General features: G+C 34.0%; 13 protein-coding genes and 2 pseudogenes across 25 annotated transcripts in view; 5 read left to right on the top strand and 10 right to left on the bottom strand.

The window, feature by feature from the left end:
- Positions 1–4,064: 4,064 nt before the first annotated feature.
- LOC148785082 (uncharacterized) lies at positions 4,065–4,473 on the bottom strand. Its single transcript, XM_088875828.1, has one exon. It carries the CDS (start codon positions 4,356–4,358, stop codon positions 4,164–4,166), a length of 195 nt encoding a protein of 64 aa, XP_088731954.1. The 5' UTR covers positions 4,359–4,473; the 3' UTR covers positions 4,065–4,163.
- Positions 4,474–10,506: 6,033 nt separating this feature from the next.
- Positions 10,507–10,993, bottom strand: LOC148785081 (arabinogalactan protein 23-like). The gene has a single exon (XM_088875835.1). The coding sequence runs from the start codon at positions 10,878–10,880 to the stop codon at positions 10,680–10,682; it is 201 nt and encodes a 66-aa protein (XP_088731961.1). The 5' UTR covers positions 10,881–10,993; the 3' UTR covers positions 10,507–10,679.
- A 9,318-nt stretch (positions 10,994–20,311) lies between these two features.
- Positions 20,312–20,753, bottom strand: LOC148785080 (uncharacterized). Its single transcript, XM_088875818.1, has one exon. It carries the CDS (start codon positions 20,652–20,654, stop codon positions 20,460–20,462), a length of 195 nt encoding a protein of 64 aa, XP_088731944.1. The 5' UTR covers positions 20,655–20,753; the 3' UTR covers positions 20,312–20,459.
- A 19,468-nt stretch (positions 20,754–40,221) lies between these two features.
- On the bottom strand, positions 40,222–48,023 carry LOC105173469 (E3 ubiquitin-protein ligase makorin). 3 transcript variants are annotated; one of them, XR_002288072.2, is made up of 8 exons: positions 47,866–48,023; positions 45,582–45,669; positions 44,713–45,482; positions 44,560–44,629; positions 41,745–41,833; positions 41,584–41,652; positions 41,219–41,284; positions 40,222–40,561 (listed from the first exon to the last, which is right to left on the bottom strand). XR_002288072.2 is itself a non-coding variant. In XM_020697986.2 (7 exons), exons 1-6 carry the CDS (start codon positions 47,874–47,876, stop codon positions 41,616–41,618), a joined length of 1,065 nt encoding a protein of 354 aa, XP_020553645.1. In that variant the 5' UTR covers positions 47,877–48,023; the 3' UTR covers positions 40,222–40,561; positions 41,584–41,615. The 3 variants fall into 3 exon arrangements, 2 of the variants coding, with proteins under 2 accessions (XP_020553645.1, XP_088731782.1); XM_020697986.2 differs by lacking the exon at positions 41,219–41,284; XM_088875656.1 differs by lacking the exons at positions 40,222–40,561; positions 41,219–41,284; positions 41,584–41,652; positions 41,745–41,833 and adding an exon at positions 42,546–44,007.
- A 3,779-nt stretch (positions 48,024–51,802) lies between these two features.
- LOC105173467 (glucan endo-1,3-beta-glucosidase 4) lies at positions 51,803–56,770 on the top strand. 10 transcript variants are annotated; one of them, XM_020698083.2, is made up of 6 exons: positions 51,803–52,021; positions 53,280–53,339; positions 53,452–53,570; positions 54,000–55,247; positions 56,253–56,280; positions 56,408–56,770. In XM_020698083.2, exons 3-6 carry the CDS (start codon positions 53,507–53,509, stop codon positions 56,574–56,576), a joined length of 1,509 nt encoding a protein of 502 aa, XP_020553742.1. In that variant the 5' UTR covers positions 51,803–52,021; positions 53,280–53,339; positions 53,452–53,506; the 3' UTR covers positions 56,577–56,770. The 10 variants fall into 10 exon arrangements, with proteins under 10 accessions (XP_020553742.1, XP_011093511.1, XP_020553741.1 ...); XM_011095209.3 differs by having other exon boundaries at positions 53,416–53,570; XM_020698082.2 differs by having other exon boundaries at positions 51,803–52,047.
- Positions 56,771–61,554: 4,784 nt separating this feature from the next.
- On the bottom strand, positions 61,555–62,994 carry LOC105173806 (uncharacterized). Its single transcript, XM_020697705.2, has one exon. The coding sequence runs from the start codon at positions 62,992–62,994 to the stop codon at positions 61,882–61,884; it is 1,113 nt and encodes a 370-aa protein (XP_020553364.2). The 3' UTR covers positions 61,555–61,881.
- A 1,089-nt stretch (positions 62,995–64,083) lies between these two features.
- EMB3105 (Ribosomal L18p/L5e family protein) lies at positions 64,084–65,968 on the bottom strand. Its single transcript, XM_011095207.3, has 3 exons — positions 65,721–65,968; positions 64,666–64,827; positions 64,084–64,398 (listed from the first exon to the last, which is right to left on the bottom strand). The coding sequence occupies exons 1-3, from the start codon at positions 65,913–65,915 to the stop codon at positions 64,249–64,251; spliced, it is 507 nt and encodes a 168-aa protein (XP_011093509.1). The 5' UTR covers positions 65,916–65,968; the 3' UTR covers positions 64,084–64,248.
- A 5,766-nt stretch (positions 65,969–71,734) lies between these two features.
- LOC105173465 (interferon-activable protein) lies at positions 71,735–74,831 on the top strand. Of its 2 annotated transcripts, none has more exons than XM_011095206.3 (6): positions 71,735–72,071; positions 72,198–72,268; positions 72,856–72,911; positions 72,998–73,504; positions 73,649–73,826; positions 74,455–74,831. In XM_011095206.3, exons 1-6 carry the CDS (start codon positions 71,927–71,929, stop codon positions 74,614–74,616), a joined length of 1,119 nt encoding a protein of 372 aa, XP_011093508.1. In that variant the 5' UTR covers positions 71,735–71,926; the 3' UTR covers positions 74,617–74,831. The 2 variants fall into 2 exon arrangements, with proteins under 2 accessions (XP_011093508.1, XP_011093507.1); XM_011095205.3 differs by having other exon boundaries at positions 71,736–72,071; positions 74,449–74,831.
- A 716-nt stretch (positions 74,832–75,547) lies between these two features.
- On the bottom strand, positions 75,548–76,237 carry LOC148785079 (uncharacterized). Its single transcript, XM_088875148.1, has one exon. The coding sequence runs from the start codon at positions 75,987–75,989 to the stop codon at positions 75,789–75,791; it is 201 nt and encodes a 66-aa protein (XP_088731274.1). The 5' UTR covers positions 75,990–76,237; the 3' UTR covers positions 75,548–75,788.
- Positions 76,238–83,367: 7,130 nt separating this feature from the next.
- On the top strand, positions 83,368–84,669 carry LOC105173805 (uncharacterized). Its single transcript, XM_011095683.1, has one exon. It carries the CDS (start codon positions 83,368–83,370, stop codon positions 84,667–84,669), a length of 1,302 nt encoding a protein of 433 aa, XP_011093985.1.
- A 5,988-nt stretch (positions 84,670–90,657) lies between these two features.
- LOC105173803 (dirigent protein 21 pseudogene) lies at positions 90,658–91,579 on the top strand (annotated as a pseudogene).
- Positions 91,580–96,853: 5,274 nt separating this feature from the next.
- On the bottom strand, positions 96,854–103,604 carry LOC105173464 (ATP synthase subunit O, mitochondrial). Its single transcript, XM_011095204.3, has 6 exons — positions 103,355–103,604; positions 102,805–102,855; positions 101,606–101,849; positions 99,170–99,282; positions 97,314–97,400; positions 96,854–97,208 (listed from the first exon to the last, which is right to left on the bottom strand). The coding sequence occupies exons 1-6, from the start codon at positions 103,484–103,486 to the stop codon at positions 97,080–97,082; spliced, it is 756 nt and encodes a 251-aa protein (XP_011093506.1). The 5' UTR covers positions 103,487–103,604; the 3' UTR covers positions 96,854–97,079.
- A 3,880-nt stretch (positions 103,605–107,484) lies between these two features.
- LOC105173463 (putative polyamine oxidase 5 pseudogene) lies at positions 107,485–109,311 on the top strand (annotated as a pseudogene).
- Positions 109,312–117,514: 8,203 nt separating this feature from the next.
- Positions 117,515–119,076, bottom strand: LOC105173461 (prohibitin-3, mitochondrial). The gene is made up of 2 exons (XM_011095202.3): positions 118,810–119,076; positions 117,515–118,297 (listed from the first exon to the last, which is right to left on the bottom strand). Exons 1-2 carry the CDS (start codon positions 119,069–119,071, stop codon positions 117,711–117,713), a joined length of 849 nt encoding a protein of 282 aa, XP_011093504.2. The 5' UTR covers positions 119,072–119,076; the 3' UTR covers positions 117,515–117,710.
- A 4,738-nt stretch (positions 119,077–123,814) lies between these two features.
- KIS (tubulin folding cofactor A (KIESEL)) overlaps positions 123,815–126,398 on the bottom strand; it is a 2,591-nt gene continuing 7 nt past the window's right edge. Inside the window, exons 1-4 of the mRNA XM_011095201.3 lie at positions 126,247–126,398; positions 125,985–126,162; positions 125,029–125,115; positions 123,815–124,076 (exon numbers count right to left, since the gene is read on the bottom strand). The exon at positions 126,247–126,398 is cut by the window's right edge and continues 7 nt beyond it. Coding sequence (XP_011093503.1) covers positions 123,975–124,076; positions 125,029–125,115; positions 125,985–126,137 — 342 coding nt within the window. The 5' untranslated portion in view covers positions 126,138–126,162; positions 126,247–126,398 and the 3' untranslated portion in view covers positions 123,815–123,974. The remainder of the gene's footprint in view (positions 124,077–125,028; positions 125,116–125,984; positions 126,163–126,246) is intronic.

The raw sequence follows: 126,398 nt of genomic DNA, 5'->3' as shown, positions 1-126,398 counted from the left end.
AACACATTGTCACTCCATTTCGTTCCGATGAGGTTGCCTAGTAGATGTATTCCTTTGAGGTTAGAAACTCCCCCTGCATTGAAGAATGATGAAAATTCAACCATGGTGGAGCAAAACGTGGCTGGGATTGTGCAAAAGGAGATGGAGGCTGCAAGCAAGGAAATGGGATCTCCTATTAAGGAAGGGGATCTTTGTAATGGAAGGAAGAATCATCTTCCTAACTTGAATATGGGTGCTGCTAGGATTATGGAGGAGAAGGTGGTAGTTGATAGGGTGTGCAAATGGAAATGGCGACTCCCAATAAGGAAGTGAATCTTGGCAATGGAAGGAATGTTTTTGAGGATGCTAGGAAAATGGATTTTTGTCCATGGCAGCCTACACCATTGATGAATGAGGTAAAATCTACTCCTTCAATTGGTATTTTCATTGGGTCTATTACTTTACGATCTCAAACAATCTATGAGGATGTTTTTGCAAATGGATTTAATAATTCAACTTGTAAAACTCTATCTTTTGCTTTTATTCCACCTACTATGCAAATAGGGAAGTTATTGTTCGTCTGACTTTCGATATGGTGAATCGTGGTTCTAAAAGATGGGAGTCTACTATGGTGGGATATTACCCATATTTCATCAGTTAAATGCTTACGTCCAATCTATTTGGCCGCCAGGGATGGATGTCATGGCAACTAGTACCAGATTTTATTTGTTCTTGTTTAAAATCGTTGTTGCAATGGAAGAGGTTATCAAGAGAGGCCCGTGGTTACTTTAGGGACAACCTATTGTTTTGCAAAAGTGGGAGTATGGTATGGGATTATATAAGATTGTCATACACAAGTGCCTATATGGATTACGTCATCTTCCAGTAGAATACATGACCAAAGAGGGGCTTAGCACATTTGCTAGTGGAGTTAGTCGACCACTTTAATCTGACGCTATTACGAAGACATATACGAGATTAGATTTCATTCGTGTATGTTTGACGCGATTATCAGTCTATATTGCCTAAGCACATTATCGTCATACAACCTACAAAAGATGACAGTGAGACCCCTTATAAGGTCGATATTGAGTATAAGCAGATTCTTGCTTGTTGCACCATGTGCTGCTCACTTGGACATTTGGTTAAGATTTCCCAACTACCAAAGTACCGGTGAAATCCCCCAGTAGCGATATATGTCCCTAAACCGACAGCACATGCATCTGTTCGAAAGCTTGCTGCTGTCGCTAAACATGCAAATGCTCCTAGACCAACGACTCAACCAAGTGTGTGGTTTACTACAATTGATCATGAGGATAGTACTACAACGGACGTGCCTGATATGCCTTTAGATAAAGGAAAAGTAATCATTATTTATAACTTGTTCCAGGCGTTAGATGAGGTTATTCTTGATGATGTGGAGTTTGTTGATCGCTCTAGTTCCTCGGATCCTAATGCAAGTAGCCCCCAGATTGGTGTTCCATGACGAGTGGCTCTTGGACTTGGGGGAAGATGATAAAATTGAGGCACTTTCTCTTACATAGGGTGAAGTATGAGGTTGGAACAATTGAATCGTTCATGGTGTGGCATGATCCTTGGCACTCAAAGGGTGTTCTCATTCATAGATATGCAAGAGGTCCTTCCACTATGGTATTCCTCTTGACACATGTCTGGATACGGTTATGATTGAGGACTAGTACCATTGGCTGTCTATTTTACTTACTTGGAGATGACAGAAATTATTAAGGACTTGCCCTTGATTCATGATGGGCTGAGTAGGGTTCGCTTGAATAATTCCAGTGGCTTTTTGATTAACGTAGAGGCATTTTTACCTTTTTAGCGGAAAGGCCCCAAAATAGGTTGATTTTCACTATTTTTCGATCCCTTTCATATCCCACGGAGGCTGTTTATCCTATTGTTGGCTATCTTAGAATGGTTATCTACTTTGAATAACCATGGTGGATGATGTATAATCAAGAGGGTATGCTGTGTGACACTCATTTGACGGAGACTCATAATCACTTATTCTTTGTATGTTCTTATGCTTAATTATATTTTACTATTATTAAAAGACAAGTTCGACTCTAGTGGCCTTATGATGATTTGTAGATGGGGATTCAATGGGCTAGCAGGAGGTGGCATGGTTGGGATGTGGTGAATGCTGCATATCATACTATAATGACTTCTTTGGTATATCACTTATGGCGAAAACGTAATTTGAGAAGATTCCAAAACATCCGAGTGGAAGTGAAAATGGTTATTGCTCTTGTAGTAGATCAGACTAGGCACTGCATTCTTAGTGATGAGTTGGGATTTAATTTACAGACTTCAATTTTATATAGACTATGGTGTATTCTATCGGATCTGTAGTTGGATAAGTATTGTAATTAGTTAGTGGTTGTGCTGTTGTATTTAACTTAAGTCCATTGCCTAAGTTATTATTGTACCATTTCTTATTATTAATAAAATTTATCTTTACCCCAGAAAAAGAAAAAGGTGTTTGATTTGAACGGGAACCCCAATTACACTAATAAGCTGCACCGAATTACTAAGCTCCTTTTTTCCACTAAATTTTAGCCAACCTAGGATACTGGGAGCTTGCCAGCGCATACCATTCATACTCGTAAAACCCATTATTGTTAGTCGCCGTTGTAATATACAACAAAATTCGAGGTGGGCTTGTTCATCCACACAACAAATTCAATTAATATACAATGAAAAGACAAAAAATCAACTTATATCTTTTTTGAGGTGGCCGCGCGAAAGAGGCGGAAGCGATGATGGAAGGGTGACGGAAGCTGAGACGACGGGTTTGGAGAGGGACTGAGGTTGATGAGAGACTAACTAGTAGTAGTGTGAATGGCTCAATGAAGAAAACTTGGGTAAAATTTTTTTGGAAAAAATAACTTGATTACGATCATTTTTATCTTTGACTTTTGGGTTTTAACTGACACCCATGCATTTCACGTGCATTCTCCGGCAGGAAGAGGTGTTTTTACCTAGTCATATATCCAATTTTACTTTAATTGTATCTATTACATATATTACATAATATATATATTTTAATTGTATATATTACATATATAATTTAAACTTAAGTTCGTATATTTGTTTAAATTTTAACAGTAGATTGAAATCAAAGAAAATCTACACTATTGATCTATTAGTTAATTTGGACCTTAGGTTCAAATCAGATCCAACGGTTATTAAATAAGATTATAAATATAATTTCATAATTAAAAATTAAGAACAAGTGCGTGAATTACACAAAAAATCGCGTTGGAGGTGTAATTACTCTATTTTGAAAAATACAAGCAGATAATTTACTATTTTTTTCACAACAAGATAATTATTCATTTATAATATGGACAAATTATAATGGCATTCTCTTAGGTTTGACATCATTATAAATACCACCTTGTTCTATTAAAAATTACCAAAACCCCCTACTTTTAACGACCGTCTAATAATTAGTCTATTCCGTCAGTTTCCATTTTTTTTTAGGACGAACTGACCAAAATGCCCTTATGGAGTAAGAATTATAATTTTATTTTTTTAATATTTTTTATTTATTTTATTGACTAAGTGGATAATTTTTTTATAATTTTTCAAATTTTTCCATCCACCTCGTTTGATATTTTATAATTTTTTAATTTTTTTATATAAAAATATACAGTAAGGTCATAGTAGACAATTTCATACATCCATCCAAAACCTACATAATTTCATCAAACGTCAAGGGGGTATTTGTAATTTTTCGAACAATGAAAGGGTATTCGTAATTATGTCAAACCTCATTGGAGGATGTTGTAATTTGCCCTTTATAACATCATTGGGGATAAATTGCATTAAACCTTCTTAATATCATAGGCTAGCTCAATTAACTTATTTCGATTTGTTTCAATATTTTCATCATCTCTTCATTAACGGATAAGGGAATGCAACGTTACACGTTAAATCAATTAATGTTATGGGGGAAGAAACCCTAATTTATTTTCTTTGCAGCTCCAACAATCATTGGACGAATATCTTTCAGCTTTCTATGACAACATGATCTTATTTGAAATAAGTTTCCAAACACTTCATTGCATAAAACATTACAATTTTAATTTCAAATAGTACTAAACTTTTCGTCTTTTTTTATGAGCTGAAACCCACACCAACAAATCTTCGTCACACTCTTTCTAGTGCATGTAAAGGGCAAAGAAGGACAAGATGGTGGCCCCAACCAAGGACCCCACGGCCGGCAAGGAAACAACGGCATTGCTGATTGGGACAGGTGTTGGAGTGGGCGCCTCAGAGATGGTGGTGGCAACGGCAGCGCTCATAGAGGCAGCGGCCACAACAACGGCGGCGCAGGCAATTTTCTTCATTTCCATAGTTGGTGGAACTCGGTGGAAAACTTGCCTGAGGAGACTGATAGCGACAATCACCGGCCGAGTCCTGCTTGTTTGTCTTTGCTCGTGTGTGTTTGCTTTTATTGTGAATGAAAAGGGTGGTGCTTCAAGGCTTTATATAGGGGTATAAGACTATTTTTAGAAAATAATTTGAGTAAATATCTACCTGTAATTTTTTGATGTGCTATTTTTAGAATATTTTACAAAGTTAGACCTTCGGCGTAGGAACCACATTAAAAAATGCGAATAAAGAATAGGGATGATTACACTTTCCTCCCTTAGGATTTAGTATAATTACATATAAATTCTCTTTAGTTTGAAAAATTATATCTGTTGTTTCTGAAGTTTGCTTACATCTTACAAATAAGTTCCTCGAATAGCCAAAATTCACCAAATTTGTTGATATTAACAAAAGACTTGAATTAAAATTTATATTTATCATCGATTAACTTATTACTGACTTATGCAGGTCGAATAATTCTTTTTTTTGACTAAACTATCTTTATATCGGTGAAGATATACCTCCTCACATGAAATAACACGTAAAGACGTATGAGGATAATTTTGTTATAAAAATATTTATTTGATCTGCAATAAATCAACAATACTTAAGTCAATCAAAGGTAAATATAATTTTTTTTTTCATTTCTTCGTTAATATCAACAAATTTGGTGAATATTGACTAATTGAGGGATTTATTTGTTAGACACAAGCAAATCATAGGGGGTGCTAGATATAATTTTTCAAACCAGAGGAGGTCTATGTGTAGTTACGCCAAACTTTAGGGGATGAGAGTGTAATTATCCCTAAAAAATAATACTATAAAATTAATAAATATAGTCAATTAATACTTCAAAATACGAATGAAATATTGAGAAAATATTTTTATAACTTTTTAGGCTTCAAAAACTAGAATATGCATCCATAAATTTGTATAATTATAATGTTTTCCAAAATTATAATTATTCATATTTAGAATGTTTTGAGGATATATTTTTTCTAAACATTATATCTTAAATATACCATTATCCTAATTTTACGAGTACAAAGTCGATTTTGTGAATTTAATTGGCTCAGCCGACGGGGAGTCAATACTCCCCGTTGTAAATTTGCTCACCTTTTTTTTAATAAAGAAGGATCGACGACTTTGAAAAACTCCCCTGCCCCCAGGTGGTTTCAATTAAAAAAAAATAAAAAATTGGTTCAGCCGACGGAGTTCAAGTGGGATCTCATATTTTAAATTTGAATTTTACTCAATTACTAATTGAGGGCATAACTGTTTCCAATAATTTAGTAATTGAGCCATTTAAGAAAAATGACAGATTATAAGTTGATGTATCAAAATGTAATTATGGTATAGATGTGAGCCTGCAGTATTTGCAGGGAAGCCCCTCATGGAGCGTTGCAAAAAGTAAAGCTGAAAATTTGAAGTTGGGGATAAATGCAAAATTGGTACTGTATTATAAGCCACTTTGCTGTTCAGATGTCATACTTTTTAAAATATCCTAATATAGTACCATTGTTTGGAGGATTATGGCAAGACTGATACCGTAGTTTATGGAAGTTGCAATTATAGTATCTTAGTTTTTGAATTGATAATTTTAATACCATGCCCTATCTTTTGAAAATCACATTTTAGCCCCTTCAAGTTTGATTTGTTGTAGATTTAGTCCAATGGTTTGAAAAATGGTATCAGAACATATGTTTATTAAAAAAAAATATATTGATTTATATTACATTTAGATTTTCTAACACTAATGGAGGAGACTTTTCAAAAGTATGGAGTTGAATGAACGTTCAAGTTATGATGATAACAGGGAATATTTTCAGATTTTGGAAATATATAGAAGGAAATTCCTTATGGAAATCCTTGAACAAATTGACAGTCTGAAAAGGATTGACTCGAGTCTTCTCACGCTAGAAGAAAAAGATGAATGGTTGAGAATTTTTCAGGTTCACTAGATACTACCAGGAAATGCGGTGAGGTGTTTACAGTCCATCGAAGTCTATGGTAGGATACTAGTAAGGAGAAACAAAACGGGTAAATTTCTTGACCGATACAATTTTAAAAATTATGATTAAAGGAGCTGACTGGAAAGAACTCGAGCCGGATACCTTGAAAATCTCTCAAGATCTAAGAGAGATCCAAAAGACTGCTCAAGACTATAGACATAAATTAATTCATATATCTATGAAAATGGAACTTTTGAGCTAGAAGATGGATGAGATCTTTAAAATTCTCCCAAATCTATATATGGATCTTTTTTATCTGAAAAATGAAATCATAGATCTAAAGAGAAACTAGAAAAATACCCCTGAAACATCCAGATCTCAACAAGAACGAATCAGGGATGCTTTTGGACCAATATCTCTTCTACACCAGAAGGGGAAGGCTATGAAAAGTCCAAAGCCAAAGACAAGAAAAGATCTAATCCTTGAATCTATCAGATCCATAAAATAATGGAGGTAACAACGGCAGATCTATCAAATCTACAAAAATTGGTTGAATTCCTTTCCCAACTTTTGATTGTGGATTTAATCAACATTCAAACTAATAAAATTATTCTAGCACTACCATGCCGGAGGAAAGTACAGGTTTCAACGATTCTCTACAAGATCGTCCAATGAGGGAAAGTGCGGATTTCCAACCAATGTAACACCAACGTTAATGGGAACCAGATTTAGAGAGAATCTAGGATGAAACCCAAGAACAATGCCTGGAATACACCTTGGGCAGGGATAACGCTCCAACCCTTGCATCCATACGGCACTATACTCAATTTGGATGTTATCGACTTTCGGAATATTGAGAAACTAATAGATGAATGGGTTGGAATCATAAAAAATAGCAGCAACTACTTAAGAATTGACAAAGAAAACTTCGTAAGATTATTGGAGTTAAGCTTGGAGGTTTTTGTGCGGATGTGATAATACTCTAGAAAATACCAAAGCCAATATCCTTGCTGGAGTATGTAAAAGCACAGTGACAAAAAGGCTAGGAAAGCTTATGAAGTTAGACTTCATCAGAGATTGATATTTTCAAGGAAGTGGAAATGAAAAGGATGGAGAAAGCATACAAGTTCTCTTTGGCCTTGAATTAAGGAGTATTTGTGCAGTAGATGATTGTATTAATTGGTTTTGCAAATATTTCTTTCAGAGTGAAGTAAAAACGGAGGTAGCCGCTCCAATTTCCTTTGCAAAAATCTGCAATCCATAGAGGAAAATGTTAATCCAATCATACAAAGTATCAAAGGACAACTGGATTTAATAGCAAGAAGAATGTCTTTTCTCAAAGACAAACTGAAGGATTAGTGTTATCAAGCATCTATCCAAAAGAACATAAAGAGGCTAAGAGGTAAGATCAAAAGAACATAAGGATTTGTTTATGAATATTTTTTAGTATTATTTTATCTTAAAAATTACTAATTAACATGTTCTTTCAGGTCTGACCACCACTTTCACGAGCACATCAATGCAGTGGTGCGAGGGCACTTTCTCCCGGGGCCATGTCTGAGGCAAGTGCCGACAGAGCTCTAACATTTCTAGTTTCAGAGCATGAAGGTAATGTAATTAAAATTAATTTCGTATTATCTTATGATTTATATTATTTAATGAATTCTACTAATATTTTGTTTAATTTTCTTATTGTAGATGACCTATTGGTGGGATTATGCAATGAGTTATGTTCCGAATCTTCCACACGTGGGCCGGAGAGTACATCCAAAAGACATTCTCCGTGCTCGGTCGAGCCTGGTCAAGCCACTTTGGCTGGCCAACGACGTATTGCTCCAACTCTAATCATATTGTGGCAGCGCGGATTTCCAGCAGGAGTCCTTAAAGAATAAAGCAAATCGAGCGACGAATCCTACAACGTCTTTGACTGTGTATTGCGCGAATATTCCTCTATTGGGATCCACAAGGACTCTGATCCTCTCTTTCAAGAACTCTCTAACTTTGCCTCTCCAAAATCTTACGTTTCTCCACCTCTAAAAGATGTCTTCGACGTTCTTCTTTTTTTCTTTTATAGGTATATTTTAATTATGGTAAGCAAGAAAAAGAATCCTAATAGCTCTCAAACTCTCTATTTCCCTTCCAATCATTTCCTACCATTATTACAATTAGCTCCAGAGAAAGATTGTGGTTCGAGCAATTAAATTAAGAGTCTGCTAATTTTCATCCAAGCGCATGTGTCACACATGTATGATAATTCTCGAGCAGGGGTTGAGTGTTGGGAGAGTTGTTGTTTACGAAATTCTAATAATCCTTAGACACGGGTTATTTTGATTGCATTTTTGTGATTATTTTTTTGTTCTTCCACTTTATTTGCTTTCAAATATGAGTTCTTTCTTCTCAATTCATCATTTTCCATTAAAGTACCTAAAAATCAAGAAAGATCACCATGTACAAGCATTGTATCATCGAAAATTGGAAAATTCAATGTAGAATAGACCACATAAATTTTTAATGACGTGGTACAATTGACGATGTTGTATATCATACGAGCTGTGTGTTGTATGATATAATTGATAATGGCATATCACACGAAGTATGTGCTGTGCATTATCAGAAAAAAAGAAGGGGTGATATTTTGATTGAAATGATGATAGTCGGGAAACACTATTTAATGATGCACTCCAACCTTGGGTATTGTACTCTGGATTGAAATATGATTGTTGATATTACTCTCGCATTTATTGTGATTGTATGGTGAATCTCTATTGGTTGGTGTCATTGCATGAAATTTATCTTAATGTGTATTAGTATATACATATAAGTTGATTAGCTGTACTTGTTAAATAGGTAGCTCATTTCTTGATACATATTTTTTTTTCCAAGGTCTTTGTGTCTGGCCAAATTGTATCTTAAGTGATGCTGCCAATCTTATTAGGTGGACCAACCATGATATCTGAAGTTGTGAGGTCTAGCAATATGACCATTAGATATCTAGTCTTTCACTAAATTTGCATTTCAAATTTAGTAATTGTTAAAAACTTTGCTATTTTCCTTTTAGGGCATGTATATGAGTACATTATTGGAATAATAAATATAAACTTGTAACGACGTCTATCATTATTTTAAGGTAAATATATATTATATTGATGAATTAAAAGATCTTATTCATTTTAAATGAAAGTTTCATAAAATAGGTTAAGATTGAAGAGGGCGTATAGTATTAATTAGCGGGTATAAAGTATAGTATCATAGAATTAGGGGTGTCAATGGCTAGGGTTTTAGACCCATAGTTTAATTCTAAAATCAAGACCTATTGAATATTGTTAGACCCAGAATTTGGGTTGGGTCTCTACCCATCAATACCCATGGATCAATGTACCATATTTAGACCCAAAAACTAAATTTATTTTTCTTTGTTGTTCAATTGAATTATTATTTATCAATCAATCTATCTTCAAATGAACAAATCTAAAAATAATTACTCCCCTATCAACTTTCTTGCCATTTAATCATACCTTAATAAATTTGTGTTTATATATATATTTCTCGGAAAGGGCTTACATGTATTTTTAAAAGGGTTAATTATATTTTGTGATTTGAATTATGATTATTTTTATATTTTGACGTCTATATCTTTCTTATTTCAAAACTTACCATCTTAACTTTATGAGTTTTTGTACTTTGCCATTTATAATTATTTTTTAACTATTTTTTTTTTCAAAAAAACATCACATGCAGTGTATATGTGATACTTAAGGGTTATATGATGTGGTATTTTTCACACTGAATGTGATGTTTTTCCTATAGAAAAATAAACAAAAAATGAATCATATATAAAAGTGCAAATTTTACAAAATTAAAATGATAAATTGATACAAAAAAAAAAAAGTTTCGATGGCAATAAAATCAAATATAGTTTAAATGATAAATGTAATTTACCCTTTTAAATATTTAAGAAAACACACTTAAATGACCATTTAATGAAAGTGAGAGAGAAATTTCATAAAGCAAAAATAAACACTTCGCAAGAAAGATTATTGCTCGATCACATCCAACCAATTCAATTGTACGTGTTTGGTTATTCTCTTTAATATATATAAATTAAATAATAAATATAATATTCTAGTCATAAGATTAGTTTTAAATTAATCCAACCTTGTTTATAATGGAATTTCTATAAAAATAAACTTCTTTCACATCTAACTTTATTTGAAATAAGGTAATAAATACCACCTTACATAAAATACAATCTTATCTCAATAATATTGAATTTTTCATCTTTCGAGCAAAAAAGAAAAAAAGAAAATTATGAGTTAAGAACCACACTAGCAAACTTTTATTTCACTCTTTCTAGTGCATGTAAAGGGCAAAGAAGGACAGGATGGTGGCACCCATCAAGGACCCCACGGCCGGCAAGGAAACGACGGCATCACTAGCCAAGATTGGCGTCGGTGCTTGTGCTGGTGCCTCAGAGACTGTGGTGGCAACGGCGACGCTCATGGACGCGGCGGCCAAGACAACGGCGGTACAGGCAATTTTCTTCATCTCCATGTTGGTGAAATTAACTCGGTGAGAAACTGCCGAATGGGATTGAATGCAGCAATTGCCAACCGATCCTGCCTGCTTGTCTTTGCTGGTGTGTGTTGGTGTTTATTGTGAATGAAAAGTATGGGACTTGAAGGCCCTTTATATTAGTGTTATAAGTCTATTTTTAGAAATAATTTGAATAAATATGTGTGAATAATTCTTTTCCTTACTATTTTTAGAATGTTTTGTTGGCGTTGATCCTCAAGTATCGGGACAATTATAGTTAAGAATGTGTTTAGGAATATTATGTTGAAATATAAATCATAAACATAGTACTTTTTGAATCAAAACAATAATGTAAAATTAGCAAATGTTTTCTTAATATATTTATAGGAAAGAATGCAATTTACTTGCTTTGTGATATGAGAAATGATCAAAAAATCTGTTCCTCAGGGGACACTTCAATGGTTTGGGGCTCAATATTTCATTGTGGGAATATTGGGTTCAAAATTCACTGAAAAAAATATATAATAAATTACCCCTTATGTTTTGAAAAATAAAAATAGGGGGTAATTTGTTTCATTTTCCAAATCATTGGTGTGCTTCATTTTGCATACCAATTAGTTGATATCAAGTCAAAGGGATTGTACCTTTTTGAAAGAGTGGAGCTTCCTAATTTCAAGTGCTCATCTACAATAAAGTTTCTTACTTGTTTACACAAAAATAAAAGAATACTCTCTCTAGCAAGTTCACACAGAATATCGACTTGTGTCTCTTTTAATCTTGCTAAAAACTCAAAACTATAGCAACACTTCTATGGACTGAAATATATAATAGGGATTTTGAAAAAACTTTGAGGGTACATTTGGATTTAGAGGAATGATTTGAAAAAGAATTTCAAATCACTCCATTTTAAAAGAATTTGAAATCCGTCAATATTCAATATTCAATATTCAAAGTACTACGAAGAGGGAGAGAAATGAAACACATACCTACCAAGATCTTGCTAATGGCCAACCACTCATATTTATATGGATAAATTGCATAAAACCCCCCTTTGTATTTTTAAAATTTAGCTAAAAATTCTCTGTGTTGAAAAATATAGACAAAAAACTCCTTATATTTTTAAAATAGTGTATATTCTTCCCTTCCATTAGGTAAGCCCTAACGACGTTAATTTTTTTTTGCTAAACTGACCGTTATACACAATTATAACAATCATAGATATTCAATTGTAAAAAAATTTAACGATCCAGATTTTAAGTAATTTAAATATATTTTTATTTATAAATATTTATATATAAAATATAATAAACTATATATAATATATAATATAATAGATATATATATGTAAATAATATATATATATATGCATTTGTATTGGCGACAACCACCGCTTACGTGGGTGGCGAAGCCATCGCCCGGGCACAAAGGGGGGGACGCTACGCCGTGCGGGAGACATCACCCAGATAAAATTGTCTGAATATTTGCCAGAGGACTAAAAGTAAGCAATTTCGTAAGTTACTGGACCTAAATAAATATGGACATAGTTATCGGATTAAAATTAAAATTAGGCATATTTAACGGACTAAAATGATACTTTTCCTGCACCAATGATAAATACCAAGAGAGAGATACAAATTTTGGGACAATGAATGATAATATAAAGAGTATATGATTATGATCCTCTAAAATTTGAATTTGTCTAAGATAAATACAAACTGATTAAGTATCCTAATCTTGAGTCTTGTATAAGTAAAAGTTTGTAAAATTAAATATCCTGTAAATAATTTTGTAGATAAATACAAATCAAATTATTAATTTACAATAAATATGATTTTACAACCAATCGATTTAATAAAAAAATTTTTTGCTACATATACAAAAAAAAAACACATAAATTTTATAAGAACAAAAGTTCTGAATATGAAATAACATGAATTTAATTTGATTAATCTCAAGTAACATCTGTAAATATACGTACCAGCTACATTCTATTTGTTTTTGCCCACAGTTCATTTAATTTTGGCAAGACATTGACAAGAAATTCATGATTTGATGAATTAATGATTGTTAGAGGGACAGCCGGTGTTTTAGAATTCCCATAAAAGTGAGAGAAAGCAATTGCAATTGCTCAAATTATATAATCACATCCAACTAATTGAATAGTATGTGTTTGATTATTCTCTTTAAATAGTGTATTAATTACATGATAAATATAATACGCTCGTCGTATAATTAATTTTAAATTAATCGAACCTTGTTTCGAATGGAATTTCTATAAATATAAATTTCTTCCACATCTAGGTTTATTTGAAACAATGAAATAAACACCTTCTGACATAGAATACAAATTTATCTTAATAACATCGAATTTTTCATCTCATCGGACAAAAAAAATTATGAGCTGAGACCCACACTAGCAAACTTTTATTCCTCTCTTTCTAGTGCATATAGAGGGAAAAGAAGGACAAGATCGTAGCACCCAACAAGGACTCCACGATTGGTAAGGAAACGATGGCATCGCTGGTCGGCACTGGAGTTGGAGCGGAAGCCGGTGCCTCAGTGGCGGTGGCGGCCACCGCTATGCTCATGGAGGCGGCTGCCAGGACAACGATAGAGGCAATTTTCTTCATTTCCATGATGGTGAAACTCGATGAGAAACTACCGAGTGGAATTGAATGTTACAATCGCCAATCAATCTTGCCTTCTTGTCTTTGCTAGTGTGTGTTGGTGGTTTATTGTGCATGAAAAGTATGGCACTTGAAGGCCCTTTATACTAGTGGCATGTCTATTTTTAGAAACAATTCAAATAAATATCCACCAAGACTTCTTCACCTTACTATTTTTAGAATTTTTTTTTTTTTGGTTTTTGGCATTGTTCCTTTAGTAACGGGATAATAGTTAAGAATGTATTTAGAAAGGGAAAAATATTTTTTTAGTCCGTTAAGTATGCCCAATTTTAGTTTTAGTCCTATAAGTATGCCCAATTTTAGTTTTAGTCCTATAAGTATGCCCATTTTTTATTAACTCAAGTAACTTGCAAAATTGATTAGTTTAATCATCAGGTCGATTGGATTTATAATTTGCACCGGAAAAGTGACATGGCATGACACCTAGATGCGTTTTTGTTGATTTATAATCTTATATGACTAAAATTATGATGTGGAAGACAAGTTGACCATCTTTTGTGCAAGTTTGGAGAGAAGAAAAGTCACTTTTCTTCCCTCCAACAAACAGATACCAATTTGTCTTCCACATCATAATTTTAGCCACATAGAATTATAAATCAACAAAAATGCATTAAGGTGTCATGCCATGTCACTTTTCTGGCGCAAATTATAAATCTAATCGACCGAATGACTAAAACTAATCAATTTTGCAAGTTACTGGAGTTAATAAAAAATGGGCATACTTATAGGACTAAAACTAAAATTGGGCATATTTAACGGATTAAAAAAATATTTTTCTCAATTTAGAAATATCATACTTGAATATAAGTAATAAATATAATACTTTTTTTGAATTAAGACAATAAGATAAAATTAATATATATATAGTTAACTAGTACTTCAATCTATATGAAATTAGCAAATATTTTCATAATTATGTTTCATAAATTGAAATATGCACGTATAAATTTTGTAAATTATTGGATCATTAGGAGAGGTGATGCCTGTTGCAAATATTTCTTCAAGTCTAAAGTGATTTCAAGGGAAAACGCTTCGTAGAGTCCTCTCAAGGGACTTCAAAGTGTGTTGTGGGGGTTCTAGTCAGGTGTTAGCGTCGATCCCCATAGCCCTTTTGTTCCCCTGGTTTCCACTCTCCTCTGGCGAATTAAGGGGATCAGTCCTCCCAACGCCTTAGGTTCATCCCTAGTTGGGATGTTTGGACGTCCAACTCCACCTCCACTCTGATTTCCTCTGGGGCATTTTCCTCTCGATTGACGGTCGTGCTTGTTGTTCAGCCACCTCTCTTGGATAATGATGCTACTTTGGAGGTGCATGCCAGCCTACATTAAATAGATTTTCTTGGTGGCCTTATTGATGTCTTGTCTTTTAGATTGTTGGGGACTGATTGCCACTGTATTAGAGGAGATGCTGAACCAACCTCAGCACCTTCCCACTCCTCTTGAAGGCCTATTGAAGAAGTAATTCTCGATTTAAATTACGTATCTTGTTCGTTTTTCATCCATAGCCTTACACATGATTCTATTTTATATTGTCTCTGCATTTTTCTCTATACACCAAACTTTCAGGAATATCAAGGGAACACTTCATGACCTGAATCAATTGGTTTTAGTTTTTTCGTACTTTTTCTCGCTTTTATCACGTGCTCAAGCCGTACTGATCCTTTCATGGAGTCCGTTAATCTTTGGGGGAAGAATAAGGGAATTTGCTTGAATGAGGTTTCTAGATATCCGAAGGTGCTTAAGAGGATATTCTCCTCTTATTGAGTTTCTTGGACTAGAGGTTACCTACCTTAGGGATAAGGATGCACTCAGTCCTTCTTTTATGGCCTCCATGTATATCTGCTTGGATGGTTGGAACCTATCGATATGGTCTGAAAGGTCCTACGTGAATGCCACTAAAACCATCAGTAATGTTCCGTGGCATAAACTTGATTGTGATTGGGATTCTAGTTCGATTGGGGATCCCAAGCTCCACAAACTTGGAGAGGGAGGTGCCACCTGGTTACCAAAATTATGCGATCCTTGAAAGTAGATAAAGATACATTCTCTATATAAGGATGTCTACCACATATTGGGAATATCCCATAAGTTTCATGAGGATTTCTCCTAGATCTTTAGGGAATACCTTCTTCCCGCCAATAGATCAAGTTTTTAGGGCATGGAGGTCGCTTCTGACTAAGTGTGCCACGCATCCTCGCTTATGGGGTTGGTGTTGATTCACCCTGTGGGGCCTCTGACTAACATAGTCTTTGCGAATGCCCATTTCATGCCATTTAATCATACCTTGATTAAATAAATTGTTCGAGTTGTTTCATATGTATATATCCACTTTCATTGTATTTCTAATATTAATGAAACTATAGATAATTAAGATGAAAACATATTACATTTTATGAAAATTTTTAATTTTTAAATTCCAGATAACAATATTCCCATGGACGCTCAAAGTAGTGCTCATTTGTTTACAGAACGAATTTTTGTTTATATATTCCTCAAAAAGTGCTTATGTTTATTTTCACATATTTGTGAAAATGCACTGAAACGGCCATTTTATTAAGGAAAAAACGCAAATAATCTCTTTGTGGTATTACAACTGAACAAATTACCTTTTGTGGAAAAAAATAGTCATTTATCTCCCTATATTTTTAAAATGCAGCAATTTGTCCTCCTGTGATTTTCAGCATAAAGGAATTTACCTCCTTAGGCAAGAAAATAAATTGCTTTATTTTTTTTTAAAAAAATAAGGTAAATTGTTATTACTTTTTTATAGGGGATAATTACTGATTTACAAAATTTGAGAAAGGTAAATTGCATTATCCTATTTAATTAAAGTGAGAAATTTCACAAACATCGCGAGGAAGCTTTTTGCCCAAATTATATGATCATCTCCAACTAATTAATTGTACATGTTTGGTTATTCACTTTAAACAATATACTCAATTACATTATGAATTTAATACACGGTCATATGATTAATTTAAAATTAGTCGAACCTTGTTCGGAATGAAATTTCTATAAAAATAAACTTCAACATCTATGTTTATTTGAAATAAAATAATAAACACATTCTTAGATAAAATAAAATTTTATCTCAATCATATTGAAATTATTCATCTTCCCGAAAAAAAAAGAAAAATAATTATGAGCTAAGACCCACACTAGCAAACTTTTTTTCCATTCTTTCTAGTGCATGTAAAGGGCAAAGAAGGACAGGATGGTGGCACCCACCACGGACCCCACGGCCGGCAAGGAAACGACGGCATCACTAGCCAAGATTGGCGTTGGTGCTTGTGCTGGTGCCTCAGAGACTGTGGTGGCAACGGCGACGCTTATGGACGCGGCGGCCAAGACAACGGCGGTATAGGCAATTTTCTTCATCTCCATGTTGGTGAAATTAACTCGGTGAGAAACTGCCGAATGGGATTGAATGCAGCAATTGCCAACCGATCCTGCCTGCTTGTCTTTGCTGGTGTGTGTTGGTGTTTATTGTGAATGAAAAGTATGGGACTTGAAGGCCCTTTATATTAGTGTTATAAGTCTATTTTTAGAAATAATTTGAATAAATATGTGTGAATAATTCTTTTCCTTACTATTTTTAGAATGTTTTGTTGGCGTTGATCCTCAAATATCGGGATAAAAGTACTGAAATTATATTTTATTTAGATTACTATTTGATATCGTCATAAATAAAGTAATAAACGGTGTAAGGTATGATCAATTTGTTAGCTCAACAATAGGCCCATGGGACCCAATGGACCAAAGAGGCTCATGAAGGCCCCACATGGATCTTCCCCCAACTATGGCCCAAGAGAATGAAAGCTCAGGAGAAGACTCGGCTCTTGGAAGCTCAGACGGTCCAGTGCCATCCTGACAGCCAGCAAAACACTTGTCTAGATAGAAATATCATTCTAATAGAGTTTGATCAGCATAATTAAGAAAGAAGACCCCTGAAAAAGCAAGATCCATATTCTGCTAAGGACTTCGAACCTAATTGAACTCCCGTAGACTTCTCCAACCAACATCAAAGAGATTTATCCATTAACAATTACCTCCACTACTCCCTCGGAGGCTAGACTCCCTCACCACTGGTGGACTTCAATTATAAAACTAGGTTTGGTCTTATCAACTAATGTACATGAAATTTGCTTTTTTTTATGTTTCAAAAGTTAAAAATACGCATGTATGAATTTTGTAAACCATTAGTTTTTTTTAACAAAAGTATAATTATCTTATATAGAAAAAAGTTGGGATAATTATATTCTCCTTCCCTAAAATTTGTTGTAATTATCTCATATAAAAAAAAAGTTGTGAACGTATTATTTTTAAGAATTATATTTAGAAATATATCATCAATTTTTTTACTACAAAGTGGACTTGGTGATTTTAACCAGTCCAACTTATCAAGTCAAGTCAGATGGTCTCATATTTTGGTAAACAAGCCCAAAATTAGGCTGAGTTCATCATCTATAATATAAATATTTTATTTAGAATAGTATTATAGGATTTTCATAATTATAGGATGTGACACAAATTACTATTATGCATATAGGTAAAAATATATTTTTATTCTATAACTTACTTTATTTATACATTTAATTTTTATTTTTTTTTTGATGAATTTAATTTTGAGCATTTCACATTTGGTCCTTCTTTGACAAATATAGCCATGTATTGACAAATTTAATCTTTTTCATATAGTAATAGATCTCCTTTTTTACCTTATATCTATAGATCATTAGGTTCAAAATCGTCAACATAAGACTAAGTTTGTCAAAAAAGGACTAAACGGGAGATATTCAGGAGTAAATTTATATATAAAAAAAAGGATTAAATGTATAAATAGAATAAGTTATAGGATCAAAAATATTAATGATCTAAAATTATAGGACCAAAAATACAATTTTGCCATATATTTATATTAATATAAAAAAAAAAAGAGTCTCCATACTTACAAATGACAGTTAATAACGCCTTCGTACCAATTTTTTGGGAAGTCAAAAATGTCATTTAACTATTAAACTATCCTATTCAACCTTTTAAATTATACATTAACTGATAAATTAATATTTTCTTTTATATATATGTATATATATTTTAATGTATTGTATTGTTTTGTTTGTTTCACTCTAATTTATAAAGTTTAAAGTATGAAAAATTATTTATTACATGCACGTAGGAACGGTGTGCAGGAACTGCTATAATCTATACTATATATTAAGCGAGAACACCTCTTTGATTTCTCTTTTATTTTTTAGCTTTTTTTTTCTTTTTCTTATTCTTTTTTCCCACTAACTTGCACATTTTTCACACTATCTAGAAGTGGTAAAATCTATTTTCTAAAGTAATTATTTATTTTAAATTCATATATCTCTTTATTTTGTTCCAAATATACTCTCTCGATATTATTTATTTTTTATTATAATCATCTTCATATTATCATTTTTCGTACAGCAAAAAAATTTAGTAAATGAAATTTAATTATTTAAAATTTTAGAATTTTTCGTCCATATACAAATATATATTAAAGGAGAATACCTCTTTGTGTGTCGCTGTTTTCTATCTGTCTTTTCTGAAAATATTAAATTTAATTTATTTACTTATATACCTAACTTCCTACATACATACGTAGATCCATTATAAGCAAATTGTAAGAGTTAGAGTTCAATTTAATCCACAATTAATCATTGAGGGCAGAACAATATTTTAATATTGTAGTTGGTGAGGTCTGAGAAATAGTATATAAATAGTTATTTATATTTTTAATAATATGAGTGTGCATAATTAAATAAAAAATTTAAAAAAGTTATTTATATTTTTAATAATATATTTTAAATGAATAAAATAAAAAATATTCAAATTAAAAAAAGTTATAAATAGTTAGTGAAAATTGAAAAGAATGAACGATGTGGGGGGGGGGGGGTTAGAAGAGTAGTTTTGGGGTGTAGAATAATGGGAGGGCGGAAAGTTAATAAATTAATTAATTAATTAAATTAAATATTAAAAATTAAGAAAAAAATTCTAACTCCAACTACGCCGATGGTTTAAGTTTCATCACAAATATAAAATAGCAATAAATAACCATCATAACTGTCGTTGTAAAAAGTGTCGTTGGAAGGGCAATTTTTTATAGTGTAAGTCCTAAAAATTTGATCAAGAGAACCCTTTTGGGATTTCATAAACTACGTTGATGGATTTGGAGACACGAGTTGGGTAGGTTTCCACTTGCTTGGGGTTGAAATGATTTATGAGCGTTTAGCTTGCATTTGAAAATAGGTCAAGTGAGCTAAAATATCAAAATACGGTGTTTCGAGTCCAAATATTAATCTAGCTTATCGTGTGTTATTGGTTTCATGTGTGTATCATATTTGGAAGGAACGGAACTTGAGACATTTTGAGGAGTTTGAGTAAGAACCGACCGCACTTGCTGGACTCATTGTGGAAGAGGTTGGACAGAGGATTCTTAGTGCTTCTTTAGCTCGTTCTGTTAGTTCTTATGCGTTATATGAACTTTGTCGTATCCCTTGGCCTGTCGAGGGAGACGCCACTCGTTGAGCATTGTTGTACTGTATGCTTGTACTATTTATTTAATGAAAATTACATTTACCTAAAAAAGAGTCCAAATATTAACTATATGTTGAAGTTCATTTAGATAAAAATAAATATAGTGATGATTTCTCTGATTAATAGTGAAATTTCCCCTCTCTCATAAACATTATTAATTGGCTATGTCTGAATAAAATATTTTAAATAAAAGGAAATAATGGACCAATGGGATTAATAAATTAAATATATATTTCCATAAACATAATTTCTTCACTACAACATCAATTAATTAATATCTTAAGAAAAAAGCAAAGAAATTATGAGCCGAAACCTACACCAGCAAATCTTCTTCATCCAACGTATTCTTCCTACTGCATATAGAAGGCAAAGAAGGACATAATGGTAGCCCCCACCAAGGACCCCATGGCCGGCAAGGAAACGATTGCATCGCTGATCGGGACAGGGGTCGGAGCCGGTGCCTCGGAAATGGCGGTGGCAACGGCGGCGCTCATGGAGGCGGCAGCCACGACCACGGCGGCAACAGCAATTTTCTTCATTTCCATGGTTGTGGGAATTTCGTGAGAAAACTGCCGAAGGGGATTGATCGCAAGAATCGCCAACCGTGCCCTGCCTGCTTGTCTTTGCTTGTGTGCTTTTCGCTTTTATTTGATTTGAAGGGTAGCAATCTCAAGGCCTTTTATAGTAGAGATGAGTCTAATTTTAGAAGTAATCTGTGTGAATATCTACCATTGATTTTTCAACTTACTATTTTTAGAAATATTTAGAAATTTATTGTTTTGTTTGATAAATACAAGTGTATGGACTTCCTTTTATGCTTTGTAAGTGGTCAATTTTTGGTTTAACGCAATTTTACGATGTGATATTGTAAATGAGTAAATTATTTTTTTAAATAAAATAACAATTTATCTTTCCTGTGCTTTTTAAAATAAGGCGATTGAACTTTCTACCTAAGGAGGTAAATTGATTTATCTTAAAAAACACGAGAGGGTAAATTGATGTATGTTAAAAAAAACACAGAGAAGTAAATTGTCATATTTTCACAAGGAGTAATTTGCTCATTTGAAATATTACAGGGGAATTATTTGCATTTTACCTGATGAATTTCAGATCTGTATTTAGGGGGAGTTATTTTTTTTTAAAGTAAAAGTATTTGATCACGTCAAACTCATCATTTGTGGTTATTTAACTAAAGTTGCATTTGAATTGAATGATGTGAAATTATGAATTTTAAATCCTTAACAAAAAAAATCATTTGAAATTATTTAGAAAAATCAATGTATTATTCAATTTTTTTTAATATTTATTAAGTTTTAAAAATTTTATTTCGAGTTGATTTGAGGTGGAAAACTCTAGTAAGTTTATTTTTTGTATATATGGCAAATTGCAATTTACCTACCTGTGATGAAGAAAATAGACAGTTAACCCCCTTGTGTAAAAGATAACACCAATTTACACCCCCCGCCCAACTTTTAAGAAAATGTGCGAACACCCTTTCACGTAAGCAGTGTGTACATCACGCGCATGAGGTGTGATTTTGCTTCATTTTTTAGCTATAAAATGACTATTATACCCTTAATCATAAATCGTTAGATCTTGTTCTACATATATATCAACGTTCCACTTCTCATTAATAAATTGATTATCTATATCTTTTCTGATTTAAATGAACGGTGTATACTTGATATACAAATCAATGGCTTATGTCCATTTAAATTAGATCAATGGCTCAAATTTATTCAAGTAATAAATATAACTTTATAAAAATTATAAAAATAGATTTATACAATGAATAATACATAAAATATGCATACACATTTATAGATATACAATATCCAATATTTAGAAATAAAAAATATAAGAAAAAATAAGAGGATGGCAACAAAGGGGGAGGGAGAGGCGAGGGGAGATGCAGCCGCAAGCGAAAGTGGAAGCTAGGAAATGGAGGTGGATGCGGGGACGGAGGGAGAGGGAGAGGCGGGGGCGGAGGAGAGGAGGAGCGATGGAGGAGGTGGCAGAGGCTGGGAGGTGGAGGCGGTGGTAGAGGGTAGAGGCGGGGGTGGAGGGAGGGGGCTGCATGAGGAAGACGATGATTTTTTTTTTTCTTTTTTTTAATTATTTGTATTTTTAATTTTTTATATATAAATAACATATAATAAATTTCAACTGTTGATTTATATTATATAAAATCCAATCATTGTAAAAAAAGATGAAATAATAAAAAAAAGACAAAAAGAAAATTTGCACGTGCACGACACCACTCGCGTGAAGAGGGATATTCTGCACCTTTTTTAAACATTGAAGGGGGTAAATTGCTCTTTTATTTTTTATAAAGTGGCTAATTGTCTATTTTTCATATCATAGGTAGGTAAATTGCAATTTGCACTTTATATATAAAATTTGATTAATTTAATTAACTAATTGAATCAAATTCAATTAAATTAATTTAATTATGCTAAGATTAAATTTAATTAATTGGATCATCCATCAAATGGACTTTTCTATTAAATAATCTGATCATTTATATTCTCCGAAATTAATTTAAACTATTTAAAATTAATTCATTTATTCTAGGATTGATTTCAAATTAATTCTACTATTCTCGTAGTGATTTGCGTGTGACTCTTAGATTTATTCTCAACTAGACTTCGTTTTATATCCAACAAAATTAACTAATTAAATATAATTTAATTAATTACTTTTGATTAACAATTAATCCAGAAGCGTCCATCACCACGGACGGCCATCTATCAATGATTCATAGCACTAGAAACTAGGTGAGCATGAAAATTTGGACTCCTGATCGAGTACCATACACGTACTGTCCTTTCATTTTAACCGTCTTCCAAACCTAAATCTAGGGTATAAAATTACACCTAGACCCTCTCTGATTTAAAAAATTACATCTAGCACCCCTGTGGTTTGTTTCTGTCTAACAAGTAAGTCCCTTCATTAATCAAAATTAACTGAATTTGCTAATATTAACAAAAAAATATAGTGAAAATTGATATTTACCCTTGATTGACTTATTGCAAGTCGAACAATTTTCTTTTGTCTAAATTATCGTTATAACGGTGAAAATATACCTCTTCACATGTATTATACGTGAAGACGTATGAGGGCAATGTGGTCATAAAAAGGCTTATCTGACCTGCAGTATATCAGTAATAAGTCAATTGAGGGTAATTATAGTTTTTTTGTTTTTCAATTTTTTTTATTAATATCAGCAAATTTGATAAAATTTGACTAATAAAGTGACTTATTTGTTAAACTTAAGAAAATTTTAAAGTGATAAATATAATTTCTCAAATTGTAAAAAATTTAGAAACAATTACATTAAATTTTAGGAGAGAAAAATGTACTTAACCTGATTAATAATTAGCTAAGCCCCCAAGCCAGCCAGCTGTCCCATGTGTCCCAACGTGCCCACCAGACATCGCCGCCGCCCAAATCTGCTAAACAGCGGCTGATAGGCAGCTCATCTTGTGCGCCTACCCCCAGCCACCTCTCACCATTTCCATTCTCATTTAATTTGTACACAGGGTTAAATGATCATTTCCAACAATTTCTTTTACATCAGTTCTTTAATAGTTTATTTCCTTGGAGTGAAAAATCAATATTGAATGAAAAAGTGAAAGTTTAAGGTTAAAAAGATAAAAAAGTGCATTCAGTCATCACTTTTAATAGGGATAACTACACTCTCTTTCCTGACGTTTATATTACACATAAACTCCACATCTAGCAGTTCTGAAGTTTGCTTTCATTTGACAAATAAGCCCCTTCAATAGTCAAAATTCTTCAAATTTGTTCATATTAAAAAAAATCTAAATAAAAAATTAATATTTACCCTCGATTGACTTATTGCAGGTCAAATAAATTTTTTTATGACTGAATTACTCTCAAACGTCTCACGCATTAATACATGTGAGGAGGTATATTTTTATCGTTATAAGAGTAGTTTAGTTCGAATAAAATTGTTTGACCTACAATAAATTAGTAATAAGTCAATCGAGGTCAAATATTAAATTTTATTTTTTGTTTTTTATTAATATCATCAAATTCAGTGAATTTTAACTAACGGACGGACTTATTTGTTAGACGTAAGCAAACTTTATTTCCCAAACTATAGAAAATCCACGTATAATTACATCAAATTTTAAAAAAAAGAGAGTATAATTACCCCCTTTTAATATATAGCCTCCAAAATGTAGATGCATTCTTGAACCACATTTATAGTACTCAAAAAAAAAAAAATTTTATTAAACTTACTAATTTAAATATTAGATGACTATAGTTAGAATGAATCCAATATTTTTCTTACCTAACTTTTTGGCCATAGTTAGAAATTTATGTAATATTTTTATTAATGCAAGCTTTTTCTATTCATATTCTAATAAAAAAAGTTATAATTATGAAGGTGAATAGCAATTTACCTCTGTGATATTAAAAATGAGCATATTACTCCTATATAGAAAAGATATAGCAATTTATCCCTCTGTATTTTTTAAAATGAAGCAATTTATATACCTTATACACGGAGGTAAATTGCTTCATTTTAAAAATCATAAGGGGTAAATTGTTGTATTTTAAAAAATATAGGGAAGTAAATCGCCATTTATTTTTTCATATAAGGGTAATTTGCTCATTTAAAATATCACATGGGATTAGTTGTATATTTTCCTAATTATAAATGAAGAATTCAAAAAAATGTGCAAGAATTTCAAAAGTTTTTTAAGGAAAAATACGATAGAATTTAAAATAGAAATCCGTTGCTTAAAAATTAGACTAGGCTCCCACTTTGCTTAATGGACAAAATCGTGTTCAGCTCTGGCATGTCCCACCCCACCTGCTGTCCATCCACGCTTTTGCTGGCCCCTCACGCGTTTACATCTACATACAAACCTCTCCTGTCCTATAAATACCCCACCAGAATCACACCTCCCTTCATCACATTTATCACACATTTCTTCTCTGTCTACTTCGATCTGTTCTCAAAACTTTTGAGATACGAAAGTTTGCTCTCCATTAATATTCATACTGCAGTAGCTATGGCGACTTCGAAGGCTGTCGTTTTGATGCTTGTGGCCATCTTTGCAACTCTGTCTTGTGTGATCGCACAAGGAGCTCTCGCCATGGCTCCGGCGCCGTCCCCTGACACCGGCGCTGCCGGTCAAGGCTTCCCGGCCTCCGCCGCTGTGGTGGCTTCCTCATTGATTTTGTCTCTGTTGGCTCTCGTCAACTACTGAGTTTTGTTGCTATATATTGACGTTTTTTTTCTTTTTTCTTTTTTTTTGTGTGTCTATAATTCGTTCATATTGGGACTCTGTATGTAGGAGGGAAATCCTTATTTATTTATTTATTTTTGTTTAAATCTTTTCGTAATATTGGAATGGAATTATTATTTTTCTTCTCTCTTGCATTATTAGTTTTTTTTTTTTTTTTTCATAAATACGAATCATTCTCAAAGAAAACTTAAATAATTAAGTATGAAAAGTTTAAATCTGTTGTAATAATGTTTATGCATAATTAAGGGGTGAATAATAATTTACCCATGTGATATTGAAAATGAGCATATTACCCTCTATGAAAAAAATATAGCAATTTATCCCCTTTGTATTTTTTAAAATGAAGCAATTTACCTCTTTATATAGGGTAAATTACTTCATTTTAAAAAATATAGGGAGGTAAATTATTGTATTTTAAAAAGTACAGAGAGGTAAATCGCTATTTGTTTTTTCATAAGGGGATAATTTGCTCATTTGGAATATCACAAGGGGGTTGCTTGCATTTTTCTCCATAATTAAGGATTGATGTTAATAATTTTAGCATAAAGACAGAAACCTTTTTATTGGAAAAAAATGGAAGCAATTTTTGTTGATGTGTTCGAAAAATGCACAGGTCCAATAGATTTTGACGATCACTCACAGCTTGGGCCAAAGCAAATACAAATCCTGAAAGGGAACCTGCAAAAAAGGCGTTAGCACTCCGACGCCAAGTTAGTATTGAATTTGAAATTGACATGGTGAATAAAATCGTTGAAAAGTACAAAAATACGTGATAATTTACACATAAAGTAAATTGCTATTCCTTTATCATAAAGATAATTTACTAATTTATAATACTACGGTGCGATAAATTACATTGAATTAATTTTTTATTTGAGAGAAAACGCTAATTTTCTTTAGGAAAATGAGAAAAGAATTAAGGAGGATAGCAAAGGTGAAAAAAAGAATCGTTAAAAACTCATTAGCGTTTTAGATAAAGGTAATTTGATTAAATAAATAAATAAAAGAAGATGATACAACAAGATTTTGCAGGCTGTGGAAACCATGAAAGCCACCACCTAAACACTTGAATTGCAGCTCCCAGTTCAGCACATTAAGACACCCTCTGCGAAAACGACATAGCGTCTCATCACAAACAACACAATTGTTGTCCTTCTCTTGCAACCAAGTCTTGTCTAAAGTTGACAATCGCCCCAAATTTCCAACCAAAAACTAAACTGACTTTGAGCTCCCTTGGGATAAGTACATTTTTTTTGTACTTAAATGCGATTTTGGCTTTCAAATAATTTAAGATTGTAATTTTGGTTTTGCAAATTTTAATTTTTGGCACTTTTTGTCTTTTCATTAACTTTTTCGTTAAATTTAACAGAAATTTCATGTAAAGTGGAAGGAATTGCTATTTTCCTCCCGTATTATGGTGCTTTTCAAGTTGTAATTTAATGCATCCATTGTTCTTATTTTTCTTCAAATTTCAAAAGAGAATAAATAAAAAAAAGTAAATTTAAGCAACAAATTTTCTAAAATTTGACAATTTTTCTATTATTAACAATTGTTTGTTAAGATTATTCAGAAAATTTATTACTTAAATTTATTTATTTTTTATTTATTCTCCTTTGAAGTTTGATGAAAAATAGGAAAAATTGCTGTATTGGATTACAACTTGAAAAACATCAAAGAATAAGAGGAAAATAGCAATTTTTTCCACTTTAAATGAAATTTTCGTTAAGTTCAATGAAAGGACCAAAAGTGCCAAAAAAAATTAAAATTTGAGAATCAAAATTACAACATTAAATTATTTGAAGGCCAAAATCACATTAGTAACTATATTTAAGGACAAAAATTACATTTACCCCGAATAAGGTACCTCAAGGAACATTAGCACCCTGTGGTTGGAATAGTTTAAGAGCTTCAGCTGTGTTAAGTTGACCTGAAGATGAACGACAACAAATGTGATCCTTCCCCTAATAAAAGGATGGAATAATAGCCAAGATTTCCGCCACCACAGAAATACGAGACACAAGTGTCAAACCTATCATAGTTGGTGTAAAATTGGTGACTGTCGATTCAATTGTTGACTTAAAATCAACCATTTTGAATAATCTTTTTCAATAAAATATTAATATTGAGAAATGTTCTTTGATCAACTTCACTATGATTTGTACATTATATGTATGCATTTGGTTGAAATTCTTAGATATTGATGCTATGGGGTTGGCACATGGCATTGCCGTCATGTTTCTTGATGCTGTTTTCAGCACAGATCTTGAAATTTTTAAATTTTATTTTTCAAAACTTTTCTATTATTCTGGATATTTTTAAATTGTTAAAAATATTATTTTTTTTAATTTATATTTGAAAAAGAAAATTGAATTTCACTTTCAATTTGTATAAACAGCTCATCGCACCCACATAAGATATTTACTTTACATTATGGAGAGTCGTTTCTATCTCAAGAACTCGGTACTAATTACTATTAGAGTTCTATAAAATTGTCTGATAAAATGCTTATAAGATCTTTAAAATGTTTACCATATTAGTTATTTTTTTTTAAAAAAAAGATATAATCTCTTTTTGAGTAGATCTTTTAAACACGTTGACCTTAACATCTAATCTACAAAACTCTCATTATTTTATTAGTATTTTATTTTTACCCTTTATACGACTAACGTTGCCTTCCCCTCCCCCCTCCCAATCGCATCCCCAAAGCAAAAATAGCTATCTATATGATTTTAATTTCTTATAGTTCGACTGTCTTTTCAATTATTATTATAATATGAAAAGTTCATCATGTCAAATATTTTAATTTTATAAGCTCTATGATGGGAATCGAGACGAAATAGAATAGAAAAAATAATAATACATAATATATTTAGATAGGAATATTATAGCAGCTCTAATATTAGTTAGAATGCAATAGTAATTAGAATTCCTCAGATCTTTAATTTCTTTCCTAGTTAAATTTTATTTCTTTATCATATTAGGTTTCGTTCATTGTAAGCTTATAAACATATGGGCTAAACTCATTATCCGATACTTGTTTATTATTTAAAAGTATTTTATTTAGAATTCATAAATTTTAATACGATAAATTAATTTAATATCTACTAGTCATTCTAAATCACTCTGACATTTTATTTATCGATTTAAGAGCAAATTTTTATAATATAATTCAATATTTTTAAAATTTTAAAACGTTTAATAGGATGTGCGAACTTATAAGATATTTAATATAAATCCCAAATATTTTATTAAAAAAGTATAAGATATTTTGTAATATTTTATAAATTTTTGACAATATCTTATAAGATATTTAGAAGAATTATATTTCATTTAAAGATTAAATAGATGAAAATCTTCCCTTAGAGGGGAAGAAATTTCAAAAAAAAAAAAATAATAATTAGAAAAAAAAAATAATAATTAGCTCAACAGCAAAACCAACCAGCTAAGCCACGTGTGTCCATCAGACATCCCGCCGCCCGAATCTACTGAATAGCGGCTGATTGGCCCATTTTGTTTCGCACATTTATTAAATAATAATAATTAAACCAAAATTAAAAAAAGTGTAATAATTTACTACACTCAAAAAATAATAATTAAGAGTTTGTGCCCATTTATGTGACACGTCACTACTTTTAGTAATAATAATAATTTTAGTAGAAGAAAAATTATATTTTTAAATGTATTGTCTTGAAGATAATATATATTAATTATCAGTGAACACTCAATGAGTATGCATAATTTAAAATTTAAAATTTTTATTTAATTATATAAAAATAAAATAAAATAAAATAAAGAGCTGATCAAGCTGAGTTTTCTTAAATAGTTTTATTAATCTTAAATATGCATGAAATAGAAGAATTTAATGCGATGGTTATTCATATAAGAATACGTATATTTGAGGGTATTTTAGTCGATATACAGTTGTCAAGTAAAGATAATTTATTCTAACCCTCTCTCGTACTTAATAAATAACTAGTTGGATGTGACATAATCAGTGCATGTACATATAAATTTATAATAATTAAATATTATTTAATAAAAAATTATTGTAGGAAAGATGATTATGATAAAAAAAAAAATTGAGAGAGCATTTCTGAAGTTGGAGAAATGAGAAAAAAATATTAATTAAAAATAAATTACGATTTAAAATAAAGAAGACACCAAAGAGATGTTCTCTCTTAATATATAGTATAGATACAAACATACTGCATGCTCCCACTGTCATATAATTATCATATATATAAATATATATTAAATATATACTTTTTTTATTAGTTTATCAGCCTTTTTAATTTTATTAATTGTATATTCTTTAAGTAAATATACAAATATATATATATATATGCATGTGTAAATTTATTTTTAATTTGATTTGACAAATAAGTAATGAAACTAAAATAAAATGAGCTATAATGACTTTAGAATTACGGAAATAAAAAAAGAGCTCGATGAATAAGTGAAACCAGAATTAGAAAATATTTCGACAAAGGATGGTTTTGGTATTTTGAAAATTTCTTTCTTTCTTTTTTTTCACAGAGCAAATTTTTTAAGGGTAAAGTGGACTTTTTATACTTAAAAATTAAAGGTCAGAATTTTTATTTGAAGATTTTAATATTTTAGGAATTAATTGATGTGATGAATATTTGAGGGATGGTAACTGTATTTAATTTTAAATTTTAAATTTGAAGTATGAAATTATTTGTAAAAATATTTAAAATACTTCCCACATGTGTGAACTGGACTAAGCTTAGAGCTTCCTTAACGAGCAAAGTCGTGTTCAACTCTGGCATGTCGCACCCACCAGCTGTCCACGCTTTTGCTGGCCCCACAGGCATCTACATAATAAACCCCACCTGCTTCCAACCCCTATATATATCCCACCTCCTCCATCACATTTTCTTCAATCTCTACTCACAAATTTTCAGGTACAAAAATTGATTACTCTCCGAATATCATTTCTACCAGTCCGGGTAACAATGGCGACTTCCAAGGCTCTGCTTTTGATGCTTTTTACCGTCTTTGCAGCTCTGTCTTGTGTGATTGCACAGGGAGATTTCTACATGGCTCCGGCGCCATCCCCTGACACCGGCGCCGCCGCTCAAGGCTTCTCGGTCTCCGCCGTGATGGCGTCTTCTTTGATTCTGGCTCTCTTGGCTCTCATCAACTACTGATTTCGTCTGTTTTATATGGAATTTTTTTTTATTGTTATGTAATTCGTTGATACTCTGTTTCTTTCTTTCTTTCTTTTTTTGTTTTTTTGAAATAAGGATGCATATATTAATTGAGCAAAAGTCCGAAGATAAAACAGGATGCAAACAAGCATAATGTTTGGATTTTTTTTGTTTTGAGTGTATTGTTGTGATTTATTGGGATACGAAAAAAAAAATAAAAATAAATAAGTATATGTTGAGAATAACGAACCTTATATAGAGACTCCATATATACGAGTGAAATTCTTTCTTTTTTTAAAAAAAAAATTCATTTTGGATGAATGGGTTGTGAGAGATTAATATATAAGATAAATTACAATGATTTTTTTTGAAATTTATCATAATTATGAATGTCTTCTTGATATTTAAAAAATTATCGATACTCTATAATTTGAATGGGTATATAACAATTAGCCTAATTTACTAGATTTTTATCTATTTTTTTTTATGATAAACTGATCAACATATCTTTATGAATTAAAAATTTATAATTTTATTTACTTTTTTATGGACTAAGCAGATAATTTTTCTATAATTTTTAATATTATTCCATCCATCCATTTCGAATTTTTTATAAATTTTTATTTTTTTTTTAAAAAATAAAAGATTACAGTAAGGAGAAAGTCGACAATTTCATACATTCATCCAAAGATTACATAATTTCATCAAACACTAGAGGAGTATCTGTAATTTTTCAAATGATAAGAACATATTTATAATTATATCAAATCTCAAAAGAAATCGTTGTAATAAATCAATCCTAAAATAAATTTAAATTTTTATTTAATTTTTGTATTGATGTCAACTGATACCCTAAAATTATTTTCCAAAGCTCAAGACAAGGAAGCGGACATCCATTAGACCAGCCCAACTTTGCTGACCCAATGAACTACGGCTTTTCCTTATTTAAAAATTACACAACAGGATTTTAAAATAAAGCCCAATTACTCGATTAGTAAGCCTAAAGATTGAAATAGTGGGACGGACATGTCATTTAGATTCTCCACGTTACAAGAGAGGTTGCAATAGAAATTAATAAACATAAAAAGAAAAAATAAAGACACTAAAAAAGTGTTCTTCAATCTCATTAAAACATATTGATTTTGCGAAAAAATAGGTAGAAAGAGGAAATAATTTAATTCACGTTGTATCTTACTGTATATAAATTTTAAGAAGCATTCACTGGGTACAGAGGCGATTCTCTCATCCAATGGACTTGCTCGTCTAGGACGTGACAAATGGTATTAGAGCCAAATTCCAAGTAGAATTAGAAACTAAGAGCTATACACCACAAAGTATTACACGTATAGAAATCACCACAGTCAAATTTCAAAATACACACAGTGTATTTGAATATAATTTCCTCGTCCGACGAACCTGTAAGCCTGGGACATAACATATCAGATCATGACGAATAATAGATACAGTTATTAATATATATAAAATGCTTAAATTAAATAAATTATGATATTTCCTCTTGGAACACCTATATAAGGACGTTCTTGAAATTTGTCTCCTATACACATCATAAAATAAAATTTGAAAAAAAAAGAAAAAAATATTGAGAAAGGTCTCAAACTTTAATTTATGCACACCACACGAATGAAATATTATTTCATTTCAAACATATAAAAAAAATCTAATATTTCATGTACATAATTTATGATATTAAAAGATATACAAAATATAACACTATTTTATATTAAAAGATCTAAAAATATTCTACTTACTATCTGCAATACCAAAGGTGAAAGAGTACTTAGTAAAATATGGCAATAATTTTTGCGTTTTGTCATCTTCTCCCACTTCATCACCCACTCACAAGCAACATAGATTTAATAATGACATGTTGCATATGGCGTCTAATAAACTCATTTTTCCATAGTTTGGTAGCTAGAAATTCGTATTGGTATATATATTGTACCACTTAATTTTATTTCTTTCCATGCACTATTTCAAAGTAATACCCCTAATAGTTATGTAATAAATTTTACACGCAATTAATGTTGTCATAATTCTTTGTCCAATTCTTTTACCTGTATTTTATACGAACGATAAAGTGAAGTAATTTATAGTATGAATAAGTCATTATGATAATTAGAAGTCCCCCAATTCATAACTCTCTACAGTCAAATCAGTGATATACTTCGATGTGACCAAAAGTGGGATCAACATGATTTATATATAGCCTAAACGCAATAACACTCAATCCCCAGGAATTCTTCACCTTATTTTGTCGTATTGAGTGTGAATTTTTCTTTTTACTTATTATTTGTGGATGAATTACAATGGGCTTTTATAAAATTTGTTATAATTATAAATATTTTTTCATTGTTTTGAAAAATAACAAATGCCCTTCTGAACTTACAAATAGTCTAATAAATATTCTTTTGTGATAATTTATTGTAGGGTGTATTTGTTATGGTATCTGTAATTTTGTAGGGTAATTTATGACTTTTCAAACAATGAAAAAATATTTGTAATTATAGCAAATCTTATGAAAGCCTGTTGTAATTTGTCATTTCTAATTTTTTTTTTTTTTTTTGTTGTGGTTGGTGTTTATCATAGGGTATCAATTTAGTAATTTGGGTTCTTGATTCTAATATGTTGTTACCTTCTTCGGTTCTTCGCTAAAAATTTTGTCCCAATATGCATTTAAGTTCACTATCAGTAGTCATCAACAATAGGCCTGTTAATGGGTAGGGTCTTACTCTACCCAGGCCCAAATCCAAAAACTCCAAACAAATTAATATAGTTGCTTAAGGTTTTAAGCAACGTAAAGGTCTAGAGATTTTTTATACATAATCTCCAGTAACTAAAGTGACATCCATTAGAATCTTAATTGCTATTGTTGCAATGTCTGATTTGCATATTCATCAAATGGATGTAAAAACTACATTTTTGGATGTGAACTTAAACGAAGAAACTGATATTGACCAACGGAAGGGTTTTGTGAAAGCAGGTCAAGAAACCAAGGCGTGAAAATTAACAAAATCCTTATATGGCTTAAAACAAGCACCTAAGTACTGACATGAAAAAATTGATTCCTGTATGATAGAGAATGATTTTAAACCAAATGAGTGTGGCAAGTACATCTATTATAAGTCTTGGAATAATTCACATGTGATTGTTTGCCTCTATGTGGATGAGTTATTGATATTTGCATCTACTTTGTATGTGATTAAAGAGACAAAAAATATGCTTAGTACTCACTTTGATATGAAAGATCTTGGTGAGACAAATTTTATTTAGGCTTGAAAATTACCAACACATTTGGTGGTATTTTCCTTGACCAATTGCATTATATTGATAAAAGTTTGAGAAAATACATTTTTATTGATTGTATGCATGTTACAACTCTTTTTAATCTTCACTTGTTTCCTATTGAAAATGATGATGTGATGAATCAAAAGGAGTATGCTAGCTTAAACTTAAGATATGTGACTGATTAATAATAAGAGTTATGAGATATTTACTTGGTACAAAAAATCGTGGCTTGTTTGATTGAAGACATCCTGCTTTACTTGAAGGCATTTCTTATCTTTGATTGGAACACCTTATGAGGTGATTCATGTTCTACCACTGGTTACATCTTTATTTTGGTGGTGTTGCTATTTGTTGGAAGTTAAAAAGCAAATAATTATTTGCTAAGAGGAAGCAAATTGGTTGTGAGATTTATTATTTCAAATACCATATTTTAAAAAATCAATTACTCCATTTTTATTCATTATGACATCGCCGCTGTGATTGTTAGAATAGAAAACAATTATTATAATAAATCCAAACCTATAAGAAGAAAATAAAATACTATGAGACCATACTTGATAAGTGATAATCTCAATATTGATTATGTTTAAATCTTTGTGATAATATTGCGGATCTATTAACCAAGGCCCTGACAAGAGAAAGATTCTGGAATACATCAATGGGATGGCGTTAAAGCCTATACAATTATAAATTATGTATGAGTGAACCCAATCTGGGGACTAGAGATCCTATAACCAGGTTCAAAAGAAAAAAACGGTACATATGATAACTTGTTTTGAAATTCACTATCTTATTTTAATTACTTTTCATCCCTATGAAGTGAGTGCATTTATCTTGTAACAATTTGTGGAGGTTGAGTTTATTAACTTAATGAAAATCTGTAGCTCCAATGAGTGGGGTGTTAGAGTTACATGGGCACCCTTGAAAGATTTTACGTATATGAGTGTGGAAATAAGGAATATTCAACAAAAATAAAAAAAAAATATAATATTGCTTCGTCCCTAAAAATATGGGGGGGCACCACTCACAATTTGTTTTTTTATCTCCCTCACACAAAAGGGAGGGTAAATGTCACTCTTCTTGCCCTACAGGTGGGTTCTTCTCCTGCTCCAAAAGGGGGCGGATTTTTAAAGGGTTGGCTCTTCTAAAATGGTTGGGGCTGGGGTTACTATTAGCTCGGGGTGCAGCTTTGGGAAAGGTTCTTCGGAACATCCACTTCCATGACAGTTAGGCTATTGGTATGTGGGGGAGCTGCACCTCCTGCATGACGGCCCTCAGGATATTCTCCAAATCTTCATCTGAAAGTACTTTCCAGCTATTTTATTGAGCAATTTAAAAATCTCAGTAAGAAGAGAAAGGAGATGGGCAACCTTGTTACCTGAATCCGCAGAAGCAATCTGGAAGCAGGTTTTGGAAAGGTTGTTGCAAAGGGATTGGGAATATCTTAGCAAATGAAGCTCTCATCCGAGGAAGGGGTACCCATGATCAACAAATTGCTTCTGGTAGGTTGTAAAGCTATGTATTAAAAAGGGCCCTGCTATGTTGGCCATCTTCATCTGGGAATTCATTGACTTATGTTAGTACAGCAAACGACTTTACTAGGACTCTAGATACCGTCGACCCTCATCAGAATTGGGAAAATCCAAATGGGCATCCTCCTTACTTTCATCGCCTCGGCTTGACTCTTCGTCAAGTCCAGCAGCTGCTAATTTATCTTTCTACAATTATTTACTAACTTGAGTATCAAACTGCTAACGATTATTTTTTCATTCTAGACTTGCAAAAGACTTAACCCTAAAGAATTCAAGTCCAAAATCTACATGACAAACTATTTCTATTCGCATCACTTACAATATTTTTTAAATAGATTTTTAAATATTTTATAAGATATTTGAAAAAATTAATAGGCCTCTTAGTATATTTCATTTAAAGTTTAAATAAATAAAAAATCTTCCCTTAAGAGGGGAGGAAATAAAAGAAAAAGAAGTAATCAGCTAAACAGCCAAACCAACCAGCTGTGCCACGTGGGCCAACGTGCCCGTCAGACATCCCGCCGCTGCGCCGCCCAAAAATCAGCTAAACAGTGGCCTATAGGTTCATTTTATTTCGCACAATTATTGAATAATATAATTAAATCCAATTTGTTTTTTAAAAAAAGTATTTATTTATTACACTCCGAAAATAATACTTAAGAGTTTGTGCCCATTAATGATAACACGTAATTAACATAGTAATTATTACAGTAAAAGAAATTCTAATTTAAATATATTGCCTTAAGTACATAATGCATATTACTTATCGGAATTCAGTTGATAATTATGCATAATTCAGATTTTTATTATATTTATTTAATTATATAAAAAATTAAATAAATAACTAATCAAACTAAATATTTTCTTTAACAATTTTATTAATCTTATATATGCATGAATAAAATATCATTGATATATATATATATATATATATGTTTGATGGCATTTTAGTAAATATATTTTGTTAACCAAGAATAATTATTTTAAATCCATCATACTTAATAAATAGTATAAAAACATTATATCTTCCCACTTTTATATAAAATTTTCTTATTATTCTGATGTAAACAAGTCGAATTGAGTGGAATGTATTTGTTAATAAATTTAAATTTAAATAAAATTTAATTAAACTACTAATTTTTTTCACTAATATAGCTTAATTCATGTCAATTCTCAAATTGAATTTAAAAATATAATAATTTTATTTATCATAATTAACAGATGTCATTCCTGTGAGACTAATTTGAATTACAATTTTTACCTAATTCAACACTGCACTCAGATTACTGGATTTGGATATGAGAATTCTAAATTCTTAATAATAAATGATTGACTGTATTTTAATTCCAATTTTAAATTATATTATAATAAATAGTAATAAATTTAAAAATTATATAAGGTTGCATTGCACTTAACTCATGAATTTCAAATCCTTAATAACAAATTATTTGAATATGTTTGGATAATTCTAAGAAGAAGTTACAATGATTTCTCCTGAGGTTTGACATAACTACGAATACCCCTTCATTGTTTGAAAATTTGTCAATACTCCGTGATTTTAACCGTCGTTTTAACAATTAGTCCAATCTGTTAGGTTTCTCTCTATTTTATGTGTCAACTGACCAAAATGCTCTGATGGATTAAAAATTATAAATTTATTTATTTTTAATTTTTTTTCAGCACCCCTTTCAATTTCTTTAGAAATTTTTAATTTTTTTAAAAAAAATAAAAAATACAGTAAGAGCATAATTGATAATTTCATTCCTCCATTTAAAAATTACATAATTTAATCAAACGTCATGAGGTATATGTAATTCTCAAACAACAAAGGGGTATTAATGATTATGTCAAATGTCAAGGGAGGTCGTTGTGATTAACCCTAATTCTAAATATAAAGAATTTCAAATCATTCTATTTGAATTTTGAACTAAATTTTGATAAATATGGATGAATTTTAAATTCCTATTAAATAGAATCATTTAAAAATTCTTTTTCAAAATTTCTTTTTTTTTTTTATTGCAAATTTATCAATCCAAATATACCCGAAAATCATTTCTAAAAAATTTTCCCCAAAATTCAAATACTTCCACATATGTGTGAACTGGACTGGGCTCCCACTTTCCTTTTAATGGACAAAATCGTGTTCCACTCTGGCATATCCCACCACACCAGCTGTCCACGCTTTTGCTGACCCCACACGCGTTTACACACATACAAACACCTCCAGCCGCTCTATATATATCCCACAAGAATCACTGCCTCCTTCATCACATTTTCATTTTCTTCTCCCTCTACTTACAATTTTTCAGGATACAAAAATTTATTACTCTCCGAGTATCAGTTGTAACAATGGCGAGTTCCAAGGCTGTGATTCTGATGCTTGTTGCCGTCTTTGCAACTCTGTCTTGTGTGATTGCACAAGGAGATCTCGCCATGGCTCCGGCGCCATCGCCTGACACCGGCGCCGCTGCTCAAGGCCTCCCTGTCTCCGCGGCGGTGGTGGCGTCCTCTTTAGTTCTGGCTCTGTTGACTCTCGTCAACTACTGAGTTCGGCTGTTTTATATGGAGTTTTTTTCTTTTTTTTTTTTTTAATCGTGTGATTTGTTGATACTTATTGGTTACGTATTGGGACTCTGTATGTGGGAGGGAAAATTCTTTTCTTTTATTTTTTAAATTATTTTGGATACATTGATTGTGAGGGATTTTATACATACATATATATATATATATATATATATATTGGCCATCATTTAACTTACAATTTGCAATTTTTTCATAATAGGAATAAATTACATTTTGCACCCTAGAATCAATTGAAATTGTGACTTACTACCCTGAAAAAAACTAAATTGCAATTTACATCCTGGAACAATTTTTTCTTTCATATTGAAATGTTGGGATATTTTTAGCCAAAGTTGGGCTGGATGTAAAAACTTCCCTTTGTTTTAGAAATAAGTAAAAAAATCTCCTTTATTTCCTTAAACGTAGCTCTCTTATACCTCTTCGTTAATTCACTTTTATGGTGTGAATTATTTTTAAAGTGATCGTTATATTCTTATCTAATATGAAGTGTTCTTTATTTTAATGATAGTTAGATTATTTGTTTAGTATATAATGGCCATAGGATGTAATATATAAAAGTTGTATGACATAATCAATTCATTTCAACTATTAGATTTTATATTTATAAAAAATTATAGGTTTAAGTTCAATCAATTTTAAATATATATTATATGTATAATTATAAAAAATAAAATTATTAGTTAAAAAATTATATAAAATTAGCCCCCTGCCCCGCCACCCTTCCCCGACGGCAGTCCCCCGACGCATAATGGGCAACATTACCGTCGCCGCCACCCTCCCAATAGCCATTGTCGTCGCGGTCGCTCATGGTAAATTTGAGCCACTACAACCACATGTCTCCTAAATTAAAAGAATTTAAAAAAATATATATTTTCATTTTAAGTTTCTTAAAAATAAGAAAATTAATTTTAATTGTTTGCAAATTTAAAAGAAATTAAAAAAGTATTAAATTTTCATTTAAAATTCTTATAATATTTATTTAAATTTGAAATTATTATAGTAAATAATATAATTTATTTAAATATATTGAATCAAAATTAATAGTTTAGATTAAGAAGTATATTTAAAAAGAAAATTATTTTTATTTGGGAGAGAGGAATACACCAAAAAAAAAAAAAAAACAACAACTCAGAATAAGTCTAAAACAAGCCAATTTTACTAAGTCTATTATATAGAAGCAATAAGGGTAAAAAAAATATCGCAATTCAGCAATCGAGTTTGATTTTATGTTACTAGACAACATAGACCGAGTTGATCACGATAACAATAATAACTAGTAATTTGTTGGACATCCTATGCTTATGCAAATACTTTATAATAATATTTTTTAAGAAAATTTATTACTTGATAAGGTATATATAAAATAATAAGCAAATATTAAAATTTATAAAAAAAAATGGTGAAAAAGACATGCATGAGAGTTTAAAAAATAATAAATAACTATCATTAAATAGTGGGGGGTGGGAACTTAGATGAATAAATAAAGTATTAAAAAAAATAGACACAAAAAATATACTCTTTCTTAATATATAGTATAGATAATTAGAAAAACAACAATAATATAATAATATACTAAAATTCTTCATATGTTTATACAAAAATTTTGATGATACATAAACTAATATTCAAGACAATATATTTTATATTGGTATTGTATATTATATATGTATAAATATATAAATGAGATCAACTAGTTAATTAATTTGTAGTTATTAGTAATATTTTATATGTTTAAGCAGTTGATAAATGCAAAAACATAATATAGATGATATCATTATTTTATTACACACCCTATTTTCATAATCATCTTATTTTATTTCAAAACTATTTGTTTAACATTAGTATGTTATCATGATCAATTTCTTATATAATGTCATTCAAAAAAAGAATCTTTTTCACAATCTTATTCATAAAAATGATTGGTACGTTTTTTTTATATTCATTTGTATTCTTCTATAATAAATATATAACCATGCATAAATGTTTATTCTTTACATGTTGTAATTGATATCTCACTTTTTTACATTTTTGCCCATAGAAAAATGCATTTATTAAGAAAAAAGAATTGTAGCAAACATAAGTTGTTACAAAATACTAAAATCATTATACAGGTCATTTACTCTATACCAAAAAACCGCCCCAATTGAATTAGATCGCAAAGCACATCTTTTTTTTTTTTTTTTTTTTATGATTATCAGATTGGGTTTGGACTAAACTTTCTAAAAATCGGAAGCATTAAGTCGGCCAAAAAAATTATCTGAATTGACTCAACCAACAGCATTTGTACTCATAGTACCTTCTGCCCCACAAGATGAATTTTACTTTTATGGAGGTCTATAAACTGGCCATATTGCATGAATGTTTCTTGTATGATCCCTCGTCTCAGCAATCTATATATAGACAGTTTACACCTCAAACTCCCGACTATCAGTAACCCCAAAATATCAATACAAGAGATCCGTAGGTAACTTTTGGTCATGAATACATTAAAATTTTGGTATAATGGGAACAACCCACCTCGATCTTGAAACCTGGAATTCGATGCTTGCATTCAAGGGGAGAATTATTGCAATATCTGAAAAGTCATCAACAAGGAAATATCACATGTTTCAGCATCGGAAAGGACATAGCATTAACATATATTGCAGAGAATTGGTTCTATCTACTTGAGAGAGATTTTACAATGTTGTTTTTCCATTTTTAACTTGGATTCTACTTAGTAGGAATCGAGGGGTGTCCATATAAGAGGAATACTAACATTTCTCTTGCAATGATATGGATTTGCCAAATAAGTACAATTTTATCTACAAAAGATCTACACTTCAATAATTATTGAAGAGCCACTTGCTGGTTTTTGTTATTTGACTGGCCAGCATATTTTCCAAAATATAATATCAAATCGTTTTACATCATAAGATCCAAGGACGCAAACATTTTCGAAGAGTCATTTTTGCATAAACATTAAGAGTAAGTACTTCTAGTATCGTTTCAGTTAAAGTTAACAAAGAGGTGGTAAATATCCTAGCAAAGTACTGTCTCCTGAATTCCACTATTCTAGAACAGTTGAACTTTTCTGTTTCCGATGAGACATTGGCAACTCTCAACTCTTCAGGGGGATAATATAAAAGATCCTATCACTCGTAGAAGTATAAATCTTAAAGAAAAGGAATGTTTTTTAACGTCCCAAATCAATTAAAAACTTTAACCAATGGTAAGGATTTTTAAAGATCACCTCATCTTATTCAACGCCTTGTTCATCATTTTCGAAACTTTAGCTGGATGCATGCTAGCAAAAGCCCTGCACATATTCCAGTCCTCAACATTAAGAACAAATCAGAAGTTCTAAGTTACTCGAACTTAAAAGAAGCAAAATCCAAGATAAGCAACATCTTTGACAAGTTGAGGCATGGTAGAAGAGAGCAGGAGGAGGAAAGTGAAGGTGAGGCAATGTGAAGAGAAGAGATGAAAAGGAAGAAACTTAGGATCAAGATGTCCTCCTTAAATAGTATTAACTAAATGATAAACATAAACACAGAAATAAATTCTAAAATAGAGTGGCATGTATAAGTTGGGGGTTGGTAAAAGATGGATTCAGACCTCAGCACTCCCTGAAATTTCTGAAGCTTTAATCACCTTATCTGCAAATTAGTGAGAAAGTCGGAGAGCCTGAAAGGATCACCATTGGCACATAAAACACGTTATTATGCAAAATGGCGAAAGTATATTTTAAAACACAGAAAAGTGGGAAAAATTGAGACCTGATATCTTTTGCGATAACTGTATTTCCATCTTCAGACCCTAGATGGCGAATAACCACTTCCTCAAGTCGACCATCGCGATAGGCGTGCTATAAAATGAAATTTATATTAATTACAGATTTTTTTGGCTAAAGGGTCAGTGGAAGTGAAATAAAATAAACGAATAATTATACTCCCTTCCCCTGAGGTTTGGTGTAATTACATGTAAACCTTCTATGATTTGGGAAATTACATCTAACACCCCTGAGGTTTGCTTCCGTCTAACAATAAGTCTCTCTGTTAGTCAAAATTCACTAAATATGTTGATATTAACAGAAAAACTGAATGAAAATTGATATTTACCATCAATTGGTTTATTATTGATCTGTTGTAGGTCAAATAATTTTTTTTTTGACTAAACTACACTTATAACAGTGAAATATACCTCCTCACATGTATTAACGCGTGAAGACGTATGAGGGTAATTTGGTCATAAGAAAATTTATTTGATATGTAATAAGTCAGTAATAGGTCAATCAGGGGTAAATTTTTTTTTTTTTTTCTAATTTTTTGGTTAACATCAGCAAATTTGGTGGATTTTGTCTAAAGGAGGGATTTATCTGTTAGATGGAAAGCAAACCTCAAGGGTGCTAGATTTAATTTCTCAAACCACAAGAGGTCTACGTATAATTACACCAAACCTTAGGGGAGGGGAGTGTAATCATCCCTAAAATAAAATAGATTTATTTTGGAAGCGAAACAAACATCATTACTGAATTCAAAATCAGCAGAGTAAAGAAGCACGCGATAACTGCTTTATGGTTTCACATAGAACTGCAAAGAATCTTAATAATTTCAGACTAAAGTAAATAAGGAAAACAGTGTAACCCGGATCCTTCAATAACACACATGGAGTTTTTTCTTTAAGCCTTTTCCTATTTGGCGGGGACCCAAGATATTCTTCCTCCAGGGGATGGGGGATAATGCCAAAGGAAGAAAGGGGTTTTAATAGGCTTACAATTTCTTTCACTATATTGAGATTTACATCATAGATTCATAATCTAAGAGAGCTGATGGGTTAAAGATAAAATCCTTGGAATGCGGAACCTGCATAACATTCTGTTTTATATATGTTAAGTAATACTACATTTACATGGGAAGAATACATTCAGAAATTAAATCCGCCGCATCTGCACATTTACAAACAAGCATGAAAATGCCACGCAACCAGAGAAGGTGAAAAAGCACATAGCTAATAAATGCATCAATCATGAACTTTAACGATTCTCAACTAAGACAGAAAAACAAAAGATAAAGGAAAAACATATTTTAACAAAGATGCATCCAAATCAAATCCTTTCAGGTATATTTTTATGGTCATATACACCTGCTTGGCGTTCTCAGTGTTTGGGTGCAGATCTGTTCCCTCGTGTAGTTATTCCAGAGAAACCCTACTTTCAGATAACTTTTTCCGTTAAGGGCAAATTCATCTGTTCCAAACTTAACAATATATTAAGCAATCCAATGAGGTAGCATATGGGTTGAAATACAATCAGGTTCAAGACTTAATAAGAGCCTATATAAAGCTTTCTAATGATTTTAGTTCAAAGCAGATATCTAAATGACTGAAGGTCAGTTTACTGTCATTGATGACTGAAAGAAGAGGGTCACCATCTAATGGCATAAACGAATGTAAAACAAGTAGTCCCCAGCAAAATGCCAAAAATGATTAGAACAACATCTACATCGAATGTTTTGGTTATGAAGTAATTCACGATTAATGTTACACGGATGAGGGCCTGCACTCGAGAAGCCGCAGAATAACAACTTACAGACTGCTTAAATATTTGTTGATGGTGCCAGAAGACTTAGGTTAAAATGATTGCGGAAACGTGAATACCTAGGAGTATGATTCTAGAAATGATTGCTTGGACTTGAGGATTTTTAATACCTACATAGTGTGTCCAGAAGAGATTGATTAGGTTTAAGGTTTCATTATTTAGAGTTCCAGGGATTTTATTAATACGAAATAAAAGAGGACAGAAAGGACTAGGCATTAGAGTAACATCAAATGAGACCAAAGACCACATGTAAAGGTTACACTTATATAACAAGTAAGCCAACCATGAACTGAAATTATAACAAGCTGCTATATGCTGACAATGAGAACACAACTTAACTACAAAAAACAATTCAAGAAGCTTTTTATATCCAGGCCAAAGTTCCTAAACCCCAGATATCTTTCTCAACATCATCTTCATGCAGGTGTCTTGAAAGCTGATTTCTGCAACTCAGATATCGCAACCACAAATGAAAATTAATACTAATAAGATCTATCATTTATGAACTTAATACTAACAGCATTATGCGAGACTAGTCTTCTCTCACTTGGAACTACACACAAAATTTGTGCCCTTTCAGAATTTTACGTAGTAATGGTTGAGAACAAAACTCAAACTAGTGGCAGAAGGGATAGTTGCATGCCTTATTCAAAAATAACATCTAGAATCACAAAATGAGATTTCTCTTCCATCTGACCATCTGACAAAAGCTATACCCTGTGATGTATCATCTCAACCTAAAATCAAATAAAAAATAAATTCCAACAGCCAAGTGCCACAGTTATATAAGGGTAGAAGTCAAGGCAGTTAGAGTAATCCATTTATTAGCACATCCACTTTTACCTAAAACATTATACAAACCTTAATTTACACAGATGTTACTTTCAATAGAGCAATCAAGCATGAACCACAAATGATTTGGCAAACACTTGTATAATTTGCGAAGGAAAAAAGAAAAACAAAGAGAGAGAGAGAGAGAGAGAGAGAGATATCACCTTGTAAAAACAACTGGTTCCAAATGGGCAGGTCCCATTCCCAAAGTTGAAGTGCTTACAATCAATAGACCTGAAAGTGAATTACCAGCCAATCAGAGCAAGGACACAAGGGTGAGGGGGAGGGGAAGAGAGAGAAAGAGAGGTCAATTGTACCTCAGCTTTGCCTTGTAGCTATCAACAATCTCCTGCTTTTCTTCTTCCGAGGAATACCAAATGACGCTAGGAATGACAAAGTATGAAAGCTTTCGACAAATAGGACAGGTTCTTAATGCAGAATTAGCATCCGAGCTAGAAGCTGGAGAACTGCTACGCCAATTCCTGATACATGATACACAGAATGGATGATTGCACTCGGATAATATCCCAAATTTACGTTCCGCTGCTGTAGGCTTTGAGAGGACGCGCTCAAGGCAAACACTGCACTCTATTTCTTGACTACCTTTCAGTGCTTCTAAGTGCTTCTGCCTCTTATCACATGTTTTCAAGTGTTCTTCTCTTTCATGAGGCCTAAAAGGATGCAAGCAATGTTTCCTGCAGGTAGGACAAAGATCCCCATGAATCTGAGGACAATTTACACCACGTGGACATTCACCAGCAGCAGCAAAGGAGCATATCGGTCGATCAGCAGGATCAAAATTCCCAACATCAGCAAAATCATCATCATTGTGGATTATATCATGACGCATTGAATTCTCCCCCCATGCAGGTCTGTTGGGAGGATCGAGTGGCCCACTAGAAGCTGAAGAAACAGAACAAGTGGCAATGCCCACGCCAAATGTTGCAGTAGCCGAAGGAAGTACTTTGGCAAAAGCGAGATCTGCTGATGAAGATGAAGCTGGAGGTTGTGACCGAGAAACTTTAATGTGATCGTATCTACATCGACTTCCATAAGCACAAACCCCCTTTTGGTAGAAGGTACATATCTGCAATAACATTAGGGGGAAAAAGGAAAAGAAAGAAAGGAAATTGCATTACACCATTAAAAAACTTCAACAATGCCAACCAGCTCAGAAGAAATTTACATTATTTGGTGGGGCCTTCCAGTCATGCGAATACTCACAGCATTCCCCTTTCAGACATGCACCATGAGCAAAAAATTTGCAAAGAATCCTGAAAGAATAAAAGTCATTTGAAATTGATATGTTTTCTAACATTTAAATGATGGAAATGTGGATCATATGAAAATTAAAATAAAAAGTAAGAGGAAAAATGAACACAAACTGGACTTAGTTTTATGAGCTCCATGACAAGCAAGGACACGTTTCAGTCAAAAGGAACATGTCTTTGCTGTCTTTGTACATTCCTTGCAGTAAAAGTTCTAAAAAACAAGATGCAGCATGCATAATTCAGTGATGGTGTTAAAAATAACTTACGTTTCTATTTAACAGGAGAGAGTTTTAGAAAAATGTAGGAACAAAAGTGCAAGTTTGACAACTAAATATTACTTAGTAACCAATGTTTCCATATAAAAGAGAGAGTTCGGCAAGAACGTATGAAAATATGGGATGAGAGGTGCAAGTTTGACGACTAAAGGTCACTTCATACTCCAATCTAGAACAATTTATTTCAATTTCAATAATAATAGAATGTCAAGGTTTTGCAAGAAATTAATAATGCATGATGTTGCTGAGCTTCAAAAATGCCTTTTACCTTCTCTGACATAACAGTTATGTTGAGTGACGAAATTATACTATTATTTCACCTCAGAAGACGGAAAAGGCAAACAGCTAGATTATAAGATTGATACCACAATGGATGAGACTTTGAAATTGAAACTACTGTAGAGCAGAAAAGCTTGACATCCTAAACGTCATACTGATAACTAAACATATAAGCACAAAGAGCAAACTAATCCAAGAAGCATTATGTTTAAGACCACAACTTAACAATTTTTATATAGCAAAACCGGCAAGATTAGTTCTCTCACGTATTGGGTAATTGATTAAAGCAACAATGTAATTTGGAACCATAAGCAGAAAGTCCCCCTACAAAGAAAAACATTAGAAATGACCAAAGTGATCGGGAGCCAGTTCTCAAGTTTTATTTTTATCAAATCTAAGCATATGAAACCATGGTAGTTTCGCAAATTCGCTGCATCACCATATTTGCAAAGTTCCTTCAACTCTGACTAATCTATGCTTTCTTAAACCAGTTTTGAGGCACCAGATCAGCAGTCCAATCATCAAGGAAGCAACTTCTATTTTTCAAAGCTTCCAAGACAATAGAGAAAACATCCTAAACTTCCTTCAATCACAGCATACAGTGAAGTTGCAGTGAGATTTCAAAATTTTAATATCTCAACTATGTTAGATGCTGTTAAGAATTGCCAAACTTCATATCTTTAGGTGAGGTTTTTCTTAACCAAGGGTGCGAAAAAAGGACCACAAAATAGAATAAAGAAGTTCACATTACGAACTTTTATTCAAACTTCAAAGAGAACTGTTATATTTAACTCAAAATCTATGCATCAAGCAGCACTCATAGACAAGATTGTTAGTTCAACAGTCAAAGTTCAACGACACAAGCCCAACTTGAAAGTTTCAAATCAAACAAAGCTACTCAAGATAAATAATTAAAAAATCATCTGAGCTCAACTTATTAACACAAAAAGGCAGCTCGAAACCTTCTACAGGTGGTTTAGTTTTAACTTTTAAAGCATAGGGGAACAACAGCTGGAAACGGCTGCTAATAACCGCTCAAACTCAACAAAATAAGTTGAGAAACATCAAACTACAAGCTTCAATCATGTTCGGCTGTTCAAACTAGTAAGAAATTCCAATCAAGCCTAAACAATATGTTACCCCACTAGGGTCAACTTTTACTCCTATTTAAAGTCTGCTACGAAACAAACTTTGACAGGAACTGTTTATCAGTATCGTTCTAACTATACAAAATAATGATTTCGCGAATAAAACCTCAAAAAACAACATATTATAGGAGAAATTACCTGATGGTATCAATCTTTCCTTTCCTCAGGGAATGGGGGTCAATTGATTGCTGTTTTAATTTATTGCAACGTTCTTGCTTCCAGATATATGGCGTTTATTAGAACCACATATTTTTTGATTTTCCCATCTATCATTTTCAGTTTTCCCTACCTCCAATGAAACCCCAATCGCAAAAACTAGAAAGCAAATTTAAGAATTAATTGCACGAATCAAAATTCCAAAACAATCTGGACCAGCATAAATTTGATGAAACAAGATTACAACCTTGATAAAGACTGTAAAAAAAAAATAATCTGTAAAAAGAAGAATTCAACAAATAATGACGGAGGATAATTATATTTTGAAAAATTGTGCATACCGTTTAGACATGGCGTTGCTGAGAATTCCCACGAACGGTCCGATTATAACAAGGAGGGGGGGTTTTCCACTCGATCAAGAGGATACGGATTTGGGGGAGTGTATTTAGGGATTTTGGCGGGTGGGATGTTATGGAAAATGCTTGCAAAGGGGTCCTCCAATTTCAAGTATATTACGCAAAAGGCTCCCTGTTTATTTGAAATTTATATAAAGTTTAATTTAAGAAGTCCTTTTTATTGAGGTGCATAAAATAAATTTAGGGCTAATTACATCGCCCTACTCAGTGTAACGACATCTAAATTCTTTCAAGTTTGAATAATGACACTTAGTATTTTCGACGTTTATTTTCATCCAATAAATAGATTTCTCACAAATTTATTGATATTAATAAAAAAAAATTGAGTGCAAATAGTTGGCAGCTTGTGATCTATTATAAATGATCTTATTCGATGTAATGTTAAATATTATGAATATCAGTGGTTATCTTTGTGATGTTGTGTTTATATATTATTAGTGTACTTCACAGACAACCTACAGATCAAATAATCAATTGTGATGGGTGGCACATTTGATGGCAACTATAAACAATTTTCGAGGGTTAGTTTGAAGTATTTCAAGTTGATAACCCTCAAGAACGGACATTGTGGAGATACAGAGACTTGCATCAATTAATGCATTCATATGATGAGTGTTGTATTTTATATCTATGGACATTAGTGAAGGCTTTACTGGGTTATATAAATGTCATATAAAAATCCATGTGGTATGATTTGTATACTATAAATCTTTAGTTGCAATGGTATGAAAGTTAATCTTTCGATCTAAGGAGCCATAGTAGCCTTCTACATTGGACAATTGTATGGTCATCCTAGTTGATGTGACTGTAATATTACGTGGTTGCCAAAGCCTTGCAACAATATTGTCATTACAAGCATGGAGGTTGGTACATTCCGAAAAGGAATCCATTATCCATCATGAGATGATGGTGATCTCCTATGTCCTCAACACTATGTCAATCTCTGGAAGTCTGTCACCACAGTTATCGATCAAATAAAAAAATAGTTAGAGCCACAGTCAAGAGTGAATATATAGGTATTGGATTCAAATATGGGAATCGATTTAGAATTCTGTGCCCTAAACATTGACAAGGAGATAGTTAAAGGAAGGACTATATCTGTATGATATGCAGAGTTGAAGGTTCACACCAATTTCACATATTCTCTAATGTTATGGACGATTACTAGACGACCGCTTCTCTCCTCTCTGGAGATATTTTCTCTTCCATTCAAAGCTCAAGAACTTGAAATAATAGATACAAGCTATTTCTTGAGTTTACGTAGAATACTTTCTACTTCATAAGAGTGTTGTTCTATCATTAGTCTTTTGAGTTTCTAGCAAGATTAAAGAGACACAAGTTAGTATTTTATGTGCATTTATTAGAGAGCATTCTTTTGCTCTTGTTTGAACAATCAAGAAATTTTGTTGGAGATGAGCTTTTGAAGCTAGGACTTTCCATTTCTCAAAGACGTATGTATGCTCTTCTACTTGACATTTAGTTGGTCTGTAAGTGCACGAAAGCTTGGTTGATGTGGGATATGATCTTGTTTAAAATTTTACTTATCATTTGCTTTACTTATTTTACTTTCTGGGCTATTACCGATTTCTTTAAGTAGTATCAAAGTCCAGTTTGTACGTTGGACTAGTTGATTTATGTGCATTCACATGATTTATTTTGTTTTAATAGTATGTATATTATTATTATTTCATATTTATTTAATGTATTAAAAACACGTGGTTGTTGAGATTTAAATGAAATGATGAATACTAAATATTTCAAATTTTCAAGGAAAATATATAAAAAATTGTTGGACCATCAACGTTGGCCACACGACCACGCATACCGACAGTGTGGGGGCCTGCACGTGCACAACGCCCGCAGGCACTAGCCGTGTAGCCACCTGAAAGGCAATCACCCACATACACCAAAGTTAACACACTATTAATTTATACTATTTTCTTTATTCAAACTAATCAGTTCAAGTAAATGAGGCCTTCATGTAGGAAAATTCTAATCAAAATCCGATTTGATCAAATCAAAATCAATTATACAACAAGTACAATACACTTGTCATGTGCTCGATGTACAATTCAAGAAAAATAACCAACCACATAACAAATATGATACACTTATTTTATGATTAATTTGATTCTGTTAAATTTGATTCAGACAAAAAATTTTCCACAACATGTATTGTATTTGATGTTGCTCTTTATATACATCGTTACACATATAAATTTCACTTCACTTGTACACCGCTATGCGCAATTCTTAAAAAAGTTTTGAGGGGTGAAATGGAAATAAATCCCCAGACCGGGAGGAGGTATGTGAAGTCGCAATTCGGCTCCCCCTTTTAAAAAGTTTACTGCGGTGCATTACAGTTGAAAACGGAAAGGGGAGAATATAAAACGCTACTCTACTTTTGTTCGTCAGTTGAGTAAAAACGTTACTTTTGAATTAAAGGACAAAAGTAGGGCCCACTTGGATTGCCAGTCTCTTTTCCTCGTCCACACCTCACTCCAATCTGGTTCCCACTCACCACGCTTTTTCTATTATAATTATTGTTAAATAATTCCCCCTCTCAATGTGCCAAGTGCGTTTGAATTTAAATAATTAATTTTTTATTTAGGGACGAATTATTGAAGAATAATTATATTAATATTTTAATAAATTAAATAATATATTAATTTAATTTATATCAATATAATAAATAAAAATAAAATAAATTTATATAAAGTTAAATGAATACCCACATTTTTACCATGTTTGTGCACTAACAACTCCATCTCACATGAACCATGTACAAAATTAAGGTCCAATTTGCCCCACAATTGTATAATTAATTGGAAATGATGTAATTATTTTGTGAGTTATTTTTTTTTAAAAAACATTACGGTGTTTAAATTTATAATTTTATAATTGATTATACAAATACAAATTATAATTGAATTTCAGAACTGACCTCGTATAAAAGATTAATAAATGAATTTAAAAATTATTTAATAAATACAATGGGTAAACAGCAACTTTCATCCAGAAAATAATTAGTGAAGAAAAGGGTTAAACGGTACAAAAATCGTGTTCGCACTCGAACTATAAGTTTAACTTACTCAATTGTAAGGCCACGATATATAAATTACAACATATAAAAATTTATTAGAACTTTATTAGTCTAGTCTGGTCTGACGATTACTTAATTAATAAAAAAATAATTAATTATGAAAAAATTGATTTGTTTGATTATACAAACACAAATTGTAGTTAAGTTCTTAAACTAATTAACTTCAACACAATTTAAAAATTATTTGATGGGATTAATGGGTAATTGGATCAAAAAATAATTATATTGAAATTAAAAATACTGCAAATTATAATTTTTATCAGAACATAGTCTTGATTGAATTTTCTAAATAAAAGTTACTTAAAACGCGACAAACGACACAAAAAATTTATTTACAGTCGAAACGAAAATTTGACTTATTTAGTCGCAGGTCACATGGTAACTTAAAAGCACAAATTATATCTGCAGCTCTTTTATATTTTGAAAAGTCTGAAATACAATTCTCAGAATTAAATTAATTTTCGAAATAAATATAATTTTCTTTAATATAACATACGATTATAATTATTTTATACGGGTTTCAATGAATACACTTCGATGTAGTAATATTATAAATATATAAAATATTTTTCTTGAATTTCTGTCTAAAATATTCCGTTAAATCAAATAAATTATAAAATGGAATGGGGTGAATATGGAATATCAAAAGTCTTAAGGGGTATAACAGAAATATTCTGAAAAAGACACCAAGCACAAACAGACGGGGTAAAAGTTAATACGGAACAGCAAACGATTGACATTGATTTATTACAATTCTTTTTTCGGTTTTTGTATTGTGTGTTGATTACTATACCTTGTCTGAGTGGACTATTCCCGCATTCCCCCGTCGCTTCGAGTTGCATCCTCGTTCTCACAGTCTATCAGCTCCTCTCCCGGGAACAGCTTTGAACTCTTACCATACGCATATACGGGAAACTACGCTCTTTGCATTGCTGGAAGCGAGCCCATCTGTCTGTTCATGGTTTCTTTTCTGTCTCCGTGAGTTTTTATAGTCAAAACCAGTGGTAATATGCTGTTTTAAGTTTGTGTCGTAAAGTTAACTTGGTGTTTTTTGCGCTGGGCTGCATATTTTGTTGTGGGGTTTCTGGAATTTGGTGTTGTGTTTGGATTATGTGATAATTGAACATGTGGGATGTGTACTTATGGCCCTTGAGAAATTGCTGCGTAAAGATTGAGTTTTTGGTCAGTTTCGAGTTTGTTGCTTAGCAAAGAAATGGGTGCTGGAAATGTGTTACTAGGTTCATGTTGTAGAGGTTGGGTTTCTGTCAGCCTTTTTTCTTTCTTGGATTCTGTTTTCCTAGTGTTTTTGCAGTTTCTTGTCTGTGAACTGAAGGGTGTTCATTTCAAGTGAGTGATCACACTTCTAGGCCTTCTTTATGCGTATCTTGATATGGGAATCTGAGACGCAGATTTCTTGAAGTTGGCTTCCATTTTCAGCACAAAGGACAGTGGAGTGAGTGACTTTCCAATTCTTTGTCCTCCCACCTTTTTTCACTACTTCTGTTCTGCTCTTGTTTTATTTTCTTGTGGGGGTCTAAATTTGATGCTTCGACTGGGATTTGGATGTGGGTTTAGTGGATTGAACCTTAAGTTTTGGCATTTGACTTAGCTGGGGTTGAATGCGTTTATAATTCTTTCACATTGTTGTAGGTTCTGTTTCTGAAGTTTGGAGTGAAAAGTTGTAATATTGACAGTTTATCTTGTAACATCTTCTTCTTTATGTAATATTCGTAGATTGTAGAAAATTTGCTTCCGGTTTATTGCTGCTTATTGTTTGACATGAGGTTCAATTTGCATTGTCTCTTGTTTGGTTGGCCTCGTGATTTGTTTGTCCTGTCTTCTTGCATGGGTTTCATTGGGAAGATTCGGATTGGAGAATGAGCATGATGTCATCGAGCTGTTCATTGGTGGCAGCCATTTACACCCCTTGATAAATAGTTGGCTATGCCATTTAAATGAGTGATGCATTGTTGTTTTGTTTCTTTCCTTTTAAAATAAGCTAGCTAATTATCTGAAGAGTTACTCTTAGAGGGTGTTTGAGTCTGTTTACTTTCATCATTTGAATTTGAGTTAATTGTCGTAGTCTTGAATTTAAATTGTTTTAATATTCTGGCTTATAAGTTGAATGAACTCCTATTACCCCCCAAATCTCGTATATATTTGGGTAACTACATGCATTTTTCGTGTCCATGCGATAATGGAAGTGGGGAACTTACTTTCCGTATTATGAATGCAGATGCTTGTAAGATCTATGCTTGTTAACAATATCTGAAGGCCATTATATACACTATTCAAGGTCGAGTCCATATCTCACACCTCCTTCTTAACGATAATTTACATCTGAGATAACAGTTTTTTTTTTTTCATCTAAGGACAACTGAAATTTGATAAAAAGCTCAGCGTTTCAGTTGAAGAAAAAGTTCAGGTGTTGGAAGATTTGAGCTAAATCCTTTGCTGGAGCTGATGACGGCTGCAATATGGTTTCAAGCTACCTTGCTTCTTTGCGGAGTACTCTTCAATGCAGTAGGTCGATCCAGTAACCTAACATGCTCCCTTTTAGCAATGTGCTCAGTATTGTAGGCCACCTGACCCTTATTATACGTTAGGCCTTGGAGTCCTTGACTTGGTGATTTTACTAACATATGTCAGGCATCGGATTGTGATATTTGCTGTAAAGCATTCTGGGATAGCAGTAGCCTGTTTAAAGGAATTCTGATCCAAATTATGCAATATTGATCTGATAACAGAGTTAAGATCAGATGGCATATAGGCCAAATGACTAATACAGCATTTTCTGATGATAACAAATTGGCTTTAGTGCAGATTGTCGAATTTGGTAATATGCATGTCCATTATTGATTTTTGGCATATGTCAACTTGATTGGTTAGATTAATAATATCTATAGTTAACGCTACTACCATAGAACTTTTCATCACAATGTGCTTGCTTCTACAGGTTCATTTGTTGGGATAAATATTGGGACTGACGTTTCAAACCTACCTTCAGCTGTTGAAATTGTTGCAATTCTTAGAGCTCATTCAATATCTCATGTGCGTCTTTTCAATGCTGATGCCCGCATGCTGAATGCCCTCTCAAATACTGGCATAGAGGTCATGATTAGTGTTACAAACGAGGAAGTTACAACGATTGGAGAATCACCATCAGCAGCAGCGGACTGGATCAACAAAAATGTTGCAGCCTATGTGCCAACTACCAATATCACAGCAATTGCTGTGGGCAGTGAAGTTCTTACTTCGCTTCCAAATGCCTCTGCTGTTATAGTTCCCGCTATGAATTACCTCAACAAAGCCCTTGTTGCCTCAAATCTGAATTATCTAGTTAAAGTATCAACTCCGCACTCGATGGGCATAATTTCTCGGCCCTTTCCTCCTTCTACTGCCACTTTTAATGCAACATGGAACTCCACTATTTACCAGATCCTTCAGTTCTTGAAAAACACAAATTCTTTCTACATGTTAAACGCTTATCCTTATTATGAATATGTTAAGAGCAACGGCATTTTCCCTCTCGAGTATGCTCTTTTCAAACCACTGCCCTCTGTCAAACAAATCGTAGACCCCAACACCCTTTTCCACTATAGCAGTATGTTTGATGCTTTGGTCGATGCTACCTATAATTCTATAGCTGCTCTCAACTTCTCAGGAATCCCTATAGTGGTTACTGAAACTGGATGGCCGTGGTCTGGTGGTGCAAACGAACCTGATGCTACAGCAGAAAATGCTGAAACATATAACAAGAACTTGATTAGGCGTGTGGCAAATGACTCCGGCCCGCCTAGTCAGCCCGCCATTCCCATTAACACATACATTTATGAGTTGTTCAACGAAGACAAGAGGGTTGGGCCCGAGTCAGGTAGAAACTGGGGTGTTCTTTTTACTAACGGCACTGCTGTTTATGACATAAAGTTGAGTACTTCTGAGAGTCTCGACGCAAATTCTTCGGCGGTGTTTTGCATAGCAAGATCAGGTGCCGATGAGACCTCGCTGCAGGATGGTCTTAATTGGGCTTGTGGGCCGGGCCAAGCTAACTGCGGGCCAATACAGCAAGGACAGCCTTGTTATATCCCCAACACATTGCAAAACCATGCTTCTTATGCTTACAATGATTACTATCAGAAAATGCGCAGCTCCGGTGGGACTTGTGACTTTGGAGGCACCGCTACAACAACTACTGTTGATCCTAGTAAGTTGTGGATAACATTCGTCTTTATCAAATTAGGTGAAAGAAAGACTACTTGATAATCTCGGTTATTGCCTTTTGGATCTCTATGTTTAGTAATTACTCTTAACATCAAATGGCTTGTGGTCTTTGGATTTCTGATTTCGATTAAAGTTTGAAGAAACTTTTTGCTTTCATTTTTCAGTTTCTTTATTTAACATTTTTCCTTATTGGCCGTGCATATTGACATAAAATGCTCTTGAATACTTCTGAATCCTTGATTTTATGGTATAACATCGCTACCTGGTCCAAGATGATGCCCTTTTGTAGCCGTGTTCAACAAATATAATGATCATTATGAAGGATATAAGTGCACATCTTTAAGATGTTCTTGTGTGGAATAACTTGTGTTGGATCTTGACATATTGGTCAAAAGATGTTCTTAGAAATTTCATTGTTCTGCTGGCAAGTTAAATAGATCCTTAGCAAAATCAAGCTTGTGCGGTAGCTGAAACTATGTCATCCGGAATCCTTTCTAGCAGTTCTCGGAATTCATTGAATGTGTTGTATAATCTGTATCAATACCTTTTCTTTCTGTTTTTCCCTAAGCCAAGGTAACTGTTTTAGGATTATCACCAGCCCCCTCTGACGAAGACAACCATTTCTGTTTCAATACATTTATTTGAACTTGTTGCTATTATGAAATACTCTCTTTAGAAACCTGTTCTTGAGTTCGTTTACAATGTATGCATATTTCTGAACTTTTTTTTGGTAATATCCTGCTGCAAACGTTTGTCCAGTCTTGAGAAGGGCTTATTCCCTTTTGCACATTTCACGTGCGACTTATCTAGATATCCACCGCCAAAATGGCTAATTATATGTTGTTTTTGCATTAAAAAGCTGCTCTTATATCTGCTTATTTTCGATTCTGACCAATGCATACACCTGTCTATGTATTTTTACGTCGTATTCTACACAAAAAGCCGCTAGTATTTTGCAATAATAAATTCCTTCCACATTCCTTTCCAGGTTATGGATCATGCAGATTTACAGGAAGGTGAGACTCTTACGTTTCCTCTCTGTCTATTACTAGACCAACTATTTAGGAAAACAGAAAGAGACAATACTTGCTCTTGTTGTTCTTTACTTGACCTCTGAAATGTGGCTTTATATTTTTCGTGCAGTCTGAATTCAAGCACAGGAGAAGGGCTATTTCCGCCTCCAGTGTTTGGACCCGTCGGTCCACCCTCAGGATGTTCACAAAATTTCGTCCATCTTGGTACAGTATTTGCTTTGTTTGCTGCTCTGATTTTGTCGGGTATGGATGTGGAACACTTTGTGGCATTATGGTAAACTGAAACTGTGATGGTCGACGTTTTGAAACTGACCATCTTCCGTTAGGGGTTGTAGCTGATTGATTCCAGTCCAGTTTTTGATTGTGAGTTGCTGACACTTCAATTCTTGTTTTACACGAGTATATAATGTTTTTCTTGGAATAATGTTGGCGATAGCTCTGCTGTTTATATGTCACACTAGTGTATAATGTTTTCTATGAACTGTCTCAATAGCTCTGTTATTGCGTTATGAGTATATGTTTTTATAATATATATATATATATATATATATACACACACTAGTATGAATTTCGTGCTATGAACGGAAATTTACAAATTCAATAGTACTTTCATAAATTCTAAATTATATAATAGTATATACGTCATATTTTAATAACCGTCTTACTATATACAATAGTCCAAATTCGGGAAAAGTATTATTTTAGTTCGCTAAGTATGCATAATTTTAATTTTAGTCCGATAACTATGTCTATTTTTGTTTAGGTCCAGTAACTTACGAAATTGTTTACTTTTAGTCCTCTGACAGATTTTCGGACAATTTTACCCCTATGCAACTTTTGAAGGACAGTTTTAGTCCATATGCACTCATAGGGGTAAAATTGTCCAAAAATCTGCCAGAGGACTAAAAGTAAGCAATTTTGTAAGTTACTGGACCTAAACAAAAATGAACATAGTTATCGGACTAAAATTAAAATTAGACATACTTAGCGGACTAAAATAATACTTTTCACTCCAAACTCAATGTTAAATTCTTTACTAAATTTATTTAGGGACTGTTTTTTTGAAAATAACAATAGAATACTATTATATTTTTCCACATTGATCAAAATTATTTTATCAGTCTTAAAATTAAAAAATATTTAAGAAGTAAATATAAGAATACTTTATTGTAGATTCTCATAAAAAAAAAAAAACATCGTATTTAAAAGATGTAGAAAAGAAGTTTAATTAAAACACAAAAAAGAAAATACATAAGTGATGTGAAATTCAACATAAAAAAGAAACAGAATAAAAAAAATCGTTGGATAATGCATCAAGAAAAGAAGCTTGCAATGGTCTATGAAGTTTGCCACTTACATTAATGAAAATATATTATTATGTTATACAATGAGACGCCTTGCTATTTTCTAATAACAATTGTAAACAAAAATTAAATTGAAAAATTCATATATTTATCGTCATTCTGTATTCCAATAAATGCAGACCTATTAAAATTTTGATGGAACAACATTAACAAATTATTTCACGATGGATCTTCAACAAAAATTATAAGATCAACGGGAATTAATCATATAAAATAAATTTTCGTATTCCAATGCTTAAGTCAGTAATGATTTTACTGAAAAAGAATAAAGAAAACATGAATTAAAATGAGAATAAATGATAAAAAGTATATATTCGTATGGAGTACAACATACAAGCTCAAAATAGCCTACAAACCAAGAGAAAAATGACAGAATGAGTGAGAGTTTGAGAGTGGGGGTTGATGTTACCAAATAACTGTACAAGGCCTCTATTTAGAGGCGTGTACAAAGCAGGTTCAGAGCGGGGTTGCAGAGTGCCGTATGCGTTGTAAAGCCCTTTGAGTTGGCTATCATCTAGAAAAATTCATTTGTGATTTGGATAAATATTGAAAGAGGTATGACTGTTTTACCAAGTTATGTTAAGTCTGCCAAGATTTCCAAAACGTTGATATTAGTGGCTTATCAGCTCAATTCCCACCCAATCTATGCGAATCTTTGTGAGATATTTTAGTATGACATGTCTTGATATTTTGGAAAGCTATATGTAGTATTTTTCCAACTATATGATGACGTGTCCGGCTGTAATGTTCTTGTTTCTCGGACCTGCCAGTTCAGTAAAGTAAATGGTAAGCCTGCGGGCCTTAGCTCCCTGCTGATAGCTAACTGAGCTGATGTGCCCTGCTTGTGGGCTTAGTCCATGAAAGGTTTCGGGGGCATCATTACTCCTCCCACTCTAGGAGTGCATATCATAGAGCAGGATTGCTAGAGTAAGTAGGATATCCTACAAAAAAATAAGAGAGCTTTCATGCTCATCAGTAGGATGAACCCCCCTAGGCTCCTTGAGTAAAATTGACCGGCTAAAGGACTCCAGGTGGAGAGTCCTTCTACCTTAAGGAATTAGAGCGTGTTGATCTAGGGGATTCTTTAATTGACTTGGTAGCTTGAACTTTCTGCTATGCTTTTTTATTCCTGCAGGTTAGTATAAGTACTTGGTTGAGAAATACCCACCTTATATGCTATGTAAGAATGTTCCTCGAAGGTGTTAGAGTAATGCTAAGTAGGATAAGATAGGGAGGCTTTTCCATCTCCTGCTAGTATAAGTTACCCAAGTAGTAAAAGAAAATGCTTTATCACAAAAGTTTAGCCAGAAAACTAGGCAAGTAGGTAAGATAATTCTTAACCTAAGTAGATATGTCTTTGTTGCGACAAACCTTTAAGTTTAGGCAACATGTTATAGGGCAAGAAATATTGATCTGCTTTGCTATGCTGATGCAAACATACTTGTTCCAACTGCTTCTTTCATTAGAGCTAAAGATATGATTTTGTTAGTAGGAGAGAATATATTTCACAGTAAATGAGTAAGGATAGAACTTAAGTAGTAAGTCTGCCTAAGCAAGTTATTAGCATTATGCTAAAACAAATGTGCCAACAGAAGGCAGCTGGAAACTGAAGTGAGTGTGTCAGCTGGTAGTTGCTCGTATGTTGTATATGTCAGCTGGTGATGGCTGAGTTGGATGCGTACGCCAGTCAGTGGCGGTTCATCTCACTAAGTGCACCAGTTGGTGGTAGCTAACATAAGTGCGTGCATCAGCTAGGGGCGACTTATTGGAAGCGTGTACCATGTGCCAACTAGGGGCAACTTATGTAGAAGCATGCGCCAGTTAAGGTGCGACTTACTAGGAGGGCGCCAGTTGGTGACAACTTATTAGGAGCGTGAGCCAGCTGATGGTAGCTTATGTAAGTACGTATACCGGCTAGGGATGACTTGTGTAAAAATATGCGCTAGCTGGTGGCAACGACTTATTTGAAGTCAGCTAGGAACTGGAAATGAGCCTGCGAGTAACACAAGATGGCAAGCAAGAATTACCTTTATTCATGTGAGATAATGCTTGATTACAAGAATAGCAAGTTGCAAGTAAAGAGTAGCGCTTTCAGGAGTAAAACTTCCTGAGGTTATAAGCGTTCTATGGTCGAGAAAGTTTCCTGCCATTAGTGCCTTCCAACTCGTATGCCCCAAATTTATGACCCGAGTCACTCTAAAGGCTCTTCCCAGTTAGGGGCCAGCTTTCCCACTGGCCTAAGAGCATCAACTCATCTAAACATCAGGACTCCCACTTGGAATTTCCTTTTTTTTTACTCGTCGGTTGTAGGCATTCACCACCCTTTGCTTGTATCTTTCTATGCGAACGCGAGCATCTTCTCGAACTTCTTCCACTAGGTCCAAGTTGGCTCGTATCATTGCTTTCCTGCTTTTAGTGCTGGATTCTGAAGGTCTTCAGCTCCGCTTTAGGCCGGATGATGACCTCTAATCCGTACACCACGTTAAAAGGTATTTCTCCAATGGTCGATTTGGGGGTGGTTCTGTACGACCACAAAACACCGGGCAGTACATCTACTCATTGCACTCCTGCCTACTCCACCTTGGTTTTGATGCCTTGCACCAAGATGCTATTATTTAGTTCTACTTGCCCATTAGTTTGGGGTAGGCAACTAACATAAAATGTTGTTGGATGCCTAATTTGGCATACCAATCTTAGATTTCCAGCCTTGAAATTGATGGCCATTGTCAGAAATAATAACACGGGGTATGTCATACCTGTAGATTATATTCTTTTAGAGAAATATTAGTACTTCATTTTCTATAATCCTGGCAAGAGGTTCGGATTCCACCCATTTGCTGAAGTAGCATACTGCCATGAGGAAGAATTTAAATTGCCCTTATGCAACTAGAGAAGGACCCAAAATATCCCCCACTGGAAAAATGGGCAAGGTGCTTATAAGACTTTGAACGGTTTAGCTGGAATGTGAATGAGTGGAGCGTGCCTTTAGCATTGCTCACACTTCCTCACCCAATCTATTGCATCCTTCTTGAGGGTAAGCTAAAAGTATCCGGCTCGTAAACGTTTACTTGTAAGAGCTACACTACCTGTGTGAGATCCACATGCTCCTTCATGTATTTCCTGTAATATGTTCCTGCCTTCTTTTGCGACAGACATCAGAGGTAAGGTTGGAAGAAATTATGCTTGTAAGGTTTCCGTCCCACAGGGCAAATCTAGCTGCCCTGCTCCTTAGGCGGGCTACCTCTTTCTTATCAGTAGGAAGAACTTCTTCCTTCAAGTAGTCTAAGAGAGCTTCCTCCAATCCATACGATTCTGTAAGACGGTCGTGTTAGTATTAAAAGGTCTTTAAATGAGAGTTCTTATAGTAATAGTGTGGGTTTGCAGTCAACTATAGAGCTAGCTAGGTAATCAGCCTTGGTGTTTTTCCTATGTGGAATTTGATGGAGCTGGATGCTTTTCAGTTGGCTTGTGAGTTCGCTCATCTCCTAAGGTACTCTTTCATTTGGTCTTCCTTGACCTCATATGTGCCTCCTACTTGGTTGGTTACTAGTTGGGAATTGGAGTAGGTAATTAGGTTCCTAGCTCCTGCATCCAGCGCTATCCTAATAATTGCTATATTTCTGTGTTGTAATTTGATCACAACCATGTACCCTATTTATAGATGTACTCAAGCCTATCCTTAAGAGGAATCTATATCCTAATGATTGAAAGAGTACAAACTCAATCTCAGATAGGGTTATCCTAGAGGAGTCCTTATCACAACATGTATTTGGGAGACTCAAACTCTATCTCAAATATGGATGCATATTGGGTCACGAGTCCATAGACTCGACCCAGTATTCAACATAAACAAAAATAATAAATGCATTTTATTGAATAGTATGTAAAGCCTACAAGAAGGTGGCATGAAATACAAATAAAAGTTCACAAATACATTGCAACAACTACTAGCATACAAAGCCAGAACTTTGGTTCACAACCAAAAAATATAATTGTATAGTTTATTTCTTGAGAAAGATTTCATTTGACTATTTTCCCCTGGGCTATTCCTCTTTGCTGAGGTATCGGATGTCTCGGATAATAGGAGAGGGAAAGAACTTTATTTGTAGATGGAATTGTTGACAAAGACTGGAAAACATGAAAGACCAACTGTTGTTTGAGACGCGACATTGATGTAAGGTTATAAATAATGTGATGGTGGTGGAGGGGGCTGAAAGCTCTAATAGTAAACTGGCGGTGGAGGTGGTGACTCAAACTTGTAGGGTGGTGGTGGTGGAGGAGGAGATATGTAAATATATGGAGGCGGTGGTGGTGACTCATATTTGTAGGGTCGCGGTGGAGGTGACTCATACTTGTAAAGGGGTGGTGGTGGAGATTTGTAAACATATGGAGGTGGTGGTGGTGATTCATATTTGTAGGGTGGGGGTGGTGATTCATATTTGTAGGGTGGGGGTGGAGGTGATTCATATTTATAAGGTGGTGGTGGTGGCGATTCATACTTGTAAGGTGGGGGTGGAGGAGATTTGTAAACATATGGAGAGGGTGGAGGTAATTCATACTTGTAAGGTGGTGGTGGAGGAGATCTGTAAACATATGGAGGCGGCGGTGGTGACTCATACTTGTAGGGTCGGGGCGGAGGTGACTCATACTTGTAAGGTGGTGGTGGAGGAGATTTGTAAACATATGGCGGTGGTGGTGGGGGAGATTTGTAAACATATGGAGGCGGTGGTGGTGACTCATACTTGTAGGGTGGAGGCGGAGGTGACTCATACTTGTAAGGTGGAGGTGGTGGAGATTCGTATACATATAGAGGCGGTGGTGGTGACTCATACTTATAAGGTGGTGGTGGAGGAGATCTGTAAACATATGGTGGTGGTGGAGGCGACTCATACTTGTACGGCGGGGGTGGAGGCGACTCATACTTGTAAGGCGGTGGTGGTGGAGATTTGTAAATATATGGAGGTGGTGGTGACTCATACTTGTAGGGCGGGGGTGGAGGGCGTTCATACTTATAAGGTGGTGGTGGAGGAGATTTGTATACATATGGCGGTGGTGGTGGTGACTCATACTTGTAGGGTGGTGGTGGTGGGGATTTATACACATAAGGAGGAGGTGGTGGCGACTCATACTTATAAGGCGGCAGCAGCGACACATACTTGTAAGGTGGAGGTGGCGGGGGTGATGCATATGTATAAGGAGGAGGTGGTGGTGGTGAATTATACGAGTAGGGCAGCCACGAACTCCATGATGGGAAGTCGGCATTTACAATTGCAGCAAGCGTGGAGAAGAGAGCTAGCCGAACCCACAGCTGGGGTTCCGTGTTCCTCACCATGGCTTCTAACGATCAGAATAATGTAAGTTTCACTGATTAATCACCAGCTGTACTTTTGGTTCTACTTCTACCTTGTGTGGACTTATTTAGAATATATATAGCGATTTCTTCTAACCATGCATTGAACTAGTCTAAGGTTATTTGTCTGAATGCTTGCCATTTTTCTTCTATGGTTCGGTAATTGCTTATGTAGGATGCAGGTTAGAACTAGTCAGTTTATTAAGAGCAGTTAATCTTCATTACATTCAATTGTGGAGATAGCTGATAATTGATGTACCATAATTGTTTTTCCCACACTATTATCAGAACTAGTCATTTTAGGGGAGCAGTTAATTTTCCTTGTATTTATATTATAAATGCTTTTCCTACAGTACTACTGTCTGGACTTGATTACTCAGAATGACTGCTTCTTTGTCTGACTGATGTTTTTTAATTGAAGTTAAAACTATTCGACAATGAAACTAAGGCTGTATGGGAAAGGTTAAAGAACCTTCTTCTTGTGATATTCAAAGAAGACTTTTAATCCCTTCAGACTGGTAAAACGTCTTGCAGGTAATATCTGCAACTTGAATTAATAACATAACATTAAGTCAGTTTTCACTCAATAAGGTTGTTAGATTGACTGTTTGATGCATACACTTGAACTGCTGTTTTTCTCCTACTGCATTTCACTATATGTTAGTACGATATTCTGAAGAAGAGTACAGTATATAAGGAAGTATCAAATTGTACGTCGCGGGAGGCGTTGAATTGGTCTTATTTATTTCTTTGCAGCTCAGTTGCATTTCGTTTTTCATGATCAGCGAAGGCTGTACTGCATATAAATGTTGCTAAGGCTTGTCTCGTCAATGAAATTTTATATCATTTGAAGTTTTACATGAAAAGATAAATCATTTGTCACTGTCCATTTCAGTAGAGGGACAATCTTGTTCCTGTATTCAAAATGCAATGAGAACAAACATAATATTAGAATTCGATGATGATCAAGCAGCTTTGTCCCATGATTATTGATGTATAATGGCTCTTTTGGTCGAAAAAAGGTAATATATTCAAGGAATGTGGATTAAATATCACCATGATACAACAAAGTGATCATCAATTTCCCTTTTCATACTAAAGTTTCACAAGAAATTACAGATTAACACGATGAAAAAGAGCTGTCGAAATTCAGGGCTATTTTCATGCGTTCTTCACTTGCAATGATTCACAGACCAAAATAGTCATGAAAGATTAGCATTAGGAAGAATTTCAACTTCAAAACTGCAAACCATGCTCCCGAGCGGCATCAGCAAGGGCCTCAATCCGCCCATGGTAGGGGTAACCACCTCGGTCAAAGGCCACCTTCGTTATCCCTTTTTCAAGACAAGTTTTTGCAAGAATTTCACCCACTTTTTTAGCAACATCCTGTCATAAATAGGAATTTGAGGATCGGAAATCCTTTGCGCTATGAAACTATTCAAATAAGTCAAAGTGATTTGTTAGTGGGGATTTCAAATACTGAGTTCCAAATTCGTCAATCCAAACATAACATTATTGTTTAATTCTGCAGAATAAGGCTTCTAGAGAGGCAAATGATTTTGTAATTAATCAGTAAGAAAAACGTTGCAAGAGCAGTTAGCATCTATAACCATTCGGCATACAAGAATTTGGAGGAAGCATCAATCAACTTACAATAGTTGGCCCTGAGCTATAGTCGAACTCCTCTGAGATGGGTTTCTGCATAGTAGAAGCTGAAGCAAGAGTATGCATCTTCGAATCATCAATCACCTGAGCGTAAATATGCTTATTGGAGCGAAAAACGCATAATCTTGGTCTTTCAGGTGTCCCTTCAACCTGCAAAGGCAAGACATCACTCGACTTTGGACGTCTCATGTGTCACTAAGACACATTACTGAAACGTAACGACAAGAAAGAAATGCAGTAGGAACATGATACTAAGGAAAATGTGGCAAAAACACAAGATCCAACCCAGAAAAAGTACTAAACTAGACTCTATGGCATTCAGCACTCCAGTAAAATTTTCTTCTTTTCGTTTACTTCATTATCCAGATAAATTAAGATGAACAGAAAGAGTTTAAGAGCAAGTCACCAGCAACCAGTAATCAGGTATGATGGTGCATATTATATTGTACCTAAAAATCTGGCAAAGAATAGAACGAATCAACAAAATATTCTGTAATCCCACCAGAAATCTGTACTTGAGGAAGATTCATTTCTAGTCATAGCCAGCAACCTGGTTCCATAAACTAACTCAGTTTCCTTTCATATCAAACATCTCTTGTTCCCATATCCATATTGTACCAAAATCTAACTATAAGTAGCAACTTTTAACCTAGCATACCCCTTAGGCAGCAATTAATGTTTCATCAGCCACATTGTCCTGCCTTAGGGATAAAATTGTTGAACAAGAGATATGCTTCTTTTTCTACTGCACCACAACCTATACGCCACTAAACTTCCTGCATTGTATAGACAACTTCTTTACTGAGTGAAACAAAATCACTTTTTCTCACACCATCATATTTTCAAACACTTAGAGGACATTCCTTATAGCACAAACTCCCACTGCATTCCGTCACTACATTATGCATAATACTATCCTTACCTGACTTCCCTTCTCCATGAAAACATCTTTGTGCAATCCCTTTAATCTTATAAACCAAGAAATGCGATTCCTGCAGAAATTAAACGCAAAGGTACAGGGAAAAAGCAAGTGAAAGACTTGCCTTCTTACGGATACGAGCATGGCGAGCAGTCCTGTCCTGGGTTCGAGTTCTGGACTTGGCTTCAACCACGAGACGCCGAGGGTGGAGAGCTAAAGCAGGAAGTGAACTGGGTCGGGTCCCATCGCAAAGTTGCTGGGTTCGGGTAGTGGCCCAAGTGCTCTGGAGGAACGAGAGTGAAATTGAATTGCAAGACATGGCTTGGGTCTTCTATCTCTCTACCGTGCTGAAGGAAGAAGTGTGTCGGGATAAGGAGGGATAGAAGGATAAAGAAGGCGAAATTGCAACTTAGGCCCCCATAAAATGTGAAAATCAAATTTGGTTCCCCAAAAGAAAAACAAAGAAAGTGAAGGAGATTTCCTTTTTTAGAAATACTTTTCATCTCATATCATCTCCTCAAATATTTTTGAGAAAACTGCAATTTTCGTTGTAAGCTACAGTGTGATTTGTAATATTATTTTCATACCTTTTAAAATAGTTAATATTATTTTCACATTTTAGGAAAACGTTGTAAAGTTAGTCGCCCTGATACAATGTTTGTCTTACACTTTATAAAAATATTGCAAAGGTAGTCCCACATCAAGTATGTCCGTAGCATGTCCGATATCATGTCTTTTTTATTTTTTTATTTTATATTTTTTGGCACATGAATGTCGTGTCTGACTCGTATCCGAATTGTGTTCGTGAGATAATTTTTTAAAATATCTGTGCTTTATAGATCAGCCTATTCCCTACATATTAAGGTCAATTTTGGTAGATAGCACATTAGCACGTACATAATTAATCATATTATCATGACAATATAGGAAATGACGAATTATAAATTCATACCAAATCCTATATTTAAATTGAAATTTATTGTCCATTTATCTCATACAACAACGTAAACAAGGCCATAATGTATAAGGGCAAAACTCACATAAATTGTAATAAATTTACACTATATACAAAAATATGAACCCATAAGTGTTTATTTTCGATTATAAACCCTTACTTTAATTATATTATAGGTATTTAAAATCCTAATATTTTTATTCTAAGTCTGCTTCACATAAAATTAAGACAAGGGATTTAATAACCAATTAGCTTTACATAAAATTATATTGAAAATGAGTAAATTATATTGAAAATAGAAATACAAAAAATGATAAATAAATAAATAGTAGAGAAATATATTTTTGTTAAGAGTAAAACTAGAAATAAAAACACTAAGTTTATTTATTGGAAATTGTATATGAAAATTTAATTATTGAGTGAATCTCTTATTATTTGATTTTTCAATATAAGATAATTATGTATGTACATAAAAGATTAATATAGATAAGAAATAGATAGTACCAATTAGATTCATATAAATAAGATCAAGAAACACACTAAAAATATAAAATTATAAATTATAAATAAAGGCAAAAGATAAAAATTATTCAATAATATTTCAAATTTAAAAGTTAATGAGATTGTTGACAATATTTTGATAAAAGTTAATAGTTGTTTTTCTATATAATTAGCATAGATATAGGTAGGGGTGCAAATGATCCGAACCCAATCGAAAATTTGAGCTCGAGCTCGAGCTCAACGAGTTCAAAAAGATAGGTTCGAGTTCAAGTTCAATTAATTTTTTTTCTAAAATATTCAAATTTTAAAAATATGGACTATTATACCATGCGGAATACACCATTTAAAAATCTAAATAAAAACTCAAATCTAATAGGCAATTCTCACATTGCATATTTACTACCTTTTCAGCTTTTCTTTTTTATTTCTAATTTTAATTTTAATGAATTACTTGATTGATCGATTTATTTAATAAATATAGAGATAAGTAATATATTTATTTATATACATTAAATAAATATAGGATTAAGATAACCAACAAATGTATTTTGTTGTAGTGGATATTAAATATAACAGTAAAATTCATATATATACTACAAAAAATGCGAAATTTGTAACGGCTTCTTTGGAACTACCACAAGGCCGTTTCAAAATGCACGGCTTTTGTTACGTATTTGTAACAGTTAGGATGTTATGACGTCATGTCAGTGCTGATAACAATTTAAGTTATTTGTAACAACCTAAACTGTTTAAGGAGCCATTACAATATTAATACATCCGTAACGTCGTTACAAGATATTGGTTGTTACAATGTGTAACACTTTTTGTAATTATTTCTGAGTGAGAGAGTGTATGTTGAAAGGTGCAAAAATCGTGTGTATATGGATGACTTTTTTTACCAGATAATATTACAAAAGCCTTTCCAAATGTTGGCATTATAACGGCTATATTTTTTTAACAACTATTTTTTCAACGGTTATTTTTTTCATTTCAAAGGCCGTTACAATAACTGGTACAAAATAGATTATATACGTATGTGTTGTAAGTTGTTTTCATTTTATTTTTATTTGTTGTAGAGTTGCTTATTAACCGCATACACTCTCAATATCTCTCTGATTTTTGTGCATATACACTTGATCAAGTAGATTATTACTTAGTTTTTGGATCGGCAATTGATGATCTCTTGAGTTGGTTGATCAGGCAACAACGACTTATTTAACCCTTTTGTTAATTAAATTTATAGTTTACTTATTTTAGTTTTATGATTTTTTGATCTTATATGTTATGTATTGGTTTAGTATAATGTAATATTTATAAAATTTATAGGTCGAATTATATATTTATATATATACGTGTAAATATGCAGTGATATATCATCATGTTATTACAACTGAGTAGATGGATGTATGATAAGAATCTCAAGGGAGGGCAGGTCTTACACTGGAGTTTGAGGATCGAGTTAAGACTTTTATAGAATGCGCCAAGTGTCAGTATATGAATGGAGTCGGAAGTGCAAAAACACAGTTCAAAACATCCAATGATGTCAGTTATCACTTGTGTATGCGAGGATTTATGTCAGAATATTATAATTGAACTTTGTATGGCGATGAGAGGATGTAGGAGTACTTCGATGCTGTGACTGCCCCTCAAGTGCAAGAGGAACAAAATCCCAACTGCTCATGAGGAGGTAATTATTCACACTGGGGTAATAAACAACAGATGGATTGGCATAGAGGATGGTTTTTGATGCAGTAGGGCCGGGTTATTTGGTAGGAGGTCCCGCCCTACTGATGCCGGTCCTAGTTCATATTATTAAGGTGGTGGCCCCTATGATTATCTATTAAGGTTGGCAGACCAGTTTTACGATGTAATGCATGCTGCTGATCAGCCATTGTAGAACGGTTGCACCAAATCTCAATTAGCATCTATTGTTGAGTTGGTGAATATCAAAGCGGATAACCATATTTCTGAGCAATCATAATCGAATATCTCAGTGGGCTAATAAAATATTGGCCCCCCGATACACCCTGCCGAGAGATTTCTACAGTACGAAGAAGTTGATAGAGGATTTGGGTTTACCTGTTGAGAAGATTGATGCATGTGATAATGAATGCATGTTGTAATGGAAGGATGTACGACGATTTGGAATACTAGAAGTTTTATAGAGATGCTAGGTACAACTCGACACAGGGAGAGATACCTCTGCCGCAAGAAGTCTTCGTCTGCTGTTCTTAGGTACTTATTGTTTACTCCCCGTCTACAGAGGTTGTATGCTTCAAGAGCAACTACGGAGCACATGACGTGACATGCCACACATTAAACGGAGGATAGCTCAATGTGTCATCCTTCTGATGAGTGGTTGGAAGCATTTTGACCTGACGTATCCCGATTTTGTAGAAGAGCCGTGTAATATTCGGCTGGACGTTTGCACAGACGGTTTTCCGCTGCATGGGCAATGCGGTCGTACTTATTGATATTGCCCCGTTATCATTACACTGTACAATCTCCCCCCGAATATGTGCATGAGTTTTGAGTACATGTATCTTACAATGGTAATCCCTGGTCATTCTAGTCCGAAGCATCTGATTGGTGTGTCCTTGAAGCCGTTGAGCGAAAAGCTGTTGCAATTGTGGCATGTGAGTGTTCGAATGTACGACAATGCCACAAACAAGGCATTCATTATGCGGGCGATGTTGATGTAGATTGTGGACAACCTACCTGCCTATGGATGACGTCTGGATGGAGTACCGCTGGTATAATATATGAATGTGCAGGTTTATCTCGAGTTGAACTACAAGGACAATGAGCTCCTAAAGTATTATTATTGAGGTCCTAGTGAAGAGGTGATGACGTTCCCTTGCTACTTTCGTTATAGTGGATATTAAAAATTATAACGATAAAATTTATATGCATTATATTAAAAAGTTATTTATAAACAAATTATAGAAATATATTAAATTATTCATTAAGCTTGACTTTTAGATAATATAAATTAAAACACCATATTTGATATCATCTAAAACTAAAACATCATATATTAACTAATAATTCTAATTTATGGTGAATTTTAAATATTTAGTTACAAAAAAGTATCAAAACTTACTAAATTGTTGCTTAAGTGTGTTTTCAAACAATATAAATAAAAATACTATATTTTATAATTATATAAAATTAAAATAAGTGATATATTGACTAATAATTCTAATATATGATGAATTTTTTTAATATAAACTTGATATAATATTAAATATGTACTTAAATAATATTTATAAATAAAAAATAAAAAATAATAGGTGTGAGCTCGCAAACACGAAGCATATAGATCAAGCTCGAGTCGAGCTCAAATGCAGCTCAGCCCAACTTCCACCCTATAGGACCTTGCAATATAAATATTGAAACTATGGATATGTCTAGTTAGAGTAAATTTTTATTAACAATAGTTAATAAATGATCAATCTAAAATCATTTCACATCAATAAATTTAGAAGTAAAAGGCATCAAGATATGGTACTAAAAAATAAAACATAACATACACAAAGACAATATAACAACTAAAATTGAATTAAAAAAATAAAAAAATAGTCATAAAAAATTACAAATAAAACTTGATCAATTTTATTAAAATGTAACTTTTTATAAAATTCCAAAACAAGGGATTTTACTAATTAATTTTACTATAATATTAATCATTTTATTATATTTTATTTTCGCGTAATTTTGTTCAAGTACAAGATATGAAATATAATGATTAGTAAATACGAAATACAAAAACTTAATTTTAAAAATTATTACTTTTTTAATAATATCAATTAAATTTAAAAGTGAACAACAAATAATAGACTTAAATAATTTCCTTGTCAATTAAAACACTTACTATCAATCTTTTTAAAATGATAGAAATATAAATAAGATTATTATTTCTTTTTAGTAAATAAGTGACAAATTCACCTCCAAATATATATTTTACATATGCAACACATGCCATACTTCCTAGTAAATTAAAAATAAGGGTAAATTATAACGAATTCTTCTGAAATTTAAAATAATACAAGTACACACTCGTTGTTTGAAAAATAATCAAAATTCCTATAATTTTAACGGTCGTCTAACAATTAGTTCATTCCATTAGTCCCTGTTAGATTTTTATTTATTTTTTTTACTAGTAAACTGATCAAAATACCCTTGTGGACCAAGAATTATAATTTTACTTATTTTTAAAAAAAAATCTTGAAATTTTTTATGAACTATGTTAATAATATTTTTTTTACAAATTTTCTAATTTTTTTCATCCACAACGTTCTTTATATATATATATATATATTGATTTATTTCTAACAAAATACAATAAGAGCAAAGTTACAATTTTTTACGTCTATTCAACGATTACTTAATTTTATCAAAGATCAGGACGTATTTATAATTTCAAGCAACGAGGCTTGAGGGTATTATTGCGTATATTAAACGTTACGACACTTGTTGTAATTTACTTTAAAAAAAAAAAGAAAAAGTTGAACAGAAAATTCCTTCTCCGCAACAGTAAAAATATTTGATTGAATTCCAGATCTAACCCTGAGGCACAGGTGCTGACGTAACGTACAAAGTGTAACTCTCAAAATAAATGTGAAAGTTAATCCCCTAACGGTCGAAAAGGTAAATAACAGTCGGAAATAAATAAGAAAGGGCCCTCACCCCTCATCAACGGTCCACTGCGTCGTCTCTCAAGTCTCTCACGTTCCTCTCTCTCTCTCTCTACCTCTAAATACTGCTCTGTAATCATTCTGTAATCAGGGATTTTCAAAGAGATTGTGAATACACATTTTCGTATTTGCGTTTGAGCAGCAGAGAAATTGAGCTTCTTCACAGGTATAATCTGAATGGAGGTGGCAGTAATTGATTGGAAGAGTATAGATACAAGATTTGTGGAAGACGAGTTGTATGAGTACATCAATGCGCCTAAATGGGTAGATTTCTCCGCCCCGGATGACCCCGTTGATGATGAGGCCTGGTTCTGCCGACCCAGTAAGTGAAAACACACTTCGCACCTGCCCAGATGCCGATATTGATTTTGATTTTCTTGGTTGTTTCTTGAGAGGGATGGGTTTTCATTTTTAATTCGTTTGGGGTAATCTTTTTCTTGCTGTGTAGATTGTGACCACCCAAAGACGGCTGAAGATTTCCTGAATGAGAAGCTGAGGACGCCCACTTCGAATTCTAAGGTTTCTGTTGCTTCCCTGTTCTTGATTTCTGTTTTCCAAGAAAATTTAGAAATTCCGGAAATCATGATGTTGGTATGGTCATTATGTGATTCTCAAGCTTTTTCTAGGTTTTATATACTGATTTGAAGCGAATCCTAATGCTGCTTGTAGATAGTTGAATTGATGAAGTTACTGAATGTTACACAAAAAGTTCATTCCCTTAGCATTCATTTTTACATTTCGATAATCTGTTTTTGTTTCTCACTCCTTCAAAGACTCTGCTTGTGTTCAAGCATCTGATACAGGAAGTGTTGAACTAAAGGCCGTCAAAATTTCATTCGATTTGAAGCTGTACTTGGGAATTAACTCTTTTCTTCGACAAACTGAATTGATGGGAAATCTGTATTCTTGTATTTTCCTACTTCTGTTAATATTTTCATCCAGTTACTCGTTTTCACTAACTACACACTTTTGCTTTATTTCCCAGACTAAAGAGATTGTGTCGTTTGTTAAGATGTGGCTGAAATTGTAGTTCTTGATTCCTGATATTTAAAACGATATTTGGTTTTATCCTGCTGTTGCTCATTTGTTTTCAACTTGCACTGCAGCTGCAAAGATCAGTTAGTGTATCCGATATCCCTCCATTCGGTGACAGAAACAAGAGGTATTTGACGAAATTTCCAGCACCGGACTGAAAGTTTTTATCCTCTTTATCGTTTCTAATCCGTACTTGATCATTCGTAATTACAGAGATGCAACACTGAAGAAGAGAGGGATAAATCAACCTTTTGCGACGATCAAGGACACAAACTATCATAGGGTGGTCGAAGATGGCGAAAATCAAGACCCCAATTTCTCAACTCCTCTAATTCACAAAGCTAAACTTGGAAAAGGGGCACTCAAATCAAGCACAGAGAAGAAACAAATAAAGGAGACTATGACGAAGAAGGAACAAACACCAAAGCTGAGAAGTACTTTGTCAGCAAGGAATTTGTTCTCAGGTGGGGATTTACTAAACAAGGTTGCAGAGTTTTGCAACGAGTTGAAGAAGATCGCAACTAGAACAAGAGATAAGGAGACCGCAGTTGATGTGGACAGAAACAATGTGGAAAAGCATCAGGGTAAAGATCATAGTGATGAAAATTTAGGGGTTTTGAATGATAAAGAAAAGGAAAGGAAACCATTGCTAGAGTTGCCTAAAGTGAAAAGTGAAGCAATCGAGTTAAGTGGCTCCAAGGGGCAACAGAGAAGGAAAAAGTAAAGTTTCTCTTTCCCTATTTTTTCTGACTGCAGAATATCTCTGGATTCCTAGTGTTTAGTTCAGCATGTAGCAAACAAATTCTGTGAAGAAATGAATAAATTTCAGTGTATTGTAATGTGAACTTGTATTCGTCCATGCAGAAGAAATGATGATGCAGAGAACACTCCAATTTCTGTTGATGTGAAGAACATTAAGCACCAAGAAGGAGCAGAGGGCTTGTTGCAAATCCGGACTTGTCCTCCCACTCCACAGTGTTTCTCTGCCAATCGCGGACCTCTGAAATCAACGACACCTAAGCCTTTCAGGCCCAGACCTCTGGTATGTACAAGTTCCTTAACGGATTGATCACACAATTTAGCTAAGTAATTGTTTTGTTATGGACAAATACCTCTGAAATCAACGACACCTAAGCCTTTCAGGCCCAGACCTCTGGTATGTACGAGTTCCTTAACAGATTGATCACACAATTTAGCTAAGCACACAATTTAGCTAAGTAATTGTTTTGTTATGGACAAATATAGTAACTAGCTACTCTCTCCTTAACCACTGAATTCTAGTAAAGAGGGAAAAACATGTCTGTTGTAAGGTGCTCTAGGTGAGAAGGCACTTTCTTTTTCATGCTGGGGTTTATTTGCATGTGCTGGAGGGCATAAAACAGACACTGTTTGTTAGTTGAATTCTCATGGTCGGAAGCCAAAAACCAATTCATGGTCTAGTAACCAAAGCCTTGAACACATTGACAATAGTTAAATCAGGAGGAAGATGCTGATTCTTGATAGATACCGTGTTATAAAAAGCAACACTGTTGCAGGAAGCATGTCAATAGTGAACTGCATGTCTATCATTCCCGGACATTTGTGCTCCAATCATCACTTTTTGCCACATTTAAGTACAAGATGCTGACTGGCATTGTTTACTGATTGATTCACATGACTGGAAGAATCAGGAGAGAGGGATTCTGCAGGAGCTGAAACAGATGAACAAGGAGGTGGTGAATAGGGTTGAAAGAGAGGAGAAGACCAGCAACCATGGAGGAGAGGCTGCTGAAAAAGAAGCAAGATCGTTGGACGTTTTCTGGTTCCTAAAGCCGTGCACTCTCTCAAGTTAAATCAACAGATACAACAAATCAGCCATAGAGAAACTTTGCATATATATATATAGTCAACTCTTTCATTCTTTCATTTTTTATACAATTCCATTGTCTCATTATTTCTTGATTCATTTGTTTGTTACTTAGAAAACAAAATGTTGACGAATAAAGATATGTACTGTGCTATATTCAAGCAACTTCCAGTCAATAAATGAGAATGCCTCCTTTCTGAATTTATGTTACAATTCCATTATATAATGTTGGAGGGAATGCAAATCATGAGAAACCAAAATCTATTTCTGCCTGCAGACAAAAGGAAGGAAGAAAATTATCAAAGATGTTTCTCCTCCTCCAAAAAGTGTAATTTTCTTCAGCAAAATTTGGCAGCTTACATTTGATTTCTGAAAAAGAGTCAAAGACTAGGTTCTTTCCTTTGGTAAGCAATTTCCGAAATAGCTCTAAAGGTACAAAAAATGACCCACAAACAAACTGTACATGAACACAACTGGGGAGTTCCATTCATTGATGTTGAACAATCAAAGTCATGAAAAGAAACTAGAACAAGAAGCTTGAAAGCTGCACATTTTGGAGAGATATTCAATTGCACATCAACAATTTGGGCAAGTATGTTGAATTTTCAACAAATTATCATAGGCTAGCAAGTGCAAATCCATAGATGAAGTTCCCTTACCATTCCCTCCGGCCTCCTTCCTCGGTCAATTTTGTCTCTTCTCCAAATTCCAAAAGCCCCCATTACAAGAATGAGAAACCTTTTAAATATGGATCCTAACTGCAGAGACTTGTAATATAGCATCCCAAATAGGCCAAAATCATCCAACCCTTTTCAGAAAGGACTGTAATCCCCCAAGATAACAAACAAGAAAAAGGAAAAAAAAAAAAGTTGCTGATAGGCATAAGCTCTGTAAAAATGAATGCAAAAGGGGGGACATTATATATATAAAAAAATGAAATTTTATTTCATGTGATCAAATCTACTAAAGAAACAGTACAAAATCTCACTCTTCCATTTATTATTCCCTAAACTCTTACAACAAAAACCATCTATTTTCCAACACCACCACAAGTTCAAGAACACTAAAAAAAAAAAAAAAAGGAGCAAAACTATTCACAAGGTTTCTTTCATTCTACGTGGGTTCCATCCAAACCTCTGAATCTTCAACAAAATCCGCCTAAGTAGTATTACACAGCATACAATTCAAGATCCTCCTACAAGCGTACCTTAAACGAGGATAAACCCTAACAGTATGAACACTCGTCTCCCTCCACATATCCTGTACGGCCTCCAAGAAAAGATTCAAGCTTCTGATTGGGGGGACGTAAAGAATCAGAGGGGCCGCGGAAAACGCCACCGCGAAGAACAAGTGCAGCATCTCAGCTTGAAAAATCAAGAGAAGAGATCAGTCAAAAAGGACGATCTTTATATATTAGAGACGATCTCTTTTATGGGATTCGAAAGAGATTTTGAGACAATGGAGAAAAGGGCTGAGGTTGAATTTTCCTGACTGTGTGAAGATAAAGTTTGCAATCGATTTGGAGAATTTTTCGTGGTTTTGTGCCTGCAAGAACCGCAAAGGGATTTTGTGCTCTCTTGTGTGGAGGAGTGAGTGATAAAGGACCCGAGTTTGAGCTTTGTTTTGTAATAATTATTAATAATAAAAAGTATTACAATAAAAATAAATTAAAATTATTACTTACCAATAATATTTTAATTGTTAGTAATAATTATTTAATAATTAATTTTCCAACGCAGCCCCACCAACATATAAAAATATATGTAATACAAAATGAAGAAAAAAATAAAATTTATTAAAAGAAACAATTATGGTCTAAGGAATGAATAAGAAATAAAGTGAGACAGAAATATGGAGCAGTGGGTCGAGAAAACGAAATTACAATGATGAAATTATTAACAAATATCGAAATTTCTACTCTGATTAAATTTTATTTAAGTGCATAAATAAATCAAACAACATATTTAGGTATTCACGTATTGATACGATATTTTTTAATAATTTTACGAATGATTATGTAAAAAGTATTATAGTAAAAAGAATTACAATCAGCATAGAATGTTAGTTATTGTAATTATTGTGGGTGTTTGCAGCCGTTTATGAAGCATTTATCAGCTTCAAAAAGTATTTTTACTACTGTTTAACGTATAATTTTCTCTAAAGTTTAGTCGTACCGTAAAAACAAAAGCAATTGGAACCATTTCTATTATGTATCTATGATCTATCCTCTTTTCATAATAGAAGAGTACCATTTTGGTATTTTTTATTTTTTTGGTCACTCAATTTTTTTCCCTAACACTTCTCAACTATTAATTTTATTTTTTCTTCTCTCACTCTTTTATAATATCTTTTTTAATATTTTTTATTTGTACAGATAGAGTTATATATTTTTAAAAATATTTTATATATATTTTAAATTTTACAGTAATTAATTATTCACACATATTTCAAACACACTAATTATTATTATTTTTCTGACGTTGGCTGGGTACTTAAATTGTGTGGCATTTCATAGAATTTTAGGATTTTGTAACTTATTATTTTTACTTGTATTCTATGCCCATAGAATTTCATGCAATATATATATATATATAACTATTATATTGGAAAATTAAAAATTGCATGTATATGTTGGGTGAATAATAATTTATCCCCTGTGATATTGAAAATGAGCACATTACCCTCATATGAAAAAAAAGTCGCAATTTACCCCCATGTGATATTGAAAATGAGCATATTTCCCCCCTATGAAAAAAATTACAATTTACCCCTGTACTTTTTAAAATATAGGGAGGTAAATTACTTCATTTTAAAAATCATAGGAGGTAAATTGTTGTATTTTAAAAAATACAGGAAAGTAAATCGCTATTTATTTTCTCATAAGGAGGTAATTTGCTCATTTGCGATATCACAAGAGAATTGATCGCATTTTTTTCGATATATATATATATATATATATATATATATAAGGTTATTATTTTAATGAGCCTTCAATTTTAAGATTAGCTTTCTTTTCTTGGATGCTTTTTCTTAATCTTTTTATAAAGTTAGATAGTGATGAAAAAATAAAGTAAAAAGGGTTCACAAGTCATATTCTTTTTTCTCACTTTTTTGGAGTGAAATAAAAGCCATTTGCTTTTTTGCTCTCATTGTGAATTTCATCTAAATTTGAATTTTTGGTTGTAAAGTGTCTGATTTTTTATTTGAATGTCACGAGTTTGAATTTCTTTAAGTATATTAAATTTGCCGTCGGCTCATAATGCTTGATGAAGTGAATATTATTGGAACGACTTTACTAACACATTGGTGGGGCTACAATGGTAAAGTTGAAGTACCTCAACGAACTTTGAGAAAATGAACACTTCGTAGCAGTTAGATCTTTTTACATGAAATCTATATTGAAAAATATGTTTTAGGTGAAATCTATTACCAGAATACTCCAAGAATGTTCTAGTAAATTGGAGATCGGATGCTGTGCCTCGTGAAAAAAGGAACATGTGAGAATAACACTAGGAATGTTTCGATTATATATTTTGATGCTTAACTTAGCAAGGTTGTAAAGATAAAAATATAAAGATTGTAAAAGTATTTAGGACAATAAAAGTTATACCTAAGGTATGGATGGTTATATTTATGAACATTTTCCAACTATAACGTGAATAATTGATTAAAAATCACCTTATAATTCTCATGTGTCCGTACATACACATATTCAAATCAAAGTCGAACCGATACGATCTGACTAAGCGAGACGTGAATCTTGATCAATTCTTAAATTATATAGAATTTTAGGGGTATTTTAATAAATTTCATATATCATTACGTAACCCTATATACGATCAAAATTTTTACCATTAAAAAACAAATACATAATTTCTTGAGTCGAAATTTTGGTTAATTCGTAATCAGCTGCTCAGGTTTGACTTGCACGTTTTTAGTGCCACGTTGTAATAATGATTAGGTGCATAATTATGAATCATTAATTGTTAAACAAATATATTTTATTAAACTCTTCGTGGAATGTTCGACGAGCTTCGCCACCAAACTCCTCAGAAAAATGAGAGCTCTTCTCGAAAGTTTGTTGATTGATAAAGACAAGTCAGTCTGAAATTCAGATGTTTCGCGAAGTGCATCAAGGATTATGTTACGATTTTGATTTTTTTAAAATTATTTTTAAATTAAATTATTACTGACAATTTTATAAAATAATATTTAAATTACTACTTTTAAAATCAAAATTAAAAGTGCTGTTGCTAGCGCTTTATAATACTTATAATAAAAACAAAACATTTAGACTAACAAAAAGTAAGAACTAAAACTTTTTCATTGGCTAAAAGTAATAGATTATCTAAATAATTAAAATTAAATACACAATAATTTACGAATATACATAGATGAAGTTTTTAAGTAATAAATGTAACAAGTTTCGAACTAATTAAAGTTAAATACGCAATAATTTAAAATATAATACCATTAAAAGTTTTGATTGTCTTGATAATTGTTTTGAATGAACGAATGCTTTTGAGTAACACACATAAGTCAATTTTTGTGAGCTTTTGGGCCTTATGAGCACATCTTATTGCTCTAATATTTTATTTGGCTATGTGATGTCATCTCTGGTTTAATTTTATAAAACGTCTTCGGTTATACATGTTGAGGCTGTATTTGTTGAGTACACACATAAGCCTGCACAAATGACCATTCTTAGTAGCCCAATTGAGCGTAAACCGAATTTACAATGTATACAAGATACAAGCCTTTTATGACCATTTTGTTCATGAGACCCTCTGAACCCCATTTCTAAAGGATTAGAATGACAGCTTGTGCACTGCTTTTCTATCAATATATGGTGTGATAATGATTCCTCTTAGATAAATTATATCTGGTATCACTTGTAAGGAATAAATGGAATAAGACCATTTGAGATCGAGCCATAAAGATTGTAGTCCTCCAATTAAATGTCGGGATAAAGATTTTTTCTAAAGATAGGTTAAGTACACCTATAAATAGAGTTTGTAATCCTCCGAATGCATGTTGAAAAGGACTTCTCTGGTAAGATGAATGTAGCACGCCCTCCGTAAATATATTTCATCGTACAAGAAATTTACATTTACCCCCAATAAGATAAATATTCTTTTTACTAACATATTATATAATTAAGTTTCAAACAAGTGAGTTGAGAGCCGTAGCTATGTAATCATAGAGATATTACTCTTTCAGTGAATTGGTATTTTAAGGTTGTAACGGCTAGAAATTTTACTTTTTCTTTTTTCCTTTGGTTGTGTCCACAAAAGTTGCAGTTTATTAAATTTGAAATGATGGTGGTGTCTTTAATTTGATTTAATATAATATATTGATAAAAATAAAATTTATTTTATTAGATTAAATGTAAATTTTTTAACATATAAAAATTATTTATTGAGGGATTGTTAAATTGATCGGTATCTGTTGAATACACTTATAATTTATATAAGTGGGAGGGGAAGGGGGCAGGGGCAAGGTCAGTGGCAGGGGGAAGGGGGAGGGGGAGGGGGCGGCGGTGGCCGGTGAAGGGGGTGGGGTGATGTTTTTCTTTTTATTTTTAAATAAAAAGGTATATATTATTAAAAAAATCATATATTTTATATAAAAATTAGTATTTTTTATTTAATAAATATTTATACATTATGATTATTAATACATTATATATATAATATTATATAAAAATAATTTTTCTTTTTTTTAAAAAAATCACGTCCAATCGCGAGAGGGGCGGGTGCATTACACACCTCCCTCTAAGGAAGTAAATAGCTTCAATTTTAATAACACAAAGAGGTAATTTGATATATTTTTTTCACAAAGGGATATTTTGCATATTACTCATATCACAGGGGGCAGTATGCATTTTACCCTTTACTCTTTGTAAGCCCAATCTGTAAGTCCTTGCTTGTTTACTTCAGATTTCTTGACTCTTTGCGTCTATTACAGGACCTGAAGACTAAAGCTGTCTTGGCAATAGACAATCAAATAGGAAAGCTATACATCTTTGACAGCCACTATTTTCTCCAACAACACTATTACAAAGACTAAATATTTCCTTTGATTCAATTTGTAATCTGTAATGAGTATGATATAGTAAATCACATTATGTAATTGACTTGCACTTTTGTATAGACAAATCTCATGATGCGTAAATTTCAAACCACATCTATTCTTTTTTCCTTCCATTTACATGTTCTAACTCAATTGAATATCAAAATTAAAAGTATTAGGATTGACAATGAGTCTGAGTTTTTTGTGATGCTTGTCAATCTTTTTTCAGATGTCATGGAATTATACACTAGAAATTGTGTGTCTACACCCTCAACAGAATGGGGTTATGGAACGGAAACATAAACACCTTCTCCATGTTGCTAGGTCCCTCATCCTTGAGTCTCAGTTGCCTAGATGTTTTTGGGCAGATTCCATACTTACAACCACATACATCATTAATACATTATCATCCCTAGTCCTTGAGTGGAAATCACACTATGAATTACTCCATCAAAAGCCCCCTTTCTATGCTTATACGCGAGTTTTTAGATGTCTTTGTTCTGCCTCCAACATCAGTCCCAACAAGTTCAAGTTTGATGTTCGGGCTTTTAAGTGTATCATGCTTGGTTATGCACCAGCCCAAAAGGCTTATAAACTCTATGACCTCTTGAGAAGAACACTTCTTATATCTAGGGATGTCAAATTTCATGAAGACATATTTACTTACAAATCTATTCATACTACAAATACTCCTCATTGCCCTATGCCATTAGTTTCCCCCATTGCTGACGATTCTGCGGCTCCTCATACTCCTTCCCTTCAGATAGATTTTGTGCTTCCTCCTCCATCCTCTCCTTCACCTGATCCTCCTCTACTTCCCAACTCTCCTCGCAGATCTCATAGAACATCTTATCCTCCAACCTGGATGGCTGATTTTAGTTGGAACTCCAGCACCATTGATAATCATATCATTCCTACTTCATGTTTTACTCCCACATATATTGCTTTCTTGGATGCTTATTTTACAATGCAAGACCAGATTTTACTCTCAAGTGTGCACCCAAGAAGAGTGGAAACAGGCCATGAAGGAGGAATTTGATGCTTTGAAAGACAAGAACTTGGGAGTTGACTAATCTCCTTTTGGGGAAGAAAGCCATCGGGTTCAAGTGGGTGTACAAAGTGAAGCTTAACTCAGATGGAACTGTTGCTCGTTACAAGGCTTGCCTTATTGCTAAGGGAGACAATCAGGTGGAGAGCGTGGATTACACGGAGAGTTTTTCTCGGGTGGCTAAATGTGTTACTATTAGGCTTCTTATTGCTACTACTTTTGATTGGGTCATTCATCAACTTGATATCAACAATGCATTCCTCCATGGCTATTTAGATTGAGGACATCTACATGACCATAGCTGAGGGTTGTGAGGAGCAACCAAGGCAAGTTTGCAAGCTCAAACGTTCTTTATATAGTTTAAAGTAAGCATCCCGAAAGTGGAACTAGGAGTTTACTAGAAAGTTGTTGGATTTTGGACTTCTTCAGTCCTATCATGACCATTGCTTATTTGTCAAGGGTCATGGATCTGATTTGCTCATCCTCTTTATCTATGTGGACGATGTTCTCGTTTGTGGACCTTTTCTTGCTTTGATATAGGAGGCCAAGAAATACAGGGTGATGAGGAGAATTACACAATTACCGAAATGCCCCCCTATTTTCAGCATAATTACTGTACCCAATGACTGCACCTATGACTGCGCATGACGGGACCCACTGTGCAGTTGCAGCAGCGGCGGTTGCAGGTCCGACAGAGGGTGACGTGGCGCGCCTTCACTGGAGCCACGTGTAACGTATACAGAGGGTATCGTACCAGTATAAATACCCTCATTTATGGTATTTCAAGTACGCTTTATCACCTACTTTTACCGCCAATTTATGTTCTAGTTCGATCCCATTATCTTATTTTCGACCCCACCTTTTCTAACTTAAGCATCGGAGGGCCATCGTCGAGGGCTTCTCGGCTAATCTGACGTTTGTTGTGTTCTCAGGATCCACTCCAGGTAGCTTAAAAGAGGGAGTCAGCGATCACGACCCAGCTATTCGACCTAGCGACCCCGATCCGAAAATCCTAATTTTGAGCGACCAACATCATTTGGCGCCGTCTGTGGGAAATTTGAGAACAAATTGAAAATGAAAGGGTCATCAAGACGGGATCAACCAGCAGAAGAGACTCCAAGGAAAGGAGATGAGAGGATGATACAAATGACGAGAGAAGAATTACAGCACATGATAGATGAAGCGAGCAGGAAGGCCATTGTTGAATATGAGCGCAGGACGGTGACCCCTGCTAGAGAAGGGGTTAAACGGCAGCTGTTCCAAGAGATGGAGGCGGAGCAGAGAAGAGAGACCTTGAGGGCACCTGAAAGAGGTCCCGAGAGAACCTTATCCAATGAGGTAACCAGTAAAAGAACAGTGGTTAGCAGGAAAACCGCCGCGAGACAGCCAGCTATCTCACGGGAGGAGGTGGACAGTGTTGGAAAGCAGATCGAGCAATTGGAAAAACAAATCGAGGAACTGAAGAAGAGGGGAGAATTAGTGTCGCAGAATAGGAGCTCGCCCTTCACTAATCGAATTTTGCTGGAAGTGGTCGATAATAATTTCTGATTCCCGGACTTGCCCAAGTATGACGGAAGTAAGGACCCAAGGGAGCATGTCGCTGCCTTCGACCTGGTGATGAATCTTTATGGTCAAATCGATCCGATCAAGGCAAAACTATTCGTCACTACGCTGAAGGGCAAAGCTCAGGAGTGGTTCACAAGCTTAGGTAGTGGAACTATTGATTCTTATGAGCAGTTAATTCACAAGTTTTCTTTTCATTTTGCCAGTAAGAGAAAAGCAAAGAGATCGGCGACCCACCTGTTCACGATCCGACAGCGGGAGGACGAAACGCTGAAAACTTTCATGGGGCGATTCAATAACGAAGTGTTGGAGGTACAAGATTTGAGAATCGACATGATGGTGAGCATTTTAATTCATGGCCTGCAAAAAAGCCCTTTTGCATCGGCGTTGGCACGTGACCCGCCTACGGGGACGGAGCAGTTGATGGAGATGGCCCAAAAATATATCGATGAAGAAGAAATGAACGCCATGAAGGATAATTATTGGTCCAGAGATCCGGCCAGGATGAGGGGAGAAAGATCGCGGGAAGGAAAACAACGAGCGGAAGGAGATCGTGAGCGGAAGGGACCTTACGTGCCCCGATACCACAGGTACACCCCACTAACGACCACTAGAGAGAAGGTGATGATGATGGTCGAAAACGAGGGCCTACTGCAGCGACCAGAGAAGATGCGTGATACCCGGACCAAAAGGAACTCTAATAAATATTGCAGGTTCCACAAGGATAGAGGGCATAACACGGAAGATTGCTACCAACTAAAGGACGAGATCGAACGGCTGATAAGACAAGGGTATTTCAAGCATTTGATCGACAGGATGGCAGAACCGCAAGATCGCAGTAGGTCGCGGAGTCGGGAAAGGCTCCAGAGGGATGAAGCGGGAGCGAGCGGAGCTCGAGACAATGCTCCCACTAAGGGCGTTATTCACACTATCTCCGGGGGTCCCACAAGTGGGGACTCGGGTAGAGCAAGGAAAAGATACGCTAGAGAAAATAGGTGGAAGCATGGTGAGCTGATGATGCATGTGGAGAAGCAGGAGAGCATCGTCTTCGGAGATGAGGATTTAAGTTCTGAAGTGGTTGAACAAAATGACCCTATGGTCATAAAAATGGACATTGCGAACTACCAGGTACATAAGGTGTTAATTGATAATGGTAGTTCCGTTGACATTATTTTTACTGATGTCCTCAGGAAGATGGATCTGGGAGATGTAAGACTGAAGCTTGTACGAACACCCCTAGTCGGGTTCGGAGGTAACGAAAAGGTCATCCCAGAAGGTGTACTTGAGCTGCCCGTGTCGCTGGGGGAGGGAACCCAAGAGGAAGACATGCATGGTTTCATTCCTGGTCGTCGATAGCCCATTTGCGTATAATATTGTGTTGGGACGACCAGGATTGAACAAATTTCGAGCAGTGGTGTCCACCTTTCATCTGAAGATGAAGTTTCCGACACCACAGGGAATCGGCGAGGTCAAGTGCGACCAACTAACAGCGAGGCAGTGCTACAATCTTGCTGTGAAGCAGGGAGAGTCGAAGAAAGAAAAAAGGAAGGAGGAAACAAACCGAGAGGCGGCTAAGCGAGGAAAGATGGAGAGGATTGAACCGTCGGGAGAGTACAAGGAGGTTGAGTTGATCTCTGGGAACTTTCAAAAAACGACCCGTATTGGGTCGCAAATGACTGCAGAAATGGAGACGATGATGATCGACTTTCTGCGGAGTAATAATGACATATTCGCGTGGAGTCCATCCGATTTTCAAGGTATCAATCTTGAGATTATTGTTCATAGATTAAATGTTGATCCGCAGGTTAAACCAGTGAAGCAGAAGAAGAGGGTTTTTGGGATCGAGAGGAATAAGATAATCGAAGAGGAGGTCGCCAAGTTGTTGCGTGCTGGGTTTGTTCGAGAAATCCAGTACACGACCTGGCTATCAAATGTTGTGGTGGTCCCAAAAGCAGCAGGAAAATGGAGGATGTGCACGGACTACACGGACCTTAATAAGGCATGTCCTAAGGATCCATACCCGCTGCCAAGGATTGATTTGCTGGTGAACTCGACGGCAGGATGTGCGCTCTTTAGCATGATGGACGCTTACCAAGGCTACCATCAAATTTTCATGGCCAAGGAAGATGCTGAAAATACTGCGTTCGTGACCGAAAAGGGAGTGTATTGTTATGATGTGATGCCATTCGGGCTGAAGAACGCTGGAGCGACCTACCAAAGGCTGGTTAACTGCATGTTTAAGGATCATATTGGGAGCACGATGGAAGTGTATGTGGATGACATGCTGGTCAAAAGTAAGAAGGAGGATGACCACCTAACAAATTTGCGAACAACTTTCGATATCATGCGATCTTATGGCATGAAGCTGAACCCGTCCAAATGCACCTTCGGGGTGCGGGGTGGCAAGTTTCTGGGTTACATGGTCAGCGAACGAGGCATTGAGGCAAATCCAGAGAAAATCAAAGCGATCATGCAGCTTGGATCGCCTAAATCTGTAAAGAAGGGAGTAATGATGAGGAGAATTACACAATTACCGAAATGCCCCCTATTTTCAGCATAATTACTGTACCCAATGACTGCACCTATGACTGCGCATGACGGGACCCACTGTGCAGTTGCAGCAGCGGCGGTTGCAGGTCCGACAGAGGGTGACGTGGCGCGCCTTCACTGGAGCCACGTGTAACGTATACAGAGGGTATCGTACCAGTATAAATACCCTCATTTATGGTATTTCAAGTACGCTTTATCACCTACTTTTACCGCCAATTTATGTTCTAGTTCGATCCCATTATCTTATTTTCGACCCCACCTTTTTTAACTTAAGCATCGGAGGGCCATCGTCGAGGGCTTCTCGGCTAATCTGACGTTTGTTGTGTTCTCAGGATCCACTCCAGGTAGCTTAAAAGAGGGAGTCAGCGATCACGACCCAGCTATTCGACCTAGCGACCCCAATCCGGAAATCCTAATTTTGAGCGACCTACATCACTTGGATAATTTGTTTACCATTAAAGATATTGGTGATGCCAAATATTTCCTTGGTTTGGAAATTGCTTGTTCTGACTTGGGAAATGTTGTCACTCAAACTAAATATGTCCTTAACATTATCCATATGTTGGATTGGATCGTGTTCGCTCTGCCAATACTCCTTTACCCATAAGTCTTTAAACTTTCCTCCCATAGTGATGCCATTCTTCTTGACCCTAAACCATATAGGCGTTTGGTTGGACGACTGTTTGTATCTGGGTTTCACTAGGCCAGAATCTCACTTACGGCTCAACAGCTTAGCCAGTTTGTTCAAGCTCCTTGTTAGCAACATATGGACGCAACTTTACATCTCGTGCGCTATTTGATGGGATCTCCCTCGAAAGGCTTATTTTATTCTTCTTCTAGTAATCTTTGTCTCTAGGTTTACTGTGCTTCAGATTGGGCCGCCTGCACTGGCTCTCGTCATTCTCTTACTAGCTACTGCATTTTTCTAGGTCCGACACTTGTTTCCTAGAAGACTAAGAAGTAATCCACGGTATCACACTCTTTAGCCGAAGTAGAGTATGAGATATTTTAGGGTCTATGCTATTTAAACTTATTGTGCTCACTTTCCATATACATAGAAAGAAAATATTTTTAGAGCAATCTTCAATGGCTTCCGTCTTTGAGAGCATTCTCTTTAATTTCCACAATAACAACCAATTGAATGCTAAGGCAAATAATCTATTATTGTTGCATCAATCGATTGTTGAGGGCATCTTCCGCTGCATTGCCTTCCCCATTCCAATCGATTGTAGTTCTCGAGTTCAACTTTCGAATGTGCGAAAGGCAATCACCTTCATCACAATCTTCCTGCCCTACCACCGTCTCGTGCCCTCCGTCGTGTCCAATTCAACCAGCTCCACAAGTGCATCTTGTTGCAGTCTCACGCATGACTCCTTTCTATTTTTGATTATATAGACCGCCCCGTAGTTGCTATTTCTCAAAAAATATCCCTGTCAAAATTTATTTTGACCGCTCTAGCCATCATCGATCGTTGTCACCTAATAACACCTCTCTCCATTTGCACTTCCTCGACCTGGTCAGGTGGTGCACAAGAAGGAAATGGTCCGCTTGGGAGATTAGTTCTTCAGAGCTGAAGTGGCGGCTCTTAAATGTTATCTGGTTTGGCCTCCATGCCTTAAATGTATCACACGACTGGTCGTCATCCATGCGTGCATATAATAAATAATATATTATAAATAAAAAATATATATAAACCAACACATCATGTTTTGGCTACTTATAAAATTTTAATGGCTGAAATCCTACAATTATCAAAATTTATTAGTTTAAAATTTTAAATTTGTCGTTCCTACATCATAAGTTTTTGTTTTGCTCCCCTTATATACAGGATAGTAAGTACAATTGTGTACATATTCTTTTGCCAAAACACTATCATATCTACGCGGCAGTGTTTGCATTGTCATTGACACTATACACATAATTTAAATATTTACACATTTCACATTTGCAATGTCAACATAGAAAATTATGCACAATTGCTATTATTTATTACATAATGTGTGTAAATGTTATTATAAGATCTTCATGTTCACATTTAACTGCTAAATAAACGATAATCTAATTAATGACTAAGAGACAAACAAGAAGTTATTTAAGTTACAAGTCAATGCCAATTTTATATACATTTTTTTTGTTAATTACATTTAGACCCCTCTAAAAATATAAAATTACACTTTTTAAAAAAAAAAAAATTCACTATTTACACTTGTTCTTCTTGTTAGAATCTGGACGAAAAATGCTGATGTTAACAAAAAAAAAGTACATAAATTTTCAATTTTGTCCCTCGTTCAACATTACTATAATATAATTTTATACTTATAAGGGGAAAAAATATAATAACATTAACCTTACTCCCTATATATATTACATTTATCCCTTTATAAGTGCAAAAAATACTTGAGAGTACTAAATGTAATTTTTGCTAACTTCAGCATTTTTCGTCCAAATCCTAAAAGAAGGGGGTCAGGTGTAAATGGACAATTTCAAAAGGGATGCAAGTGTGATTTTAATTTTTTCTGAGAAAAAGTATAATCGTATATTTTAAACAAAATTAAAATGTGGTTAAGGACATATAAAATTAGTCTTAATGAAAAGTCCTATTAAAAAAAAGTACTTAGTCTGCATCTAGTGGCACTACATAAAATTCCTGTACATATCAGATCTGATCAATCTCATCTGATTACATAAAAAAATATCATCAAATTGATTATATAAATTATTAGTTTTTTTAGACTATACGTACACTAATTAACTATAGATATAATTTCCTCGCTCTTTCATTTGTTTGAATCCAACTACACCCAATTCGAGCTACCAAAGCCAAAGGTTGAATTGGTGTTACTACTCCCATTTGCTGGAGGTGAGGTCACTAGAAAAAAAAAATAGTATTGATTATCATTTTATTGCTATAAATTCAAATTATGGTAAATAATTATTATTTATCATAATTAAATAAAAATAGATACAAAAATTTAACTTATTTATTATGAAAATTATTTTTGTCATGGCTATGAGCCTTTAGCTATTATGAATGTATTAGCCACACCCGCAAAAATCACAGTCAATAGCCATTGTGTAACCGTGATCAATGACTTTTTATTACGACTATTAATTTTAAATCATAAAATTTAACCATAATTAAATTTTATATTTATTATAGTAGGTGAAGGGTTTCCTATCACATTTTTTAAAACACATACAACCCTACTTTTATATATATCTATATATATATATATATATATATATGGTGAATAATAATTTACCCCCTGTGATATTGAAAATGAGCATGTTATCCCCCTATGAAAAAAATATAACAATTTACCCCCTTATACTTTTTAAAATGAAGCAATTTACCTCCTTATATAGGGAGGTAAATTGCTTCATTTTAAAAATTATAGAGGCATAAATTGTTTATTTTAAAAAATATAGGGAGATAAATTGCTATTTCTTTTTTCATAAGGGGGTAATTTACTCATTTACGATACTACAAGGAGTTGCTTGCATTTTTGCCTATATATATATATGTACAATCCTAATTTCAATGAAGATATTCAACATTTTGGTTTCATAGATGAATCACATCAATGTGTCATAGACACGTATTTTTGGTTTTAAAAAAAATAAAAAAATATGACTAAATATCACTATAATTTATGTGGATTGATATAAATAATACGTATAGTGTAATATTTTTATACAACTCTAAAGTGATTAAAAGACTTTTTACCACGATTTTCACATTATAATCTAATTTGATTATATTTTTAATTTAAAGAAATACATGTTAATCGCACATTTGTGTACATCAATGTGTGATATAAAAATATAATGGAGTATCTGTACATTAACCATTGGAGAGGTCTTGAATTCAATAAAGAATTTTTTATCACATTTTCGTATTACGTATTGATGTTAAATCCACATACGCATATATTATCTTACTTTTTAATTATATATAATACAATATAATTATATTTTTTAGATTTAAAAGAAAACTCTTATTAATCACATTAGTCTAACACAAATAAGATATAAAAGTGTAATAAAATATCCTTACTACCTGAATTCTAACGCAAATTTCTTCCAGTCCTTAAATTATATATCTTAGTCATTATAGAACATCGTTATAAATAATAGTAAAATATATAAATCTATATATTACATTAAAAAGACAAAAAGAAATAAAAGAAAATCAACTTATTAGTTTATGTAAAATTTAAAAAATTAAATAAATTGAATGCTACTTTTGTGTTTACAAAAATATGGAGTAACCTGTTATTGACAGTTGTTTGTAAATGTGGAGATCTTTTTATTTTTATATTATTGGATATATATATATATATATATATATAAATAGGGTGAATAATAATTTATCCTCCTGTGATATTGAAAATGAGCACATTATTTTCCTATAAAAAAAATATAGTACTTTACCCCCTATATTTTTTAAAATGAAGCAATTTACCTCCTTGTACAGGGAGGTAAATGGCTTCATTTTAAAAATTATGAGGAAAAATTATTGTATTTTAAAAAATATAAAAAGATAATTACTATTTATTTTTCATAAAGAGATAATTTACTCATTTACAATATCACAAGAAAGTTGCTTGCATTTTTTCCCTATGTAAATATCCAAAATGAGAGAGAGAGAGAATGGAAATAAATAAACCCAAGTCGAATTAAAACTACCGTGTAATAATGGAGAGGTTGTAATGATCATATCTCAGCACATCTGCAAGTGGGCTGGTCTCGTTTCTTCTATATATATATAAAAATTAGGCCCTTCGTATACGTTTGTTTTAGTACAACACGACGTCTGAAACATTGAGAGGAAACAACATAGAAAAGGGAATTACGAGGATATGGCAATGCTTGATATAATTCATCTGAATGGAGACATCAGCGGCAGCCAATCTCCCGAGGCCGAAGAACAGAGGTTCACAAGACTCTTGCAAGCAAAGCAAAAGGTGGCCAAACTCCACTTCTTCGTCCAGGACGCCCTGGGCGGCTCCAGCCCCACCGTCTTGGAGGTGGCGCGCTCCTCCATCACCGCCAACTCCACCACGTCTTTCGGCCAGGTCAGAGTCGTTGACGATCTGATAACGGCCGAGCCTTATCCCGACTCGGAGAAGTTGGGCCGGGCTCAGGGCATGATCACTTCCTCGGACCTGGACAAAGCAGCTCTCACTATGAGCCTCAACCTGTATTTTACGTGTGGGAAATACAAAGGGAGCACTCTTTGTATTGTGGGGAGGAACCCTTTGGACAGAAAGAACCGCGAGCTGCCGGTCGTTGGTGGAACAGGTGTTTTCCGTATGGCCCGTGGATACGCTATTTCGAATACGTATTCATACGATGTTGATACGAATTATGGTGTCCTTGAGTATACGGTTTACGTTGCGTATGTAGATGATGAAGATTGTGTTTAAGCCGATTGGATTTTCGATATCAAATCCTATCACATCGCCTATTACATTTAATATATAAATTAATGAATGTTATAAAATCTTTTTCTAAATAAATAGATAATATAGTTTTTGGACACATGACATGTACATATTGATTGAAATAGAAGATACAATAGGATGTGGAGTAGAAGATCCAACCTAGTGTTTGAGTTGTTCTAGTTGGCTAGTGTATCTGAAGTTTGATTTGTAAGTTTGTTTCCTGTCTTCGTGCAGATTCAATAATATATAGATTGGATTTTTTATTTAAATTTGATTGCATCTTCTATTCCAATTAATTTATATCGTTTGCTGAAAACAATGAAAAATTCATAAAATATAATCCCACAAATAAATCTCACGTATAAGAAATAAGGCAATATTGCAATTTTTGTCTTGTATCTATAAGCGGTTGACAATTTTGATCCTCTATCTTTCGAGATGGTAATTTTGGTCTTATATCTTTCCAATGTTCATGATTTTGGTCCTTCAGCCCATTTTATGATCACTTTAACCTTCTAGTGAAAAATTGACCATAGTCCACTACATGCTCCAAGATAGGCCCAACATGCTTTCTAAATAAATTAATCCCTCGTAAATTCGTATATTTTTTTACCACCTTGTTCCCGGTCCAAGTCCTCAGTTTTACAGACTTCCTCCAACTACACTACCGCAACAGATGGTTTATAGGTACTTGGCTCTTTCAACAACAAGTAGCACAACTCTATTTCCTTTCCTACCTTAGGGCATTGAAGACACTATAATATAGAAATTTAATAGAATTTCGGACAACAAAATTGAACAGAAGCCTTACTTTTATTGAAGAAATATATGAAATATTACATAGATATTATTTCTTCCGTTGAAGGAGACAACTGTTTAGTCTCTCATAGGATAGAGGACTTGACTCGTTACGAAAACCCTCATAAACTAAGAATTCGAAAAATTACAAAGATCTAACACTCAAAGTATGATGCTTTGAAGAGTTGGAGAATATTTCTGATGATTTTCATCTGCTTCATTGCTTCCTGATTTATAGGCGTCCGTGGACTTCAAACCCAGATTAATGTTATTGTGTTCGTCTTCACCTTGTCTCTTTCGGATGACGACACCGCATTCGTCATCATCGCGTTCTTTTCAGCTATTGGTCATAATGGCTTGTCGACCCTATGATTGCTGGCTGGCCTTCTTACTTTCTGACTGTTGGCCTTTGTTGCCTTCTGGAAACAGTCTTCTTCTTGGATATTTACATTTTCCAATTTTTACTTCATTTTGTGAAAAAAAAAATTTACCCTTATCATGATTTGGTTGGGGTTTCTTTTGGGTAACCCAAACTTTTGTCCCGAATAGGGGTTTCTCTTGTTTTTCGCAGTAAAGACATACATGGTTATGCCATTGCCCAACATGCAGCATGTTGCACGTCTTCATCTTTGTTGCTTTGATCGCTGGTAGCTTATTTTTCCAAATCAACATCTCTTCTTTTCAAAGAAACTTTTTGCAAACTCAATACTTATTTCTGTTATGAAGTTTAACAGGAATGATCCATTCACTTTTTTTTAGAAAATTTTGAATAGATACCTGATTTTGTCCATTTTAGTAAGATAGACCCATAATCCTCAAACTCTTCTGGTAGAGATAACGTCTTCACTAATAGCTGATAGTAGGGGAACTTCTCCTAAGGCAACTTAATTTTGTTAAATGCTATCATGTCTGGTCTACAGCTTGATGAAATAGAAGGCTGGATGAGGCCCCTTTCCTGTTGTTTCTGGACCTGCTGATATGAATTTTAACTCTAAAATATCTCATTTTTTTAAGTGGGGATTGTTTTTCCAAGAGTCATAGACCTGTCCCACCAATCCATTCCAAAAGCTTTGAAATTTTCGACAAACTTGGTGACATAGTATAAACTGAATCCAAGGCTCCAAAATCATACCATTCTCGAACATCTTTTGGTTTGGACCCCTCTAACATTCAGACTCTATTGTATTTTTTGGATGTTTCGATGATGGTTTTGCTTGGATTTATTCCTTTGCGGGAAATTAATTTTTTCCACATTCGCTGGTATACCTGCCAAGCAGAAGATATCAGTTTGTTAGTATTATCCTTAGAGGTGCCTGTCATTGGTCTAAAGCTAATCTCTCACTCTTTGATCCCAAAAGTGCTAGGTTGACTTGAATCATCAGGAGCTTGCACTTCCTGTGACCTAATTGTTGCAGTTTCACCAGAGTCTGGCGAGGGCCTCGTGCAATCAAATCTAATAATGACAGTTTGAAACCAAAATTGCCAAATCAAAGTTGAAAGAAACAAGCAAATATTACATATACATGTATATATGAATGCATACACCTCTTAATATTCATTTTTAATGTCCATTATGTTATACCCTTTTGTATCCCTCATGATGATTTGTAATTATAATTGTTATGGTGTATTTTGTAACCACAATTTTGGTTGTCTATAAATACTACAATATATTTTATTTTGTTAAACGAGTTTTAGAGAGAATAAGAAAGTGATTTGGAGGAAATATATATATTGTTTTCTTTATATTCTACACGGTGTGATATGCCAATAAATTTATAATTTCTCTAAGTTCATAACAACAAACAATTAGATATGTTGTTTTATTGAAAAGTAAATAGGAAACTTACAAGAGAGCAGTATGGTAACAACTCTCGATCCAAGTTAAATTACCAACTGTATCACAAGATTATTTCCATTTGTCTTGAAGAAATTGTATGTCCCGTTTTCTACGTGCACTGGGTACTACGCAACTTCTTCCAAGATAAGATAGTTCAATTTATTGGTATTGCATTATACTAAAGAATACCTTGAAAAACACTCAAAAATTTTAAGAAACTTGAACTAGAACTTGGATGAAAGGGAGAGCTCGACAGAAAAATTAGGACAAAATGCATAAAATTCCCCTTTGTTTTAAAAAGACGGCTAAAAATCCCTTTCTGTTTTAATAAAAGTCTAAAAATCCCTTTGAATTTTTTAAAACTCAGCAATAAGCACCCCTTCCGTTAATAATTAACGAAAAATGCATTACATGTGCTTTTTGTGCATGTGGGGGGTACTTTTTAACTATTTTTGACCTTTTCCTTAGGTGTTTTTCACTAAAATGCCTTTTTTTATTTTTGTATTTCTTTTATAAATTAAAATATTGAATTATATTTAATTTGCTATTAAATATTAAATTATATAATATTTAAATTCAAATAATTTTATATTGTTAATTGTTAAACCTAAAATTATTTTTAAATTAAAATATATATTTAATTACAATAATTATTATTATAATTATTCTTAAGTAGTTAACATATTTAATTATTATAATCATTTAAATATTCTTAATTAATTAAGATATATTTTAATTAATACAATTAAGATTAATTAAAAAATTAAATAGAAAACGAGTTTGCCGCAAGTTTCTGGCGCAGTCGAGACGAGTTTTCGCTGCCTATTGGTACCATTCGAATCCTCTCTTCAAGATGAACATTTTCATACATTCAATTTGAGTTTTTGTCAATCAGAGAGACTCAGCTCAAGCCACGATCTCCGAACATATTTGCCGTCGATTCATCATCGTCCGGTCGAATCTCAGCCTCAGACCACCCCCATCAGACTTGTCTTTTCAAGATGATTGTAATGAGACTGACTTCACTTATTTTAGTAAAGTATTTGTGGAGATCCGATGATTTAAAGAATTCGCGCCAATTCTAATGCGACGGAAATGGTGGTGGCGGTGGGGGGCAACGAGGGCTGGGGTAGTTAGTTTTTTTTAATATATATAATTATAATATATTTTTTAATTTTAAATTATTTATATATAATATAAGTTAAATAATTCATTAAATTTAGACATTTTATTTTTTTAAAATTTAATGATTGAGATTAATTGATTAGATTTAAAGCTCAATATTTGATCAAAAAAGATCCAATAGTCATTAAAATAAAAAAATAAGATATATTTAATAAGGGCATAACGGTTATTTTAAAAAAATTAACACCGTTTGTTAGATTTAACAGAGAGGGGACGATTGAGCTATGTTTATTATTAATAAACATAGAGGGGATTTTTACCCTATCTTTAAAATATAAAAAAGTTTTTAGCCGACTTCTTAAAATATAGGAGGATTTTATATATTTTGTCCGACTTCTTAATATAAAGAATTTATATTGTACATAGATTTCCAATATAGGATATAAAATACGTGTAAAACACTTATTCCCACATACACCTTATATACATATCAAATGTCATTCTTTTTCCCATCATACTCCTATATGGGACACAATATTTTTCTCAATTTTAACTCTAATTGATCTATAAACTTAATCATGTAATTACATATATATTTAAGATCATTTTATTCTTATAGATTTGCAACGAATAATGCCAATTACAGCTCCCGACCCTTTCAACCTGAATAAAAGGGCATAGGCATAAAATTCAATCGTTAAAATACGATGTATATCAATAATTTCATGACTAACAAAACAACATAAGTAGACGTTGACAGGGACTGGAACTCAAGACCTTTGCCGATTGAAGAAGAGTCTTGTTTCGATAAACGTTACGAATGTTGATGAAGTCCATAATAATTTAATTTATTATTAACTAGGTATTAATTTAATTATTTTTGCTTATATAAGTCCATAATATCGAAAGTATCTAGCAAAGGTAAATTCGGTGTAACTATTAACAAAGAATTGACTTCAATTCATCCATCAAAAATTGGTAATTAATAAAAATATTATCTTCTGCTCATTTAAAATAAATTTTTTTTTGTTTTTTATACCTATTCTTATCCATTTCATCACTCAAACCCGAGCCAAGTTGAAATACTGAATAAATAAATCAATCTGCATAGTAGTGTTTATGTGATGCGAGTTTGAATTAGGCTAAGTTCTCGAGATCTCCCAAGTTCAATATTAGGTTTAATATTTCCGAAATGTTATGAAATACAAGTTCGAAAAGAGCAACACCGGGATGGGCAATGAAGCCCAACTTAATTAGCGAAGTTGAAACCCCATAACCTTGAAGTCATAGATTCAAATCCCACCAAGCGTGAAATGTTCTACATAATAAATATTGTCTACTGTAATAATAAACATTGATTAGATATAAATTATCTACTATTGTTGATTCGAGTATGATTGTCGTAGTTGTTTTTGTTATATATAGATATTTGACAAGAATGATTTGTAATCAATTTATTTTAAATGATAATAATAATTAAAAAAAAAAAAAAGAGCAACACCGGAATGATCTTGGTTGTAGCCCTTCAAAGCTATATCAGTAAGATCTTAGGCTAAGCATACACATGCATTTAAGACAGCAAATGATTCTGGGGTTCCTCGAAGAAAGATGAATTTGGAAGAAGGCTCCTCTACCAATTCGGTCATATCAGGTTTTTTCCTTTGTTTCTTTTCTCTTTTTTTACCAGTGAGAAAGTTGCTTTTGAACATAGAGAGGAAGGGAAGCTAGCAGTGAATTCACTTCTTGCTTTCAAACAAACGCACAGTGGAGGAACTTGTGATTTCAGAATAAGTATAGATGTATTCCTCATTCAATGATACGAGAAATTTATCTGGAGTCTGAGCAATTCACGACTGATAAGAGCAAAGGAGAGTAGCTTTTATTTGCATGCAGCAGGGTAACATAGTAAAAGAACAGGCGTCCCTGAGCAGCCCATCAAAGGTTGATACCGAAGATGAGAACGATGGGAAATAACCGGGAAAAGTGGAGTATCGTGTAGGACCAATTTACTGGCCATCCAAGTTGATAGGTTGGCGTAGGAACCGCTCCATCTGGGCAGCCCTAGTCTTTATAGACATGTCGAAAACTTTCTGTCCAAATTCCACCACAAGCCCACCAAGAATACTGGGATCGATCTGCATGTGTACCCGTAAAATTATGGGCATGAAACAGTTGGGACAGCCAAAAAAGAAAAGCCATCGACGAAACCAATATCTTTAGATAACAACACTACAATTTACCTTCTGTTCAACCTTAACTTTCTTGCCTTTTCCAAGAATCTCCTGCAGTGTTTCTTTCAATTCTCTCTCCTCTTCTGGAGGTAGAGGCTGCACAAACAAGACGACAGGGAATGGTAAGCAGAAAAAGATGTGAATGCTACCACTGAAAAGTCCGGTAAAAACTGAAGCAACAATAATTGTCATATATTTTCAAGTTTCCATTCAGTAAAAAGTTGACAAGTCCTATCGCCACATGCCAAATCCATATTGTGCAATAACTGGCTTCTCTAGGTTTGCACATGTGACAAAGTTCTCAATATACCAAAGGATTAAAAAAATAAAGAGTAGAATTTATTGTGGTACTCAAGTAACTCAATTGGTATGTGAGTTTCACTGTTAATGTCACTTTGATACCTGAGTGATGTTTTCATTTAATTTTTCTATTACTTTTTCAATGATGACCATTTCACCCTTAGATGTTAAAATGAAATATCATAAGTATACTTCAGAAAAAATTGCATAAATATCTATCACTATCTTTTTTTATCTTTATTTTAGCCATTCCACTTTTATTTTCAAAATAATTTTATTATTGGTACTTTTTACTACATTTACTTTAAATATTTTTAAAAGAATCTTAAATAACTTATATAATAGTCAAGTAAGTCCATTCAAGGATATTAAGTAGTAATTTTGTTCTAATGAATAAATATTTTTATTCATCATCAAAAATATTTGTTTGCATTAATCGAACTTAAATTTAATATTATAAATTTTCAAAACTTAAGATGAAAATTGAATTTTCCGAGGATGCCATGCTTTTTATTTTAGTTTTAATATAATTAATTACTAAATAAAGTTAATGCAAAAAATAACCAAAAAAAATATTATTATCAGGTATAATAATCAAATATAAAACTTGGAAATGGTTCAAATAAAGATAAAATATATTGAATGAAATTTATGCAAAAAACAAATTCGGTGCATCAATTATTCTCATTTTAATATCTAAAGGTAAAATGGTCATTAGTCCCATTACATAAAAATAAAATAGAAAAAAATAAATGAAAAACATTAATTGGTCACAAAGTGATATTTTTGTGTCGTATGTAATTATTCAGGTACCAAAACGACATCAACGACGAAACTCAGATATCAAAATGAATTTTACTCAAAAAATATTAATAGGGAAGATATTCAAAACTCTCTTAATGTTTTTGCAAAATCTGTTTGAAAAGAGCAAAGGACTACCTTCCAGAACAACTTTCTTTTCAGGCCCTTGTAGATAAAAATCAAACAAACGAACAGACTAATATTTATCATGTAAAAACTCCAACTCACCGGTCTTGACAATCAAAAAATCCCATTAAAGTGGAGCACCAGGGTACTTAAATCTTAGGCGCTACCACAGAGCTCGTACTTTGGTATTTCAGAGTAATATAATAGATTGGTGTTAAGAAACATATCTTTATAAGCTTTTGTGCCGATACTATCAAGAAACTAAAAACCAAAGTTTTCAAAATACAATTGAGACAGCAAAAGGCATAAGCAAGAACAACAATTAGCCACCTTCATACTCAGAAGACAACTAATCAACATGCTTCAAACAGCCAAAACATTATACTACAAGCAGATAAAGACATTACATAAATGTGTCATGTAAAATGCGGAGCAACCAACAATTACAAAGACACACACATGGACCACAAGAGGGAGAGGGGTCAGCTGATAAGGCTGCTGGTGAATGTGTGTGTGTGTGTGTGAGAGAGAGAGAGAGAGAGGAACCCAAAATACACAGGAAGCTACAATTAGTAAAAGTTCCTTTTTGTGCAAATTATATCCAGCATAAGGAATTACTTTATGGAAGACGAACTTACAATGACAGAAGTTACTGTTGCTTTAACTTCTCCTCGATGTGCCATAGTCAGCTCAGAGAATCTCTGTGCTATACGTTCTATGTGCCCCAGTCTCCCAGATTCAGCAACAACAGCTATTAAAAAGAATACAGAGTGTGTGATATATGGATGTATCCAGATTCCAGACAAATCAAGTATTGAGAAAACCTAAGAAAATATGCAACAATCTAACCATCAAATAGAAGTCAACATCAAATTTATGTCACAGTGCATGCATGAAATGAGTAATCAATTCCAGTAATACAAATGGTGTTCTCTTAGAAAATGATCACCTGACCCACCACAAACACACAGATCTTGAGTCAAACTGAGGTTTCTTCTCTTTCAAGGGGGCATTATGGGAAGAAGGCCTTTTCCCACATCATACACAAAGCTGTATAGAAAGCTTACTCTCTCCTATCCCATACTGTCTTGACTGCTAAGACAATACAAAACATTGACATATGTAACCTATACACATGCTAATCTCAGCAGCAAGCTCCTTCTCTATGGTTTGCAATTGTTTCAAAAAGCAAAAATTCTTCTTATCCCGTGCCTTAACTCATGAATATGCTCTCCTCTACATTCTCTTACTTTATCAGAAAGACTCAAAATTACAAAATAAGGTCAGAAAGCAATGCAGCAGTTTCCTATTTCAACAGGATTTCTTGCTGAGCATCAAAGTGGAAGTCTGGATGCAACTTGGAAGTAGCTAAGAATTCTTTTTCTTTTCCTTTTTAATTATTTACTCATCTATTTTTTGGATAAGGAGTAAACATATATGTGAATAACTGAAGGTCATGCTCTCAAAATTTCTAGAACTGAAAGTTCACTCAAATAAGAAAAACACATTTTGTCAATATTCTGAATGGATGTGTCTTGATATCTCTGGAAGTTGGCAAAAGCACAAAACAGTGAGTTGCATCTAATTCGAGTAAGAATTCACAAATTTCGTATCTGATTGAGGCAGATAAATATTCTTGCTCCCCAGTCAAAATGTATTTAAGACTCACTATCTTACTACAAGAATACAGGACCTTATTTCATTGGATCTTTTATTGCAAATAGGCACATGCCTGACGCCTGATAATTTACTTTCATTTTTCAATATGGTTGGACCTTGAATTTTGGTGAAGAAAGCATTAAGCAAAAGTTTTACTAATAGAGGAAAATCTGGAAGAAATGCTTGTCCAAGTATAATTAAATAGGACATCTATATTTCCAACAAACCATTTCATTCTTTTTATAATGATGATCAATTAAATTAAAACAAGTTGAAATTAAAGCTTCTTTTGTCTAAAAGAAAAAAATGGTGGAAACTCATAAAATGTGTGTCCTCTCTTTTTCACTTAAGAAAAATCCCAGTCCCAAAAGAAGTCTTCTCAAGGGATATAAACTCTAGTTTTGATGGTCAATGTTTTATTTTATTTTTTTATTTTTTGTTTTGATGGTCACTTGAGTTTTCATGTTTTAACTACAAGGCATCCTATGGTAGGCACTCATGTTTTCCTCTTTCAAGTTGCTGGTAAATGAGAAAAGTGAGTTTTGGATCATAAATGGAACCAAAAACAGCTAATCATAAAAGTGTGTGACAACGTTTCTGCATTCATAGTCACAACTTTGCACGTGACATAAAAATCAAGCGCATTCCCTCCACCACAATTTTTCCACCGAACAAACTCCACAGAAGCTCTTTTCTCTTTCCTATTCATACCACTTTCCTCCAGCCATCAACTGCAGGCGTTTCATGACCAACCCACCCCCGCCCCAGCCAAACCACGACCACCACAAACTTCCCTTTGCCATCCCCAGCAAGAGAAGTATCATAGTTACCTCATCCACTAAGAGCTTTTTCCCCATAAACTTTGCCGCCATGATAACATCATAGTGGAGATGATAAACTTTCCTTCAAACTTCAAAGCCATCTCCTTTGCCTCTTCTTCACCTCACCTTGGCCAACGTCCTGTCCCCAAGTTGATAGCACTTCCACCATAGACCTCCCCCTACCTCTTCCACACAGCCTATCAGCGTGGCTCCTTCCACAAGAACTCCATATCTCCTTTATGACTACCACCGCCCTTCCTCTCACCTCCCAAGCCACTGTAAACCAAATATCCACCACTCAAGACCAAACCACAATTAAAACTAATTATAACTTCTCCATAGATGGCAGCTGCATCAGAAGTTAACTTGCACCTAAGCAATTAGGCCACGAGATACTGCTTGTCGAAATAGTGTATTTAGGATGATGAGGGAGCTAATGAGTGCATATTAAGGGCAAGACAACATATGACTCCTTGAATGAGCCATAATCACCAATGTGGAGTATGACCCTGGGCTCTTTCAAACCAAGCATGAGCACGACTCTAACATGTAATATTAAATACAATAGGCCTCATTCACAGGTAGAACACTTACCCAAGAAGTTCTTTGTTACTTCCGAAAATTTAGCTTGAGCACAAATATCATTTATAGCCTTGAGCCTTGTATCTGCAGTAACTGATAGATCCTTCATGAATTGAGAAAATGTAGGGCTTTTCTTTGAAGCCTCAACCAGGCTAAGAAGCTCAGATTCAACCTTGTCCAGCACATTAGCTTTAACTGCTGCGATGTACAAAGCCGAAGCATAGTTTCCAGAAACTCCAAACATTGTTAAAGGAACCTAAAATGCAATACAAAGAAATTAGGAAATCAAGATACTAAACTAGGCTTATGTAGCTTTCGGATAAAATCTTCTCCTTTATTGAAACCATTGGTTTAAGTGGGGCTCAAACATAGAACATATCAACATAACATGTTAGCAATCACCATTCACAATTATTGAACCACAAGGTTTAAATACAGCAGTTATACATGATCAATATCGTAATGGTAAGACTTGAAATATATTTCAACTACTTTTCAAAACCACCAGATATGTCAACCTCATAAGCATAACTATGTACCTTTAAAAATTGACACAGTGATAGTGCTCAGAAAATGAAATTTTCATTGCACAATAATCAGATAGTAAAACAGAAACAAAGTATGAGAAGAGGAGAAAGCATCTTGACAAGGCACTCAAAACAAGAGTACTAAAGAAATTATGAGAAATTGAGAACTGGTGGGTTAGAGAGGAAAGTTAGGACATGACAATGGAGTTTTACTGATGTGCAGAGGTAAGAGGAACAGGTCAAATTATCCGGTCAATTAGCAACTCTATTAGTAAATGCGAACAATGACACATGAAATTCTGAAAATAGCAGAAACCAAATACAGAATCTCCACATAAGAAACTTTACAGACATCAGCCGAAAGTTCCGTGCTGTAGAACAAAAGAAAAGAACAGAGATCTGGAACATTAAGCTTAAAAAGCAGATCAATTCAACATTCAAATAGTCAGAAAAAAATGCAATCCCTTTGTTATTAATTATGATGCTGAGAAACTACAATCATATGTTTCCAAAACCTTTTAACAAATTTCATAGATTCCCTCAAAAGACGGAGTGAACTCCATTAATCTGCAGAATTTACAATAACTAATGCAAGTATACTCCTCTTCAATCTATAACGATTAATATGTAACCCTCAAAGTCCTATTACTTCCAAATGGAATATATAGAATCAAATGATATTACCTTGACTTTCTGCTCTTTCGCGGGAGGACCACTTGCAAACCTCCTTGCGGACTGAAATAAATTACCACAAACAGCTTAACAAATCTAATATCTCCATGTATATATAAACAACATTTCACCAAGAAAAAGAAACAAGAGCCTGCATTTATTCTCATTGTTCCTTTTGTTTTGACATTTTACAAAAACAATAGAGACACTTAAATTAAAATACGGTGATGATTCTACGTTCAGCGGAAACATGATAATGTCTTATGACGATAAAATCCTCACCTTTTCCGGTAGAATCAGTACTATACTAACAAAATCACACGAAAAGAACATAAATTGAAAACATATAGCACTCTAGAAATTACTCAAATTAAATAAAAAAAAAAAAAGGCTTTAACCGTAGAGGAAACAAAGAATACTGAATTCGGCGAAGTGAATTTACACGAAATGGAAAGACTGTCAAAGAGGAACGAGCTATAGAAAACGCCAATAACAAAACAAAACCAACCATTTCTTTGGTAAATAAAATTAAACATTTTAAATTTTCCAATCTTGGTCGCACCTCGGTGTTGGAGATAGCGGGGCAGAGGACAGCTGACGGAGCGACGGATCTCTCAGCGGCGGAGAGATCGCCGACCTTCAGAGCTCGGCGGAGGAGGGGAAGGCCCGATCTCAAACGCGCTGCCATTGCCATTTTCAGATTTTCTGTATCTTTTTCTTTGTTCTTCTTTCCGCTTTGATTTCGTCTCTCTTCGATTGTTTACTGTACCTTCTCAAAACACTGCGCTTCAAAGATTGCGAAAGGGGAACAAGTGCTAATGACATGCTCTCACCCTAGGGTGTATGAAGTTTAGGTTCTACCTCGATTATTACGTGACACGTGTGCTGTTAACAATTTTTTCGAGGGTGTTTGCAAATATTTGAATTAAGTGATTTTTCAATTTATAGCTTAACTTAAACAAAAAGAGGAACTTAGAGCTATCTTTCTTAAGTTATCATAATTATAAATATTATTATTATTTTAAAAATTATATATATCTTTTTAATTAAAAAATAATTATATAATTTAGACGACGACGTAAACATTACTACTTTATTTTAATTGTTTTTAAAAAAAATAGAAAAAACTTTTGAAAATATAAAATATTAAAAAAAAATTATTGCACTTTGTCATCCCAATTATATAAATTTTGGCACCACGCCATCGATCTCACATGACATGCACTATGACATTTTTATTTGTTATAAGGGTAAGACAGTCAATTTCAATATCTTCTCGACGAGAAAATCATCGCACACCCCTTCTTATCAAGTGGTATTAGTTAAATCAATTTCTAAAAAATAAAATAAAATAAAGGTCAAAATTAGTCATTTTACTCTTTTAAAAAGTCACGTGCCTGTCATGTAAGAGAACTCCAATAGAATATTCCACCAGAAACTGATTTGATATGGCATTATGCAGAATCCATATGATCGGCAGATGGTAACATACAAAAAACAAAAAAGTAACAAAGTGTAAAAAAATGGGTATATAGATATCAAAGTCCAAAATGAAAATCGGTAACAAATTTCATACCATAGACTTTCAGTTGGGAGATTTATAATAGAATGTCCGTATTACATGAAACTCCTATCTCGTCGGTTCATGCATAATTCACTTACTCTTAAGCTATGGACTATTGCTAAATGACGACTCATGCGCAATGGGTAGCTTTCAATTAAGATATTAATTAAGGATGATTAATTTTAATAGGTCCAAATTAATATGAGCAAAATAAATTTACCAATTAAATTATAAATAATACAATCCCATGTTTAACGAAAGGTGAGATAAATAAACTTTATTTCAATCGCATACACCTCTTGTAGTGATTTCAACATAATATTCTTATTCATAATTTATTTATCTTTCGCGCCGAACTCTTCCATTTATTTTGAGAAATTCGACGTCATCTTCAAGAGATGAGATTCCCCGTAAACAATTCTTCCATTTGGTAATGGAGCCCCCCCAAGATTTCGGAGAGGGTGAAGCGGTGCAAATTTTTTTTAAGGACGTAGCCTCTTGGGGTGATTTTTTCACCATCCATTAGGTTGAACTTTTGGTAGGTAACTCGATAGTACTCCATATTGCCTCTAGGGATGTTTTTGCTCAAGCCCCATAGTTAGGTTTTTACCAACTTCGGAAAGGGGGGCAAATTTTTCGATTCCAAGGCAAAATTTTTCGATTCCAATATTTTTAAGAGGGGACATTGCCTCAAAGGATATTTCATGCTCCGGAGTCGGTCTTTCACCAACTTCAAAGGGATGTAAAGTTTTCGGGGCGACATTATTAACGAGGATCTCAATGAAAGTTCCATTTAGGGGGTCCCGGGGCAATAGCGACTTTTGTCTATATGACAACGACGATTTTTGCCTCTAGGGTCCTCGTGAAACTTCAAGGATTTCTATGTCTAAGTTTGTTTTGTTTGTTGGGACTACTACAAGAAAACCAACTTTATTACTTAAACTCCAAAATACAAAGTGTTAGGAAAAATCAAAAGAGGAGAAGGATATGTCGAGCTACTACTCGAGTTTTCTCCTATTACAAGTGACTAGCCAAAAAATAATTTTTTCCGCTACATGAACTTTGAGTTCCTCGTTCATGGCTTGTTGATTTTTTGGAGGTCACGGGATGACTCCTGCGGTGGGATAGTTATCGTCATGAGGAGTTTGCACATTCAGCCCACGGTCAAATTTGCGTCCTTGTGCATAGTGGTTGACATACTCCTTTAAGTGTCCCCGCTGGATCAATTTTTCTATCTCATTCTTCAGGTGATGGCATTCCTCCGTCGTGTGTCCCCTGTCTCGATGAAAACGACAATATTTGTCGGATTTGAGTCTCTTGGGGTTATCTTTCATCTTTGTCGGCCATTGACTGATTAGCCCTTGTTGTTCCGCCACCATTAATATCTCCCCCCTGGGAGCATTCAAGGGGGTATAGTGAGCAAACCCCGTCGGAGGCACATGCTTGCGTTCCTCTTTCTTTTTCGGCTCTTTTTCCTCTTCTCGGCCCTTCCTTTTGCCCCTAAGGGAAGGATCCAAAGCATTAGACTCCTCAATCCGGATATATTTCTGGGAGCGCACGAGTAAATCTTCCATAGCGCTAGGGGGCTTGCCGGCTATAGACTCTTTGAATCTTCCCGGTTGTAGATTCTGTGGACAATACTAGCTAACAACTCTTGATTAACATGAGGAACCTCATGCAATGCATCTACGAACCTTTGTATGAAATCTCTCAGAGTCTCGCCTTCCCTCTAACGGATAGTAAATAGATAAGCCGCCGTTTTCGGGACCTTTTTGTTCATGGAGAAGTGGTGCAAGAAACGTTGAACCAATTGCTCGAGGCTAGAAATAGTTCCAGCCGGCAGTTGGTTGAACCAGGCTAACGCGCGTTTTGACAGCGTAGTGCGAAAGACCTTGCAGTAAGCGGCGTCACTTAGATCGTACCAATCAATCTTGACGTAAAATTTGTCTAAGTGTTCTTATGGGTCTCCCGCTCCATCATACTCCGACAGATTCGACACCTTGAGACCAGTTGGGAGCGCCTCTGCCCGAATGTTGGAGGCAAATGGGCTCCGTCTTGGAGGTGCCACACCCAACGGCAAGTGGGAATCCTCGGCTCCCCAAGTTGGTGGGGGGGGGGGGCGAAAAATTCTCGATTATGGAGATTCCGATCTTGAGTTTGTGCAACTTTAGGTCTGAAAATCCGACTGTTTACTTCCTCTCGCCTCTGCTCCTCCTCCTCGGGAGCCGAGGATAGTTCTCGACTTCTGCAAGGGGAAGGAGGGGGTGGGTTCACTGGTTGTTGCGCCACAAATTGGGCCACGGCTTGAGCCGCAGCTCGTGTAGACGCGTCTCGAATCAAGGCTAGCAAGGCCTCCTGTGTCAGCTGAATCATCGGTTCTTGAGGTGGAGCCTCCGGGGGGAGAACTCCGGTTGGGGGCACGGCTGGAGATTTTTGATGTGACGAGGGGAGTCCCCCATTGAGGGGTGTCTGCTGGTGCGTTAGGGGGGTTACCTCCTGAGGAACTGACTGTTCGCTAGGGGGGTTCTGTTCCATTCCGTTCTCTTGGGCTTCTGGGATTGCGTTTTGATCGTGTACGTCACGGGCTTGGGACCTGGTCTGCATGCTCAACGTCGAGGTAAAATTTGTTCCCACAGACGGCGCCAATGATGTAGTCGAGGTTTTTTGCTAAAGGATTAAATCGGGATTTTACCGCGACGGAATTGCACACCAGGTGAAATGCAATTGCCGCAAAATGTGTAATTTTCAAGAGTGGGATGTCTTGTCAATGAATAGTGACTTGGATTAAAAAATTAGTATTTTGGTATTTATAGTGGTATGGAAAATTATATGGTGTGGTGGGTTGCATTTGCTTAAGGTGTATCTCATACCTATAAAATTACATTTTTACCCTTAGAAATTAATATTTTTTACTAATATACATCAATAAGTATTAAAATTGTTAAACTATCCCAAACTGCACAAAACCATATCTTTAATTTTAATTTTAAAAATGATAATTTAAAAATTATTTTATAAAATAATTTAATTTAAAAATAAGTCTAAAAAATCGAAACCGAACCATGAGTACACTAGCTGCACCGGTGGACGGTGGAATAACCGTTCACCTTAACAGAGTCCCTTTTGCCATCTCTGATATGTATACTTTATAGCAAAGCCAGTCAAAAAAATCAAAAAATGGTGAGCAGAAAGCCCAGAATTGTGATAATTGGCGCCGGAATGGCAGGGCTCGCCGCCGCTAGCAAGCTCTTCGAATCTACAAACTCGAAGCAACTCTTCGAGCTCTGCGTCGTGGAGGGCGGAACCAGGATCGGCGGCCGGATTAACTCGTCGGAGTTCTGCGGAAACCGGATTGAGCTAGGGGCTACCTGGATCCACGGAATCCAAGGCAGCCCAGTCTACAAAATCGCTCAAGAATCAGCCTTACTCCACTCTCACCAGCCCTATGAGGGCATGGATGGCTTCTTTTCTCATCAGCGAATCACGGTGGCAGAAGGTGGGTATGAGCTTAATCCGTCGTTTGTCCAACCCATCTCGACCCTTTTCAAGAATCTTCTGAAATTCATTGAAGGAGAACCCGTTGAGGGAGATGGTTTAAGCTCTGAAATCGTGAAGCTTTGCTGGAGCAATTCTGCCCCTGGAAATCTCAGTGTAGGTTCTTTCCTCAGGCAGGGCCTTGAGGCTTATTGGGGTTTTGTGAAAGATCAGAAACCCTTTGACGGGGTTGGGAATTGGAGTAGGAAATCGCTGGAAGAAGCTGTTTTCGCGATGCATGAACGCTCTCACAAGGCTTATTCGGCTGTAGATGATTTAGAGACTCTGGATTACAATGCAGAGAGTGAGTATGAAATATTTCCAGGGGAAGAGATAGCTATAGCTGGAGGTTACTCTAGAGTGATTGAATCTTTAGCCTCTGTTTTACCAGTTGGGACGGTACAGTTAGGCCGGATAGTGGAGAAAATCGAATGGCAACCCGGTGGCTGCAGCCAAGAATTGCGAACGGGAAATGGGGACGGCGGTAGGCCGGTAAAGCTGCATTTTGGTGATGGATCGAGTATATCGGCTGATCATGTAATAGTTACTGTCTCACTTGGAGTTCTCAAACGTGGGATTCGCCAAGATTGCAATATGTTCATTCCTCCATTGCCTAGTCCCAAGATTCAAGCGATTTCAAGGCTTGGATACGGGCTTGTGGACAAGGTCTTCTTGCAACTACCGGTCCATTATCAAGAAACCAACGAGTTCAAATTCCCCTTCTTGAAAATGGTTTTTCATCCACCAGATTCTGAGTTAAGGGACCCCAAGATTCCCAGGTGGATGAGGGCGGCGTCTTCCCTGTATCCAATTTACTGCAATTCAAGAGTTGTGCTGTCATGGTTTGCAGGGCAGGAGGCCCTTGAAATCGAATCTCTGAGCGACGACGAGATCATCAACGGTTTCTCAACAACTGTCTCAAACCTGTTATCATCAAAGCCACATTCCCAAGTGAACTCGACTTGCCAAAAATCACAAGATGGAAGTGAGGATTCTGGAGAAGGCAAGCAAGTGAAGTTTGATAAAGTGTTGAGGAGTCGGTGGGGGAGTGATCCTCTCTTCTTGGGATCATACAGCTACGTAGCAGTTGGATCAAGCGGAGATAACATGGATGCATTGGCAGAGCCATTGCCACAAAACAGCAGTAATCTTGATTCCCCTCGATCACAATTGCAAATTCTATTTGCAGGAGAAGCCACACACAGAACACACTACTCCACCACTCATGGAGCTTACCTCAGTGGGATCAGAGAAGCCAACAGGCTTCTTAAACACTATAACTTTGATGTTGTATGAATACCATGTTCGTCTTCGCTTTTGTTTTCAGATCATGATCTTGTAAACTATGCAATTACTTTGTGCTTAGTAAACTTATAATTCGCATATAATGATTGATGTGCAAACAAAGCTTATTTGGAGAACTTGAGGCCGGTGTTAATGAGGTTATAGGTTCAAGGGTATTAGTCTATTTTAATAATAGTTGTCGGTGTACTATACTAATAGGACGGATATTTAAAATTGATAGTTGGTATATTGACTTTTGATGATTAAATTTCATGATGTAATCCTAATCGTTTCATTTTGATTTGGGCAAAACAATGGTGCTCGTGTCTAGGGATAGAAAGTAATGAAAAAAGTGCTAGGAAATAAAAAAAAAGCGGCAATAGTGAAATCGAGAGTGTTTTCCTTATTTTTTAGGTACTAGTACGAAACACATGCATAGCACGTGATATTTATTACCTTGACAAAAATATTTTTATTATTTAGAAGTTTAATTAATTAATTGCTTTTGTAGTACTCTTTCTTTTAAAAAACATCTAATCAATTTATACTATTTGCAAAAATATATCTAATGATGCAGCTAAACCCCAAATAGAAATAATCTTACACATAGGTTCGAAAATGCAATTAATTATTTTGTTTCTTTTTAGTTCAATAATTCTTGAGAAAGTAGGATAAAATTTAATTTAACAAAAACTTGCTCTTTTTTGGTACAATTTCAAGTGGTCAATTTAGTTATGTTCTAAATACAGTTTTAATTTTACAACAAAATTTTTTCTATTATTATATTTTTATTGTTTTTGGTACTCTTAAGTACATTTGTTTTTTAATATTATAAAAATGCATTACTAAATAATAACTTATACAATGGTCAAGTAAGTCCACTGAAGGATCTTCTTCTAATTAATTAATATAATAAAGATATAAGACATAAGTGTTTCTCATCAAATGTATTAAAATCTAATTGCAAAAATTTAAATTTTAATTCAATAGCCAAAATTTTATATTATACTTTTTCAAAAATTAAAATAAAATTTTTTTGGAGGTTTCGATACATCTTGAATTTTATTTTTAATATAATTAATTATTAAATAATAGATTATTTTATAAATATTATAAATAAAGTTAGTGAAAAATGACCAAAAAAATTATTATCAAGTATAATAATCAAATATAAAACTTGGAAGTCAAATGGTTCAAACGAAGAAGAAATAATTTTTTCGATTGAAATTTATGCGAAATTTTCTTTGGTGTATTAATTATTTTTATTTTTGGTATCTAAGGTAAAAAATGATCATTATATAACAAATAATAAAAAAAATAATAATAATAAACTTGAATCGATGGTAAGTTGATATAAAAAAAAAAGTTAAGATATAAAAGTATAAAAATAGTTATAGTTCGAGTGGTAAAATCTAAATTAACTCTAGATTTTCATATTTGGCAAGCTGGCAATTCTTATATATATTTATGTATAACTTATCGAACGACCTAATTAATAATTATTTTTACAATATCTATTGCAATTTTGTTAATAACTATATTAATTAAACTATAACATGTAATATAAAAAAAATTACAAGATCTTTTGATCATTCACACTTGTTTCGATAGTATACCATTTTTTTTTTCTTTTCTTTTTTTCATAAATAGATATTTACATGGAGATGGTTTAGAAGTAACATTTACTCATTTTTATATTTTTATTACAAGGAGCGATTCCTTTGGTACATTGTTGAAAAGATCAAATCTTGTACACTAATATTTTGTTCTATTATATTTGAGATAATTAAAAAAAATCATATAACATACACAATAATTACATCTCAAATTCTCAAATTACATTTTAATCTATTTTACAATAAACAGTGTTCCATTTACATGATAAATGATTTAATTGATTATCATTTTTCTTTTTGCCTTTGTTACTCTTCAATATGTTTGTCTTACACACAATTTGTTTAGTTGATTTTCATTTGTTGTCTAACCAATTTTAATATGTCAAGTGATCTAATTAATTCTCATTTATATCTATACCAAAAAATTCTCAACATTAAATTCTTTCAATTTTCATGATTTTTTGGAGTCATTTCGTGTTATATAATAGGAGTATCTTTTTATATAGTAACTATTTTATATTATGAATATAAATAATAAAAAATAATGAGTAAATAAGTATAATGTGAAAAGCAATAAATAAGAATAAATATGATGAATAATGTGAAAAGTAGTTAATAGGAATTAATAAGAATATCATTTTACAATTTTATCCTTAAAACAATAGTATTACAAGGGTAACTTAGTCCAATCAAAAAAAGAAAGAAACTCTTCATACTTTTATAGATATATAGACAAATGAAAGATTGAAATTGAAGTAATAAAGTTGGTCTTTCAACTAGAGTTGTAGCATGAAGACTTGTAGTATCAAGCTCAAGTTGTAGTATGAATGTGAAGATGTCTTCTCCCGCTGGTGGAGCTCATAATTTATAGGCAACCATAAGTCGATTGGAAAGACCAAATCCCCTGCAGATTCGGTGAAGTATGATCTGAAAGTGGTCGGATAAGGTTGAATCCCCCACTGATTCTGTGGAAGGTCATGTCCTAGTGGCTAAGGGATTCGTGATCCATGGGGGCGATTGGAGCCAACTACGAATGAAGGTATCTTGTGGGATAAGGATGCCTTACCGAAATTTTCATGAGGTGGCTGAGGAGAAGCCTTCCCTCATCCCGAAGTCCAAGCTCTTTTATATTTAAAGTTTATATTTGTATGTGGGCACCATGTGTCCCTATGGTGGTCCTTATCTCATTCTATGAGGTGTATTCTCAAAGGTTTTACATGGATGTTACCTAGTCCACTTGTGGACGCCATGTGAGATGTGATTTGACTTTATAAGCTTGTGAGACCTTCTTGGATTTTTTTTGGGTCATCTCAAATTTGGACCGGATGGACTTCTTTTGGGCAATTCATTTCCTAAGCCCACCTTCTTCCAGATTCTCTAGGGCTCTACCTAAACTTAGCATCTTGGGCCCATACCCAAATTAGGCTTCTTGGGGGTCACTTCGGGCCTTACATTCTTTTGAAAATCTTGCCATCTCTTTCGTTCTTTTAAACCAGTCCATTTTTATGGGCATCCTACAACCCCCCGACCAATTGGTGGAGACTTCGCCACTTACTAGAGTAGGTGTATTCGTCTAGTAGAGGCAGAAGTCTAGCCTGAAAAGGGAGCCATTTCTGTTTTCGCTTTCCTACAAAAAAATGTTAGTAGTATAAGCATGCTTAGAGAAAGAAGAGTTTGCTTCGTGACTGTAGGGAATAGGGCTTTTATGAAGGTACCTGCTCATAATAGAGCTTATGTGTGTCTACACAGAGGAGGGTTTGTGTGCCTCCATGGAGGAGGGCTTAACAGTGCCTTTTTTTGCCTACTCAGGTGTACGACTTTATTTTGCTATAACAAAATATTAAAAATAGGGGATTTTCTATCATAAATAGAGCTCTTGTGCTTGCACGGAGCAAGACTTGTGTGCTTCTACACAGGATGGCTTATTTGAGAGTGCCTACTCAGAGCAGGACATAAGGGCCTCATTGGAGGGGGGATAAGGTGTCTATCCAGATCAATGTGCCTCGAGGAGAAGGACTTAGGTGCCTGTACAAAATAGACCTTACATGTCTATCGGGGATGGACCTAGGTGCCTATCGAATGAGTGCTTGGATACCTGCATGGAGGAGGTCTTGTGAGTTTATGTGGAAGATCAATGTGCCTGCTCGGAGGAAGGGCTTATATCCTTGAGGTCTGTGTGGAGTTAGGCCTATTTTCCGTCCTTTCATTTCTCACCAAAGACTTCATGATTGTAGTTCTTAGCCTCCTCCATGTTAATATATTTTTCAATTTAGGTTAGAAGATTGTCAGATTGAGAGTGGACTTCTTGGCTAAGGACATTAAGAAACCCTTATCTTTCAATCCCTACATAAAAGCATAAGTTAGTACAGTAGATATAGCAGAAGAGATATATAGGGCCATGAAGTTAAAATGTTGGAGATATTTCTTTAGGGATTCTCTATTTTTTTGTTGTACGGAAAAAAAAAAAAACAAAAAAAAACCTCACAAATTGGTGCAGACAGACAAAATGAAATTCTCCGAACAATCAGATTGATCCTATGGGCAATTGGTTTAACCATTGCTACCCGATTATGTGAAAGTGATTACGAACACACGACACTTAATCGTAGCGATATGACAATAGACGAGTAGAAGTCACATGTCAAATCAATCAATAAGGTATGAATAACAATGAAAAGTAAAATGTTGTGCACCTCAGACATAAATAATGTATCTTGACTCATTGCATTCATATATTCTAGGAACAAAGAGTTTAAGCCCCCCTATAGTTTTATACATTACCTCATAATGATTAATAATAAGCCCTTGACAGGGGAGAGAAAAAGCTCGAATCACCTAGGGAAATTGAAATTATCTTTCTTGACGTGCATTATACAACACCCAAAAGCTTGAACACTAAACCTGAAAACTCCTACGAGGTTCCCATAAATGAGTTGAGATCACAAGCTTTTTCAAGGTGCATAATACAACACTCCAACGCTTGAAACCTCTTCAACCTGAGAATTCCTATAGAGTTCCAAAAAATGAGTTGAAACTACAATTTTACCGAGGTTCATAATACAACACCCTGAAGTTAAAAACATCTAGACTTGACGAAGTTCCATATCTCCCTATAACTTTGTTTTAAAAAAAAATCGTCATTGTTGTGCACCTAAAAATAAGAATAAGCCTCCTCAGGAGGATAAGAAGATATTTGCAAAGAGTTAGAATGACTTTCAAACAACAACCGCAATGACTTCTAAAGCCAAACTATCTTCTTCTAAGATTATAAACTTATGGATGCTAGAATGATTCACAGGAGGGTGATGTGACAATCCCTCGCCCAACATGGCGCATCAATCACTGTCATTGAGGTGCTCACCTTGGCCAAGGAGCGGTTGGGGAGATGGCTTCAGATAGAGCGGCCAAGGCGGATTCCGCTAATCCTCATAAAGGAATTAATCCCTCCCATACCTGTACGACCATCAGGATTACTCTCAACAACGTGAATACTATCTGAGGAAGAGTAGAGCAACCATCCAAAGAGAGCTTTCCTGAAAACCTACCTATATATATACAGTCCAGAAAAGAAACCTTCTAAGATGAGCAAATCACAAATCAATTACCAAATTCAAATATTTGGGAGTTGGGACTTGAGGGATAATTGATAAGTCAAGATTGTGTAAAAGTCATTAATTGCATTTTATAGAGCACTAGTATATATACCCTTTTCGTTTTAGGAAAAAGAGAGTACTTTTTAGAGAAAAAAGACCTATTGAGCTAAATATGTATTGTGAATATTGTGATTATTCTTGAATATTCAAATATGAATAAAAAAATTAATATTTTATTCTATTATTGTATTGATTAATTTTACGGTATATCGATTTTGAAGTTTTTAAGGGTTACAAGCCACTTACAACTTAGCCTAACCATTTTGGCTATGAAATTCGTATCATATACGTTACAATATGATTATCTTACTTCAGTATGCTTTAAAAAATTAAGGAAACACATGGACGAATAGATCGAACCAGATAGAGACATTTTTCTTCTCATATTTGACATAATTATAAAATATTTTTTCATTATTTGAAAATTTGTAAATATCTTTCTTATTTTAACATTTTAACAACAAGTTCGATAAGTTAACTTAGTTAGTTTTTTATTCATTTTTTATGATGAACTGACCAAATTACCCTTTTAAACAATAAATTATAATTTTATATTTTTTTAAAAATATTTTTATAAACTAATATGTCCTGTAGATTATTTAATTTACTCACTCTTAGTATTTCTTGTAATCTCCTCAAATGTTTTTTTTTAAAGAGAATATTAACACGAGTAAAGTAGTATTTTCCATCTCACCATCGAAGGATTACATAATTAGTTTTATTTTGAAGGGAATATTATACTTTTTCAAGAATATTTGTAATTTATCAAATAACGAAAAATATTGGAAATTACGCCAAACTTGAGTGGCATTTGTACTTTACCCTCTTTTCCATATCTAGTTTTTTCAAGTTTCCTCCTATCTAGTTTTTTAAGTTGCTCTCTCTTTATTTGCAAACCAATGTTTGGATCACAATACAAACTCAACACTAGAAGCCTCAAGCTCTAGACAATAGCCTAATTCATATGTAATAGGGCATTTTCACTTGACAGAGCTGTAAAAACGATCAGTGTGTTCAAGAGTTCCCATTTAGACTTGGGAAAGGGGTAGGGGGAGAAACTATACATTACAGCGAGTCAGGGAATATATATATATATATATATATATATATATAATTTTGGGGTTTGGTGAGATTTCTTCAAAATTAATTTTCGAATTGAAAACATTAATTAGTTTCCTTAAGACTAGATATCTAAACCCCAAAAACGAAATCTCAAGTAGAGAAAATAATTCTAACTAGGAATTAATCTCCTTAATTAATTAGCAGGAATGTATACACACAACTAATATTAATTATACATATTTGGATAATGAAATCAGAAAGAAAGATTTCTTTTAATTGTACAATTATGAAAATATTCGTTTGGAACGGATACCATACCAAAATTGTAAAGGAAATGATTTGATTTGGAGTTTAATTACTAAAAAGAAAAACAGGTATTAGTAAAGAAATGAAATATTCCTTTCCAATTCCCAGCTATAAAAAGACTAGTGTTGGCAATGCATCGCAAGCAAATATCATCATATAATACTGTACAAATTTCGAAAAGAAAGTGAAGAGAAGATGAAGAATTGTTCAATGATGATGATGCAATGTGTATGTGCCCTAGTTTTGCTAGCTCTTTCTATTCCTTCTCTAGGTAATTAATCAATCACATATATGCATTTCTATTAATTGCTTGTTTTTGTATAGAAATATAACTGATGGATGGTTTGGGTTTGGTTTTTGGTAGGGCAACCACTGAAATACTGTCCGATACCCCCTATTCCAAGGCAAGGCGCATGTGGCTCGACAGGACTACAGGACTGCGTTTTAAGAGTTTTAGCCGTATATCCAGCAAGTAAGATGCCCAAAAGTATCAAATGTGTGGATGTTGGGCCTAACAAGAGCCAATGCGCTGCTCAAATTCTTTGCTGAAAACTCATGTGTTCACATAAATAGTGTGTTTGTAGTATGTCGTGCTGCCTACCTCTTTAATTTAATAATAATAAAATAAATTCATATTTTTCTCTCCACCATTGCCAATATATTTGCAATGCTCAATTAACATATATATTATCAATAAGTTCTACAGAATTTATGTATCTTCCACCACCACCACTACCACCAGGGACCTGTTACTCTCCACATCATGCACAAATACATCTCTCCCTAATTCTTGTCACACTGTATATCGCGCTACCTCATGCCTCCCACTGCCCCCACATAACCCAAATAATAAGACTCGAGTCAGGGTAAGGGGAGAAACTATATATAAATATCTTTCTCATTTTAACATTGTAACAACAAGTCATTTCCATTAACTTCGGTTAGTTTTCTATCCATTTTTTTAATTAACTGACCAAATTACCCTTTTAAATAATAAATTATAATTTTATATTTTTTTAAAAATATTTTTATGAACTAATATGCCCTATCAATTATTTAATTTATTCACTCTTAGTATTTTTTTGCATCTCGTCAAACACTTTTTTTAAAAAGAAAATAGTAGCACGAGTAAAGTAGTGATTTTCATCTTTTTTACATCTCCTCAAACACTTTTTTTAAAAAGAAAATATTAGCACGAGTAAAGTAGTAATTTCCATCTCACCGTCGAAGGGCTACATAATTAGTTTTCTTTTGAAGGGGGTAGTAAAATTTTTCAGAAATATTTGTAATTTGCCAAACAACGAGAAATATACGAGGGTAAGCCAAACTTGAGTGGCAGTTGTATTTACCTTCTTTTTCATATCTAGTTTTTCAAGTTTGGTCTCTCTTTATTTGCAAACCAATGTTTGGACCACAATACAGACTCAACACTAGCAGCCTCAAGCTCTAGACAATAGCCTCAATTCATATGTAATTCGTCATTCTCACTTGACAGAGCTGTAAAAAAGATCAGTGCGTTTAAAGAGTTCCCATTTACACTTGGGAAAGGAGTAGAGGGAGAAACTATACATTACAGCAAGTCAGAGAACCAAGATGCTGAAGAATCTCAGGAAACTTCCCCCTGTCAAATGCAATCTACAACATCCTCCAAACAACAGAAACCGAAACGAATAGACTAGCAATAACGAAAATGATGGAGGGACTACAAGTAATCTGCATAGTAGAAGAAATTGCCTAAATAGAGCATTGTTTCCCTCTAGAGAGTCAACATGCGATATTGGCCAGGCGAATGAAGAAAAAGGCCTATAATTTGCATAAGATGCCCTGAAAATACTTTCTATAGGCTATCTACACGCATTTGCACATTAGACAGCAGCAACTATTAATTTTACCTTGTGATCAGTGTCCGGTATTGACACCAACGACCATATTGCTGCCGCTATCAGGCAAATACATCACATTCCCATTCCTCCACATGGATGCAGCATTGTGCTTGCCCGCCTCGATCATCCTCAGCTCAATCAGCCCTATTCCTGCAGTAGCAGTAGCATCAGAAATCAACTTAGCGGACTCACTCTCCCCTTCAGCCCTGATAATGGCTGCCCTCCGCTCCTGCTCTGCTTTTGCCACCAAGAGTTTAGACCGCTCAGCGTCCTGCTGTGCCACTTGCTTCTGCTCCACTGCCTTGGAGAACTCTGCACCATATGATAAATGAGTGATAGCTACGTCCTCCAGCACAATGTTAAAATCACTTGCCCTACGCATCAAACTGTCACGCACGAGGGCTGAAACATGAGGGCGCTCTGTAAGCAATTCATCAGCATTAAACTGTGCAACAACAGCTTTGAGAACCTCATTGCCAATTGAAGGGAGGACTTTGTCATCATATTTCTGCCCCAGAGTTGTGAAAATTTCAGGAAGGCGATTGATATCAGGGCGTGATAGGACACGAAGCGTGAGATTCACCATCTGAAGATCCTTCGTGCCTATTATTTGAGAGAAAAATCAATTCGAGATATGTATAAGCACATAGAAGTTTGTCTATTTATTTCACTAACACAATAAATATGTTTTGAAATTCAAGCATAAATCTCATTATCTAATAAAAACACACATATATAGTCAACAATTACAAGAAGGTAAACTTTCATCTCATCATTGAACATCCGGATTTGACGGCAAAAAGAAACAAATTCAATTTCTAGTGAAACCTTCAATCAGAAATCTAATTAACCAACAAAAACAAACAAAACTTATTCAAAATTTAAACAAGGTAACTAAAAAACAGACATCTGAGTTGAATAAATTCATTACATAGTGTGAATGATAACTGTATAAAACAAATCACGTTATTATCTAAGAAAAACACAAATAACATTAATCCTGCGTTTACCTTCAATTACTTCAGTTTCTTGGACATAACACAAACATACAATATCACATGCATGATTCCATGTGATTTCAAAAATTTGCAGGAGAATTAATGTAATCAGTAAACCTGTGATGGAGGAGATGGCGAAGGGTCGCGTGCGAATGTCGAAGACGAACGGCTCCTGTAGGAACGGAATCAGGAAGTGCGTCCCTTCCCCGACCGTGAAATCGCGAACGCCGCGGATACGGTCGAAGAGCACGGCCCGTTGGCCGCCGTCGACGGTGTAGATCGACTTGACCAAGGCTACACAGCCAAAGCTGAATCCCACGGCGGCCGCTAAGCATCGGCCGATGAGTCGACCGGCTAAGTCTGCTTTGCTAAGAATCATCAGTGAGGTTTTGGTTTTAGAGAGAGAGTGTGTGCATGATATCGTTATGTGAACCTAGCTAAATTTTAGTCCGGACCAATTCCATTAAATTTCAATTAATTATAAAACAAATATAATACATTTATCGTGATTAGTGTACAATTTAAAAAAATTGAGCAATCACACTGTAAGTATAACAAATCTGAATTAATTATATGATAAGTATAATGCACTAGCCGTGTGATTGTTGTACAATTTAAAAAAAAAATAAGCAATTACATAATAAATTTACTCTGTTATTCATTTGATTCGATCAGACCTCGTCCCAATATAATTTTTTGGTAAAATATATGCGTGTGAACATTTCCTGACCAGCATTTCTACATTTTGCAAGTCATATACAAAGTATTTACTATCATTTATCAAATTTTTGCGGATTAATTACAAATTATCTCAACATATTATTCAAAATATTTAAAAAAAAGTTTTTATAAAAAGGAAAATCCTATTTTACCCCATCTATTTTTAAATTAAAAAAAAAGAATAAATTATCCACTTGCTAGGGGCAGTGTGCTGTATTTTCAAAATCATAGAAAGATAAAATGATATTTTATTTTTATTTTTTTTTTAAATATTTGAATAATATAATGAGGTAATTTGCAATTAACCCAATTTTTGCTTTACTCTTGTTAGAATTTAATGGATTATATATATATATATATATATATATATGTGATGAAGGGGTATTTAGTTTAACTTAAAAGGGATAAATTTGGATTGACGAATTTGTAATTGGGACTTGCACTATTGGTTTACCGATCAGAAATCAAGATTTGGTGATTGGGTTTCAGTTTTTTGTTCTCATAAAAATTAAAACGGACCAAATATAATTTTTTTAAAAAAAATAAATGTATATTATATTATATTATAATTTTATAAATATATATAAATTATTTATAAACATAATAAATTTAATTTTATTAAGGTTTAGATATAATTAACTTAACTTGAAAATTATTGTTTTTTTATAAATTAATAACTTTATTCAATTTTAAATTTAATTACTAATTTTATTTAATTTTAAATAATTTTTTTTAAAAAATTTGGTTAGTTCGGTACAACAAACCGAAATATATTCTATTTTTATTGAACCTAATTGACCATTTCAATAAGCTGGTTCGATTTGGTTCTGTTAACAACAATGAACACCCCTATTTCGAGTTGGGAGTTTCAAATTCTTAATGACAAATCCTAAAGTCGTTTGGATAACTTGATGTTACAGAGAATTTCAAGTCATTTCCACTTGTTCAGAATTATGTTTTGTGAAAAAATAATGTATCTAAAAAATTCTTCATATGGAGTTATTTGAAATGCTTTTGTTAAATCCTTTTGTTATAAAAATTGTAGCACATGACTCTTTTTGATAGGCCTATCCCACACCACCCCAATAACTCACCTAGATAGCTGTCCAATTCTGCTGCATTGGCCCATTCTTCGACTCGGCCCACCTGACCCGACTCTCTTGATATTCATCTCTCCCTCTTCTGCAGATGAAACCCTAAACCTAATTCTCCCTCTCTCGTCTCCACCGTCACCTTCTCTCTTCTCGTTTTGAACCTCCATCGTTCTTCTCTCTCACCATCATCAATGGCTTGCCTCTATATAACCCCCCGCGGCTTTTGGTGGTTACAACGAACATAATAGAAGTCTTTTCCCCCTTCTCCTCTCTTGCTCCCAATTAAAAGTTCTACATGAACAAAGTTCCCTAGTAGAAATTTTTGAGTGGTTTTAGTGGTCCTCTGTGGATCAACCTTGGTGATGTGTTTTAGGTTTTAACAACCAATAAAGTGGTTGTCGGCCTTGGTGGTTGTGGGCTACTCTCTACCAGATCTGGCCCTTGAGCCAACTATTTTTCTGTTCTCTTTATATCTATTACTGCTTCTCTTATATCTGTATATATCTGTTAATATTTTTGTAATATTAGTTTGTAATATAAGGATTTTCGTAATCCACAATTTTCTATTAAATGTTATCCTGAAGCCTATAGTAATGTTAAAACTGCTACAAAATATGATAGAGATAATGTTAGTTTAGACTCTATAGTTAATGGATTATAAAGTAAAGAAATGAACCTTAAAATTAATAAATCCAGTCAAGTCCAAAATGAAATAAACCATGTTAGGGGAAGAACCAAGAATAAAAAATCTGAATATAAGCATATAAGACATAGTAAAGGTATGAGTAGAAGTTGTAGCAGGTGTAAGTCTAAAACTAGGGATAAAAGATTTAGAGAAAGGAGATGTTATAATTCTGGTGGTAAAGGATATTATATAAAAGATTGCAAAAAGCCAAAACAAGATATCTTCAGTGTTTTTGCATTTTCTAACTCATATATGTGCAAGTATCTCTTTCTTGTTTTGCAGGTACAATTCCAACGAATGGGAATGATAAAGTCAAATTCGATTTTTGGACTTGGTCCCTCTTTTGGGTCCTGGTGCAAAGTGGAGAACATTATAAAAATTGTGGCCCATGACCCTTTTTGGTAAGTCTAGCCCACACCACAAAATAACTCACCTAGATGGGTACCCAATTTTTGCTGCCTTGGCCCATTGTTTGGCTCGGCTTACTTTTGCCACCCGGCCTAATTGTCCTAACTCGATGCTCTTGATATTTATCTCTCCCTCTTTTGTAGATGAAATCCTAAACCTAATTATCCCTCTCTCGTCTCCACCTCCGCCTTCTATCTTCTTCTCTCTTCTCATTTTCAACCTCCGTTGTTCTTCTCTCTCACCTTCATCAATGGCTTCCTTCTATATAACACCCCCCTGCGGCTTCTGGTGGTTACAACAAACATAACAGAAGTCTTCTTCCCCCTTCTCCTCTCTTGCTCCCGATTAAAAGTGTTTCATGAACTAAGTTCCCTAAGTGAAAATTTTAGTCCTCTGTGGATCGGCTTTGGTGTCATGTTTTGCATTTTAGCAACCGGTGAAGTGGTTGCGAGGCTGTGGGCTAAGCCAACTATTTTTCTGTTCTCTTTATATATGTTACTACTTCTCTTAGATCTGTATATATCTGTAATATTGATTTGTAATATAAGGGTTTTCGTAACCCACAATTTTCTATAATAATTGATTAGGGCTTCTTTATTTTGGGCCCACTGTTGGTGGATTTTTTCACCATATTTAATAATATTCAAATCCATCCATCTAAATAAAGCATAACATAAGCGTTCTACAAAAGAGTTCTTTTACTAAAAATAAGTTGAATAGAGTAGTTTCTTTATAGCATATACTTTTAAGTTGTTTAAATTAAACTCTTTTAAATCAAAAGTTATAAGCTTCACCACGCCCCACTTTTTGTAGATTATTGATAAACTTATAAATATTAAAATTTTCCTCAAACACACTAATTTCAAAAATTTTTCCACTTTTATTTTTAAATACTTCATAGTTTTATCATGATTAAAATAATAACTTTTTATTTCTATAACTTAATCGTACAAGGAAAGAATATTGCATGCAAACTTTGAAGTGCTCAATTGTGGGATGTCGATTCCAGCTGAAAAATTGCTGGAATTATTTACCTATTTGCTCAAATTTCATTTTTTCAAGTTGGTATGACGCCAACCACAAGAATTATTAAAGTTTCTAGCGCTAATAATAAAGTCCATGCAGAGATCATAGTGCCCTAAATAATGAGGGACACAACCTCAAATAGTGGAAAACACTTCTTTCCAATGGTGTAGGACACTATTCTTAATTACAGAGGATACTATTAGAAATTTGTTATCTTTCTTCTGTTTGTAGTCAATATATATGTTTGATTTACCCAGTTGTAAGCATGCCTTCGAAAATCTTCATGTGTTGAAGTTAAAATACTTTTAAATTATCTTTTCTTGTCTAGGAATAAAATATTTTCTGTATACTGAAGAGCGCTTTAATATCTTTAAGGCTTATTTACATTCTTGTAATTTTTTAGAACTTTGAAATTTTTATATTTTAATCAATCTAATTACAGGCGAAACTGTTACTATTGAATTATTTGTGTTAACCGATATAACAACAAAATGATTAAAAAAAGAGGGAGTATCTTAAAATTATGATAAATATTAGGGTTATTTAAATAAAAATGGATTACAGCTCATTCGCATCATAGAGTTAAATTATAGATATGAACAAAATTTATGTTTTCATAGTTACCTGTTGTTGCAGGAGAATGGCATTTTTGAACTTTGTTGTAACGTTTTAGACTGAATTTATGTTTATTAATTTAACAATAATTGAGCATGGCTAAAGATGCATACATAGTAATCTACCAGAAAATTGCACTTTTCATTCCACATAATAGAGTGTTGCACTTTTAGCTACAATTTCGAATTTAGTACATTTAATCCCATATGGCAGAAGTTGTAGCATTTTTTATCCCATAAAATAAAAATATTATAGCACATTCTTCCCCATAGGATGAAAAGTTATAGCATTTCGATCCTAAATGCTACAATTTTTTAGTTTATGGGACCAAATGTGTCCTTAAACCGTAGTGCCAAAAATGCAACACTCTCTATTGTGTGAAACGAAAAATGCAATTTCCCAATGATCTACATAATTATTATTTTTTAATTATTACTGAACTAAGAAAACCAAAATAGATTCAGTGATTCATCAAAGCTATATAAGGAATTTAATCAATACATAGTGAACTATAAACTTTTTACTACTAACTAAACTGAAAAAGCAAATAAGTGAAGTATTCTGTCGTAGGAGCTGAAAATGAATCCATATATGCATAGAGTAGAATAAAATAGTTTCGCTATTTCCCAGCAGAGATACGGTTGCGTTAAGCAGGACTTCCTGTCCGATTTTAGCATCATTATCCATCACATACAAAACCATAGCTTACAGAGGAGTAAAACATCAGGTTCCAACTACAGTTCTGAAGATTGGAATAGCTGTTCAACCTCTGCAATGATGCTCCGAGCATCATCAAACTCCGGACCTTCCTTTTGGCCAGACTCCTCCAGCTCAGCCTGCAGCATGTAGATTGCATAGTAAGTTTTCATTCGAGCAGTTTCAAGATACGGAAATCTCTGCGATGCACGTGCAGTCTCATAGATATTAAGTAGTCTTGCTTCAGCTGACTAAAGGGCTCAAGATGAAAATGAATGTTACACACTCCCAGCCAAAGCTTTGGTCAAAAAGAGTTGGGAATCAAACAACCGCTTCTCCAAACTAGTAGCTCTCAAACACAAATTCAGTTGGGTTTTCTTTTCAAGGCACTTCGACTATCTTAGTAGATTGTTTTTAGTGGTGGCAACTTCCCCTTCTTAAGTGCTAATATCAGCAGCAAAGATTAATTGCTCACACCACAAGAAACAAAATATAGGAATAAATAAGAAAGAGCGTAGGAAGAAAGCATCTTCTGCCAAAGCCTTAAATCCTCACTTCTAAAGCAAGAGGTAATTACCAAACACCAAACTAAAATGATCCCAAGAGAGAGGAAGAATGTGATTTATACAAAAACTACATACAACACTAGGGTAACGAGCAAAGCAGAAGACGATACCCAGCCTTCTACGTGCTTTCTATTTACATTGTCAAAATAAAACAAGCATTTAGCATTCACAGATTAAACAACTTATACTAGAAGAACAAAATGGACGGAACCAAGTGGCAAAGAATATGTTACAAATGCAAATAACTATCAACTTTAACTCACCTGGTCAATAATGGAAACTGCTTTAACAAAGAATAGCTTTGAGGTTGTTTGGTCAAGCCATTAAGTAGTCAAACCCGAAGTATGATCAAAAGTATACAAAAGAGTATAACTAGATCTCATGCTCTTGCATGTTTCTCATTCTTATAAATAAATGACCCTTTATCCTCAATTAGATTGAGTTGGAGAAGAAGAATCATCAGCAGCAAGATAAAATTTCATCAGCAAGAAGGATCACATTAGCACCTAACAACATCATATCTTACCAGTGTGCCTTTAATGTCGCTTAGAGCAGCCTCTAGGCGCTTGCGGCAGTCAGGAACCATCATTCTTGATTCGGCCAGCACGTTTTCCTGAAGAAAATACATCAAAACAGAAGTTCAACCAAGCAAACAAGAAACAGTTTGACTCGATCAATAACTTCTAGCCAGCAAAACTATAATGTGGTACTCCAGAAACTCTGCAGCAGTTTTAAGTCAACAAGATTGACTGACCAAAAGACGTTTTAACTTTTGGCTCCGTACAGATTTAGCCCGCACGAACTGTATCATTAAACCTCTTTGTATTTATTCTTTATTTGTGATCATTAGGTCCATTACAAACATTTCCATCCAAATTTTTCTCTAGGAAACTATAGTAAGATATGACTCGAAAAGCAGAAAATCAGAATACAACTCCATTTTCTGAACTCTGAAGAAGCCAAGAATTTTCTTCATTGGTGGAGACAACTTGAGTTTCTAGCCCCTAGAGAAATGGTTAGTTCCATTTAGCTTTCTTTTGCACCGTATACCCTTAAACCTTCACATTTATGGTGGTTTGTAACATACCACAATCATCAAATCACATTTGTGGTTTGCCACCAACCAATTGCTTAAAGTTAGTCCACGCTCATCAGAAAATGACATGAAACAACTCCAAGTCAAACTACCTCATTTGAAGCCAACAGAAAGTGCAAATCAAGGCACCAACAAAGACAAGCAGAAAATTTTGAGCAAGAAATACCAGACAAATCTAACACATAAAAATCAAATTACAAAAACCCACCAACCAATACAACCTTTTAGCAATAAGTTTCTCGATTAGCATAATAAGGATACACAGAGCCCAGTACTACATCGCACTTAAAAAAAGAAGCACAAGATCGCACACAGTCAGAAGACCATTAACGTAAATAACTGGAAATAAATAAAGAGCACTGTGGCTCAATTAGGGCACGGCAGACCTGCTGTTTAAGGTCATACGGATCGGCGCCCTTGGCCTTCATATCGGCGGTTTTAGCAGCCTCTCTCTCGACCTCTTTCTCGTACGAGTGGAGCTCCTTCACTATTCTCTTGCACGTTGATGCCTTTATCTTCAAATTCCTCACCGTGGCCATTTCCTACACCCTTTCTTTCACAAATCTGGGATCACACTTCCATGAATTAGCTCCTCGGGTTTCAATACATTAATCGAAATGAAGAGAAATGAGAGAGAGAGGCTTTTACCTTTTCTTGTGCGGGAGAGATCTACTGAGTTTTGTTTGGCAGAAGAATATTAAGCTGTAATCGTCGGATGAAATTTGAACCCCAAGAACAAAAAAGAAAAAGAAGAGGGAGATTCTTTTTATGCCAAATTGCATATTTATGACTCTGTTTTT

The sequence above is a fragment of the Sesamum indicum genome, linkage group LG11 (genome assembly GCF_026168435.1).
Source record: "Sesamum indicum cultivar Baizhima isolate 11 linkage group LG11, ASM2616843v1, whole genome shotgun sequence".
Lineage (NCBI taxonomy): Eukaryota > Viridiplantae > Streptophyta > Magnoliopsida > Lamiales > Pedaliaceae > Sesamum > Sesamum indicum.
The sequence above is the reverse complement of the archived record's forward strand: the minus strand, read 5'-3'. Positions and strand labels throughout refer to the sequence as shown.

Bases quoted from the DNA above. Each gene is read 5' to 3' on its own strand.
- LOC148785082 (XM_088875828.1), bottom strand. From the start codon at position 4,358: ATGGAAATGAAGAAAATTGCCTGCGCCGCCGTTGTTGTGGCCGCTGCC.
- LOC148785081 (XM_088875835.1), bottom strand. From the start codon at position 10,880: ATGGAGATGAAGAAAATTGCCTGTACCGCCGTTGTCTTGGCCGCCGCG.
- LOC148785080 (XM_088875818.1), bottom strand. From the start codon at position 20,654: ATGGAAATGAAGAAAATTGCTGTTGCCGCCGTGGTCGTGGCTGCCGCC.
- LOC105173469 (XM_020697986.2), bottom strand. The intron at 44,630-44,712 runs GTACAATTGACC...ATTCACTTTCAG, and splicing joins AGCTACAAGGCAAAGCTGAG to GTCTATTGATTGTAAGCACT. The intron at 41,653-41,744 runs GTCTCAATTTTT...TGATCCTTTCAG, and splicing joins GTTATCGCAAAAGATATCAG to GCTCTCCGACTTTCTCACTA.
- LOC105173467 (XM_020698084.2), top strand. From the start codon at position 53,507: ATGACGGCTGCAATATGGTTTCAAGCTACCTTGCTTCTTTGCGGAGTA. The intron at 53,571-53,999 runs GTCGATCCAGTA...TTGCTTCTACAG, and splicing joins AGTACTCTTCAATGCAGTAG to GTTCATTTGTTGGGATAAAT. The intron at 56,281-56,407 runs GTGAGACTCTTA...TTTTTCGTGCAG, and splicing joins TCATGCAGATTTACAGGAAG to TCTGAATTCAAGCACAGGAG.
- LOC105173806 (XM_020697705.2), bottom strand. From the start codon at position 62,994: ATGGTGAGGAACACGGAACCCCAGCTGTGGGTTCGGCTAGCTCTCTTC.
- EMB3105 (XM_011095207.3), bottom strand. From the start codon at position 65,915: ATGTCTTGCAATTCAATTTCACTCTCGTTCCTCCAGAGCACTTGGGCC. The intron at 64,828-65,720 runs GCAAGTCTTTCA...TTGCCTTTGCAG, and splicing joins ATGCTCGTATCCGTAAGAAG to GTTGAAGGGACACCTGAAAG. The intron at 64,399-64,665 runs GTAAGTTGATTG...TATTTATGACAG, and splicing joins ATAGCTCAGGGCCAACTATT to GATGTTGCTAAAAAAGTGGG.
- LOC105173465 (XM_011095205.3), top strand. From the start codon at position 71,927: ATGGAGGTGGCAGTAATTGATTGGAAGAGTATAGATACAAGATTTGTG. The intron at 72,072-72,197 runs GTAAGTGAAAAC...CTTGCTGTGTAG, and splicing joins GGCCTGGTTCTGCCGACCCA to ATTGTGACCACCCAAAGACG. The intron at 73,827-74,448 runs GTATGTACAAGT...CATGACTGGAAG, and splicing joins CTTTCAGGCCCAGACCTCTG to AATCAGGAGAGAGGGATTCT.
- LOC148785079 (XM_088875148.1), bottom strand. From the start codon at position 75,989: ATGCTGCACTTGTTCTTCGCGGTGGCGTTTTCCGCGGCCCCTCTGATT.
- LOC105173805 (XM_011095683.1), top strand. From the start codon at position 83,368: ATGAATCTTTATGGTCAAATCGATCCGATCAAGGCAAAACTATTCGTC.
- LOC105173464 (XM_011095204.3), bottom strand. From the start codon at position 103,486: ATGGCAATGGCAGCGCGTTTGAGATCGGGCCTTCCCCTCCTCCGCCGA. The intron at 102,856-103,354 runs GTGCGACCAAGA...AATTTATTTCAG, and splicing joins CCGCTATCTCCAACACCGAG to TCCGCAAGGAGGTTTGCAAG. The intron at 101,850-102,804 runs GTAATATCATTT...ATTGCATTTTAG, and splicing joins CGAAAGAGCAGAAAGTCAAG to GTTCCTTTAACAATGTTTGG.
- LOC105173461 (XM_011095202.3), bottom strand. From the start codon at position 119,071: ATGATTCTTAGCAAAGCAGACTTAGCCGGTCGACTCATCGGCCGATGC. The intron at 118,298-118,809 runs GTTTACTGATTA...CTCAAATAATAG, and splicing joins CGCCATCTCCTCCATCACAG to GCACGAAGGATCTTCAGATG.